At 48.2% G+C, this 144,179-nt stretch overlaps 3 protein-coding genes across 4 annotated transcripts; 1 reads left to right on the forward strand and 2 right to left on the reverse strand.

Moving 5' to 3' along the window:
• Positions 1–11,701: 11,701 nt before the first annotated feature.
• Positions 11,702–22,898, reverse strand: ZSWIM3 (zinc finger SWIM-type containing 3). The gene is made up of 2 exons (XM_075349761.1): positions 22,479–22,898; positions 11,702–15,016 (listed from the first exon to the last, which is right to left on the reverse strand). The coding sequence occupies exons 1-2, from the start codon at positions 22,667–22,669 to the stop codon at positions 12,925–12,927; spliced, it is 2,283 nt and encodes a 760-aa protein (XP_075205876.1). The 5' UTR covers positions 22,670–22,898; the 3' UTR covers positions 11,702–12,924.
• Positions 22,899–23,225: 327 nt separating this feature from the next.
• Positions 23,226–73,359, forward strand: ACOT8 (acyl-CoA thioesterase 8). The gene is made up of 6 exons (XM_075349764.1): positions 23,226–23,391; positions 26,921–27,057; positions 28,625–28,850; positions 37,286–37,443; positions 70,347–70,538; positions 73,060–73,359. The coding sequence occupies exons 1-6, from the start codon at positions 23,270–23,272 to the stop codon at positions 73,176–73,178; spliced, it is 954 nt and encodes a 317-aa protein (XP_075205879.1). The 5' UTR covers positions 23,226–23,269; the 3' UTR covers positions 73,179–73,359.
• Positions 72,392–98,004, reverse strand: SNX21 (sorting nexin family member 21). 2 transcript variants are annotated; one of them, XM_075349762.1, is made up of 4 exons: positions 97,787–98,004; positions 80,797–80,983; positions 80,530–80,684; positions 72,392–74,527 (listed from the first exon to the last, which is right to left on the reverse strand). In XM_075349762.1, the coding sequence occupies exons 2-4, from the start codon at positions 80,981–80,983 to the stop codon at positions 73,838–73,840; spliced, it is 1,032 nt and encodes a 343-aa protein (XP_075205877.1). In that variant the 5' UTR covers positions 97,787–98,004; the 3' UTR covers positions 72,392–73,837. The 2 variants fall into 2 exon arrangements, with proteins under 2 accessions (XP_075205877.1, XP_075205878.1); XM_075349763.1 differs by lacking the exon at positions 97,787–98,004 and adding an exon at positions 97,519–97,603.
• Positions 98,005–144,179: the final 46,175 nt, after the last annotated feature.

A 144,179-nucleotide genomic window follows, 5' to 3' on the forward strand; every position in this document is an offset into this window, starting at 1 on the left:
CCAACAGCTCTGCACTGCACACTATGCACATCCCAACAGCTCTGCACTGCACACTATACACATACCAACAGCTCTGCACTGCACACTATACACATCCCAACAGCTCTGCACTGCACACTATGCACATCCCAACAGCTCTGCACTGCACACTATACACATCCCAACAGCTCTGCACTGCACACTATGCACATCCCAACAGCTCTGCACTGCACTCTATGCACATCCCAACAGCTCTGCACTGCACTCTATACACATCCCAACAGCTCTGCACTGCACTCTATACACATCCCAACAGCTCTGCACTGCACACTATGCACATCCCAACAGCTCTGCACTGCACTCTATACACATCCCAACAGCTCTGCACTCTATACACATCCCAACAGCTCTGCACTGCACACTATGCACATCCCAACAGCTCTGCACTGCACACTATGCACATCCCAACAGCTCTGCACTGCACTCTATACACATCCCAACAGCTCTGCACTGCACACTATACACATCCCAACAGCTCTGCACTGCACACTATACACATCCCAACAGCTCTGCACTGCACACTATGCACATCCCAACAGCTCTGCACTGCACACTATGCACATCCCAACAGCTCTGCACTGCACTCTATACACATCCCAACAGCTCTGCACTGCACACTATACACATCCCAACAGCTCTGCACTGCATACTATACACACCCACACAGCTCTACACTGCACACTATACACACACAGCTCTGCACTGCACACTATACACATCCCAACAGCTCTGCACTGCACACTATACACATCCCAACAGCTCTGCACTGCACTCTATACACATTCCAACAGCTCTGCACTGCACACTATGCACATCCCAACAGCTCTGCACTGCACACTATGCACATCCCAACAGCTCTGCACTGCACACTATGCACATCCCAACAGCTCTGCACTGCACACTATGCACATCCCAACAGCTCTGCACTGCACGCTATACACATCCCAACAGCTCTGCACTGCACACTATACACATCCCAACAGCTCTGCACTGCACTCTATACACATCCCAACAGCTCTGCACTGCACACTATACACATCCCAACAGCTCTGCACTGCATACTATGCACACCCACACAGCTCTACACTGTATATTATACGCACAGCACTGCACACTATACACATCCCAACAGCTCTGCACTGCATACTATACACACCCACACAGCTCGGCACTGCACACTATACACACACAGCTCTGCACTGCACACTATGCACATCCCAACAGCTCTGCACTGCACACTATACACATCATACACATCCCAATAGCTCTGCACTGCACACTATACACATCATACACATCCCAACAGCTCTGCACTGCACACTATACACATCCCAACAGCTCTGCACTGCATACTATACACATCCCAACAGCTCTGCACTGCATACTATACACACCCACACAGCTCTACACTGCACACTATACACACAGCTCTGCACTGCACACTATACAAATCCCAACAGCTCTGCAATGTATACTATATACACACACAGCTCTGCACTGCACACTATACACATCCCAACAGCACTGCACACTATGCACATCCCAACAGCTCTGCACTGCACACTATACACATCCCAACAGCTCTGCACTGCATACTATACACATCATACACATCCCAACAGCTCTGCACTGCACACTATACACATCCCAACAGCTCTGCACTGCATACTATACACATCCCAACAACTCTGCACTGCACACTATGCACATCCCAACAGCTCTGCACTGCACACTATACACATCCCAACAGCTCTGCACTGCACACTATACACATCCCAACAGCTCTGCACTGCACACTATACACATCCCAACAGCTCTGCACTGCACACTATGCACATCCCAACAGCTCTGCACTGCACACTATACACATCCCAACAGCTCTGCACTGCACACTATACACATCCCAACAGCTCTGCACTGCACACTATACACATCCCAACAGCTCTGCACTGCACACTATACACATCCCAACAGCTCTGCACTGCACACTATACACATCCCAACAGCTCTGCACTGCACTCTATACACATCCCAACAGCTCTGCACTGCACACTATACACATCCCAACAGCTCTGCACTGCACACTATGCACATCCCAACAGCTCTGCACTGCACACTATGCACATCCCAACAGCTCTGCACTGCACACTATACACATCCCAACAGCTCTGCACACTATACACATCCCAACAGCTCTGCACTGCACACTATGCACATCCCAACAGCTCTGCACTGCACACTATACACATCCCAACAGCTCTGCACTGCACACTATGCACATCCCAACAGCTCTGCACTGCACACTATACACATACCAACAGCTCTGCACTGCACACTATACACATCCCAACAGCTCTGCACTGCACACTATGCACATCCCAACAGCTCTGCACTGCACACTATACACATCCCAACAGCTCTGCACTGCACACTATGCACATCCCAACAGCTCTGCACTGCACACTATACACATCCCAACAGCTCTGCACTACACACTATACACATCCCAACAGCTCTGCACTGCACACTATACACATCCCAACAGCTCTGCACTGCACACTATACACATCCCAACAGCTCTGCACTGCACTCTATACACATCCCAACAGCTCTGCACTGCACACTATGCATATCCCAACAGCTCTGCACTGCACACTATGCACATCCCAACAGCTCTGCACTGCACTCTACACATCCCAACAGCTCTGCACTGCACTCTATACACATCCCAACAGCTCTGCACTGCACACTATACATATCCCAACAGCTCTGCACTGCACACTATACACACACAGCTCTGCACTGCACACTATACAAATCCCAACAGCTCTGCATTGCATACTATACACACCCACACAGCTCTGCACTGTATACTATACGCACAGCACTGCACACTATACACATCCCAACAGCTCTGCACTGCATACTATACACATCCCAACAGCTCTGCACTGCATACTATACACACCCACACAGCTCTGCACTGTATACTATACACACACAGCTCTGCACTGCACACTATACACATCCCAACAGCTCTGCCCTGCATACTATGCACACAGCTCTGCGCTGTATACTATATACACATCTCTGCACTGCATACTATACACACCTACACAGCTCTGCACTGCAGACTATACACATCCCAACAGCTCTGCAATGTATACTATACACACAGCTCTGCACTGCGTACTATACACACCCACACAGCTCTGCACTGCACACTATACAAATCCCAACAGCTCTGCACTGCATACTATACACACAGCTCTGCGCTGTATACTATACACACATCTCTGCACTGCACACTATACTCACAGCTCTGCACTGCACACTATACACAACCCAACAGCTTTGCACTGTATACTATACACATCCCAATAGCTCTGCACTGTATACTATACACACAGCTCAGCACTGAATACTATAAACACCTACACAGCTCTGCACTGCACACTATACACATCCCAACAGCTCTGCACTGCATACTATACACACAGCTCTGCATACTATACACAGCTCTGCACTGTATACTATACACGCAGCTCTGCACTGCATACTGTACACACCTACACAGCTCTGCACTGCATACTATACACACCTGCACAGCTCTGCACTGCAGACTATACACATCCCAACAGCTCTGCACTGTATACTATACACACAGCTCAGCACTGAATACTATAAACACCTACACAGCTCTGCACTGCACACTATACACATCCCAACAGCTCTGCACTGCATACTATACACACAGCTCTGCATACTATACACAGCTCTGCACTGTATACTATACACGCAGCTCTGCACTGCATACTGTACACACCTACACAGCTCTGCACTGCATACTATACACACCTGCACAGCTCTGCACTGCAGACTATACACATCCCAACAGCTCTGCACTGTATACTATACACAGCTCTGCACTGCGTACTATACACACCCACACAGCTCTGCACTGCACACTATACAAATCCCAACAGCTCTGCACTGCATACTATACACACAGCTCTGCGCTGTATACTATACACACATCTCTGCACTGCACACTATACACAACCCAACAGCTTTGCACTGTATACTATACACATCCCAATAGCTCTGCACTGTATACTATACACACAGCTCTGCACTGAATACTATAAACACCTACACAGCTCTGCACTGCATACTATACACAGCTCTGCACTGTATACTATACACGCAGCTCTGCACTGCATACTGTACACACCTACACAGCTCTGCACTGCAGACTATACACATCCCAACAGCTCTGCACTGTATACTATACACACAGCTCTGCACTGCGTACTATACACACCCACACAGCTCTGCACTGCACACTATACAAATCCCAACAGCTCTGCACTGTATACTATACACGCAGCTCTGCACTGCATACTGTACACACCTACACAGCTCTGCACTGCATACTATACACACCTACACAGCTCTGCACTGCATACTATACACAGCTCTGCATTGCACATTATACACACCTACACTGCACTGCACTGCACACTATACACATCCCAACAGCTCTGCACTGCATACTATACACACAGCTCTGCACTGCATACTGTACACACCTACACAGCTCTGCACTGCATACTATACACACCCACACAGCTCTGCACTGCAGACTATACACATCCCAACAGCTCTGCACTGTATACTATACACACAGCTCAGCACTGAATACTATAAACACCTACACAGCTCTGCACTGCACACTATACACATCCCAACAGCTCTGCACTGCATACTATACACACAGCTCTGCATACTATACACAGCTCTGCACTGTATACTATACACGCAGCTCTGCACTGCATACTGTACACACCTACACAGCTCTGCACTGCATACTATACACACCTGCACAGCTCTGCACTGCAGACTATACACATCCCAACAGCTCTGCACTGTATACTATACACACAGCTCTGCACTGCGTACTATACACACCCACACAGCTCTGCACTGCACACTATACAAATCCCAACAGCTCTGCACTGCATACTATACAAATCCCAACAGCTCTGCACTGCATACTATACACACAGCTCTGCGCTGTATACTATACACGCAGCTCTGCACTGCATACTGTACACACCTACACAGCTCTGCACTGCAGACTATACACATCCCAACAGCTCTGCACTGTATACTATACACACAGCTCTGCACTGCGTACTATACACACCCACACAGCTCTGCACTGCACACTATACAAATCCCAACAGCTCTGCACTGTATACTATACACGCAGCTCTGCACTGCATACTGTACACACCTACACAGCTCTGCACTGCATACTATACACACCTACACAGCTCTGCACTGCATACTATACACAGCTCTGCATTGCACATTATACACACCTACACTGCACTGCACTGCACACTATACACACAGCCCTGAACTATATAGAATACACCCACAGCCCTGCTCTGTATACTATACATACACAGTTCTTCACTGTATAATATACACACAGGGATCTGCATTGTATAATATACAGACAGCTATGTACTGTATATTATGCAAGCACAGCTCTGCAATGTATACTATAAACACACAGTTTTGCACTTTATATAATATACTCAGTTCTGCACTGTATACAATATACTTACAGTTCTGCTCTGTATATTATACACACACAGAACTGCCATGTATAGTGTATACACACAGCTCTGCACTGTGTACAATATACTCAGCTCTGCACTGTATACTGACTACTGGACGAAGCACAGTAGCTGCAAAACGCATGTCAGTGACCGTGGGGGTCGCCGCACCGATACCTTGGTTGGACATATTGTAACTGGTAATATGATGGGTGGCTTATATATCACATTCTGCTGTCTATACATCATTATTTACACCCAATAGGTATTATATATAAACAGTATATAGACTGCAGATTCTACTATTAGCTATATATTTGATAATTCTATTTTATTTTCCTTGCTATATGGTGGTGTGACATTTTCAACATAGGTGTCGTGTCCCCCATGTGAATTTTTTCCATCCGTCACTTGGGTGGTCCATTCGAATGTCTTTTTTTTATATGTATAAACATTTATTGTTAATAAAGATTTTTTTGAGGAAAAACCTTTTGTAAATTATGTTGCTTTCGGTTTTGTGTTGGTGTTACTATATGATGTAGCAAGTTTGACATAATTGTTGTGGTATTGGTGTCATATTTCAGAGCTGCAATGTTACTGGAGTATCAAAAAGCACAAGGTCTTCCATACTCAGGGACATGGCCAAGGTAAGGAAGGCTGAAAAACCACCACCTTTGAACAAGAAACATAAGATAAAATGTCAAGACTGGGCCAAGAAATATCTTAAAGCCCTGTGCGCACTAGAAAATGGAATCATCTTAAGAAAATTCCACAGGGTCTGAAAGATTACCGCACCTGCGGGAAAAAAAGCGCAAAAAATTCTCACCGAAATCCGCATGCGGTATGTTGCGTATTTGGTGCAGAATTGACGCCGGTTGTTCCCTGCGGGATTTCACAGTTCTCCCCGCTCCTGCTGTCCGTGGTGCTGAAGTCTCTGGGCCGTGCTTTTGTCCCACGCGGCTGCCTCCGGCGCTCTGCTGTTTGCGGGTCTATGGTGCTCACTGTGAGTGCCAAGTGTAGCAGAGCTGGAAGCATCGTGGGACATGTTGTGGATTACGTCGGACCTGGAGGGCTGTTATTAGGGGTTAATAAAGTGGTGAAAGGGGGCTTTTTTGTCTTTTATTTCAAGTAAAGGATTTTTGGGGTGTTTGTGCTTATTTAGTTTCACTTACAGTTTCGTGATGAGGGGGTGTCATATAGATGACTGACATCACTAAACTAGGACTTAGTGGCAGCTATGGTCTGCTTTCATTAACTCCTTCATTACCCCGATTGCCACCGCATCACGGCAACGGGAAGAGCCGGGAAAAGTCCGGGACTGTCGCATCTAATGGATGTGGCAATTCCGGGCGGCTACTGGCTGATATTTTTAGGCTGGGGGGCTCCCCACAACGTGGGGCTCCCCATCCTGAGAATACCATCCCCCAGCTATGAGGCTTTCTCCTGGCTGGTTATCAAAATTGGGGGGTGGACCGCACGCCGTTTTTTTTTTTAAATTATTTATTTACGCTATAGACCCGCCCACCGGCGGCTGCGATTGGTTGCACTGAGACAGCTGTCACTCAGCATGGGGGGGTGTCTGCCTGCAACCAATCACAGCCACAGGTGAGCAGGGAAGGAATGAATACGAGATGGAATAATGAGCGGCCGGCTCTGGAAGATGAAAGAGCCGCCGCGGGAGCAGTGTGACAGCCGCCCAGTCATCGGTGAGTATGAAGCGCTTGCTCCTACCCCTTTGGGCCAGAAGGGAAGTATCACCCTTGTGACTAGTCCCTGCACTCATTAGCATATGATAAAGGATGTTTAGAAATACTTTTTCTAAAGATCTCTATCTATTCTAGTGTATACAGGGACAGTTAGGCAAGGATTAGCAATATGCACCCAGAACTGCTCGTGGTTGTGGGTACATATTGCACCTACCAGGGAAAATCGGCACATAGTTGGCACTGCCACTGTCAAAATCCGCATAGTGTGCACATTTTTTTTTCCCCATAGGATTTGCTGGTGAATCACTGCAGAGATGTTATGAACATTTTCTGCAGCGAAACATGCAGAAAATCACAGGTAATCCACAGGAAATTCTGTCTAGTGCGCACAGGGCCTTAGACTGATTTTTCAAAGGTTTTATGGATTGATGAAATGAGAGTGAATCTTAATGGGCCAGATGGATGGGCCAGAGGCTGGATCAGTAAAGGGCAGAGAGCTCCACTCCGCCTCAGACGCCAGCAAGGTGGAGGTGGGGTACTGGTATGGGCTTGTATCATCAAAGATGAACTTGTGGGACCTTTTCGGGTTGAGGATGGAGTGAAGCTCAACTCCCAGACCTACTGCCAGTTTCTGGAAGACAACTTTTTCAAGCAGTGGTAGAGGAAGAAGTCGGTATCGTTCAAGAAAAACATGATTTTCATGCAGGACAATGCTCCATCACATGCATCCAACTACTCCACAGCGTGGCTGGCCAGTAAAGATCTAAAAGATGAAAAAATAATGACATGGCCCCCTTGTTCACCTGATCTGAACCCCATAGAGAACCTGTGGTCCCTCATAAAATGTGAGATCTACAGGGAGGGAAAACAGTTCACAGTGTCTGGGAGGCTGTGGTGGCTGCTGCACACAATGTTGATCATAAACAGATCAAGCAACTGACAGAATCTATGGATGGTAGGCTGTTGAGTGTTATCATAAAGAAAGGTGGCTATATTGGTCACTCTTTTTTTTGTGTTTTGTTTTTGCATGTCAGAAATGTTTTCTAAATTTTGTGCAGTTATATTGGTTTACCTGGTGAAAATAAACAAGTGAGATGGGAATATATTTTTTTTTTTATTAACTTGCCTAATAATTCTGCACAGTAATAGTTACCTGCACAAACAGATATCCTCCTAAGATAGCCAAATCTAAAAACCCCACTCCAACTTCCAAAAATATTAAGCTTTGATATTTGAGTCTTTTGGGATGATTGAGAACATAGTTGTTGATCAATAATAAAAAAACAAATACAACTTGCCTAATAATTCTGTACATTGTGTATACTCACAGTTCTGCACTGTATATTCTACACACACAGCTCTTCACTGTATATTATACACACACATTTCTGCAATGTATACTATAAACACACAATTCTGCACTGCATACAATATACACACAGCCATTCGCTGTACAGTGCCTTGCGAAAGTATTCACCCCTTTGGCATTTATGGTGTTTTGCTATCTTACAACCTGGAATTTCACATTTTTTTCTTTATTTTTTGTTGAGGGTTTGCATCAGTTAATGCAAAGAACATGCATAAAACTGAACATTCGACTATTTTATATGGTGAAGCAACAAAAAATATCATGAAATAACTAAAAACTTCAGTGTGCATAACTATTCACCCCCCTAAAGTCACTACTTTGCAGAGCCTGCAAGTGGCTTTGGATAAGTCTCTCTGAGCTTTCCATATCTTCCCACTGGGATTTTGCCCATTCCTCAAGGTAAAAGAGAGAGAGATGAGCCGCTTGCAGTGTTTGAATGGCTCTCACTGGGGATAAAAACAGTGTTAGGCCGCTTTCACACTTGCGTTGAACGGCATCCGTCACAATGCGTTGTGTAACGCATGTGACGGATGCGTTGTAAATAGTGTGATATAAAGGCAACGGATTCCTGTGAAATAACGTGTTGCGTTAAGCCGAGAGAGAGCCCCCATCATCACTGCATACACCCCGGCACTACCGCACTCATCATCATCACCGCGCACACCCCGCCACTACCACACTCATCATCCCCATACACACCCCGGCACTACCGCCCCCATCACCACACACACCCCAACGCTACCACACTCATCATGACCGCACACACCCAGGCACTACCGCCCCCATCATCATTCACGCACACACCCCGGCACTACCGCCCTCATCATCATCACTGCACACACCCCGGCACTACCGCCCTCATCATCATCACTGCACACACCCCGACACTACCGCCCTCATCATCATCCCTGTACACACCCCGGCACTACCGCCCCCATCATCATCCCCGCACACACCCCGGCACTACCGCACCCATCATCATCACTGCACACATCCCGGCACTACCGCACCCATCATCACCGCACACACCCAGGCACTACCACCCCCATCATAACCGCACACACGCAGGCACTATTGCACTCATCACCGCATAAACACCAGCACTACAGCTCCAATCATCACCGCACACACTACCTCAGTGACGTTCCCGCTGACAGCGCGACAGTGTTCTACGGCCGCTCCTATCAGCTTCATGTAGCAGAGCTGGATGCGTCGCGGGACCTCGTGTGGATTACGCCGAACCTGGAGTGGTATTTGGGGGTTAATAAAGTGGTGAAAGAGGGTGTTTTTTTTTTATCTTTTATTCCAAATAAAGTATTTTTTCGGCTGTATGTTTTTATTTATTTTCACTTACAGGTTAATCATTGTGGGTGTCCCATAGACGCCTGCCATGATTAACCTAGGACTTAGTGGCAGCTATGGGCTGCTGCCATTAACTCCTTATTACCTCGATTGCCACCGCACCAGGGCAATTCGGAATGAGCCGGGTAGAGTCCCGGGACTGTCACATCTAATGGATGCGGCAATTATGGGCGGCTGGAACGGAGACATCTATTCAAGACACAGACTCTGTAATAAATGTAGGAAATTTTAATGGTGAGGTCCATGTGTTTATTTTATAGGAAAAACGTTTTTTAGTAGTTTAGAACATCACAACAATGCTCATATATAATGCCCTCCAATGAACAAATAGGCTTTTAGGTGCAAAACAAAACAAATACATCTTTAGAAAGACATTTTTCATACAAAACGTGCACAACTTTATATCAGGTATTTTACTTCAATAGAAATTAATTTCACATAAAAAAAAAATCAGATAATTTAAAAAAATCTACATAAAATGAATGTAACTATAATTTACTCAAAGTTCTACAGTGAGACGTAGGAGCCATCTACCTTACTGGTCAACATAACGGGGGGACCTTTCTATTCAATGCCAATTTTCTGGTCTTTGCAAGGAGTTGGTGCTCATAGTAGTCTCTGAAGGTTGTGTCTTTAGGCTTATTATTATCCTGTAAGGACCACCCCCTAGTAAATTTTACCATAAAAAATTAATAATAAATAAAAAGGCCGATGTCTGGAACTATATGGTAGATTTAACCCTCCCCCAAAAACATCTGAATTGACGATAAGTCTTTAAAAAATGAAATGCGTTCAAACAAAATCTCCTAACTTCAAACCCGACCATCTAGTAGTTGTTAAAGTTTTACTAGGGGACTATATTTGCTTGGAATCCAGCCAGAAAGGATATGTGGGAGCATCTATGTAAACTGTACCATTCGCCTGTACTAAAGGGTTTTCCTTGGACTTTGATATTGACGACTTGGCCTTAGAACAGACCACAAATTTCCGATCAATGGCCACAAAGCAAACTTATAACATCTCCACTGATCGCGCCTTCTTTAATATTTACCAGGTACAGCACCATAGATCGTATAGTCTTCTACAACGGAATATGAATGCACTGTAACATCAGGCAATCACTACAAAATGTACCAAGCTGTGCCTGCTAAACAGTGAATGGTATGTGGTACTAGCCAAAATGCCACTCGGCTAAATAGGTGTGACAAGAGATTCATTCCCCTCACTAAAGTGACATCCTAAATCCCAGAAAACTACTTTGAACATTATATCTAGGTGTTGCGCAGTGTCTGGAATTACGCCGAATTCTCTGGGCCTCTCCACAGTTTGAGCATGTCGTACTGGCCACATCATGTAATAGTGGCTGCAGAGCGAAGGAAAAAGTAGTGTATATATATTACATACATTTTTTTTTATTTATCCCCTTCATTGCAGAGATATTATCATGTAAAGTTTGTTATTTCTGTAACGTTCAACAAGGTGTTACCAAAGATTTGTCTCTGGGGGAGTGTACTTTTTCCTTGAATAAGGCTTACCAATCATATGCAGGTGGCAGCATACAGGGAACAAAAGAACCCCCCCCCCCCCCCCCCCCGTTCACTGCAGCTACAGAACAGATACAACAGAGCATTGCAAACCTTTCCAGAGCTCATCTCACAGTGCACACATGCGCACACACACTGACTGCTGTAAGATTAGATCTGGAAGTGTTTGTAATGATACATAGCTCAGCTCTGCTGTATCACTCATTGTTCAGTAGCTACAGAGATCAGTGACCAGAGAGGAGGGAGTCTTATTTTCTCCACTATTGCTCCCTCCTTATTACTGGTCAATCTCCCAAATGGAAAGAAGTACATGCCCCAGAGACAAATATCTGGTAACAGTTGAACTCTCAGCTAAAATGTCCAAGGAGAAGGCATAATAAAAAATAAATAAATAAGATCTGTTTTACTAAACTTTGCAGCTACAAGTCAATGATGTGAACACAAAGAAAAAAGGGGGAGTCTTGAATGCAACCATGTATTTTTGCAAATATCAAAAAGTATGTTTTTATTAAGAATAAAAAGAGCAATTTACAACCATCATAAAAATTTCTGTGCCATTTATTGTAATCAACATAACTGGAAGCCTGGAAATTTACAATACATGTTGAGAATTAAATAAAAAAAATTATGGGATTTGTTTGATTCAATGGGAATTTTTTATGCAGCATAATGTGTGAACCTGTCTTTTCCTGGACCATGACTCATTGTTTGAGATCTTACATGTGCTTTTTTATGATTGTTGTAAATTGCTCTTTTTATTCTTAATAAAAACATACTTTTTGATATTTGCAAAAATACATGGTTGCATTCAAGACTCCCCCTTTTTTCTTTGTGTTCAATGTTATTGTTTGACTCTGCAATATAAGTTCTAAATAATGAAAATCTGGAAGTGTTTTTTCTAAGTCAATGATGTGGCATGGGTAACAGGCGCCAACTGGTGATAGGTCATCTTTACCCCATCAGGCTTGGTAAAAACTTGTAATCTATGGTTAACAGGCGCCAACTGGTAATGGGTCATCTTTACCCCATCAAGCTTGGTAAGAACTTTTAATCTATGGTTAACAGGCGCCAACTGGAAATGGGTCATCTTTACTCCATCAGGCTTGGTAAAAACTTTTAATCTAAGTACCCACTTTACGGGAAACTTAAAGATGCTGTATTAAGCATTTTCCATATTCTAGAGTTGCTTAAAGTCAACTTAAAATAGATGAAGTGTTCAATCAAAGGAAGATTGAGTCAGACAAATATCTAAATGTATTGATCAGGAGTCATTTTTAACTCAAAGGTGATTTAGGATCAAGCCTACACAGCTCATAGCCAGAACTGTTTTCCCCTTCTATTGGCTCCATCTTCACCCAGCGGTAAGGGAGCTCAGGCGTCTTTTCTTCTTTTGGACATGGTGATATGCTGCTTGAGTCACTGTGCCACATATCAGCCATCGTCTGTAATGCAGAAATCCTTCTTTGCATTTCTTCTACATCACACTGCATGAGGAGAATATACAATTCCTTAGTCAGACTCTTAATCATGTCACTTCTTGACGAAGTTTCTGCCTTAGTGTTAGCATAGTGCAAGACCTTACTATACACGTTGGGGTCCGATATGGGTTCCAAATAGCTCTTCCGCCACCTGAGACTCACCATGTTCTCTTTCACTGGCTTTTGGTATACATAGAGCATGCTAAAAATGTGACGACATGGCAATTTGTAGCCCTTGTTAAAATAGCATGAACAAGAGTAATCACTTAAAGACACGCTGTGGGTGTCTTCTAGGATCTGGACAGTAGTGAAACCAGTTTTCTCATTGATCAGATGAGTAGATGTTTGAACTACTTCCCACTCTTTTGAACACAACTCAAAGGCAACATCATTGCAGACCTCTTTAAGGGGCAGTAGCATTTTATTTTTTAGTCCATTTGGTTTCCAGGCATCCAACTTCGGTTTTACAATGAGTTCATTGTTTTCATTAGTACATATTGTTAGATTAGTACGCATTTTTATCCGGTCAATGGCTTTCTTCCTCTTAAGTTTATAAGCGTTCCCTGGAGCAGATGGAGCAGCCTTCAGTGCAGGCAGGATAGGGCACATTTTCTTAGTTCCGGACAGTTTAAACCGATTCTTGGAAAAACCTGGAGATGCCCCCTTCTTCCTCTTCCCTTCTGTGTTGAAACAGTCTGCTGACTTAAGAAACTCTTGGATAGCTTTTTCAATTGAGCTCTGATTTGTAAGGCAATTGGAGATAGTCATATCGATCATTCCTATGCTGTCCATGTAAGTTCTACAAGAAAGCACGCCTTTCTTTACATGCACGTACCACAGAAGTTCATTTGAAAACCACTCTCTGCAGAGTTTCGTATAGAGGTCTTGGTCTATTTTGTTTTCAAGTCTTGTAGCCAAGAAGCTTATCTTCTGAGGAGTGGCTTCATAAATGGCCTCCTCGATCCACTGATGGACATAGTACCTAAATTCAGCACATCCTTTGGTCTTCTTTTCAATGAGGCGTGATGTGTGATACACTGAAAGTAAGACCTGCCCTGATGGAAATGCTTCCTTTAGAACATCCACATGTTTAAATGCTATATCTGTATGGATAACTTTTACTTTTGACCAATCAGAATTGAAAAGTTTAAATGATTCCAGCACTTTGGAAATGTTCTTAGCATTTTCTTCTTTTAAAAAAGAAAAGTAAACTATTTTAGCCATGCGTTCTTTGGTTTCCACTACAAAGGTATACAGAATGTACCCAATTTTGCTAGAAACTTTATGAAGCAAAATGCTCTCTGGAAACTTTTGGAACCAGTGACTCATAGTACTTGTTTGGAAACATAGTTGCTCCACTTTGTTTTGAACTCCCATAATCAGCACTGATTTTGAGCCAGGGTCTCCTTTTTGGAAGTCTTTAATGAAACCATCTATACGTGAGAAAGCATCTATGGATAGTTCTTCATCTCTGGAGTCATTGTTGATGGCAGGTGTAGGTTCACTATTGCTTTCATCAGCAATTTCTTGCATTTCTAAAGGCAAATCACTCTCAGGCTTGATTGAGGATTGGCTGTCTTGTTGAACTTCCTTCTGGGCATTTTTCTTCTCGGGAGACAGAGATAGACTATTGTTGCAAATCTTTTTATTAGCGACCTCCGAGTCAGGTGATAGGTCTTCTCTTGTTTCAGGTGGATGAACGAGAGATGCTTGAGGCAGAGAGGTCTTCTTGGGATGTATGTGAGTTGAATATTCTTCTTTAATCACCAAACGATCTAGGTCCATATCGTACTGAAGAATAAAATAGGCTGGACAGACGAAATTATGGGGGTTTCTTTTTTCATTGTGTCCCTGAAGTGTGGAGCAACAAAACTTCACCTCTGTATATCTGAAAGACAGAAATAAATGCCAAAGGTTACATGACAAAACAGTGGGAGAGAGGGTTCTCTCTTCACAGTAGTGATGGCTCTCTAATTGGAAAGGGGGAGTTGCTGCTATTACAATTACACCCTCCTACCCCTCAAGACATTTTCAGAGGTCAACTTCCTGGACCTTCACAGCCACAAGGGTAACCCACCTGAGCCAAATGGATGAAGTCATCACTTTACCAGGAAGATTAGAGACAAACAATTCATTGGGTGGCACCAAGTGTGATTAGCGAGGTATCACTCTACTTTTCATTATGCCACTAAGACCATTTTACTTCAAAGTCTTTCAAAATGGCACGTGTCTCCCTGCTTCCCCCCCATAGGTCTTTCTGGCCTATCTTGTGATTTTATTTTATCACAATAGTTGCAGAGGTCACAAGATGAGGTCACATATTAGGAGACCAGAGTGATAGGGCACAAGGAGGCTAGAGAAGGGGTGCTGATTGAGTTAAAGAAGGAGCTACCCTCTCACAACCATCTACATTCCGCAATCGCTATTGACTGCAGAATGTAAAGGGTTGAACAGGGGGGATTGGTGCTAGCAACATACTTTGCAACTGGTTGGCAGCCATACTACAGTGGCATGAAAAGGTTTGGGCACCCCTAGTCAAAATTACTGTTATTGTGAACAGCTAAGCAGGTTGAAGATGAATTGATCTCTGAAAGACACGAAATTAATGATGACACCTTTCCTTTGTATTTTAGGGGAATATATATATTATATATTCATGTTTTGCATTTTTTAAATTAACGAAAATGGGTCAATTCAAAAGTTTGGGCACCCTACACAGTTAGTACCTAGTAGCACCCCCTTTGGCAAGTATCATAGCTTATAAACGCTTTTTGGAGCCAACCAAGAGTATTTGAATTCTTATTTGAGAGATTTTCATCCATTCTTACTTGGAAAAGTCTTCCAGTTCTGTGAGATTCCTGAGTAGTCTTGCATGCACTGCTCTTTTGAGGTTTAGCCACAGATTTTCAATGATGTTCAGATCAGGGGCCATTGTAAAACCTTCAGCTTGCACCTTTTGAGATCGTCTATTATGGATTTTCACATGTGTTTAGGATAATATCCATTTGTAGAAGCCATCTTCTTTTCAACTTCAGCTTTTTTACATATAGCGTTATGTTTGCATCAAGAATTAGTTGAAATTTCATTGAATCCATTCTTTTTTCTACCCGTAAAATGTTCTCCATGCCATTGGCTGCAGCAGATTGATCCACCCCCATGGTTAATGGTTGATGAGTGTCACGTCCCAATCTGAGTCCGCTCCTGCGACTTCTGCTCCGATCGCCAGACGACGCCATGTTCTCACCATGGATAGTGCTGGTGATGGGAGAGGAGTCGGTGCCCGTGGCTCTGCGGAGCACAGGCTCTGCTCATCCACTAGGCTAGGTTTCGCTGGAACCTACAGTACCACTGGCTGACTGTAGGTGGCGTGTGTCTCCCGGCTGAAGTGGCCAACATTCACCTGCAGCCTATGGGAAGACACCACACCCTTCTTATTCCCTCTACTGTCACATGATCACTGCCAGTGATAGTTCTGTTCTCCTGGCTCATGTGCTGTTTGTATTGTGATTCCTGTGCGCTGACCTTGCTTGTGTTTGACTACCCTCCTGCCTGTCGTTTTTGTACCTTACTGCCAATTCCGTATTTGACCCCTGCTTTGTCTCCTTACTACGCCCTTGCCTGTCGATTCTGTTCCTGTTTTGCATCTCCTGGATTTTGACCCTGCCTGACGACCACGGACTACAGTCTACCACAGGTAGTGATCTCTGAGGCTCTGTGTAAATCCAAATCCCTGTACAGGGGTTAAAGGGTTGCAGAGTTCTTGGGGTCCTGCTTTGTGAGCGGCTTTTCACTAGATTCCCCTTACAGCAAGTCTGAGTCTGTGGCTCCTATCAGGCATTACAATGAGATACTCTTTTCTTGAAATTCTGTGTCCTTTTTTCTCCACATCAATCATTGTGGCAAAAGAGTTCTTTTTTAACCTCATCGCTTCACAGGACTTGTTTCCAAAATACATCATCTTCTTTAGATGTTCTTTTGTATACTTCTGACGCTGAATTTTATGGTAAAAATGCAGGAGAGGTTTTCTTCTGATGACTCTTCCATGAAGGCCATATTTGTGCACATGTCTCTGAACAGTAGAACAATGTACCACAACTCCAGAGTCTGCTAAATCTTCTTGAAGGTCCTTTGCAGTCAATCAGGGGTTCTGATTTGCCTCTCTAGCAATCCTACGAGCAGCTCTCACAGAAATTTTGCTTGGTTTTCCAGACCTTATCTTGACCTCTACTCTTCCTCGTAACTGACATTTCTTAATTACATTTCAAACTGAGGAAAGGGCAACTTGAAAACACTTTGCTATCTTCTTATAGCTTTCTCATGCTTTGTGGGCCTCCACCATTTTCATTTTCAGAGTGCTAGGCAGCTGCTTAGAAGAAGCCATGGCTGCTGTTTTTTTTTGGCACAAGGTTAAAGGAGGCTTGGTTTTTATAAAGCTATGAAATTTGCATCACCTGGCATTTCCTAATGATGGTAGTGAACAAGCTATAACCCTAACAGGCTAAATAAGGTCTGAAATCTTGGTCAAAGTTATTTGAGCACACAAATCTCCAAGGGTGCCCAAACTTTTGCATCAGCCCATTTTCCTTTTTGTAATTTTTAAAATGTAAAAGATGAAAATACATTTTTTTTTGCTTACAATGCAAAGGAAAGGTGTGATCTTTAACTTTATGCCATTTGGAGATCATTTCATCTTCAACTTGCTTAACTGTTCACAATAACACTAATTTTGACCAGGGGTGCACAAACTTTTACATGCCACTGTATATAGCCTACACCCAATACTGATGGCACCAACTCTGCTTCTGAACTGACTCCATCACTGTACCATACATGTCCAGCCGATGTGGGGTGGGGGGGGTTAAAGAAGTGTCAGCTCAAACAGACAGTATAACACATTTCCTGGTATGGGATAATGTTATTGTACAAAAATTAAAGTAGATTATTTAGTGTTCCAATTGTTGTACATAGCTAAGTTTCATCAGCATTCTGGCCACTGATTTTTCATGGACCCACCTCAACCATTAATGATTTACATCACTGGCTTGTCTAAAGGCCACTTCACACATAACGAGATCGCTAACGACATCGTTGCTATGTCACAGTGTCTGTGACGAAACAACGATTTCACCAGTGATCTCGTTATGTTTGACATTTACCAACGATCCGCCTCTGCTGTGAGATCGTTGGTCGTTGCTGAATGTCCTGGGCCATTTTTGGCTCGTTTGAGTCTTGCTGGGCAGGATGTATCTGTATGTTTGACACCCACCAACGATCTCGTTAACGACCTAGATGAGAACTTAAAATGTGACACGTAGGCGTGTAGTTGCATCACCTTTTCCGCGCCCCCTCTGCACCGATTGGTTGGCGCTGAGAACAGTACTGCGTTCTGATTGGTTATCGCTTCATGCTTTGTTCCTATTTGAGCCTTGCTTTGAGGATAGAACCTGCGACTACACCCGGATTCATTCGTACTTTGTTCCCGATTGCTTGCTTTTCAGATCGAAGCTGAAGTCGCAGGTTCTATCCTCAAAGCAAGGCTCAAAAAGGGACAAAGGATGAAGCGATACAAAGTTGCCTTCTAGGCCGGCTGCCTAATCAGAATGCAGTATTGGCCACCAATCGGAGCGGAGGGGTGTGGAAAAGGTGACGCATATGCACGCCTACGTGGCTTACAGCGTCAAACACTACGCCCCTATTCGAGGTCGTAATCATTACATAGCTGCTCTTTGACAGGGTCCCAACGACCAACGAGATCGTTATACAGGTCGCTGCATCGTTACTAAAGTCGTTGGGAAAATGACTGTGTGACATCTCACCAACGATTTAACAACGATCCGGAAACTGTGACGTAGTAACGATCTCGTTATGTGTTACTGGACCTTAAGTTTCTCTACAGACAATGCTTATTCTAAAGCTTTGAATCAACAGAGGTGGAGGTGGGATTCAGAAGTGTGTATACAGCGATCAGGAAGGCAGAGATGGTAAGGAATCATGTCTACCTTCTCTATAGGCCAACTTTGACAATCCGTTCCCTGCTCCAGTGCCATTTCCTTGAAGCTCCTGACTTGGCAATGACGTTTTAAAACCTAACTGCTGAGTAATATGAAGAACGGCCTGATGTTTTAAATCAGTTCTCTCAAAGCTTAGTTTCAGGGCTTCAATGTTCCTAGCTCCCTACAGATGGTGCACTACTGATAGTTTGGACCAGTTGCATGGTGGTGCCGCTGGCCCAAACTATATGCACGCCACTATTGTAACCAGAGGCAGCTTCGCCTTTGCAGCATCGGAGCGAAGCAAGGAGAATGAAAATGCAATGAGGCCAGCGTCAAAGAAGCACAAACTGTATAGCAAAGAGCTTATACACTGGAGATCAAAATTAGAGAGCAATGTATGATAATTAGCTTTTTTCAGAAATAATGTAATCTACAATGATCAACATTTGAAGGTTTTGTGTAAGGGGTGCACCGTGCCACTAGAACAGTGTTTTACAAAAGATCCAAAGTTTATCAACATAAAACCTATATTTTGCCCAAAACGTGATAATTAGAGAAGAGCAATGACTGTAGCACAGAGAAAGATTCTAAGTAAATTTCTGAAAGTAACAGTCACCAATCAGTAGGACGTGTACAGGCCTTTGCTTTGAATGACTACAGCACATCTGCGGCCACAGGATCACTAGTCTCTCACACTGCTCTGGTGGGATTTTGGTTCACTCTTCTTCCACAGTTCTTTTACGGTTGTGGGTTTCTTGGCCATAACTCTGTCACCAAGGATTTTCCATTGGGTTTAGATCAGGACTCTGGGCTGGCTATTTCACTGTTCAATGTTTTCTGTTTCAAGGAACTGCTTTACCCGTTTTGCTGTGTGACAGGGGACATTGTCCTGCATTAAAATTGCTGGCTGATTGATTGATGAATGCAAGTAAATAGCCACGTGTTGTTGAAAAAGGTTCTGATACACATTTACATTCACTCTGCCATGTAGCTGTATGAGGTCCAACTCCTGCTGCAGAAAACATTCCCCAAACCATGACACTTCCTCCATCACCTTTCACTGACTTAAAACACTATGTTCAGTCTTTCACCAGTTTGTCAAAGAACATAATGTTTCCCATCAGACCCAAATAAATTGAACTTGCTTTCATCACTAAAATGAACTGTGAACTACTTCTCCTTTGTCCACACAACATGCTAATCACCAAATGTCAGTCTAGCCTTTTGATTCTTTGGTCATTGAAGAGTGGGATTTCAGTCCAAATACTCTTAAACGTTGTGACACTGTATGACGAGACAGATCCTTACCCTGTTCAGTGCTGAACTGGCGAGTGTTGAAAAATTACCTATGGAGATTCTCCGCATTATCCTATGCTCTCTTGCATTTGTCTTTTGAGGGCGACCAGCCTTCTTGGGGAACTTCGAGTTTGTGATGCTGTAAAGATGCAATATTCTTGAAATCACAGACTTGGAATGACCAACTTCTCCTGCTATGACTGATAGGGTCACCTCTTTTACCTTCACCTGGACAACCTGTTGCCGGAGGGTTTCAGTCACTTTGGAACGGCACACCATTTTTGCTAATTCAGTGCAAACTGGAAAGTCAGGCTGCCGGTTAGACTGGAGTCACACTTGCAAGTGACTCACAAGTATTACGCGCGAGTCTCGCATTACCTCACCCGGAACAGCTGCACACTCTCCAGACAGGAACGTCTCAGTTGCATAGAAATAAATGCAGCCGACCGTCTCCTGTCAGGAGAGTGTGCAGCCTTGCTGGGTGAATAATGCGAGCCCCACATGAGTCACTCACAGGTGTGACTCTGTCAATAGGGTTTGTCAGTTAAGGAAATCAGCACTAGGTGTCAGATTAACCCAATAACTTGCAGGTATCTGAAAGTGTTCTCTAATTTTGATCAGTGTTCTTTTTCATTTATCTCATTTACATGTTTATTATGTGCTTTGGAATAAATTAAATTTATGAAAATAAGCTTAAAATACTGCTAGTTTACTCGTTAGGATATAATCCCATAGGACTACACAATGACCTTAACATTTAGGAAATTGTGTGTTCTCTAATTTTGATCTCCAGTATACATGCTGCGCTCCTTGAAGAAGAGACCAGCCATCGCTGACAGACAGCAGAGGTAACCAGTTACCTAAGCAACAAGACAATAAGGCTACTTTCACACTTGCGTTGTGCGGCATCCGTTGCAATCCGCCGCCTTGAGGAATTACGGTAACCGTTGCAGGAAACCGTTTATTCCTCATAGGCTTCTATTAAGGGCGGATTGCAACGGATGGTCTTGCGTTGCATCACCCCTGCGACGCATCAGTCGTTTAATGACTGACAGTCGGGCGAAACGCGCAATGTAACGTTTTTTTGTTGCCGTAAAATAACGCACTCCGCAGGATTCCGTCGGGCTCCGTTAAGAGGCATAACGAATGTCTATGGTGCTGGATTCATCATGCGTCTGGTGACGGATTCCAGTGCAGGATTCTGTCATGTTCTACTGAGCATGCCCAGTATGTCCAGCAGAACGTTATGAATCGTGTAAAAGCATTTCTAGTCTCTCTCTCTCATCTCCTTTCCCAGCTAAGGAAACATAAAAAACAAAAACAAACGCAAAACGTTCTTTCACAGGAATCCGTTACCTTTATTACCACACTATTTGCAACGCATCAGTCACAATCGTCACACAACGCACTGTGACGGATGCCACACAACGCACTGTGACGGATGCCACACAACGCACTGTGACGGATGCCACACAACGCACTGTGACGGATGCCACACAACGCACTGTGACGGATGCCACACAACGCAAGTGTGAAAGTAGCCTTAAATGAAAAGTGAGAATGAAGGAAGGGGAATTTTAGGAAGTTGCAAAGTTTCTTGTTCTTATAAGCACTTTGCAATTTTACCTAAAGAACTTGAGAATAACCCTTTAAGTCATCAGGAGGTTCACAAGTAATTAAAGGGATTGTTCAAAACGTTTAAAAAAAAAGACAGCAGGAAACATGAGAAAATAATTACCGATACTCCCATCACTATGGAAACACCACATTTGTCTTTGTGATTCTCTGCAGCAATGATCTCAAGTACACGGGCCACGACCGCTGCAGCCAATCACTAATGTATATTTATATTCTTGTACCTGACATAACAACTGCAGGAACTAAAGAAAGACCTACAGGGTCTAACAAAGGGTTGCAGGGTAACTTTATTTTCCCAAATATTCCATAATTGGCTCTTTTCTTCCCAGACAACCCCTTTAAGTGACAAAGAAAATCCCCACAAGCTATTAAGGACCTTTTATGAAGAATTTATAGACAAGCCCCCCCGCCCAGGCTCCTTACATTACATCTGGCCGTATGTGGATGTGGGACTTGCTATTGTGGTGGCGGACGGACATGCTGCTGTGAATGCTGTAGTTGCATTGGGTATCCTTTTTGTGTGCGGTGAAGCGCGTCTGGAATTCCGCGTAGTTGACGAACCATGCGCCCTGCTTCATGGTTTGCAGATCATCAGCGCTGCTGGGTTTCTCCATGGATGTGGCTTTCACCTTATATGTTTAAAGGAAATGTAAGAGCATAAGAAAGTGCCTTCTGTCCAGCTATCATACATTCAGTCACTATGGAAACGGTCTGTGTGGCTTCACATGCATCCTCCACTAGGCTGAAAGACGCAGCTCTCATTGCCTCCTTCCTTACTCCATGCTACTCCTCTTTCTATAGCCTGCAGAGCAGCACGGCATCCGGTTCCCCCAACCAATCTTATGTCCGTCCCCTTTAACAACGTTTTTATATCAGAACGTAGCCACCGCCTATAAAATCTCACCAATCATAGGAACGGTTACAAGGCCGCTCGGAATTAAACCAATCAAAAACCACAATACGTAGCACGTGATGAAAAAATTACCCAATCCAACGCCGCCAATAAAAAGGCGGAAAGCAGTCACCAACAGACAGTCCGGTTAACCAATAAGAACGAGCCATAATATTATGGGCGGGTCTTACCGACTAGCCATGCGCAGATTGGATTGTTTTGCCTTTCGTCATTTCCGGTTGTAGCACGAACGAATAAATGGTTTGGAGACGGCTGCCAAGCTAAGTCCATCATGTGACTCTGTCATCACGTGACTTGGAAGATGGCCGCCTCGCTGCAGCCGGATGATTTGCCGGAACCTGAAGAGAAAGGGCCACAAGATTTGAGGAGCGTGTTGGTCACCAGCGTCCTGAACCTGGAGCCGTTAGACAAAGATCTTTACAGGTGCTTCATGCTGTGGTGGCGCAGGGTAACGTGTGTGCTGCTGATGGGATGCTGCACTGCATGCTGGGACACATGGGAGGCCCCTGTCTGCACGGATCTGGCCGCGGGCTGTGTGAAGTGTCCGCAGAAATGGCTATGGGGGTGACCTGGTGCAGCCAGGTGACCAGGTCCTGCTTTATTAGAGGGAATCTGTCAGCAGGTGTTTGCTGTGTAATCTGAGGTCAGCATGCCACACTGAATTCAGGCATGTGTCACTTATCAGGCTGTGTGCTGCTGTTTCCACACAATAAAGGTTTTATCACCAGGAGATTATCACTGCCAGGACCACAGCTCATGTGCCTGCTGTCAGACCTCCTGATAAGCAGCTCACTGTCCATATACAATGTACATCTGGAGACTGGTGTGGGTACGGTTAACACTTTGAGCTCTGCTACATCTTAGAGCTTTGTCAGAACTGCTGCACCCAGTAATCTAAGTGACACATCTCTAGAATCAGGGTCTCTTCCTACATAATGCTGCTAACAGATTCCCTTGAAGTGCACACGCCATGGTTTAGAGGCACCCAACCAAACTGGCAGGTTAGCAGACAACTAAAAGGGATGTCCATTTCTAATAAACAAATGGCAGCGCTAAACATGAAATGATCCCCTACAAGACCTCCATCTCTCTACTGCTGCCAAGGTAACCCAGCAGTGTATTGAGTGACCGCTGCAGCTAATCAGTACTCATAATCCGTCTTAGCCAGAAGGAAGTGGAATGTCACAACTTGAACAAATCAACAGTACATGTGACTGACTGCTTTCTGTGGGGGTTATTTTAATAGTGTATGTGCTAGAGTTTGGGCTATGTCTGCACGCTGCATCTTTGTGGTGACCACAAAACTGCACCCTGTGGTCAGAAAAACGGATCCAAAACTAGATGCGCTTACCATGTGTTTTTGACAATGCGTTTTTTTTTTTTTTTTTATTCAGTGGGTGAAATATAGTGATAGGCAGCCTGGACTGTACAGTCAGACCCCCACGGGTTCAAAGGCACCCGAGTGGCGGACCCAGGCCTGGAATTTTTAGTGGTTTAGGATCTGAAACTTGGGAAATGAAAAAGGAAAAAGTAAAAATAAAGAAAAAAATAATAAAGCGAGTGTGCTATACTTATCGAGTTACCGGTGTGGCTGTAACTGCTTCCGCGGCCTCTCATTCACTTCCGGGGTCGCTTATTACCGTAATTTCCTATGCACTGTTTCCTCCGTCCACTGGCATCTGCGATTGGTTGCAGTCAATGCGCCCCCACGCTGAGTGACAGCGTGTCTGAGGCTTCCAATCACAGACCCGGTCTGCAGGTCTCTCGTACAGTAAAAATACAGTTTTTTAAAAAATTGATGTAGCGTGCCCATATGATACCCAGCATAAATGAAGCCTGTGACTACAGGCTGCAGCCCCCAACTGTGCGCAAAATAGGAGGAACTGCATGTGGCTTTTTATAAAATTATTTAAAAAACGGCGTGTGGTTCCCCCAATTTTGATACTCAGCCAAGATAAAACCTGACAGTTTTATTGGGCTTCCCCCAGCCTAAAAATAGCAGCCTGCAGCCACTCAGAATTGGCGCAACAATTCCAGCACTTTACCCGGCTCTTCCTGATTGCCCTGGTGTGGTCGCAATCGGGGTAATAAGGGGTTAATGTCAGCTCTTAGTTTCCGCTAAGCCCTAGATTAGTAATGGGAGATGTCTGAGATCCCCCCCCCCCCCCTATTACTAATCTGTAAGGGAAAAGAAATAAAAAAACCACTTTATTAACTTTCACCACTTTATTAATCCCCAAAAACCCCTGCAGGTCTGATGTAATCCACATGAGGTCCCACGATGATTCCTGCTTTGCTACATCTAAAGTCACTGCGTGCAATCATGGCACATGATCGCCCGCTGTGGACTTCAGGTAGAGACTGAGCAGCGATCAGGGGTGATGCGACTCAAGTTAGTCGCGGCCACAGCTGGAGGTTCCCATGGTCCTTCACCTTTGACTGCAGGTAACTTCACCTCGGGTGACTTCAGTGATATCACCTGAGTTCATTGTGGTCCCGCAAGGTCAGGTTACCTGCGATCACAGGTGGAGGGCCTTGGGAACCTCCAGCTGTGGCCGCGGCTAACCTGAGTGATGTCATCGCTAATCGCGCAGCTCACTCAGTCTATGGCTGAACCTCAGAGCAGGATGTAATGTTCTATGGCTGCTCAGTGTGAATTCAGATGTAGAAGAGCTGGAATTGTCATGAGACCTTGTGTGGATTACGCCGAAATGGGTGTTTTGGGGATTAATAAAGGGGTGAAAGAGGGTGGGTTTTTTGTATTTTATTTCAAACAAAGGATTTTTGGCTTTGGTTTTTTTTTGGTTTTTTTTCACTTACAGATTAGTAATAGGGTTTAGTGGCAGCTGTGAGCTGCCGTTAACCCCGTATTATCCGGAATGTCACTGCACAAGGGCAATAAGGAAGAACCGGGTAAAGTGCTGGGATTGTTGCATCTACTAGATGCGACAATCCTGTGTGGCTGCAGGCTTCTATTTTAGGCTTGGGGGGGCCCAATAAGCATGGGTCTTCCTGGCCTGAGAATACCAGCCCCCAGCTGTCTGGCTTTATTTTGGCTGGCTATCAAAACTGGGGTGGGGAGGAGGACTGCATATCATTTTTTTAAAATGATTTATTTAAATAATAATAAAAAGTTGCATACAGTTCCTCCTATTTTGATACACAGCCAAGATAAGCACACTGCTGGGGGCTGCAGCCTGTTGCCGTGGGTTTTTATATGTGCCGGGTATCATAATTAGGGGGACGCTACACTTTATTTTTGTATTTATTTTTACTGTACGATAGACCTGCCCACCTGTGTCTGTGATTGGAAGAGTCAGGCACGATGTCACTCAACATGAGGGTGCATCTGGCTCCAACCAATCACAGATGCCGGTGGGCGGGGGAAGCCTTGCATATGCAATGAAGGTAATGAGAAGCTGCGGGAGTGTATAGCCATGCCAGTGACTTGATAAGATGAAGCACTTGCTCCTCCCCTTTTACGCCGGATTCTTATCCCCTTAGATTATATGGGGACCGGCATATGGCTACATACCAGGGATTCATCTCCCGCTGATCCGAGTCCTCCCATCACTAGTGAGAAACGCAGGGACAAAAAGAATTGACATGCTGCATCTTTGTGGTCACCAGAGATGCAGCCAAAAAAATCTGCAACATGCGGACGGATGATGTAAACTCAGTGTGCTAGATCCATCATCCAGCATGAATCCCTGGGATGTCTGTCTGATTGTGTTAGTGCAAACCTAACTAGGCAGTTTTATCTAAAAGTTAGACTATTTTGCTAAATCGGCCTCAGTGACCCTAATCTTCAGGACTGTTATTTTTCACTTCAGCCTCGATGAACTGTGCCCTAGAGTAAGATGTGCCCAATCACAAAAGGGTACGCATGTCTTCCATCTGCTGTAGCAAACCGTCCTGTGAATGTGTGAATATTTCTTTTGTTGCTTTGCAGAGGCTCTCATCATTGGGTCCCTACCACGCAGAGACTGTTTGGTGGTCAGATTGTGGGGCAGGCACTGGTGGCCGCCGCTAGCTCCGTGACTGATGTAGAGTACGTCCACTCTCTTCACTGCTACTTTGTACGAGCGGGTAATGTCCCTCCTATTTTACTATCACTAATATGATCTTTTTTTCATCACAATGTTTATATACCAGTTGGTCATTTTTTTTTTTTTCTATCTAAATATATTTAACAGTTTCTGGACAGCCAACTGCTGTGCAAACTGAACCTTGCGCTGATGTTCTAAATCGTTAATGCAGAGTGAGCGCCTGGTGTCTGCCATTGGCTGTGGTGCTGATGACGTGACAGCCAATCCGTGACCTCTGCTAGCGTAGACACATTATTCAGCTCACCATAGTAGATAGGATATCTCAAAAGGTGCGGTACACAGAAAAATATCAGGCCGGTTCCTCAACAAATGCATCCAGATTAGGAGACCAGAATCCGCAGATAGTATATCAAAACCTTTACTTTATTCTTTCATAAGTTAAAACGTAGACCCCGTCTGATTTACGCGTTTCGAACAAAAAATATTCTTAATCATGACCAAGAACGATTCGTAATTAACGTTTTTTTGTTTGAAACACGTAGACTGGGCGATGTTTATGTTTTAACTTATGGAAGAATAAAGCAAAGGTTTTAATATACTATCTGCAGATGCTGGTTTCCTAATGTAAACGGAATGTCCCTTTCTGTGATGTATAGATACAAGATGGCGTCACAGGATCGGAGAGACACTGAAAGGATGATGCAGCTGGGGGGAAGTAAAAGATAGGGGTCAGGGGACTTGGGCTTAAAGCACAACTGCAGCTCTGAAATAAAATGAAAAAAACTCTGGAGTGGTGCTTTAAGAAGTAACAGGCAGTTAGTTGCTGCCTTCTGCCTGTTGTACCTGGTGCTGATCTCTGCTGGTGCTGACCTATTACAGACCACTCCTGCTGGCGATTCAGCCGCTCCACGTCAGCAGAGCAGCTCTGTCTCATCCGGGCTGCTCGGTCAATGGGGCGACTACCAAGAACAAGCTGGTTGACAGCCAGCTCCCTGCAGTTACGCAGCAGGGAGCCCGCTGACAATAAATATGACATCGGCAATCACATGCCTTCCACAGTGCAGAGCAAAAGACTAGCCACGGCTGTGTTGACGTAACGTCAGCGGGAGCCGCTGAATCGCCAGCAGGAGTAGTCTATGACTGCTATATGCCGGCAGAGATCGCGCTGGGCACAGCAGGCAGGTATTTAGTAATTAACTGCCTATTAGTTCTCAGGCACATAGTAAAAAAAAAAAAAATAGTATTCCCAGATAACCCATTTATCTTTCTGGTTAACGGAATATTCTGGTGATAATTCATTGCTAGATGATTGTCAGGTCCCAACAGCAGGCTGGAGTAGCAGCGACTTCCCTGCTCGCAGTACCCTGCCAGCCACATTCATACAGGAGTCACTGAGCAGCCAGTTTCACCTGTCCTGTCTCCATATTTCCCATATACCACATCTCTGCAGCTGCGGACATTTTCCTATCAGATGTGAACTCTTTCTGGGCGCTCACTGGCCTAAATTGTCCTGACACAGAGCCATCTTTTGCTATCCCATTTTTATTGCTAAGCTGCCAAATGTTTGTCTTCTCCCCTACAATAACGTTACTTATGTCCACCACTAGGAGACCCCAAGGTTCCAGTGTTGTACCAAGTGGAGCGGACCCGAGATGGGCGAAGTTTCAGTGTACGGTCTGTGAAGGCGGTCCAGCATGGAGTACCGATCCTCACCTGTCAGGCTTCCTTCCACCGCTCCCAGGAGAGCCCCCTACAGCATCAGTTCACTATGCCAACTGTTCCTTTCCCGGAAGAGCTGCTCACCCGAGAGGAGCTTATATACAAGTACTTGAAGTGAGTCATGTTTTTTTGGGGGGAGGTAGTTTAAGCCTGCCATAAACTTTTTTATATATATATATATATATAACATTTACCTTCTTTGTCGCTCCATTGGGAGACCCAGACTATTGGGTGTATAGCTTCTGCCTCCGGAGGCCACACAAAGTATTACACTTTAAAAAGTGTAACCCCTCCCCTCTGCCTATACACCCTCCCGTGCATCACTGGCTCCTCAGTTTTATGCTTTGTGTTGAAGGAGGCACACATTCACTCAAGCTCCCATTTTAGTCAGCAGCAGCTGCTGATTTTATCGGATGGAAGAAAAGAGGGCCCCAACAGGGCCCCCGGCATGCTCCCTTCTCACCCCACTAAGTCGGCGGTGCTGTTAAGGTTGAGGTACCCATTGCGGGTACAAAGGCTGGAGCCACATGCCTTTTTCCTTCCCCATCCCTTAGAGGCTCTGGGAGAAGTGGGATCCTAACCGGTCACCATTCACTGGGACCGGGCTCCCTCCGCAGCCCCTGGGGGAATCTGACGGACAGGAGACTGGGTATCATCAGGGACAGGCCCTGCATCTAAAAGGTACTCTGTGTCCCCTTGGGGACGGTGCATGGAGCGCCTGTGTTACAGACGCTGCAGCTGCTGTTGTTTTTTTGTGACGACCGGGACTACCGCGCCGACCGCGCCTGTTTGCCGGCCGCGTTATTAAATTTAGTCCCCGGCTTCTGCGGCCTAGTACCATAACTCCCGCCCCCGGGCCTGCCAGTCAGGGGTAAGGGCGGGACGGTCGACTAGACGTCGGCAGTGAGGGCTGGAGCATACTTAGGTGTTCTCCTCCCCCCTCACTGAGCACTGTGGGGCACCAGATTCCCGCACTTTATTAGTCACGCCCACGGCTCCCTCCTCCCCTGAGAGCTCTGGCAGCCATATTTACAATCACTTCTGCCGGTGGAGGATTTCAGAACGAGCTCTACAGCTCTGGGAGGCCCAGGCAGGGAATCTGGTGGACACACAACCGCTTTGGCGGTCGGTAAGCCACACCGGTTACCCGGTGCTGGCCCCCCTTGGGTGCCGAAGTGTGTGTGTGTGTGTGTATATATGTGTATATATATATATATATAATATATATATATATATATATATATATATATATATATATATATATATATATATATATATATATATATATATATATATATATATTTGTATACATTTTCTCTGTTCGGCCGCATTGTTTTGCTTTTGGCTATATACCCTCAGTGATCACTCTCAGAGGAGACTACAGCATGTCGTCCGCAAAGAGCAAGGGTGCCAAGGCACAGGCTTATTTTGCAACCTGTACCTCTTGTGCGGCTATGTTACCTGCAGGTTCCACCTACCCTCACTGTGTGCAATGCTCGGCCCCTGTGGCACTCACTCAGCCGGAGCCTCGGGCACTGGTGGGACCCTCGGCTCAGGTAGAACCGCCGGCTTCCACTGTCCAGGTGGCAGGGACAGAGTTTGCAGTATTGGCTGAGAAACTCTGAGTCGCTTTCACAGTCCATGGCTCAGTCTATGGACAAATGGTCTGCTAAGATACTAGAAGCCTTGCAGTCCAGATCGGTTACACAGGCCCCGGGCACTGTGAGTTCATCGCCCCCAGGCCCCTCTCGGTCGGCGCAGCAGAGTGCTCCTGGGGTGACACCTAGGTCCCACGGGGAGGACTCCGACACGGACCGCAGTCCCAGACCGGCTAAGCGGGCTCGCTGGGAAACTTCCCCGGCTTCATCACGCTGTTCGGGGTCTCAGCATGAGGACTCTCTGGAGGATGAGGCGGAGGTCGCAGCTCAGGGCTCTGACCCTGACGTTGCTCTCAATCTTGATACACCTGAAGGGGACGCCATAGTAAATGACCTTATAGCGTCCATCAACCAGGTGCTAGATCTTTCTCCCCCAACTCCACCTATAGAGGAGTCGGCTTCACAGCAGGAGAAACACCAGTTTAGATTTCCCAAACGTACACGGAGTGCGTTTTTCGATCACTCTAACTTCAGAGATGCTGTCCAGAAGCACAGAGCATTTCCGGACAAGCGCTTTACTAAGCGCCTTAATGACACACGTTACCCCTTCCCCCCTGACGTAGTTAAGGGTTGGGCTCAGTGTCCCAAGGTGGATCCTCCAGTCTCTAGACTGGCAGCTAGATCCGTAGTATCAGTGGCAGATGGTTCATCGCTCAAGGATGCCACTGACAGGCAAATAGAGCTACTGATGAAATCCATCTATGAAGCCATAGGCGCGTCTTTTGCTCCGGCCTTTGCAGCCGTGTGGGCACTCCAAGCTATCTCAGCTTGTCTGTCTGAGATTAATGCAGTCACACGTACCTCTGCTCCGCAAGTTGTGTCTTTGACTTCTCAGGCATCAGCTTTTTCGTCCTACGCCATGAACGCCGTCCTGGACTCAGCGAGCCGTACAGCGGTAGCGTCCGCCAATTCGGTGGCAGTCCGCAGGGCCATGTGGCTACGCGAATGGAAGGCAGACTCTGCTTCCAAGAAGTTCTTAACCGGTTTGCCATTTTCTGGCGACCGTTTGTTTGGCGAGCAATTGGATGAAATTATTAAACAATCCAAGGGAAAGGACTCGTCCTTACCCCAGTCCAAACCAAAAAGACCTCAGCAACGAAAAATTCAATCGAGGTTTCGGTCTTTTCGGCCCTCAGCCAGGTCCCAATCCTCCACGTCCAACAGGTCAGAGAAAGGCCAGAGGAACTCTTCTGCATGGCGGTCTAAGTCACGTCCTCCAAAGACCGCCGGAGGAACCGCCTCCAAGGCGGCCTCCTCATGACTTTCGGCCTCCCCAAACCGCATCCTCGGTCGGTGGCAGGCTCTCCCGCTTTTGCGACGCCTGGTGGCCACATGTCCAAGACCGATGGGTCAGAGACATTCTGTCGCACGGTTACAGGATAGAGCTCAGCTCTCGTCCTCCGACTCGTTTCTTCAGAACATCTCCGCCCCCCGAGCGAGCCGATGCAGACCATTGCTCTGGAGACTCTCCAGAGGTTCGGGTGGATCATCAATTTCCCAAATTCAAAATTGACACCGACCCAATCACTGACTTACCTCGGGATGGAGTTTTATACTCTCTCAGCGATAGTGAAGCTTCCGCTGGACAAACAGCGTTCGCTGCAGACAGGGGTGCACTCTCTCCTTCGGACCCAGTCACACCCCTTGAGGCGCCTTATGCACTTCCTAGGGAAGATGGTGGCAGCAATGGAGGCAGTTCCCTTTGCGCAGTTTCATCTGCGTCCACTTCAATGGGACATTCTCCGCAAATGGGACAGGAGGTCGACGTCCCTAGACAGGAACGTCTCTCTTTCACTGGCAGCCAAAACCTCTCTTCAGTGGTGGCTTCTTCCCACTTCTTTGTCGAAGGGAAAATCATTCCTGCCCCCATCCTGGGCTGTGGTCACGACGGACGCGAGTCTGTCAGGGTGGGGAGCGGTTTTCCTCCACCACAGGGCTCAGGGAACCTGGACTCCGACAGAGTCCTCCCTTCAGATCAATGTTCTGGAGATAAGGGCAGTGTATCTAGCCCTAAAGGCGTTCCATCGGTGGCTGGAGGGCAGACAGATCTGCATACAGGCGGACAACGCCACGGCGGTCGCGTAAATCAACCACCAGGGCGACACATGCAGTCGTCAAGCCTTCCAAGAAGTTCGGCGGATTCTGCTGTGGGCGCAAGCCACAGCTCCACCATCTCCGCAGTTCACATCCCGGGCGTAGAAAACTGGGAAGCAGACTTTCTCAGTCGCCAGGGCATGGACGCAGGGGAATGGTCTCTTCACCCGGACGTGTTTCAAGAGATCTGTTGCCGCTGGGGAACGCCGGACGTCGACCTCATGGCGTCTCGGCACAACAACAAAGTCCCGGCATTCATGGCACGGTCTCAAGATCACAGAGCTCTGGCAGCGGACGCATTAGTTCAGGATTGGTCGCAGTTTCGACTGCCTTATGTATTTCCTCCTCTGGCACTGCTGCCCAGAGTGTTACGCAAGATCAGGTCCGACTGCCGCCGCGCCATCCTCGTCGCTCCAGACTGGCCGAGGAGGTCGTGGTACCCGGATCTGTGGCACCTCACGGTGGGTCAACCGTGGGCACTCCCAGACCGACCAGACTTGCTGTCTCAAGGGCCATTTTTCCATCTGAATTCTGCGGCCCTCAACCTGACTGTGTGGCCATTGAGTCCTGGCTCCTAGCGTCCTCAGGGTTATCTCAAGATGTCATTGCCACTATGAGACAAGCCAGGAAACCAACGTCCGCCAAGATCTATCACAGGGCTTGGAGGATCTTCTTATCCTGGTGCTCTGATCGGGGTTTTACCCCCTGGCCGTTTGCCTTACCCACTTTTCTTCTTTCCTTCAATCCGGAATGGACAAGGGTTTGTCTCTCGGCTCTCTCAAGGGACAAGTATCGGCGCTTTCCGTGTTTTTTCAAAAGCGTCTAGCCAGGCTTCCGCAGGTCCGCACGTTCCTGCAGGGAGTTTGCCACATAGTCCCACCTTACAAGCGTCCGCTGGAACCCTGGGATCTTAATAGGGTGCTAACGGCTCTTCAGAAACCACCTTTCGAGCCGATGCGGGATGTCTCTCTATCACGCCTTTCGCAGAAGGTGGCCTTCCTAGTGGCAGTCACATCACTTCGGAGAGTGTCTGAGCTAGCAGCGCTGTCATGCAAAGCCCCCTTCCTGGTGTTTCACCAGGATAAGGTGGTTCTGCGTCTGGTCCCGGAATTTCTCCCTAAGATGGTATCTCCTTTTCATCTCAATCAGGATATCTCCTTACCTTATTTTTGCCCTCATCCAGTTCACCAATGTGAAAAGGATTTGCACTTGTTAGATCTCGGGAGAGCACTCCGGCTCTACATTTCTCGCACGGCGCCCCTGCGCCGTTCGGATGCGCTCTTGACCTTGTCGCTGGCCAGCGTAAGGGGTCGCAGGCTTCCAAGTCAACCTTGGCTCGGTGGATCAAGGATCCGATTCTTGAAGCCTACCGTTCTTCTGGGCTTCCGATTCCTTCAGGGCTGAAAGCCCATTCTACCAGAGCCGTAGGTGCATCCTGGGCATTGCGGCACCAGGCTACGGCTCAGCAGGTGTGTCAGGCGGCTACCTGGTTGAGTCTGCACACTTTCACGAAACACTATCAGGTGCATGCCTATGCTTCGGCAGATGCCAGCCTAGGTAGGCGAGTCCTTCAGGCGGCGGTCGCCCACCTGTAAGAGGGGGCCGTTTTTCGGCTCTTTTTATCGAGGTATTCTTTTACCCACCCAGGGACTGCTTTTGGACGTCCCAATTGTCTGGGTCTCCCAATGGAGCGACAAAGAAGAAGGGAATTTTGTTTACTTACCGTAAATTCCTTTTCTTCTAGCTCCTATTGGGAGACCCAGCACCCGCCCCTGTTCCCTTCGGGCTGTTGTTCTTTTGTGTACACATGTTGTTCATGTTGAATTGTTCTTTTGGTTCATGGTTTCAGTTCTCCGAACATCCTTCGGATTGAATTTACCTTAGACCAATTTATAAGTTTCCTCCTTCCTGCTTTTGCACCAAAACTGAGGAGCCCGTGATGCACGGGGGGTGTATAGGCAGAAGGGGAGGGGCTTTACACTTTAAGTGTAATACTTTGTGTGGCCTCCGGAGGCAGAAGCTATACACCCAATTGTCTGGGTCTCCCAATAGGAGCTAGAAGAAAAGGAATTTACGGTAAGTAAACAAAATTCCCTTCATTTTAGGTAAGTCTATAAGATGCATTTAGACAGCAGAAAATCGGAAAATATTTTTTTTTTTTTATTAATACTTCCCTGGTGGCGTAATTAGTGCTAAGTCACTGATTTACTTGTGTGGACGCGCCTTCAGCTGCTGAGCTTTTGCAGCCTCCGTCCAGGTTTCCGTGCCTTGCTCTCCTGCTCTGCACCGATCACTTAGACCAGTGCGGAGTGGGAGGTTAGAGGGTAGCTCTCTGTGATCAGGGTGGATGCAGTGTCAGCATTCTCCTCCATCACAGGCACATGCGTTTGGGCTATAAGATAGGCAAAGGAGAGCGGTAACTATGCCAGTTATCCAGGGAGTTTTAGTAATTGCATAAAAAAAGTACAAGACTTACTTGAATAGACTATGGAGACTTCCTTCAAAAGGACGACTCCAATTTTATACAGGTTTAGGTCCCCTTTATATATCGGTGTTTCCGGTACGTGTGACTTTTTTTCACGGTTGCCACGCGCACTTATTGTAACCTATGGTGCAGATCACATACACATGACTTGTGTGAAAACATGGATGTGTGACCCACACAGAGAAATGTCCGTTTTTGTCGTCACAGATGAAAGGGCCAATACAAGTCTATGGGTCATTGTGAACACGTCCAGCACACAGATTGCATAGACCTTTTTTTTTTTTTTTTTTTTTTAAACCAATAACCTGAAAGTAAGGGTATTACTATAACTTTCATCAAAGTCTTCAGTTTTACTCAAATCATTTGATGCAAAAATGAATACACCCAATATCAAACACTACTGCATCCATTGTTTTGTGTGACCGCCATGACTTTTAGGGCTCTTCTCCACTTACGATTTCTATGTGCGAGTGTGATCCAATAAAAAAAAAAATCTGATCGCACCTGCACCAGTGTTTAATCAATGAGGCCGTGTCCTCTTGCTAAATTTTTACCGGCATGATTCGTGCTGTCGGTGAAATCGCAGCATGCTGTGATTTGCACAGAGTCTCAGCTCTCTCACCCCCATGCAATCCTATGGGAGCGAGAAAAAAATCAGAATACAGATTGCATACGCATGTCATACAGATCCTTGATACTTGCATACAGCGTCAGACTGGCTTCCGGAGGAATCTCCAGTAATACCAGTCCTGGCTGCGGTTACATGCACAGAACTCCGGAGCTGTCACCTGCGCTCCGGAGTCCAGACTGGACTGAACAGCGAGCGCTGAGTGATTGATTCCCCAGCGATTGCTGTTCAGTTCAGCACAGCTGCAAAGAGACCGGGCTGAACTCTGGAGCTCAGGTGACAGCTCTGGAATTCAGTGCAGGTAACTGCAGCCAGGGCTGGTATTACTGGAGATTCCTCCGGTAGCCAGTCTGACGCGGTATGCATAAACACTCACCTAGCACCCGTATGACGCTCGCATGTCATACGGATGCTATGCGAGAAAAAAACACACCATACACAGACCACATGCAGGACACTCGACACATTTGTAGCAGAGTGTCGCTGTGAATTTGTAAACGCAAGTGGAGAAGAGCCCTTTAAGGACAGCACCAAGTCTTGTAGGTATGGAATGAACCAGTTGGCGACATATTGCAATATCTATCTTTTTCTGTTCTTCAAGAACAACCTCTTTTAGACCCTGGGTGCTGGGTGGAGAATGATACTCGTCTTGTTTGGTTGGGTTCAGATCAGGAGACATACTTGGCCACTGAATCATTTTCACCCTGTTTTTATTCAGAAATGCAACAGATATGTGTTATGGAGCATTGGTGCAAAACTGAACATGACATAACAAAAAAAAAAAAAAAAAAAGATAGTTGCACTCTGAAATGCTAAAGCATGCAAACATTGAATGCAAGAATAAAGATATGCATTACTCCATAATCTAGATAAAAAGACTGACAGCACCCCCAAAATGCAGCCTCAATTTTTCTTTCCTTAAGCAGTAATGCATATAAATATTCTTGCATTCAATGTTTGCATGCTTTAGCATTTTAGAGTACAGACGTCTAACTTGCTGTGTGGTCATGTGACACAACCTATTATACTCTATCAAGTGAGGAGCAGGGAGAGGAACAGAGCTCAGCACCATCTTCATGTGCCTCACCCTAGAGCAGGGTTCCCAAACTCCAGTCCTCGAGGGCTGCCAACAATGCATGATTTAAGGATTTCCTCAGCATTGCATGGGTGCTGGAATCATCACCTGTGCAGGTGATTAAATTATCACATGTGCAATACTAAGAAAATCCTGAAAGCATGCACTGTTGGTGGCCCTTGAGGATTGGAATTGGGGACCCATGCCCTAGAGCATCAGTCACATTCAGGCAGTTCAGTATGCTTTCCACCCTGCTGCTGGCCTCGTTATGCTGAGGAATAAAGAGCATGAATCCACCCCTGTGTGCTGCGCCCTGTATGTGAGAGATTGCAGCGGCTAGTCTCCCTTCCCAACCCCCCCCCCCCCACCTCCACCCTCCCCACCAGCTCAGAGGCCATTGCAAATTGAGAGACCATTTGTAGGGGAAATCTGGTGAAAATGCAGGCTACAAGTCATGTAATGGCCAGAAACAACATTACTCCTCATGTACACACAGGATTGATTATTCTAAAAAGTTCAAGTATGGTTACAATTTAATTATTGTTGCCAAAGATAAATGACTCTGGAGATCATTATAGTTTAAGTAATCTAATGTCTTTTTCCTTTAAGGGATCCCTCTCTGGTGGAGAAGCACAGGCTAGGACTGAATAAAATTTTGGCACAAGATGTTCCTATTGAGATTAAACCTGTTAACCCACCTGACATGTACCATCGTATGCCGCAGGAACCACGACAGTTGTTTTGGGTGCGAGCAAAAGGACTAATAGGTAATGTTGATAAGAATATATATATCTCATGTATATATATTACATATATTACACATACACACCTCACAAAACGTTAGGGATATGTGGCTGTCACGTGAAATTTCAGGATGATCCTAAAGTGCTCTCCAACCTTTTCAGGTGAACGTAATGTGACTTTTGAATGCACATATCCAATTGTTCAATGTTTCAGTACTTTTTGCATAACTTTTTCTCTAACAAATGGCTTAATGGTAAAATTCAATGTAGCATCAGCGTTTTACATGAGTCCCAGATAGCCCTAATATTTTGTGAGTAGTGTATAACACCATGTGGTTTTTTTTTTTTTTTGTTTTCTTTGTCGCTCCATTGGGAGACCCAGACAATTGGGGTGTATAGCTTCTGCCTCCGGAGGCCACACAAAGTATTACACTTAAAAGTGTAAAGCCCCTCCCCTTCTGCCTATACACCCCCCCGTGAGTCACGGGCTCCTCAGTTTTTATGCTTTGTGCGAAGGAGGCACACATGCACGCATAGCTCCACAATTTAGTCAGCAGCAGCTGCTGACTATTTCGGATGGAAGAAAAGTGGGCCCATATAGGGCCCCCAGCATGCTCCCTTCTCACCCCACTCTGGTCGGCGGTGCGGTTAAGGTTGAGGTACCCATTGCGGGTACATAGGCAGGAGCCAACATGCTGTTTTCCTTCCCCATCCCCTAGGGGCTCTGGGTGAAGTGGGATCCTAATCGGTCTCCAGACACTGGGACCGTGCTCCCTCCGCAGCCCCTGGGGAATCTGCTGGACAGGAGCTGGGTATCGTCAGGGACAAGGCCCTGCTACTGTGAGGTACTCTGTGTCCCCTTGGGGACAGCGCATGGAGCGCTTGTGTCATACACGCTGCAGCACTGCTGGGTGTGTTAGTGCGCCGGGACTACCGCGCTGACCGCGCTTGTTTGCCGGCCGCGCTTATAACTTTAGTCCCCGGCTTTTGCGGCCTAGTACCGCATATTCCCGCCCCCGGGCCTGTCAGTCAGGGGAAGGGAGGGACGCTGCACTGGACGTCAGCGCTGAGGGCTGGAGCATACTTTGTATCCTCCTCCCCCCTCACTGAGCACAGTGGGACACCAGATTCCCGCACTTTCTTGGGCACGCCCACGGCCCCCTCCTCTCCACAGAATGCCGGCAGCCATTCCTGTCAGCACTTCTGAAGCTAGAGAGGAGAGACAAACGGCTCTGGGAGATCCAGGCAGGGAATCTGGTGGTCACACAACCGCTTTGGGCGGTCGGTAAGCAGCACCTGTTTCTAGGTGCTGGCCCCCCTGGGTGCCGAAGTGTGTATATATATATAGGTTTATATGCTATACATTTACTCTGTACGGTCGCACTGGTTTTTGGCTATATACCCTCCCAGATTGTACTCAGAGGAGACAACAGCATGTCGTCTGCAAATAGCAAGGGTGCCAAAGCACAGGCTTACTTTGCAACCTGTACCTCTTGTGCGGCTATGCTACCTGCAGGTTCCACCTACCCTCATTGTGTGCAATGCTCGGCACCTATGGTACTTACTCAGCCGGAGCCTCAGCCACTAGTGGGACCCTCGGCCCAGGTAGAAACACCGGCTGCCACTGTCCAGGTGACAGGGACGGAGTTTGCAGTATTCGCTGACAAACTTTCTGAGACTATGGATAAATGGTCTGCTAAGATAATAGAAGCTTTGCAGTCCAGACCTGTAACACAGGCCCCGGGCACTGTTGAATCATTGACCCCAGGCCCCCCTCGGTTGGAGCAGCAAAGTGCTCCTGGGGTGACTCATAGGTCTCAAGGTGAGGTCTCTGACACGGACCGCAGTCCCAGACCACCTAAGCGGGGTCGCTGGGAGCTTCCCTCGACTTCATCACACTGCTCAGGGTCTCAGCGGGAGGACTCTCTAGAGGATGAAGCGGAGGGGGCAGATCAGGACTCTGATCCTGAAGCCGCTCTCAACCTAGATACACCAGAAGGGGACGCCATAGTGAACGACCTTATAGTGTCCATCAATCAGGTGTTGGATCTTTCTCCCCTAGCTCCTCCAATTGAGGAGTCAGCTTCTCAGCAGGAGAAATTCCGTTTTAGGTTTCCCAAGCGTACAATGAGTATGTTCCTGGATCATTCCGATTTCAGAGAGGCAGTCCAGAAACACCGAGCTTGTCCAGATAAGCGCTTTTCTAAGCGCCTTAAGGACACACGTTATCCCTTCCCCCCTGACGTTGTCAAGGGTTGGGCTCAGTGTCCCAAGGTGGATCCTCCAGTCTCCAGACTGGCGGCTAGATCCATAGTTGCAGTGGAAGATGGGGCTTCACTCAAAGATGCCACTGACAGACAGATGGAGCTCTGGTTGAAATCCATCTATGAGGCTATCGGCGCGTCCTTTGCTCCGGCATTCGCAGCCGTATGGGCGCTCCAAGCTATCTCAGCTTGTCACTCGCAGATTAATGCAGTCACACGTGCCTCTGCTCCGCAGGTGGTGTCATTAACCTCTCAGGCGTCGGCGTTTGCGTCCTACGCCATTAATGCTGTCCTGGACTCTACGAGCCGTACGGCGGTAGCATCCGCCAATTCGGTGGCAGTCCGCAGGGCCATGTGGCTACGTGAATGGAAGGCAGACTCTGCTTCCAAAAAGTTCTTAACCGGGTTGCCATTTTCTGGCGACCGCCTGTTTGGTGAGCGATTGGATGAAATCATTAAACAATCCAAGGGAAAGGACTCATCCTTACCCCAGTCCAAACCAAAAAGACCACAACAACGGAAGGTACAATCGAGGTTTCGGTCCTTTCGGCCCGCGTGCAGGTCTCAATTCTCCTCGTCCAACAGGCCACAGAAGGGTCAGCGCCGCATCCTCGGTCGGTGGCAGGCTCTTCCGCTTTTGCGACGCCTGGTTGCCACAGGTACAAGACCGTTGGGTGAGAGACATTCTGTCTCACGGTTACAGGATAGAGCTCAGCTCTCGTCCTCCGACTCGTTTCTTCAGAACATCTCCGCCCCCCGAGCGAGCCGATGCTCTTCTTCAGGCGGTGTGCACTCTGAAGGCAGAAGGAGTGGTGATCCCTGTTCCTCTTCAGCAACAGGGTCACGGTTTTTACTCCAACTTGTTTGTGGTGCCAAAAAAGGACGGATCTTTCCGTCCTGTTCTGGACCTAAAACTGCTCAACAAACACGTGAAAACCAGGCGGTTCCGGATGGAATCGCTCCGCTCCGTCATCGCCTCAATGTCCCAAGGAGATTTCCTAGCATCAATCGACATCAAAGATGCTTATCTCCACGTACCGATTGCACCAGAGCATCAGCGCTTCCTGCGTTTCGCCATAGGGGACGAACACCTTCAGTTCGTGGCACTGCCTTTCGGCCTGGCGATAGCACCACGGGTCTTCACCAAAGTCATGGCAGCAGTTGTAGCAGTCCTACACTCTCAGGGACACTCGGTGATCCCTTACTTAGACGATCTGCTTGTCAAGGCACCCTCCCGAGTGGCATGCCAACACAGCCTGGACATTGCTCTGGAGACTCTTCAGAGATTCGGGTGGATCATCAATTTCACGAAGTCAAATCTGACACCGGCCCAATCACTGACATATCTTGGCATGGAGTTTCATACTCTTCCAGCGATAGTGAAGCTTCCGCTGGACAAACAGCGTTCACTACAGACAGGGGTGCAGTCTCTCCTTCAAGGCCAGTCACACCCCTTGAGGCGCCTCATGCACTTCCTAGGGAAGATGGTGGCAGCAATGGAGGCAGTTCCTTTTGCGCAGTTTCATCTGCGTCCACTTCAATGGGACATTCTCCGCAAGTGGGACAGGAAGTCGACGTCCCTCGACAGGAACGTCTCCCTTTCTCAGGCAGCCAAAGCCTCTCTTCGGTGGTGGCTTCTTCCCACTTCATTGTCGAAGGGGAAATCCTTCCTACCACCATCCTGGGCGGTGGTCACGACGGACGCGAGCCTGTCAGGGTGGGGAGCGGTCTTTCTCCACCACAGGGCCCAGGGTACCTGGACTCAGCCAGAGTCCTCCCTGCAGATCAATGTTCTGGAGATAAGGGCAGTGTATCTTGCCCTACAAGCGTTCCAGCCGTGGCTGGAAGGCAAACAGATCCGAATTCAGTCGGACAACTCCACAGCGGTGGCATACATCAACCACCAAGGCGGCACACGCAGTCGGCAAGCCTTCCAGGAAGTCCGGCGGATTCTGCTGTGGGCGGAAGCCACAGCATCCGCCATATCCGCAGTTCACATCCCGGGCGTAGAAAACTGGGAAGCAGACTTTCTCAGTCGCCAGGGCATGGACGCAGGGGAATGGTCCCTTCACCCGGACGTATTTCAAGAGATCTGTTGCCGCTGGGGGATTCCGGACGTCGACCTAATGGCGTTCCGGCACAACAACAAGGTCCCGGCATTCATGGCACGGTCTCAAGATCACAGAGCTCTGGCGGCAGACGCATTAGTTCAGGATTGGTCGCAGTTTCAACTGCCTTATGTGTTTCCTCCTCTGGCACTGTTGCCCAGAGTGTTACGCAAGATCAGGTCAGACTGCCGCCGCGCCATCCTCGTCGCTCCAGACTGGCCGAGGAGGTCGTGGTACCCGGATCTGTGGCATCTCACGGTAGGTCAACCGTGGGCACTACCAGACCGACCAGACTTGCTGTCTCAAGGGCCGTTTTTCCATCTGAATTCTGCGGCCCTCAACCTGACTGTGTGGCCATTGAGTCCTGGCTCCTAGCATCTTCAGGGTTATCTCAAGAGGTCATTGCCACTATGAGACAGGCCAGGAAACCAACGTCCGCCAAGATCTACCACAGGACGTGGAGAATATTCTTATCCTGGTGCGCTGATCAGGGTTTTACTCCCTGGCCATTTGCCTTGCCCACTTTTCTTTCCTTCCTTCAATCCGGATTGGAAAAGGGTTTGTCGCTCGGTTCTCTTAAGGGACAAGTCTCAGCGCTCTGTGTTTTTCCAGAAGCGCCTAGCCAGACTTCCAAAGGTGCGCACGTTCCTGCAGGGGGTTTGTCACATAGTTCCTCCTTACAAGCGTCCGTTAGAACCCTGGGATCTGAACAGGGTGCTGATGGCTCTTCAGAAACCACCTTTTGAGCCAATGAAGGATATTTCTCTTTCACGCCTTTCGCAGAAAGTGGTCTTCCTAGTAGCAGTCACATCACTTCGGAGAGTGTCTGAGCTAGCAGCGCTGTCATGCAAGGCTCCTTTCCTGGTGTTTCACCAGGACAAGGTGGTTCTGCGTCCGGTTCTGGAATTTCTCCCTAAGGTGGTATCCCCCTTTCATCTCAATCAGGATATCTCCTTACCTTCTTTGTCCACATCCAGTTCACCAATGTGAAAAGGATTTGCACTTGTTGGATCTGGTGAGAGCACTCAGACTCTACATTTCTCGTACGGCGCCCCTGCGCCGCTCGGATGCACTCTGTCCTTGTCGCTGGCCAGCGTAAAGGGTCACAGGCTTCCAAATCAACCCTGGCTCGGTGGATCAAGGAACCAATTCTCGAAGCCTACCGTTCCTCGGGGCTTCCGGTTCCCTCAGGGCTGAAGGCCCATTCTACCAGAGCCGTGGGTGCGTCCTGGGCTTTGCGGCACCAGGCTACGGCTCAGCAGGTGTGTCAGGCGGCTACCTGGTCGAGCCTGCACACTTTCACGAAACACTATCAGGTGCATACCTATGCTTCGGCAGATGCCAGCCTAGGTAGGCGAGTCCTTCAGGCGGCGGTTGCCCACCTGTAGGAAGGGGCCGTTTTACGGCTCTATTACGAGGTATTATTTTACCCACCCAGGGACTGCTTTTGGACGTCCCAATTGTCTGGGTCTCCCAATGGAGCGACAAAGAAGAAGGGAATTTTGTTTACTTACCGTAAATTCCTTTTCTTCTAGCTCCAATTGGGAGACCCAGCACCCGCCCCTGTTCCCTTCGGGCTGTTGTTCTTTGTGTACACATGTTGTTCATGTTGAATGGTTTTCAGTTTTCCGAACTTCCTTCGGATTGAATTACTTTAGACCAAATTATAAGTTTCCTCCTTCCTGCTTTTGCACCAAAACTGAGGAGCCCGTGACTCACGGGGGGGTGTATAGTCAGAAGGGGAGGGGCTTTACACTTTTAAGTGTAATACTTTGTGTGGCCTCCGGAGGCAGAAGCTATACACCCCAATTGTCTGGGTCTCCCAATTGGAGCTAGAAGAAAAGGAATTTACGGTAAGTAAACAAAATTCCCTTCTTTTCTTATTTTAATGGCCTTTATGTACTTACAATAACACGTTAGACAAATAAGCTCTTCTGCACATGCAGGATAATGGCACTTTGTCATAAGTGGACTTTGCACATTGACTTTAGCATTACTCATAATAAGTAATAATTCTCAAGTGCCACAAACTGTCAAAGTCCAAGCACCAAAGTGCGGATGTTTTTAGCTGTTGCAGTAGGTAAATATTCATATAGTCTCAGCTTGGACCAGCTCTATAACCTGAAAGGGCTGGTATAGTTTTTACAGTATAAGGCCCTATGTACACTAGAAAATGTGGAATTTTCTTAAGAAAATTCCAGGCTCTGAAAGATTTCCACACCCGCGGAAAGAAAAACGCAAAAAAAAACCGCTTCGAAATCCGCATGCGTTTTGTTGCGTTTTTTCCGCGGGTTGGTACATGTGTTTTAATGCATTCAATGCAATAAAGCACATTGAAGAAAAAAAAAAGTAATTTCCTTCTGAGATAGATAATGGGTAGATGGATGGATAGATAATCAATAGCTAGAGTCCCTGTGAGGACACACTGCAGTTCTCACGAGCGGTAATGTGTTCACATTACCAACTGTGAGAAATGACCTGTGGTTACCTCTGCAGGCTTGTTACGAGGCTGCATTAAGTACAGTGTGTCAGACGCGGCTGGATCAGTCTACAAGCGTTGTGGGACCTGCGTGGATTACGCCGGAGCTGTGTGTTTGGGAGGGGTTAATAAAGGGGTTAAAGAGGGAACATTTTTGCTTTATTTAAAATAAAGGATTTTTCAGTTTGTGTTTATTCACTTTACTTACGGGTTAATCATGAAAGCTGTCTCAGACGCTGCCATGATTAAACTAGGACTTAGTGGCAGCGATCCGCTGCCATTTAACTCATTATTACCTGCATTGCCACCGCATCATGGCAATCTGGAAGAGCCGTGGACACTCCGGGACTGTCGCATAATGGATAGTAGCTGTGGGCTGATAGTCTCGGCTGCGGGAGGAGGGGAGCATTAACCCTGGCTCTCACCTTCCCCAACCTGAAAATACCGGGCCGCCGCTGTGTTTACCTCGGCTAGACTGTAAAAATAATGAAGAGCCTGCATATTTTTTTTTGTTTTGTTTTTATATGTACGTTTGCTTTGTATGTGTATTCTATATGTCCGTGTCTGTGTGATGTGTGTGGGTTTACTCTGCTCCGCTTCCTCTTCCTGTTATAATGACATCATTTCCCTGCAAAACGCAGGCAGTGATTAATATGTCCCGAAAACGTGAAATACCGCAGGGAATAACGGAGGAAAACACAATGAACCGCACAGAACTTGTTGCCTGCGTTATTCCCTGCGGGATTTCACAATTACATTAGTTAATGGAGTGAAATCCCGCAGCTGTCTGCAGAAAATAAGTGACATGCAATTGTTTTTGCTGCGGGAATCCCGCAGCAAAACATGCAGCTGTCAAATTCCGCATAGTGCGCACAGCATTTTTTTCCCCCATAGGATTTGCTGGTGAATCACTGCAGAGATGTTATGAACATTTTCTGCAGCGACACATGCAGCAAATCAGCGGTAAAATCTGGCAAGTGCACACAGGGCCTAACATGGCTCAGCAATAAATTATTTTCCATTGTCAAAATTCCAGAATTATGTATAGGTGATCAATAGCGAATTCCAGGCTAACACCTTTAACCACTTGCCAACAAAGAATATATTGGTCGGCCTATTTCAGGTGCCTGCATGTAGTTACACAGCCACCATCTGCCTGTAACGGCCACTGCTGTTAACCCCTTAAGGGCTCATGCGCATGTTGCATTTCTGCAGTGTTTTAAGCTGCAGCGTCACATTGTCAAAATGCATGCGTTCTGCTTCCCCAGTAAAGTCTGAGAATCATGCAAAATCCGTGCGCACAATGCCTTTTTAAACGCAGCGTTTAGATTGTCAAATTTTTGACAATCTCTGCGTTTAAAAAAAGCAGCATGTCAATTCTTTTGAGCGTTTTGGCAGCGTTCTACAGCCATTGAAATCGGTGAGTTGTAGAAAAACGCTACCAAAATTTTAAGCAGTGCGTTTGCACTGCATTTTTGTTGCAATCCGCATGTTTTGTTTTTTTTTTCTTCACATAACAAACACAGTTCTGTCCATGTCTCTCCCTCCCACCCCCTCTCTCATACTCACAGATCCCCCCCCCCCCCAATTTGGATACCAGCCAGGGTAAAGCCACACGGCTGAAGGCTGGTATTCTCAGGATAGGGAGCTCCACGCCGTTATGGGGAGTCCCCCCAGCCTAACAATATCAGCCAGCAGCCACCCGGAATTGCCGCATCCATTAGATGCGACAGTCCCGAGACTCTACCCGCCTCATCCCGAATTGCCTTGGCGCGGTGGCAAACGGGGTAATAAGGAGTCAATGGCAGCAGCCCATAGTTGCCACTAAGTCCTAGGTTAATCATGGCAGGCGTCTCCCCAAGATACCTTCCATGATTAACCTGTAAGTTAAAGAAAATAAACACACACATCCAAAACATCCTTTTATTTGTAATGAAAGACAAAAAAACACCCTCTCATCACTTTATTAACCCCTCAAAAACACCTCCAGGTCCGACGTAATCCACGTAAGGTCCCACGACACTTTCAGCTCTGCTACATCGGAAGCTGACAGGAGCGGCAGTAGAACACCGCCACTCCTATGAGCTCCATGCAGCAATTGAAGTGAGTCGTGCGATCAGCTGTGCTGTAACGGAGGCTACTCATGGCCTCTGCTCTCAGGTGGAGGACTGCAGCTGTGGCTGCGAGTAGTCTGAGTGAAAGCACAGCTGATCGCGCGGCTCACTGCAGTCACTCGGGATTTGCGATCACAGGTGAGTCCTTCACGTGTGGCCGCATATCAGGCTGACACAGAGAGCCGCGTGATGTCGGTGAAATCTGGTAAAGCTCTGACGTCACTGCTGCGGACTCCTGTGTCCTGGCACTGACCTCGGAGGTTCATCTGAGTTCACGACAGCACACAGAGACAAAGCCGTGGGATGACAATGAAGTCAGGTGCAGTTCATCAGAGTTCATTCTCATCGCCCGACTCTGTCTGTGTCTGCTGTCAGCGGGCATGTAGCAGAGCTGGGGGACCGCACTGACAAAAATGCATCCAAAACGCATGTAAAATGCATGCAAAATACATGCGTTTTGGATGCATTCTTTTTGTCAACACGCCGCGTCAAGTCTGCCAGAGGTGCACTTATTTCTGCACTGGCCAGGACGCAACGTGCGCATGAGCCCTAAATGTCAGTTAGTCTCTGACATGGACGTATAAGGCATGAGGTTCTGCAGTCCCTGTAGCTGCCATATCAGCACTGTGAGGCTAGACTTCGTGATTTGTGTTATATATTAATACCATAATACTACAGTATATATAACAAGAGATAAGATGATTGCAGGTTTAAGCCTCCCCAGGAGATGTTTTTTTTTTTTTAATTGTACAACTGACAGTGGAAGAAAACACAATCAAAAAGTAATATGTAAATAAAAATGGTATTGCTGAAAATGTCATCTCGTCGCACAAAAGAAAAAAAAAAAAACTGCCAGAGCTCAGTGAGCTGGAAAAAAAAAAAAAAAGGCTAAAGCCCTCAGAATATAGAAATGCAAAAAGAGTTTGTAACTCTAGTCACTACACAAGGAAGTCTTGAGGCAGGATAGTCAATAGTGCCGGAGTCAGGTACCAGGAGATCACGTCAAGAGTAATAGGATAGACAGATGTAGTCATGTCACGGTCTACAGTCAGAATACCTGTAGGGTAGTGGATCAGAGAAGAGGGAGAAGACAAAAAGGAGGGTCAGAGGAAGTCTGACAGCAAAAGATCAATCTACAGCGCACTGATAACTGAGGCCAATAGGTACCACCAAAGATAATGCTAAGGCCTGTTTCACACGACCGTGAAAAACACATACGTTTTTCACTGACGTGTTAAATGCATTTGTCCCTCCATGATCCGTGATTCACGGCACACATGGGTTGTCAAAGTGCAATCCATGATCAGCGATTGCACATGGAGAAAAACTCACTTGTCCCCGCTCCTGCTGTCCATTGTGCTGAAGAGTCCTGCGATGCAGCATGTGGCTGCCGCTGTCTGACCTCTGCAGCTGCAGGGTGAGTTTAAAATGCTTTTTAGTTTCAATGTACGTGTTTTTCTGGTACGTGATTCACAGATCCCACCATAGTGTGGTCTGTGGGACATCAGTGATGCCAGAAAAAAATGGACATGTCTCTGTGCGGAACACACGGACACGCGTGTACACCCCACAAAGACTTGGTCAGTGAAAGATTAATGGGTCTGCGTATGTCAGTGATTCTGATACATATAAAAAAAAAAAATACGTACCAGAATCACTGACGTCTGAAACAGGCCTAAGGCCAGTGTCCCACTTGCGATTTGCCTCGTGTGTATCTCACGCAAGTTTCACAGTGCATCACCAGTCACGGATTCACACACTGCTCACAGGAGCAGTTTGGCTGCAGGATGTGGGGAGCAGTGAATATTTAATTTCTTTGTCGCTCCATTGGGAGACCCAGACAATTGGGTGTATAGCTTCTGCCTCCGGAGGCCACACAAAGTATTACACTTTTTAAAAAGTGTAACCCCTCCCCTCTGCCTATACACCCTCCCGTGCATCACTGGCTCCTCAGTTTTATGCTTTGTGTTAAAGGAGGCACACATTCACTCAAGCTCCCATTTTAGTCAGCAGCAGCTGCTGATTTTATCGGATGGAAGAAAAGAGGGCCCCCACGGGGCCCCCGGCATGCTTCCTTCTCACCCCACTAAGTCGGCGGTGCTGTTAAGGTTGAGGTACCCATTGCGGGTACAAAGGCTGGAGCCACATGCCGTTTTTCCTTCCCCATTCCTTAGAGGCTCTGGGAGAAGTGGGATCCTAACCGGTCACCATTCACTGGGACCGGGCTCCCTCCGCAGCCCCTGGGGGAATCTGACGGACAGGAGACTGGGTATCATCAGGGACAGGCCCTGCATCTAAAAGGTACTCTGTGTCCCCTTGGGGACGGTGCATGGAGCGCCTGTGTTACAGACGCTGCAGCGGCTGCTGTTTTTTTGTGACGACCGGGACTACCGCGCCGACCGCGCCTGTTTGCCGGCCGCGTTATTAAATTTAGTCCCCGGCTTCTGCGGCCTAGTACCATAACTCCCGCCCCCGGGCCTGCCAGTCAGGGGTAAGGGTGGGACGGTCGACTGGACGTCGGCAGTGAGGGCTGGAGCATACTTAGGTGTTCTCCTCCCCCCTCACTGAGCACTGTGGGGCACCAGATTCCCGCACTTTATTAGTCACGCCCACGGCTCCCTCCTCCCCTGAGAGCTCTGGCAGCCATTTTTACAATCACTTCTGCCGGTGGAGGATTTCAGAACGAGCTCTGCAGCTCTGGGAGGCCCAGGCAGGGAATCTGGTGGACACACAACCGCTTTGGGCGGTCGGTAAGCCACACCGGTTACCCGGTGCTGGCCCCCCTTGGGTGCCGAAGTGTGTATATGTGTATATATGTGTGTATATATATATATATAATTAGTATACATTTTCTCTGTTCGGCCGCATTGTTTTGCTTTTGGCTATATACCCTCAGTGATCACTCTCAGAGGAGACTACAGCATGTCGGCCGCAAAGAGCAAGGGTACCAAGGCACAGGCTTATTTTGCAACCTGTACCTCTTGTGCGGCTATGTTACCTGCAGGTTCCAACTACCCTCACTGTGTGCAATGCTCGGCCCCTGTGGCACTCACTCAGCCGGAGCCTCGGGCACTGGTGGGACCCTCGGCTCAGGTAGAACCGCCGGCTTCCACTGTCCAGGTGGCAGGGACAGAGTTTGCAGTATTGGCTGAGAAACTCTGAGTCGCTTTCACAGTCCATGGCTCAGTCTATGGACAAATGGTCTGCTAAGATACTAGAAGCCTTGCAGTCCAGATCGGTTACACAGGCCCCGGGCACTGTGAGTTCATCGCCCCCAGGCCCCTCTCGGTCGGCGCAGCAGAGTGCTCCTGGGGTGACACCTAGGTCCCACGGGGAGGACTCCGACACGGACCGCAGTCCCAGACCGGTTAAGCGGGCTCGCTGGGAACCTTCCCCGACTTCATCACGCTGTTCGGGGTCTCAGCATGAGGACTCTGGAGGATGAAGCGGAGGTCGCAGCTCAGGGCTCTGATCCTGACGTTGCTCTCAATCTTGATACACCTGAAGGGGACGCCATAGTAAATGACCTTATAGCGTCCATCAACCAGGTGCTAGATCTTTCTCCCCCAACTCCACCTATAGAGGAGTCGGCTTCGCAGCAGGAGAAACACCAGTTTAGGTTTCCCAAACGTACACTGAGTGCGTTTTTCGATCACTCTAACTTCAGAGATGCTGTCCAGAAGCACAGAGCATTTCCGGACAAGCGCTTTACTAAGCGCCTTAATGACACACGTTACCCCTTCCCCCCTGACGTAGTTAAGGGTTGGGCTCAGTGTCCCAAGGTGGATCCTCCAGTCTCTAGACTGGCGGCTAGATCCGTAGTATCAGTGGCAGATGGTTCATCGCTCAAGGATGCCACTGACAGGCAAATAGAGCTCCTGATGAAATCCATCTATGAAGCCATAGGCGCGTCTTTTGCTCCGGCCTTTGCAGCCGTGTGGGCACTCCAAGCTATCTCAGCTTGTCTGTCTGAGATTAATGCAGTCACACGTACCTCTGCTCCGCAAGTTGTGTCTTTGACTTCTCAGGCGTCGGCCTTTTCGTCCTACGCCATGAACGCCGTCCTGGACTCAGCGAGCCGTACAGCGGTAGCGTCCGCCAATTCGGTGGCAGTCCGCAGGGCCATGTGGCTACGCGAATGGAAGGCAGACTCTGCTTCCAAGAAGTTCTTAACCGGTTTGCCGTTTTCTGGCGACCGTTTGTTTGGCGAGCAATTGGATGAAATTATTAAACAATCCAAGGGAAAGGACTCGTCCTTACCCCAGTCCAAACCAAACAGACCTCAGCAACGAAAAATTCAATCGAGGTTTCGGTCCTTTCGGCCCTCAGCCAGGTCCCAATCCTCCACGTCCAACAGGTCAGAGAAGGGCCAGAGGAACTCTTCTGCATGGCGGTCTAAGTCACGTTCTCCAAAGACCGCCGGAGGAACCGCCTCCAAGGCGGCCTCCTCATGACTTTCGGCCTCCCCAAACCGCATCCTCGGTCGGTGGCAGGCTCTCCCGCTTTTGCGACACCTGGTGGCCACATGTCCAAGACCGATGGGTGAGAGACATTCTGTCTCACGGTTACAGGATAGAGCTCAGCTCTCGTCCTCCGACTCGTTTCTTCGGAACATCTCCGCCCCCCGAGCGAGCCGATGCACTTTTTCAGGCGGTGAACACTCTGAAGGCAGAAGGAGTTGTGATCCCCGTTCCCATTCAAGAACGTGGTCGCGGTTTTTACTCCAACTTATTCGTGGTGCCAAAAAAGGACGGATCATTCCGCCCCGTTCTGGACCTCAAACTGCTCAACAGACACGTGAGAACCAGACGGTTCCGGATGGAATCTCTCCGTTCTGTCATCGCCTCGATGTCCCAAGGAGACTTCCTAGCTTCAATCGACATCAGGGATGCTTATCTCCATGTGCCGATTGCACCAGAGCATCAACGCTTCCTGCGTTTCGCCATCGGGGACGAACACCTTCAGTTTGTGGCACTGCCTTTCGGCCTGGCGACAGCCCCACGGGTCTTCACCAAGGTCATGGCATCCGTGGTGGCGGTCCTACACTCTCAGGGCCACTCGGTGATCCCTTACTTAGACGATCTCCTAGTCAAGGCACCCTCCCGGGTTGCATGTCAACACAGCCTGACCATTGCTCTGGAGACTCTCCAGAGGTTCGGGTGGATCATCAATTTCCCAAAGTCAAAATTGACACCGACCCAATCACTGACTTACCTCGGGATGGAGTTTTATACTCTCTCAGCGATAGTGAAGCTTCCGCTGGACAAACAGCGTTCGCTGCAGACAGGGGTGCACACTCTCCTTCGGACCCAGTCACACCCCTTGAGGCGCCTCATGCACTTCCTAGGGAAGATGGTGGCAGCAATGGAGGCAGTTCCCTTTGCGCAGTTTCATCTGCGTCCACTTCAATGGGACATTCTCCGCAAATGGGACAGGAGGTCGACGTCCCTAGACAGGAACGTCTCTCTTTCACTGGCAGCCAAAACCTCTCTTCAGTGGTGGCTTCTTCCCACTTCTTTGTCGAAGGGAAAATCCTTCCTGCCCCCATCCTGGGCTGTGGTCACGACGGACGCGAGTCTGTCAGGGTGGGGAGCGGTCTTCCTCCACCACAGGGCTCAGGGAACCTGGACTCCGACGGAGTCCTCCCTTCAGATCAATGTTCTGGAGATAAGGGCAGTGTATCTAGCCCTAAAGGCGTTCCATCGGTGGCTGGAGGGCAGGCAGATCCGCATACACTCGGACAACGCCACGGCGGTCGCGTACATCAACCACCAGGGCGGCACGCGCAGCCGTCAAGCCTTCCAGGAAGTCCGGCGGATTCTGCTGTGGGCGGAGGCCACAGCCTCCACCATCTCCGCAGTTCACATCCCGGGCGTAGAAAACTGGGAAGCAGACTTTCTCAGTCGCCAGGGCATGGACGCAGGGGAATGGTCTCTTCACCCGGACGTGTTTCAAGAGATCTGTTGCCGCTGGGGAACACCGGACGTCGACCTCATGGCGTCTCGGCACAACAACAAAGTCCCGGCATTCATGGCACGGTCTCAAGATCACAGAGTTGTGGCGGCGGACGCATTAGTTCAGGATTGGTCGCAGTTTCGACTGCCTTATGTATTTCCTCCTCTGGCACTGCTGCCCAGTGTTACGCAAGATCAGGTCCGACTGCCACCGCGCCATCCTCGTCGCTCCAGACTGGCCGAGGAGGTCGTGGTACCCGGATCTGTGGCACCTCACGGTGGGTCAACCGTGGGCACTCCCAGACCGACCAGACTTGCTGTCTCAAGGGCCATTTTTCCATCTGAATTCTGCGGCCCTCAACCTGACTGTGTGGCCATTGAGTCCTGGCTCCTAGCGTCCTCAGGGTTATCTCAAGATGTCATTGCCACTATGAGACAAGCCAGGAAACCAACGTCCGCCAAGATCTATCACAGGGCTTGGAGGATCTTCTTATCCTGGTGCTCTGATCGGGGTTTTACCCCCTGGCCGTTTGCCTTACCCACTTTTCTTTCTTTCCTTCAATCCGGAATGGACAAGGGTTTGTCTCTCGGCTCTCTCAAGGGACAAGTATCTGCGCTTTCCGTGTTTTTTCAAAAGCGTCTAGCCAGGCTTCCGCAGGTCCGCACGTTCCTGCAGGGAGTTTGCCACATAGTCCCACCTTACAAGCGTCCGCTGGAACCCTGGGATCTTAATAGGGTGCTAACGGCTCTTCAGAAACCACCTTTCGAGCCGATGCGGGATGTCTCTCTATCACGCCTTTCGCAGAAGGTGGCCTTCCTAGTGGCAGTCACATCACTTCGGAGAGTGTCTGAGCTAGCAGCGCTGTCATGCAAAGCCCCCTTCCTGGTGTTTCACCAGGATAAGGTGGTTCTGCGTCCGGTCCCGGAATTTCTCCCTAAGGTGGTATCCCCTTTTCATCTCAATCAGGATATCTCCTTACCTTCCTTTTGCCCTCATCCAGTTCACCAATGTGAAAAGGATTTGCACTTGTTAGATCTCGTGAGAGCACTCCGGCTCTACATTTCTCGCACGGCGCCTCTGCGCCGTTCTGATGCGCTCTTTGTCCTTGTCGCTGGCCATCGTAAGGGGTCGCAGGCTTCCAAGTCAACCTTGGCTCGGTGGATCAAGGAACCGATTCTTGAAGCCTACCGTTCTTCTGGGCTTCCGATTCCTTCAGGGCTGAAAGCCCATTCTACCAGAGCCGTGGGTGCATCCTGGGCATTGCGGCACCAGGCTACGGCTCAGCAGGTGTGTCAGGCGGCTACCTGGTCGAGTCTGCACACTTTCACGAAACACTATCAGGTGCATGCCTATGCTTCGGCAGATGCCAGCCTAGGTAGGCGAGTCCTTCAGGCGGCGGTCGCCCACCTGTAAGAGGGGGCCGTTTTTCGGCTCTTTTTATCGAGGTATTCTTTTACCCACCCAGGGACTGCTTTTGGACGTCCCAATTGTCTGGGTCTCCCAATTGAGCGACAAAGAAGGGAATTTTGTTTACTTACCGTAAATTCCTTTTCTTCTAGCTCCTATTGGGAGACCCAGCACCCGCCCCTGTTCCCTTCGGGCTGTTATTCTTTTGTGTACACATGTTGTTCATGTTGAATTGTTCTTTTGGTTCATGGTTTCAGTTCTCCGAACATCCTTCGGATTGAATTTACCTTAGACCAATTTATAAGTTTCCTCCTTCCTGCTTTTGCACCAAAACTGAGGATGCACGGGAGGGTGTATAGGCAGAGGGGAGGGGTTACACTTTTTAAAGTGTAATACTTTGTGTGGCCTCCGGAGGCAGAAGCTATACACCCCAATTGTCTGGGTCTCCCAATAGGAGCTAGAAGAAAAGGAATTTACGGTAAGTAAACAAAATTCCCTTCTTTGCAGTAGCCAGAAGCTGACGTCAGCATGTAACTGGGGGCGCATGGCAGTGGCATCATGCACTGTTTCACTTGAACTCCGAAGTTACCGGTGCTAGAAGAGGACACCGCACACCGGGAAAGCAGATGGAAGGTGAGTAAAAGGTGTGGTTTTTTTTTTTTTTTTTTTGGTTTTTTTTTCTTTTAAATATGTGCACAGCTTAACGGGAGGCATCTATACCAGGATGAGGGACAACCTGATGGATAGAGCTATCATACATACCAAGATCGGGCCCTGGATGGGGGACTTAAGTCCCATAAGAGTGTCAGCAGAAGATTCACAATCCTCCCCTCATAAGTGTGTTTTGACAGTTTTGCATCAATTTTTTTTTTTTTTTTTTTCTATATTTTCCGCCTCTAAAATTTAGGTCATAAAAACTGTTTCGTGATAGGGGTTAAGCCACTAATCTACTACATCTTGCTGCCCGCACATTACCAATTGGCTTGTATGGCCAAAACTGATGCACGACTGTGCACACATTGTCAGTTTGCATTAGTATAGTCAATGACCCTGGGCACACAGCCGTAACTAAAACGTGATTTGCACATGGCCATACACCGTAACAGTCATTTAAATTTTTACTTCATAAATGACCATGAAAATAAAAAACTCTGTAATATAACTCGTAATGGGCAGAGTCTTAGGCTAGGGCCCCACTTTGCGTTTTAGGTGCTTTTTTGGTCCGTTTTGAGAAGCACCTTTTTTCATGCCAAAAGGCATGCGTTTTGATTTACCAGCAAAGTCTATGGAAAAAGTGGATTTCCTGACCCCACTTTGCGTTTCTAAACGCTGCGTTTAATTTGCATTTTTTTTTTTTTGGCAAAAACCATGCGTTCAAAGAAGCAGCATGTCAATTGTTTTTGCCATTTTGGGTGCGTTTTGCTAACATTGAAGTCAATGAGAAAAGGCAAAAACCAAGATTCCTACAAATTCCTGCATTTTACCTGCTTTCTATGTGCAGAAAACATGCGTTTTGGACTACCAAAACGCATGCATTTAGGACATTAAAATAATGATTTGATATGTCCCTTTACACACACACATAGTCCGACAATTAAAAATAAATGTATTAAATTAGTGTTTTTTTTTTCCATTAAATATCATATTACCGCTATAATTTCATTAAAATTTATTTCCATTATTTTTCACAAATATAGATTTCTTTTTTCCAATTTTTTCATTGAGTTTTGACTATTTAAACTTTATCAGTGCCATGATGTTCAAAACGCATCTATCAAAATGCAGGTGGAAAAGCATGTAAAAAGCACTGAAAACGCATCTAAAAACGCGGTAAATACGCATGCGTTTTCAGCGCTAAATTTCTGAAAAAGGCAACTTTGGTCAAAACAATTAAGCCCAAAACGTACGTTCTGAACTGCAAGTAGGAGAACGCAAAGTAGGGCCCTAGCCTTAGATAAGATAATTGATACGGGCAGACCTAACTGGATAATATAATAATAATAATAATAATAATAAAAAAATTCCGGTTATCTGGCAGGGATGCCAGTCTCTATAGAAGTCTATGGGGACCAGGATTTCGTGATTTAAAATGGTGGTATAAAGGGATAGGACCAAGCGGGCTATTCTCACCAAGGCTCCAGCACAGCTGTAGCTGCTCACGCCTTCACCTTCATGCATATGCACTGCTTTCTCCACCCATCTGCGTCTGTGATTGGTTGTGGTAACTGCTTCCAATCAGAGACTAGATGTATCTATTGAAGTATCAAAATAAAATATTTAGTATAGGGTCCCCCCCCCATATTATGATACCCAGCACATAAAGCATATGGCTACAGGCTGCAGCCTCCAGCCTTGCGCATATCTTGGCCTTGAATTAAAAGAGGAACCGCATTCAGCTTTTTTTTTTTTTTTTTTCTTCCCTTAATTATTTTAAAAATAATTAAAAAAAACCTGTGTGCAGTCTCCATCCCATCCACCCCCCCCCCCCCCCAGTTTTGATACCCAGCCATGATAAAGCAGACAGCTGGGGTCTGGTATTATCAGGCTGGATACGACAATCCCAGCACTTTACCTGGCTCTTCCTGATTGCCCTGGTGCGATGGTAGTTGGGGGTAATAAGGGATTAATGGCAGCTCACAGCTGTCACTAAGCCCTAGATTAGTGATGGGGAGGGACTGAGAACCCCCCCATTACTTACTAATGTAAAAGTAAATAAACACTGAAAAAATCCTTTTTGTAATAAAAACCACTTTCACCACTTAACCCCCTAAACACCCCTGTAGGTCCTACGTAAACCACATGAGGTCCCAAGACAATTCCCGCTCTGCTACATATCTGATGTTACAGCGTATGATCATGGAACATGTCCATCTGCTGCGGACTTCAAGCAGAGACTGAGTAGTGATCAGCGAGGATGTCAATCAGGTAAGTTGCGGTCACAGCTAGAAGCTCTCATGGCCCTCCACCTGTGATCGCAAGTATCCTGACCTCAAGGTACTTAAACTCAGTAACTACCTCAGATGAGGTACCTTACTTTACTGAGGTCAGGTTACCAGTGGATACAAGTGGCAGGCATTTTTGTTCTATGGCGCTCGCTGTGAGCTTTTGATGTAGTAGAGATGGAATAGTCGTTTGACCTAGTGTGGATTACGTCAGACCTGCAAGAGTAGTTTCAGAGTTAATAAAGGGGTGAAAGGATTTTTTTTATTTCAGATAAAGGATTTTTTTCTGAGATTTATTTTCACTTACAGATTAATAATGGGAGAGGTCTCAAAGACTCCTCCCATTGCTAATCTAGGGCTTGGTGGCAGCTATAAGCTGACATTAACCCCCGAATTAACCAGATTGCCACCACACCAGGGCAATCGGGAAGAGCAGGGTAAAGTGCTGAGATTGACAGAAAATAGAAAAAGTAGTTCAGCTCACCCTTCCTAAAGTCCAGGTCAGGATCGGTGTTGGTGCACGGAGCTGCCCTGGCCTCAGGCAGAACACAGACAAGGAAACTAGAGTATGATCTCCAGCACTTCAAAGAAGGTTAAAAAATATTTATTGAGGTTCTATTAAAAAAGATCCATCGATCATGAAAACAGTGAGGGGGGACACATTAAGAGATTTCTCTTAATGTGTCCCCCCTCACTGTTTTCATGATCGATGGATCTTTTTTAATAGAACCTCAATAAATATTTTTTAACCTTCTTTGAAGTGCTGGAGATCATACTCTAGTTTCCTAAAGTGCTGAGATTGACTCATCTAATGGTGCGGCAATTCCGGACAGTTGCAGGCTGCTAATTTTAGGTTGGTGGGGCCCAATAAGTATGGGTCTCCCCAGTCTGAGATTAGCCCCCCGCTATCTGACTTTATCATGGCTGGATATCAAAATTGGAGAGGGGTGGGGGGACTGCAAGCAGTTTAAAATTTAAATAAAACAAAAGAGAATTTTGTTTACTTACCGTAAATTTTTCTTATAGTTCCGTATTGGGAGACCCAGACATTGGGTGTATAGATTCTGCCTCCGGAGGACACACAAAGTACTACACTCAAAAGTGTAGCTCCTCCCTCTGAGCTTATACACCCCCTGGAGAACCAGATCTAGCCAGTTTAGTGCAAAAGCTGAAGGAGAATAGCCACCCACAAGTAAAAACAGAGCAAGAACCGGAACAACCAGAGACTCTGTCCACGACAACAGCCGGTGATAACACGCGGAACAAGAAACTGCCAACAGGGAGGGTGCTGGGTCTCCCAATACGGAACTATAAGAAAAAGGATTTACGGTAAGTAAACAAAATTCTCTTTTTCTTTATCATTCCTATGGGAGACCCAGACATTGGGACGTCTCAAAGCAGTCCATGGGTGGGAATAAACAGAAACTGAGAAGTAGGCGGAGCCTAACTTCACAAATGGGCGACAGCCGCCTGAAGGATGCGTCTGCCCAAGCTCGCATCTGCCGAAGCATGAGCATGCACTTGGTAGTGCTTTGAAAAGGTATGCAGGCTAGTCCAAGTGGCAGCCTGACAGACTTGCTGAGCCATAGCCTGGTGCCTGAAAGCCCAAGAGGCACCGACAGCTCTGGTCGAGTGTGCCTTGATCCCCGGCGGGGGAGGCACCTCAACACTGGTAGGCATCCGAAATGGTCGACCTAATCCAACGGGCTAAGGTCGGCTTAGAAGCAGAGAGGCCCTTACACCGACCTGTGGTTAGCACAAAAAGAGAGGTGCACCGCCTAAGAGCAGCGGTGCGAGACACACAGATCCGGAGAGCACGCACCAGATCCAGAGTATGCAACGCTTTTTCAAAGCGATGAACAGAAGCCGGACAAAAGGAAGGTAGGGTAATGTCCTGGTTAAGGTGGAAAGGAGAGATCACCTTAGGAAGAAAGTCCGGAGTCGGACGGAGAACCACCTTGTCTTGATGAAAAACCAAAAAAGGTAACTCCGAAGAGAGCGCAGCCAAATCAGAGACTCTCCTGAGGGAAGTTATGGCCACTAGAAAGACCACTTTCTGTGAAAGACGAAACAAAGAAACCTCCCTAAGAGGCTCAAAGGGGGGTTTCTGCAAAACCGTGAGAACCAAATTGAGGTCCCAGGGATCCAAGGGCCGCCGGTAAGGCAGAATGATGTGAGACGCACCTTGCAAGAAGGTGCGGACCTGAGCCAGCCGGGCGATACGCCGCTGGAACAGCACTGACAGAGCCGAGACTTGTCCCTTGAGAGAATTGAGGAACAGTCCCAGCTGCAGACCGGTCTGTAGAAAAGACAGAAGGGTCGGCAAGGAAAAAGGCCAAGGAGGATGGCCGGAAGAGCGACACCAGGACAGGAAAATTTTCCAAGTCCTGTGATAGATCTTGGCAGAGGAAGACTTACGGGCCCGAGTCATAGTGGAGATGACTTCAGGGGGAATACCAGAAGCCGTCAAGATCCAGGACTCAAGAGCCACGCCGTCAATCTGAGAGCCGCAGAATTCTGGCGGAAAAACGGACCTTGTGAGAGCAGGTCTGGACGGTCCGGAAGATGCCACGGCACCTCTACGGACAGATGGAGCAGGTCTGGGTACCAAGCTCGGCTGGGCCAGTCCGGAGCAATGAGCATGACTCGACAGCCCTCCATTCTGATCTTGCGCAGAACTCTGGGCAAGAGAGCTAGAGGGGGAAACACGTAGGACAACCGAAACTGGGACCAGTCTTGAACCAGAGCGTCCGCGGCGAATGCCTGAGGATCGTGGGAGCGAGCCACGTAAACCGGAACCTTGTTGTTGTGACGGGATGCCATTAGGTCCACTTCCAGAGTGCCCCACTTGCGGCAGATTGACTGAAACACTGCCGGATGCAGGGACCACTTCCACGGTTTGACGGCTGAGATAATCTGCCTCCCAGTTTTCCACGCCTGGGATATGGACTGCGGATATGGTGGACTTGGAGTCCTCCGTCCATTGAAGGATGCGTTGTACCTCCAACATTGCCAGGCGGCTGCGTGTCCCGCCTTGGTGATTGATGTAGGCAACCGCTGTCGCGTTGTCTGACTGGACTCGGATGTGCTTGCCCGCCAATAGGTGGTGAAAAGCTAGGAGAGCCAGAAACACGGCTCTGGTTTCCAGCACATTGATCGAGAGGGCTGACTCGGACGGAGTCCAAGTGCCCTGTGCTCGGCGGTGGAGACATACCGCTCCCCAGCCGGATAGACTGGCATCCGTGGTGAGGATCACCCAGGACGGGGCCAGGAAGGAGCGTCCCTGAGACAGAGAGAGGGGCCGAAGCCACCACTGAAGAGAGCTCCTGGTCTGTGGCTACAGAGCCACTAACCTGTGCAAGGAGGAAGGCCGCTTGTCCCAACAGCGGAGAATGTCCAGCTGCAGTGGACGCAGATGGAACTGGGCAAAGGGAACAGCCTCCATTGACGCCACTATCTGACCCAGCACCTGCATCAGGTGCCTGATGGAATAACGGCGGGGCCTCAGCAGAGAGCGCACCGCCAGTTGGAGGCACTGCTGTTTGATTAAGGGCAACTTCACAAGTGCCGGCAGAGTCTCGAACTGCATCCCTAGGTACGTGAGCCTCTGGGTCGGAGTCAGAGTGGATTTGGGCAGATTGACAAGCCACCCGAATTGGACTAGAGTGGCGAGAGTGAGCGAGACACTCCGCTGACAGTCTGCGCTGGATGAAGCCTTGACTAGAAGGTCGTCCAGGTAAGGAATCACTGCCAACCCCTGGAGGTGCAGAACCGCAACCACTGCTGCCATGACCTTGGTGAATACCCGAGGGGCCGTGGCTAACCCGAAGGGAAGAGCCACGAATTGGAAATGTTCCCCTCCGATTGCAAAACGTAGCCAACGCTGGTGTGAAACTGCAATTGGCACATGGAGATAGGCATCTCTGATGTCGATGGAAGCCAGGAAATCCCCTTGGGTCATTGAGGCAATGACTGATCGCAGAGACTCCATGCGAAAATGCCGCACCTGAACATGCTTGTTGAGAAGCTTGAGATCCAGGATGGGCCGGAAGGAACCGTCCTTTTTGGGGACTAGGAAGAGATTTGAGTAGAAACCTCTGAACCGTTCCAGGGCGTGAACCGGTACAATTACTCAGTTGGCCTGCAAGAATGCCACGGCCTGAGAGAAGGCGGCGGCCTTGGAGCAGGGGGGAGTTGACAGAAAAAATCTGTCTGGCGGGTTGGAAGAGAATTCTATCCTGTAGCCGTGGGAGATGATATCCCGCACCCACTGATCGGAGACGTGTTGAAACCACGCGTCGCCAAAGTGGAAGAGCCTGCCACCGACTAAGGACGTTGCTGGCGTGGACAGATAGTCAAGATGAGGCTGCCTTAGTGGCAGCAGCTCCTGCGGACTTCTGTGGACGCGCTTTTGTGCGCCAGTTGGATTTTTGATCCTTGGCCGAGTTAGTGGACGAGGCAGAGTGCTTAGAGGACAACCAGTTAGAGAAACGAAAGGAACGAAACCTCGACTGGTTCCTACCCTGGACAGGTTTCCTGGTTGTGGTTTGTGGCATGGAAGTACTCTTCCCGCCAGTAGCTTCCTTAATAATTTCATCCAGCTGTTCACCGAACAGCCTGGACCCAGCAAAAGGGAGTCCAGCAAGGTACTTCTTTGAAGAAGCATCTGCCTTCCACTCTCGAAGCCACAAGATCCTGCGGATAGCGAGGGAATTAGCCGAAGCCACCGCAGTGCGGTGAGAAGCCTCCAGCATGACCGACATCGCATAGGATGAAAAAGCTGAAGCTTGGGAAGTTAAGGTAACCATTTCGGGCATAGATTCCCTGGCGAGGGAATGCATCTCCTCTAGAGAAGGAGAGATGGCTTTGAGAGCCCACACTGCTGCAAAAGTTGGGGAGAACAAGGCCCCTGCCGCCTCATATACAGATTTGGCCAGAAGGTCAACCTGGCGGTCAGTGGAATCCTTAAGAGAGGTGCCATCAGCCACTGATACAACGGTCCGGGCTGAGAGTCTAGACACACCGGGGGGTCTACCTTTGGTGAATGAGCCCACTCCTTGACCACCTCAGGTGGAAAGGGAAAACTGTCATCAGAACCACGCTTTGGGAAGCGTTTGTCAGGACAGGCCCTAGGCTTGGTCACAGCGGCCTGAAAACTGGAGTGGTTAAAGAACACACTCTTTGTCCTCTTAGGCGAGGTAAACTGGTGTTTTTCTGCCAGAGAGGGTTGCTCCTCTGATACTGGCGGATTGAGATCCAGTACAGAATTAATGGACGCAATCAAATCACTAACATCTGAGTCACTTTCGGACAGATCAATGGGGCACATTGAGTTAGCCTCCGAGCCCCCTGTAAAGGCATCCTCCTCGTCCTGCGAGTCAGCTTCTGAAAAAGAGCCGCGGGACGAGGAAGGAGAGGGAGCCTTGCGTCTCCTTTTAGGAGGACGGGGTCTGGGACCAGATGATGAATCCTCTGTGAGCTCCGGTCCTGAGAGAGCCCTAGCAGCAGAGGCACCCTGTGAAGGGGGCTGATGCATGTTCAGCAAAGTCCTGGACAGCTGTCCCATGGAGTCGGCAAAAGACTGGGAGATAGACCTAGATAAGGATTCTACCCAAGCCGGGGGTTCAGCCACAGGAGCCGGAGCAGCTGGAGAGACTACTGGGGGTGCGATTCCAGGCTGAGGCATCATCAGGTTAGAGCAGGCATCACAATGTGGATAGGTGCTCGGTTCAGGCAGTAGGAGCTTACATGCAGTGCATACTAAATACAGCTTTGGAGCCTTGCTCCTCGTGTGAGACATGCTGCTGGAGTGGGGGCTCTAGAATGACCCCCCAGAGAGTATATACAGAGGTCCACAACCAGAGGTTGTGGCTTACCAGACCGCTGGAGCGGTGTTGTGTGCCCTCCAGATCCCGAAGCCCGGACCCCTAAGCACCTCAGCAGGGATGCTGCAGACCAGTGCTGATCGCAGGGAAAAACGCTGAGAAAATGGCCGCTGGAGCGAAGAGAGGGGGCGGGACTCACTCTAGGAGCGGGATCTGGAGGGCCATAGAGACTTACAGGGGAGGAGACATGTACCCAGTGAGGAGTGTCCCTCCCCTGTGCAGAACGGCTGCTGGGCGGAGCCGCGCTGTCCCTCTGCATGAATGACATGCGAGGGCAGTGAAACCGAAAGTAGGCCTCCGGCGAAGCCGGGGCCTAAATTTGAGCGGTGCGGCCGGCGCGCAGGCACCATCGGCGCGGTTCTCAGGCGATAGCCAGAGAACCTGCCGGAAATGTCATAAAACTCACTCAGCACACTCTCCCACAACAATAAAGTACAGGGACCCCCAATATATAAACGTCTCAGGTACTTAGCTTGCTGAGACGCATGGTTCCAAGTCCCTGGGGATGAGTGTTCCGGTCCAGCAGGATCCTGAAGGGCTGCAGATGGAGACCGGTCTCCTGCCAAGCATGGAGAACCGTGCTGGCTCCCACTTCAAGCCAGAGCCCAGGAGGGATGGTGAAGGAGCATGGCATGTAAGGCTCCAGCCTTGGAATCAACCTTAACAGCACCGCCGACACAGTGGGGTGAGAAGGGACATGCCGGGGGTCCAGGCTTGGACCCGCTTTTCTTCAAACTCTTTCCAAAAATGAAAAATCAGATGAGAATGCATGTGTGGATGTATGCCTCCTGAACACAAAGCGATAAACTGGCTAGATCTGGTTCTCCAGGGGGTGTATAAGCTCAGAGGGAGAAGCTACACTTTTGAGTGTAGTATTTTGTGTGTCCTCCGGAGGCAGAAGCTATACACCCAATGTCTGGGTCTCCCATAGGAACGATAAAGAAAAATCTGAATGCGGTTACTTATTTTGATATACAGCTAAGATAAGCACACGGCTGGGGGCTGCAGCCTGTAGCCATATGCTTTCTGTACTGGGTATCATAATATGAAGAGACCCACGCCAATTTATTTTTACTGTACGATAGACCTGCAGACAGGGTCTGTGATTGGAAGAGTCAGACATGCTGTCACAGGCTGGGGGCATGCCTGACTGCAACTAATCTGGTGGGCGGGGGAAGCAGTGCATATGCAATGAAGGTAATAAGCGGCCCCGGAAGTGAATGGGCAACCTCGGGAGCAGTTACAGCTGCGACGGAGCCTTAGTAACAATAGCGCACTCTCTTCATTCTTTTTCCTTTATTATTTTTTTTATTTCCAGAGTGCCGGATCATTAGCCGTAATTCCCTGAGAATTCTGGGCCTGGCCATCAGGTGCGTTTGAAACAGTCCGGGTATATCTTATCAGACAACTTTGCTTTGTTCTTTTGCCAGAATTGATCAGTGATTATGAAGATTCTCAATTCTGAGGGAACATCTGTAGTGAGTGAAGACTTTCCCATTACTGAGAGAGAATCTCTTCAGTAACAGCTGCAATCTCCTATCTCGGTAATGGGAAAGTCTTCCCTGAATACAGATTTCTCAGAACTGAGAATCTTCATAATCACTGATCAATTCTGGCAGAAAGAAGCAGATTTGTCTGGGGAGATATTACAGAAGTTGCTCATTTTCATGTGCACCATTGATTTTAGGAAAAAAAAAAAATTTAAACAACTGTTACTCTTAATCTTACCGCATCCTGCGTAGTTTAGCACACGCGCCAGCTCCTGTGCCGAGACAACTGCCTTATCAAAAGTCTAAAAGGCGCAACCAATCACAATGAATCTCTCGAGAACCTGAGCTTTTTTTTTTTTTTTGGGGCACAACTACAGTTTTAATACTTTAGGTAGGACATCCTTGCATTTTTCATACAGCAGCACCACCGTGGAGGTTTCTTTGTTGCAATGTATTTTGTCTTGGTGTCAGCAACATTACGACCAGAAATGGGAGAGGAAACCAGCTGCCATATATGACAGCCTCCATCATTTATGGGCTGTCAGGTTTTGCTATAGTGCTAATGAAACTTGCCTTCCTTCAATAGCCTGTCTGAGGTTTTGAGAAAGGAGTGGATTTAACCCCTTCACGACCGGCCGATTTTTCGCTTTCTGTTTTTTTCGCCATTCTTTTCCTGAGAGACTTAACTTTTTTATTTTTCAGTCAATATGGTCATGTGAGGGCTCATTTTTTGCGGAACGAGCTGTACTTTTAAATGAAACCATCAGTTTTACCATATAGTGTACTAGAAAACGGCAAAAAAATAGCACTATGGTTTTTGAGATTTTATTCACTGTGTTCACGATATGGTAAAACTGATGTGTGGGTGTGATGCCTGAGGTCAGTGCGAGTTCGTAGACACCAAACATGTATAGGTTTACCTTTATATAAGGGGTTAAAAATCGGAAGTTTGGCCGAAAAAAGTGGCGCATGTTTTACGCCATATTCCGTGACCCGTAGTGTTCTCGTTTTTCGGAATCTATGGCTCAATGACTGCTTATTTTTTGCGTCTCGAGCTGACGTTTAACTGTACCATTTTTGTGCAGATGCTAAGTTTTGATCGCCTCTTATTGCATTTTGCGCAAAAGTTGTGGCGACAAAACCATCGTTTTGGCGTTTGGAATTTTTTTGCCGCTACGCCGTATACTGATCAGATTAATTGATTTTATATTTTGATAAATCGTGCGTTTCTGAACGCGGCGATACCAAATGTGTATTTCTTCGGCGCTCCATTGGGAGACCCAGACGATTGGTGTATAGCTACTGCCTCCGGAGGCCACACAAAGCATTACACTAAAAAGTGTAAGGCCCCTCCCCTTCTGGCTATACACCCCCCGTGGGATCATGGGCTGCTCAGTTTTCAAGCTTTGTGCGAAGGAGGTCAGACATCCACGCATAGCTCCACTGTTTAGTCAGCAGTAGCTGCTGACTATATCGGATGGAAGAAAAGAGGGCCCATGCTAAAGGGCCCCCAGCATGCTCCCTTCTCACCCCACTCTTGTTGGCGGTGTTTGTTAAGGTTGAGGTACCCATTGCGGGTACGGAGGCTGGAGCCCACATGCTGTTTTCCTTCCCCATCCCCCTGAGGGCTCTGGTGAAGTGGGATCTTACAGGCCTCCAGGCTCTGAGGCCGGGCTCCATCCACAGATACGGAGCTGGGTACCGTCAGGGACAAGGCCCTGCAACATTCAGGTACTCTGTGTCCCCGTACAGACACGCAGTCTGAGCTGGAGAACGGACATAGCCCTGGGAGACCCAGACAGGGGATTCTGGCGACCACAGTTCGTAGCCCTGCCATTTGGTCTGGCGACAGCCCCACGGGTTTTCACCAAGGTCATGGCAGCAGTGGTAGCAGTCTTGCACTCTCAGGGACACTCGGTGATCCCTTACTTGGACGATCTACTTGTCAAGGCACCCTCTCAAGAGGCATGCCAACACAGCCTGAACGTTGCGCTGGAGACTCTCCAGACTTTCGGGTGGATCATCAACTTTTCAAAGTCAAATCTGTCACCGACCCAATCACTAACATATCTTGGCATGGAGTTTCATACTCTCTCAGCGATAGTGAAGCTTCCGATGGACAAGCAGCGTTCACTACAGACAGGGGTGCACTCTCTCCTTCAAGGCCAGTCGCACCCCTTAAGACGCCTCATGCACTTCCTGGGGAAGATGGTAGCAGCAATGGAGGCAGTCCCGTTTGCGCAGTTTCATCTGCGCCCACTTCAATGGGACATTCTCCGCCAATGGGACGGGAAGTCGACGTCCTTAGACAGGAAAGTCTCCCTTTCCCAGACGGCCAAGGACTCTCTTCAATGGTGGCTTCTTCCCACCTCATTATCACAAGGAAGGTCCTTCCTACCCCCATCCTGGGCGGTGGTCACGACAGACGCGAGTCTGTCAGGGTGGGGAGCAGTTTTTCTCCACCACAGGGCTCAGGGTACGTGGACTCAGCAGGAGTCCACCCTTCAGATCAATGTTCTGGAAATCAGGGCAGTGTATCTTGCCCTACAAGCCTTCCAGCAGTGGCTGGAAGGAAAGCAGATCCGAATTCAGTCGGACAACTCCACAGCGGTATATAATAAAGTATGGCTAAGCACTCCGCGTTGTTGGTGCTCTGGAGAAAAAATGTCGAACTATAATACAAGAAACTCCGGCACTCAAAGAAAATTTTATATTAATTCTTTTATTCAGAAAAAAGTTTTTATCTTCCAATAAATTGTTTAAACAAAACGTTTCGGCTATTCGCCTTCTTCAATTGTTATGGTTCTAAATAATAAGAAAACAAGGTATCACTACAAAATATATGTGTACATAAATCAAATAAACAAGAAGGTCATATCCTAAACATGATAAAACAAAGTATCCATTATACATGAAAACATGCTGAGGCAGACTGGCCGAGGAGGTCGTGGTATCCGGATCTGTGGCATCTCACGGTCGGCCAACCGTGGGCGCTACCAGACCGGCCAGACTTACTGTCACAAGGGCCGTTTTTCCATCTGAATTCTACGGCCCTGAACCTGACTGTGTGGCCATTGAGTCCTGGATACTAGCATCTTCAGGATTATCTCAAGGGGTCGTGGCCACCATGAGACAGGCTAGGAAGCCCACATCTGCTAAGATCTACCACAGAACGTGGAAGATTTTCTTATCCTGGTGCTCGGCACAGGGAGTGTCCCCCTGGCCATTTGCATTGCCTACTTTTCTTTCCTTCCTGCAATCTGGTTTGGAAAAAGGCTTATCGCTCGGCTCCCTTAAAGGGCAAGTCTCAGCGCTATCGGTATTTTTTCAAAAGCGTCTAGCACGACTTCCTCAGGTACGCACGTTCCTGCAGGGGGTTTGTCACATCGTCCCTCCGTACAAACGGCCGTTAGATCCATGGGATCTGAACAGGGTACTAGTTGCTCTCCAGAAGCCGCCCTTCGAGCCTCTGAAGGATGTTTCACTTTCTCGACTCTCACAGAAAGTGGCCTTTCTGGTAGCGGTCACGTCTCTTCGGAGGGTATCCGAGCTGGCAGCGCTGTCATCCAAAGCTCCCTTCCTGGTTTTTCACCAGGACAAGGTAGTGCTGCGCCCGATTCAGGAGTTTCTCCCTAAGGTGGTATCCTCTTTTCATCTCAATCAGGATATCTCCTTACCTTCCTTTTGTCCTCATCCAGTTCATCGGTATGAAAAGGATTTGCATTTGTTGGATCTCGTGAGAGCACTCAGAATCTACATTTCCCGCACGGCGCCCCTGCGCCGCTCGGATGCACTCTTTGTCCTTGTCGTAAGCGCAAAGGATCGCAGGCTTCCAAATCCACCCTGGCTCGATGGATCAAGGAACCAATTCTTGAAGCCTACCGTTCTGCTGGGCTTCCGGTTCCATCAGGGCTGAAGGCCCATTCTACCAGAGCCGTGGGTGCGTCCTGGGCATTACGACACCAGGCTACGGCTCAACAGGTGTGCCAGGCAGCTACCTGGTCGAGTCTGCACACTTTCACCAAACATTATCAGGTGCATACCTACGCTTCGGCGGACGCCAGCCTAGGTAGAAGAGTCCTGCAGGCGGCGGTTGCCTCCTCGTAGGGGAGGGCTGTTTTGCAGCTCTAACTTGAGGTATTAATTTACCCACCCAGGGACTGCTTTTGGACGTCCCAATCGTCTGGGTCTCCCAATGGAGCGCCGAAGAAGAAGGGAATTTTGTTACTTACCGTAAATTCCTTTTCTTCTAGCTCCAATTGGGAGACCCAGCACCCACCCTGTTTCCTTCGGGATTTTTGGTTTTTTCGGGTACACATGTTGTTCATGTTGAACGGTTTCAGTTCTCCGATGTTACTTCGGATTGAATTTGTTTAAACCAGTTATTGGCTTTCCTCCTTCTTGCTTTAGCACTAAAACTGAGAAGCCCGTGATCCCACGGGGGGTGTATAGCCAGAAGGGGAGGGGCCTTACACTTTTTAGTGTAATGCTTTGTGTGGCCTCCGGAGGCAGTAGCTATACACCAATCGTCTGGGTCTCCCAATTGGAGCTAGAAGAAAAGGAATTTACGGTAAGTAACAAAATTCCCTTCTTTTTGTTTTTTTTAACCCTTTAATTTTCAATGGGGCGAATGGGGGATGATTTGAACGTTTAGTTTTGTTGTTTTTTTTTTACAATTTTTTAAAACTAACTTTTTTTTATTTTACTAGTCCCCCTAGGGGGCTATTGCGATCAGCAATCTGATCGCTCTGCAGTATCTGCTGATCACAGCTACAAGGCTGTAAACAGCAGATATGCTCTCTTTTGTTGTGCCGCTGGCACAGCGAAAGTGAAAGCAAGTCAGGTGTAGTACAGGAGTCATCACATGACCCTGTGCTACCATGACAACTATCGGGAGTCACGTGATCGCGTCACGTGACTTCCGGTATCGGGCGGTAAGTAAATGTTTACCGCGATCGCGCTTATAATGGCGCTGTCACATATAGACTGTGCCATATAAGGGGTTAAACGGCACGAGCAGATAACGATTCTGCTCGTGCCTAGCAGGCACACATCTCAGCTGTGAAAATCAGCTGAGATGTGTGCCGATCGCGGCATGCTGCCACCGGCAGACCGCGGGCAGTAACATGATTACAAGGACGTAATTTTACGGCCTGCGGTCGTTAAGGGGTTAAAGGTGTTTAAAAAAAAATTCAATAACTGAAAAAAATATAAATTAGTTATGTTTAAGTAAGTTTAATTGATAATCTAAAAAAAAAAGTGATTTTCACTCCTAAACACTAGGGGAAGCAGCTGCTGAAATCCTGCTGTAGAGCTTCTGTAGAACTAGCTCACATAACTGCAGTAAAGTGGGCAGAATCTGCTCTCCTGTGTGTGATGTCACCTCGCCCTGCCAATCTGAGTATTTCCAACAGGATAAGAGAATGAAGTTTAGTATCACAGGGCGGAGCCATTCTGTTGGTGGCCACAGAGTGATCTTAATATGTCTAGTGTCACGAAGGCCAGCTGCATACTGCTCCACTGTATTCAAATGCCACAAGCACTTCACCTCAGACCTGCGCCCCCGGCAGCCTGTCCTATCAGCGATCACAGTACATAGCAGTGAGGAGCAGAGGCCCGAGATGAGCAGCACGCCAGGATCAGTTACGGTGCAATCACCGCTGCCAGGCATCGGTACTCACCCTAGCTATCCCGGTTGGTGACAGGGGGAAAGTAGGGCACACGGCATGCGGTGTGTGCTCCACAAAGATGGCGCTGATCTCCCTCTGCTATATGGATAGCCCAGGGGGCGCATCCAGATGACTACAGCAGACGCTGTTTCTGTGTTATGTATAGGGTCAGAGTCCCACAATGGTCTTCTATGCACTGAGGGCTGCCATAAAGGAGGTGAGTAACTGTAGTTACTCACAGCAAATCCAAGATTGCAGTCCCCAGTGTTTCAGTAACACTAGACTTAAATAAAAACTAAACCGTGAATTCAGTTTTGTATTAAAAATACTTAATTTCATAATTACTTAATACAAAAATCGCAAGACCCTACCTTTAATTCAGCCGGTCAAACAGAACAGTCAGTCTATGCATATTTTATTTAGAAAATGTAATTTTTAGAATCTGGTTATAAAAATGCATTATCTATTGTCTAAATCCTGTTATACAAATGCAGTAAAAAGCAATGGACTTGATTGCTGGACATATAAAACTACATGATTACATTTTAAATACACTTCTATACATTAGAAATGAACATTCTTGGCTTTTATTCTCTCCTGCCATAATGTCTTAGGTCCGGGTGACATGAGATTACACTGCTGCGTAGCTGCCTATATTTCCGACTACTCTTTCTTGGGAACTGCAATTCTTCCACATCTTCACCTTCACATGAAATTTATGGCCTCGCTTGACCACTCCATGTGGTTCCACGCTCCATTCAGGGCGGATGAATGGATGCTTTACGAGTGTGAAAGCCACTGGGCAGGTGAGTGTGATATATATAATTTTTCTCTATATATAATATATTTCTTTAATAGGACATTGTTCATTAAGTCTGTACAAGAATTCTAGTGTGACTGTTTTCAATGCAACTGTAAGTTGCATAAAACTTGTGACTTGATGTTTATTCCAGCCCCTGCCTGGACTTTTCAGAATTTTGCAGAATTCAGAATTGACATTACAAGGTTGTGTGAAATACAACATTTCTAGCCATAGTGTATGGCGGTTGAAATATGTGCCACATTTATTATGAGGCATGGCCTGTAAATGAATTTAGCACTTCTTTCAATAAGCCTACTATAAAATACACCAGTATTTAGTTATCTGGGGTCAGTGTATAAATTATGCAACGATTATTGCCCCTATAACTTCCCCTAGAAATCTGTTTTAGGGCCAACAGAATAGTAATCATCCACTTTACATTTGAGACCCTCAGTTACACTACTTAAAAGGGAACCTGTCAGGTGCAATAAGCACCCAGAACCATGAGCAGTTCTGGGTGCATATTAGTAATCCCTGCCTAAGGCTATGTGCGCACGTTGCGTACTAGCCCTGCAGAAATTTCTGCAGCGATCTGAAGAGCACACGTGCGCTCCAAATCGCTGCAGAAAATGTCCGTAGTGAAAAAAAAAAAAGCAGATTCCATGCGCTCTGCCTGCAGCTCCTGCCATAGACAGAGCAGGGGCTGCTGGCAAAATGCACGGAATAAGTGACATGTCACTTCTTAGAACGCAGCGCTTCGGGCAGCAGCCGAAGCGCTGCGCTCTAAGACGCCACATGCGCACGGCTCCCGCACAATCTCCATAGATTGCTAGGGACGCAGGATGCATGCAGTTACGCTGCGGTGCAGATCACAGCGTAACTGCATGTAATTATGCAACGTGCGCACAAAGCCCAACAGTCCCAGGCTATAGTAGTACAGATAGAGATCTTTAGGAAAAAAAAATTTTTTTCTAAAGATCCTTTATATGCTACCAAGGGCATTACTTTATCTTGGCTAGTTGGCCCCCTTAGCATGTAAGCATACCCCTGTAGACATGCTAATGAATGTGCAGCGTCAGAGGCATATTCGCTCTCACAGCGAGTTTTCGGCTCAGTGCACATGAATCGGAAGTCCCCACACTTCCGATCATGCGCACTACACTGAAGCCGGGACACGTACACCCGGTTTCATAGTGCACATGACCAGAAGTCCAGGCACTTCTGTATAAGCACACTGAGCAGAAAACCAGAGGTAGCAGCAGAGGTGAGCGCAAACATGCCTCTGACACTGTGTATTGATTAACATGTTAGCATGCCACAGGGATGTGCTTACATGACAAGGGAAATAACACCCTTGTGACTAGTCCCTGGCCTCATTAGCATATCATAAAAGATCTTTAGAAATACTTTTTCTAAAGATCTCTATCTATACTACTATAGTTTGGGACTGTTAGGCCGGGATTACTCATATGCACCCAGAACTGCTCATGGTTCTGGGTGCATATTGCACCTGACAGGTTCCCTTTACGTTTTAATTAGTCCAATTTGGTGCAGTGTGCACAATGCATTTCTGGTCACAGAATGTATATGTATGTGCACCCAACAATGGCTACAAACATAAAAGTTAAAACAAAATGGCCAAAAACAGTCTGGATGGATGCCTCAGTATCTGTCCTGCATGGAGTCAATGCCAAAGGGTGCTTTACACGCTGCAACATCACTAGCGATCTAGTTAGCGATGTGACACCCCAGATCGCAAATGCGATCTGCCGAGATCGCACTTGTGACCAGCGCTATAAAAACAGGTCGTTTTTATAGCGCTGGTCACATGTGCGATCTCGGCAGATCGCATCTGCGATCTGGCGTGTCACATCGCTAGTGATGTTGCAGCGTGTAAAGCACCCTTAACCCTCCTCCTTCGCATATATGGCATGGCAGCATTCAATATTTTGCAGAAAGTGAAGGCTGCTGTGCTTCCCTAAAAAGTCAGCTGGTAGTCAGATGAAGTGCTGAAGAACACATACCCTGGCCATCAGTCTGGTGAATTGGGGCTTATTGAAATGTTAACCTTTACGCTGAATTAAAAATGCCACATGTATACTCTAGGCTAAATGCACAAGCCCAATATGCACTTAGTCTAAGATTAGTTGCTTTAAGTAAAAATACTGCAAAATTAATATTGTAAAGCAGTATTAAACACAAGTAAGACCCGAAGGGGGAAAGTAGTAGCAAGTAAGAGGTTAGGTGCGGAGTTTCAGGGATGCCTGGCTAATACTTTGGGGAAGCTTTATTAAAAATATATATTAAAAAAAAATTAATGCTACTTTTCAAAAGGTACACTAAAATAAAAAAAAAAAATGGGCAGATTCTTAATTTTTCCTTTACATGGGATTTGTTAAAGCTTCTTATGGGGAGAAGAAAAGCATTAGCAGACCTTGCTCACAGAAATACACATGGATTAACTAATGCCGTAAGAAGCACTATGGTATAAAAGATACAGTACTGTTACATGTCTCTTGTAACAGGCAATTCCCGGGGCCTGGTCCATGGCCGCCTTTGGAGGAGAGATGGGGTGCTGGCCGTCACATGTGCCCAGGAGGGTCTCTTTCGTGTAAGGCAGAATCCACGTGACAGTAAACTCTGAATACACAGCCGTCCTGCCGAGTACAGAAGTCTAATTCATGTAATAATGTAAAAAATGCACTACTGATAAATTGTCTAGATCTTCATATGCAATGCTGCCATCATCATGAAACTAGTCCTATAATTGTAAATAGTAAAAAAAAAAAAATATATATTTTAATAAATTTGTTCTAATTATTAAAGATCTATTGGAGCGATTCCTTTCCCTTATGTCATAATGCCATTGATCTATAAGGCTGAAGTTAAAGGCCATGTAAAACAAAGCCAGTTGTGTCCTTAAGAAGCTATGCGGACAGGAGCTGCTAATTTCTTTTTCCCTTTTCCACACTGACAGATTGGTCTGCCCTGGTCCATAGATTCAGTCTTTGTGCATTTTGACTGAATATGTGGCCATTTGAACACTTAAGGCACCATAAAATATGGACGTCATGCCCAACTCCTATCATTAGCGTTTCCACAAATGTGACAGGATTGGTACAAATTCCCTTTGAGTATACAAAATCGAGTTTGGTGAAGCCAGCAAAGTGGCCCCATCACCGGTTAAAAGGTATTTAGTGCAATTTTGTTTTTGGCTAAAGCTCTCCATTCTCAGACAAGAGGTTCAGTGGATCCTCTTTTGTGCTTCCGGACTAGGAGCAGACTGAACGAATATGGCCACCTCTACGTAGTCGTGTGATTGGTCTCTCTGATGAGCAGCTCTTTCAGGGTTGGGGAGTTGTGGGTCATATGGCCAGCCTCCTGCAGCCTCAGTAGGGCAGCCTCAGAACCTCTCTTGTCCACTCCCACCCTCCATGATAATTGTATGTGAGCTTGTAGAAAAGAAATGAGAAAAGGCACATTCTGCTCTTGTGCATCCCGAAAAAGCACAACAGCCCGTTCACTGAATGCTTGTGCGTCTGCCAGTGAATCAGTCTCTTGGTGACAAACCACCAGTCCGGCAAGTACAAGCAGTCGATGAGTAGAAGGACCCATTGGACAAAGCTTTTCCTGTAGCCGCCAACAGTTCATCCATAGGGGTAATGCCAGTTGATACAAGCTTGTGCAGGTAAGATGCTGAGCCTTTTCCATGTCACGTAAATAGAAGAAGCCCAGGAATTCTGGAGACTGTCTGAGAGTGGGCACAGAGGACACGTAACACAGGAACTGTTCAAAAGCACGGCTACGTTTTGCTATGGTCTCAGCTGTGAAGTTCTTGTGCAAGCGCTTGTGAGGAAAGGAGACAGAAGTCATCTCATCAGGATAGTGGGAGCGCAGGCTTTTTCTCAGACGTTCAAGATCGGAGTATCGGCAAGTGATAAAGGCTGGAGAAGGGTCATATTGCCCTGAATGCAGGAGGTAAATGGTGTACAACTAGGAGAAAAGAATAAAGAAATTAAAAACCAGAAGTAACTTGTAAATCTGCTTCTATTTATGGTAAATTCGGTATTAGTGTAGCATATGTCCCCTTTTCCAAATGAAACAAAAATGTGTCCACCTCTACAAAATGAAACAAAGTAAATAAACAGTACAAAAGCATAGGACCTCAGCCAGTCGGAAAACTACCAGAAATTGTGATTATATCAGCGGAATATTGCGCAGCTATTTAATCTACGATGGCATTGAAGGGTGCTTCGTTGTGTATCTTTTTCCACCAATATTCAGCTAAGTGACCGGGCAATAAATTCGGCGATGTACCTTTTCATTTTTCGCAATATTTTGGTTTTAATGTGACCCCAGTGGCACTCGATCCTTTGCGTCTTTGCGCCCGTGATAGGGTCAATGAAATTTTGTTGATTCACCGTTTCATGCATGTAATTGAAACCTTGCATTGTGGAAATGTTCCGATAAGCGGCCCATTTGTCTGATCTGATCAATGTGCTGGGTGCTATATGGCATTGAATTATCGGTTGCAACGTTTGTTTGTTTGTTCCGACGAAGCACGTGGAACATGCGCAAGTCTTGTTTCCCAACAGTTGTTTTCCACACCATTCCAAAAATCCACAAACTAACGACCCCGTTGCCATAATTCTGCGATTTCCCTGCAGAAGACATCGGCTGACTGAGGTCCTATGCATTTTTACTGTTTATTTACTTTGTTTCATTTTGTAGAGGGTGATACATGCTACACTAATACCACTAAATTCTGCCTTTGGTACTAGAATGCGGCTATACGGCATGTATTACACAGGTATTCTGAAGCTGCTTGCTTTTGCGATTCATGTACTTGGGGCTGATGGAAGAGTCTTTACCAGAGTCCTGTATGAGTGAGGCCTCATTCAGACGTCAAGATGTTTCTTGTATACAAAAACAATAAAATTATGATCAGTGACTCATACAAAAAAATATAAAATTGGTAATACCAATAGCATTAAAAATTGACAGCACACGGATAGCATCTGTGATTTTTCACAAACCCATAGACTTGTATGGGTAATTTTGATCCATGACTTGGTTCAAAAACAGACATGTTTCTTTTTGCAGACTCCTTAGATAACAGCTCCATAGATTATAACTGATATATGGACAGAATTCATATGTGAAAAGTAGATGACTGAATGAGGCAAAAAGTCGACTGATTCTATTTTAAAATAGTTTTCCCACTAGTTAAAATTTGTCACCTATGCATGGAAAATGTGATAATTGTGTGATCACTAGGGTCCTACCCCTTGAGCCCGCCACAAAGCATGACCGCAATAAGGAGGGCTTGGATTGGAGCTGCACCTTCATCATTCTATTCAAAGTTTACGGGGATGATTGAGACAGTCGAACAGACTGTACTTTGTCAACTGTTGGTCTCATGAGCTTGAATGGGGTGGTACTTGATTCAAAGGTCTCAGTCCCCCAATTTTAATGATTAGTGAAAGACCCAGCGATCAAACACTTAATCACCAATCCTGTGGTTCCACTAACCGGAAATAGACCACCTAGGCATTTTAGGTACAACTAGCCTTTAATCATAGCACAAACAGATATACAAGCAGTGGTTTAAAAACCTTCCAAAGTGTAGTTAGAAGGTAAACTACATTGATTAATTCATTAATTGACTTAAGGGTAGGTGACCACGATCTGCACACGTTGCGTTGTGGACACAGCGTGTCTTCTGCAGAGACCCAAGTTTTCTCCACAGGAAAATGCAGTGATTCGTGCCCACGATCAAGATTCTGGACGCAGCAGATTTTCGTTGTTTTCTCCCACTGAGAACACTTTGGTCACCGCAAGCATAAACTGACATGCTGCGGCTCTGCAAACAGCATCACCTATCACTTCACACTGTGAAAAAAAGAAGCACAGAGGGCATGGGATTTCTATAAATCCATCCACTGTACAACAAAGCATTTTGGAAGCAGCGAAAAACTTACTGTGTGCAAAATACAGCTATATCAGATTGTGGGCGCATACCCTTATACAGTATGTGCTCAATTATCCACCTATTAGGTGCAATTAATGAATAAATGTTGTACACTGCATTTTGGAACTTTTTAAAACCACTGCTTGTAGACCTCGCAATTCCACCCGAAACGTGTAAGAAACGTCTTTCTCGTTTGTAGAACCTGTTGGGATGGATGTACAATGGGTACGGAAAGTTCAGACCCCTTTAAATTTTTCACTCTGATTCATTGCAGCCATTTGGTAAACTCAAAAAGTTAATTTTTTTTTTCTCAATGTACATTCTGCACCCCATCTTGACAGAAAACCCCAGAAATGTATAAATTGTTGCAAATTTAATAAACAAACTGATATTCCATGGTCATAGCTATGCAGACTCTTTGCTCAGACACTCATTTAAGTCACATGCTGTCTATTTCCCTGTGCTCCTCCTTGAGATGGTTTTACGCCTTAATTGGAGTCCAGCTGTGTTTAATTAAACTGATAGGACTTGATTTGGAAGGCACACACCTGTCTATATAAGGCCTCTGCCACACTCACGTGGAAATCACGCACGTGCCGCGAGACACATTTTCCCTGCGTGTGGTAAGTACGTGTTTCCGGTACGTGCGGTCCACATTTGTTCTCCATGTGCTATCTGCGATAACACTGAGATCCGGTAATTTGCATACTCACGTGGTCCTCGCTGCTGTCCAGGGTACTGATCTTCGGCTCCAGCCCCACCCACTCCCTGCTGAAGCTGCTTCCGGCCGAGCGGAGATTAGAGCCCGTGCGTGACATCACTCCCACCTCCATAACACACTCATAACGAGCAGCGGCCGGCAGCAACTGTTTGGAGCGGAAGAATCGGCGTGGGGTGAGTATGTGTTTTTTTTTTAATTTTAAAATAATGACACGTGTTTCTCCGGCGCGTGTCACACGGGAACGCATCCACACTACATCCGTGTGGTACGGGTGTGGGCCGTGTGACACCCGTGCTGCCGGAGAACACGTGAACATGTCGGCGTGAGGAACACACGGACACACAAGTATGGAACGGACACACGTTCCGTTCCAAAATACTTACATGTGTCCAAAACATTATGAAATCATATGTCCACGAGTGTACGTGCCTCCGGTACGTGAAAAAACTGCCAAACCCGTACCGGAGGCACAAACGTGTGACAGAGGCCTAAAACTTTGCAGGTCATAGTGCATGTCAGACCGAATGAGAATCATGAGGTCAAAAGGACCTGCCCAACAAGCTCAGAGACAGAATTGTGCGAAGGCACAGATCTGGTCAAGGTTACAAAAGAATTTTTTCAGTACTCAAGGTTCCTAAAAGCACAGTGGCCTACATAATCCTTAAAATGGAAGAAGTTTGGGATCACCAGAACTCATCCTAGACCTAGCCGTCCAGCCAAACTGAGCAATTGTGGGAGAAGAGCCTTGGTGAGAGAGGTAAAGAAGAACCCTAAGATCACTGTGGCTGAGCTCCACAGATTGAGTTGGGAGAATGTTCCACAAAGTCAACTGCAGCCCTCCACCAGTCGAGCCTTTATGGCAGAGTGACCCAACTGAAGCCTCTCCTCAGTGCAAGATATAAGAAAGCCCGCAAAGAGTTTGCAAAAGAAAAAAAAAAAAAAAAAAAAACACACACACACGAAGGACTTCCAGACTATGAAAAATAAGTTTCTATGGTCTGATGAGACAAAGAGAATTATCACCAAAAAGTTCAAAGTGGTATGTTTGGAAAAAAACCAGGCACTGCTCATCACCTGCCCAATACAATCCCAACAGTTAAACATGGTGGAGGCAGCATCATGCTATGAGGGTGTTTTTCAGCTGCAGGGACAGAACGACTGGTTGCAATTGAAGGAAAGATTAATGTGGCCAGGTACAGAAATATCCTGGAAGAAAACCTCGTCCAGAGTGCTGTGGACCTCAGACTTGGCCGCAGGTTCACCTTCCAACAAGACAGCACACAGCTAAAATAACAAAGGAGTGTCTGCAGAACAACTCTGACCATTCTTGACTGGGCCAGCCAGAGCCCTGACCTAAACCCAATTGAACATCTCTGGAGAGACCTGAAAATGGCTGTCCACCAACGTTCACCATCCAACCTGACGGAACTGGAGAGGATCTACAAGGAAGAAGGCAGAAGATCCCCAAATCCAGGTGTGGGAAAACTTGTTGCATCATTCTCAAGAAGACTCATGGCCGAACTAGCTCAGAAGGTGCTTCTACTCAATACTAAGCAAAGGGTCTGAATACTTATGACCATGTGATATCAGTTTTTCTTATTTAATAAATTTGCAAAAATTTCTACATTTCTGGGTTTTTTCTGTCAAGATGGGGTGCAGAGTGTACATTAATGAGAAAAAAAAAAAATGAACTTTTTTGAATTTACCAAATAACTGCAATGAAACAAAGCGAAACATTTAAATGGGTCTAAATACTTTCCGTGCCCACTAATATATATATATCTATTTCCTGCATACTACAAAATGGTATTTTGGCTCAACAATCTTTAGAGGTGAAACATGTCAAAAATGCCAAGGTAACAAACATTGTGGTATTAGGCTATGTGCGCACGTTGTGTAAATACATGCAGTTACGCTGCGCTTTGTAGCGCAGCGTAACTGCATGCGTCCTGCGTCCCCTGCACAGTCTATGGAGATAGAGCACAGCGCTTCGGCTGCTGCCGAAGCACTGCGTTCTAAGAAGTGACATGTCACTTCTTCCGTGCGCTTTGTTGGAAGCCCCTGCTCTGTCTATGGCAGGAGCTGCAGGCAGAGCGCATGGAATCGGCTTTTTTTTTTTTCTCTACGGACATTTTCTGCAGCGATTTGAAGCGCACGTGTGCTCTTCAGATCGCTGCAGAAATTTCTGCAGGGCTAGTACGCAACGTGCGCACATAGCCTTAAAGTGAACCTGACAGGTCCAATATGCCCCCAGAACCACGAGCAGTTCTGTGCATATTACTAATCTCTGACTAACCGTCCTTGTATACACTAGCACAGATAAAGAGATCTATAGAAAAAGTATTTCTAAAGATCATTTTATATGTAAATAAAGCCAGAAACTAGTTGCAAGGTCATTACATCCCTTGGCTAGTCGGCCCACATAGCATTCTAGCATGCCCCTGTGGGTGTACTATCATGCTAATGAATTCACAGCGACGCCACACATACCTCACTGTTCATGGCGGCCGGCGGACGATGGATACACACTGGGCGTGATCTGGAGGCCCCAGCACGTCCGGTCATGCGCACTGTACCTCACTGAAGCTGGGAAGCTTACACCCGGCATCAAGTTAGTGCGCATGATCGGACGTCTGGGTGACTCTGGATCATGCGCAGTGCGCATCCATCCTCTGCCGCCATGAACAGTGAGGTATGTGTGGCGTCGCTGCGTATTCATTAGCATGTTAGTATGCCTACAGGGGCATGCTAGAATGCTATGTGGGCCAACTAGCCAAGGGAAGTAATGCCCTTGCAACAAGTCGTGGGCCTCATTAGCATATGATAAAAGATCTTTAGAAATACTTTTTCCAAAGATCTCTTTATCTGTGCTAGTGTATACAGGGATGGTTAGGCAGAGATTAGTAATATGCACAGAACTGCTCGTTGTGCTTTCACTTTAATGGTAGTTTGGATGCATTCTTGACTGTGTGATCAAAAAAAAAAAAAAAAAAAAAAAAAAGACCCTGCATGTCCATGCATCCAGTAGGCAGCGTCTTTATTTATGATGTACCCAGTGGTGATGTTACAGGGAAACGTAGCACTTTATGTAGGAGTCTTCCACACATTACGAGTCCCAGGAGACATCCTGTGTGTCTATCCTATTTTCAACAGACCCTTCCAATTAAAGATTGCCCAGCGGAGCCTCCTCCTTGTAGCATCTCATTGACAAGCTTTGACAATTTCACCTATTATATTTACAGAAACCGTAAGTGAGCCAAATAAATCTCATAATATATATTACACGCAAAGAGGAAGACTTACAACATACTTGGCATGGTTGTCCCTCACCACATTAGCCTCGGTCACCTCAAACGTGAGCTGGATGGGCACACTGTGATCTTGGGCATGGGCCCACATCTCTCTAAGCTGCTGTGTCAGGAGGGAGTGGGTATTCAGCTCTTCTATACACCGACCCTCTGCAGGAGAAGTACAGGGTAGCAGATGGCATATGTGAACATGAGCCTGGAAAGCAGTGTACACACACATACAAAAAACAGCCACACTCGCCAGAATGATCTTATTTAGTACCGGTTCCGTCACTCTCCTCGGAGCCTAGGCTGTCCTCACTCAGACTGAGGGTCCCGCTCAGACGCACAGATAGGCCTTCAGCGTCATCAACCAACTCTGCAATCTCTGGTGGCTCTTCTGGGGGTCCAGGACCTCGCTGCTGTTTCCGTGTAGAGGGTCGGAAGCGGCGAAGCAGCTTTGATGCCATCTATAAGGATATTGCAAACATTGTTAATCTGATAATCCCACTGCTCCGGAAGCTACATGTGATAAAATGGAGGGCGTCCGCTCGTCTACAACACAAAGAAACTATATCTACTGTACGCTTGGATTTATCTAGGTTCATGTCAGGCTCTGCTGCGGTCAGAGAATGGAAACTTTCCATAACCTTCAGCGGCTGAATGTGTCCGGCTTGTTACAATGTAACTATAGTGAGAGCCTTCAGCCTGGAGTCCTGAAGAAAGAAAGGACAACTGCTTTGTCAGCAACTTGTGGGGGTTTTTTTTGTCTCAAATTGTAAAAATGTTTCCTTTTAAAAAAGGAAGTCTGTCAGCAGGTTTTTGCTCTGGAATCTGATAGCATAATGGAGAGACAGAGCCAGATTCCAGTGATGGGTCACCAAGGCCTAAGACACACGGCATGAAAATCGGAGCGAGTGGAATGCGATGTTTTATCGCATTCCACTCGGACCAATATTAGCCTGTGTCAGCACACAGGAGCGATTATTTTCTCAGCCCTAATCCGACTGAGAAAATAATTGCAGCATGCGGTGACTGTAAGCCACACGGCGAGAAAAACAGTGCGAGTGGAGTGCGATAAAACATCGCATTCCCCTCGGACCAATTCTAGCCTGTGTGTCAGCACACATGGGCGATTATTTTCTCAGCCCTAATCGGACCGAGAAAACAATCGCAGCATGCTGCGATTGTAAGCCGTGTCTCTTTCTCTCGCACCCATTCAAGTGAATGGGGCGAGAGAAAAAAAAAAAAAAAAAAAAAAAAAAAAAAAAATCGCACTGCACTCGCGGTACACCGGTGTACCGCTAGTGCAGTGCGAGAATGGCAATAGCCGGCTACGCAGGAGAGAGGGAGAGAAATCCCTCCCTCCCCTCCTGACTGCCGACCCGCCCCCCGCAGCTGAGGTCTGCTCGCACGAACGGACCTCAGTTGCAAGGACACACGCATGACACTCGGCTCTGCTGTACTGCCAGCACGAGCCAAGTGTCATGCAAGTGGATCGCAGTAGTTCCCGTGTGGCCCCAGCCTAATGCAAATCTTTTTCTCTTGCACCCATTCAAGTCTATGGGGTGAGAAAATAAATCGCACTGCACTCGTAGTACACCGGTTTACCGCGAGTGCAGTGCGAGAATGGCAATAGCCGGCTACAGAGGGGAGAGGGAGAGAAATCCCTTCCTCCCCTCCGCAGCACCGGCCCGGCCCCCGCAGCTGTGGTCCGAGCGCATGATCGGACCTCAGTTGCAGTGACACTTTTATGACACTCGGCTCCTGCTGTGTTGCCAGCATGAGCGGAGTGTCATGCGAGGATCCCAGTAGATCCCCGTGTGGCCCCGGCCTTCCTCAGCTGCTTGGTGCAGTTTTGCTAGAATCCCTGTTTTGTCTAATGTAGCAGTACTAAGATTTCTGGCCTCTGTGTAGGCCCGCCCACACCCCTGACAGGCAGCTTCCTGTGTACTGTCTAGAAACTGCCAATCAGTGGTGGGGGAGGGGTTACACATGACTGCATGGGAGATGTAGGCCTCTAGTGAATCTCCTGCTGATAAAACACTGATTGTATCGAAACTACAGCACAGAGCCTAATAAGTGACATATCACTGGAATCAATATCTCAGCTCCTACATTATGCTTCAGATTGAACAGCAAAAATCTGTGGACAGATTTCCTTTAACTGACAGCGAGCAGAGGCCCTAGGTCTTTTTCAGGCTTGTGTGTTTCAAGTACATGTTCTGTGATTTTCAAGAAAAAAAACATTTGTTTCGGACTGTGTGTTAGTGCAAAAATCATAGGCACACGTCTTTTTTTACTAGCATCACACATGAAGTGTACCAATACAAGTCTGACTATATGCACACACTGCGTTTTTTGGTGCAGTGTTGTCACAATTGCATGCCGGCCTGTCCTTATGCAGGCAAAGTCTGAGAATTCTGAAGTGCTGTGCATGTTGCTTAATTTACCCTGGCAGATCTGGTGCAGAAAATAAACTGCACCATGTTGATTCTTTCAGTGTTTTTGCCAGTGTTTTTCCACCCCAAATTCATGAAAAACACATGCAAAAACCATATGGAACATCCATGGAAAATGTGGCAAAAACACTACAAAAAGTACAAGTAAGTGGATACCAAAAAAATCCCCAAAAAAATATAAATCAGAAATTCATAAGAAAAAAAAAAAAGCTGCGATGTTTTGATCGCTTTTTATAGCATTTTACTGGAATGCTGCAGTGACCAAAATAACGCAACTGTGGTGTGATTTTTTTCTTGTTACACTGTCAGATTAATTTATTTTATATTTTCATAAATCAAACATTTCTAAAAGTTGTGATACCAAATAGACAAAGAGGAATTATTTGATTTTAACTTTTTTTTTTCTATTTTTCTTTAAACTTTTTTACATTATTCAATAGTTCCCTTAGGAAAAATTGCAGCTTTAAGTCCCCTATCGCCTGTTTTTCATTGTTCATATTGCTGCAACAGATTTCTTAGAGATTTTATATAATATTATATATACATACATATATATATGAAATATTATATATATTCTCTCTCTCTAATTATATATATATATATATATATATATATATATATATATATATATATATATATATATATATATATATATATATATATATATATATATATATAGTGGGCACGGAAAGTATATATATATATATATATATATATATATATATATATAAAAATAATAAAGTATCTATTGTCTCAGTCAGAAAGGGCAGAGAAAACTGGCTGTAAACAAGGAGGAAAGCACATGAAGTGGAGAGACGTCCAGGATAGAAGCTGTTCTGATACATAAGCCAATGAAAACAGCACCCTAACAATGGAGCTCAAATCCAACCTACATTACTGAGAGATTCATTCCCACAATAAAAAAAAAAATGACATTCTGATCAAGCTGTAAACTGCATACTGAAGTTGGAAAGGGCGCCTGAATGAAGGCTGCAGACGGCAAATTGGTAGTTTGTCACCGTTAGTAATTTGCACTAACTTTCCTCTTCAAAGGTGCTCATGCCAGTTTTCATGAGTCTTGAACAGAAACAATCCAGTATTTTTGAGAAACGTTTCACAGTTTGAAAATAGTACCAACAACAAAATAAAGATTCATAGCAATGATAAAGTTTGACAAGTCTCTTGTTACATTTCCAGAAAATAAGTCATATGTTTTAATAGTATGGTAACAAACAGGAAAAAAAGGAGGCACAACACTGTGCCTTTACTGGCTTCATGGCCGGTCCCATGCCCCTCCAGCAGCTGACATATTCTAGACCTGGAGTCCACAACCTGTAGCTCAGGGCCACATGTGGCTCCCGGGCCTGTGATGTGTGGCTTGCAGCCATCTTCCAGCTTGGTGTATTAGCACCAGGTCTAGCAAACAACTATGAACAGCATGTCTCCAGATCATGACTTTTGGGCCTAAGCCAAACTGCATGAAAATCGTAGCGAGTGGAGTATGATAAAACATGGCATTCCACTCGGACCAATATTACTCTGTGTGCCAGCACCCAAGAGCAATTATTTTCTCAGCCCTAATCAGACCGAAAAAACAATCGCGGGTGCAATGTGATCCTGGTTTCTCTCGTGCCCATTCAAGTGTATGGGGCAAGAGAAAAATTGCACTGCACTCGTAGTACACCGGTGTACCGCAAGTGCAGGGCAAGAATGGCAATAGCCGGCAACGGAGGAGAGAAGATAAACCCCCCCCCCCCTCCACAGAGCCGGCCCTCCCCCCGCAGCTGAGGACCGATCGCATGATCGGACTTCAGTTGCAGTGACACTCGCATGACACTCGGCTCGGCTATGCTACCAGCATGAGCCGAGTGTCATGCAAGGATCGCAGTAGTCCCCCGTGTGGCCCCAGCCTTACAAGCAGCCCCACACAGAAGAGCAGATCTGAATGGGGTTAGGATGGGAACCTGTGGATCTTTGTATATTATTTTGGTGTGATTTCTGTGGAAAAGCTTTGGCTGTCATCATGCTGGTAATGCCGGCTCTGGGCGTCTTGCCCTCAGAGCCACATTCAGCTCTGTGTCACAAAGGTTGGGGGACCACTGTTACAGACTGAAAACTATTGTGAGGTGGCCCCACTCTTGAAATGAGGGCCTCAGACCCTTACAGTCTGAATGAATGGACATCCTGGACCATCCTTGCCCACATTCATATATCATGTTACCCCGTGTTACTCCAATGGAAGGCTGTCCTCTTGTCCTAATCACCAACGATTAAAATACGAAACCCTTTACAATCTAACCAGTTGTGATTAGAGCTGAAAAGCAAAAAAAACAGCTATGATATTGAGCAGCCATGGAGACTTGTCAGGCTACTTTCACACTTGTGTTGGACGGCTTCCGTAGCATTGAGTTGTGTGACGGATGCAACGGATGCGTTGCATATAGTGGCACAACGGATCGTACAAAACAAAGCTTTTTTTTTTTTTATTTTTTTTCTTCTTTACAGTTTTACCGGCAGCAGACTATTGTGAACGTTCAGCTGAGCGCTCTCACATGCCAGCGGCCAGGCGCTCTCACATGCCGGCGGGCAGCCGCGCTCAGCTGAGCGCTCTCACGTGCCGGCGGGCAGCCGGGTGCTCAGCTGAGAGCTCTCGCGTGCCGGCGGGCAGCCGGCCGCTCAGCTGAGAGCTCTCGCGTGCCGGCGGGCAGCCGGCCGCTCAGCTGAGAGCTCTCGCGTGCCGGCAGCTGAGCGTTCGGCCATCGAGAAACAATATAAAATTTCTGATTAAAAAAAAAAAAAAAAAAAAAAAAGAAGAAGAGCATGCACAGTGAAAAATAAAGGTTTCCATCGCTCAAAAAACGTTACCTGCAGCGTTCCTTCCGCCTGACGCAGCGTCAAAATAACGCTGCGTCGTCCAGCGGATGCAACGCTGATACTTGCGCTACAGTGCGCTGTCCATACAAGTCTATGGAGAATAGAGCAGTGCGTTAACAGACTGCGCTATTCTCCATAGTGACGGACTGCGCTGAACGCAAGTGTGAAAGTAGCCTCACATGAAAGATACCCAGGAGATGGCAAGTGCGCCCGTCATCTAATCTGGGGCTACTTCAGCTACAAAATGCTTGTGGCTTCATGTAGCATTCACATCATGAGGAAAACACAGATGGAGTAGTCACAGAAATAGCATGCAGCATGTGACAGGCTATCCTGGCACGCCAAGTATAGAAGGAGGCCAAACATTAGAGACCGAAAACAAAAAAGCTGAAAACTGGTCAAAGGACCAAGCACAACCATGTATGCTGATAAAATATCTAGTCAGGCCGTAATGTATGGTAAAGGCAGGATGTGACCACGCCATACAGTGTTATCCTAGTGAGCCCACATACAGCTGGGATAACTCGCCTGTCACAGTACGAGCGCTGGATCCATGTTATACAAGTGTGACTGTATAGCCATATGCACGCATCACAGCAGTAATATACATGTCAGTCTAATAGCACCTGCTCTAGTACATACATACATACATACATACATACATACATACATACATACTGTAGCTCTGATATGATGGCTGAGATAATGACTACAGATTCAGTGTCGGTACTCACAGGAAGCACATTACAGAAGGGCGGTGTGTCCTATACACTGTAAATATGACCATGGATAGTAAACTTGTCTGCTCTCCTGATATACTCATTTTAGTAAACTACTGCATCTCCCTAAAAAAAGAAAAAATTATGGAGTATCTTTTATCCAGATCCTCTGATAGTCCTCCTGGAAATGCAAGAATACAATTTACAATTGGGCTTTATCTATTTAGGGACACACCATGCTGAGAAGAGAAAGAGTAAAGGTCCAGTCACACTAAGCAACGTACCAGCGATCCCAACAACGATAGGGATCGCTGGTAAGTTGCTAGGAGGTTGCTGGTGAGATGTCACACTGCGACGCTCCAGCGATCCCACCAGCAACCTGACCTGGCAGGGATCGCTGGAGCGTCGCTACACGAGTTGCTGGTGAGCTCACCAGCAAGCAGTGACCAGCCCCCAGCGCCGCGTGGAAGATGCTGCGCTTGGTAACTAAGGTAAATATCGGGAAACCAACCCGATATTTACCTTGGTTACCAGCTCACGCAGCTACACGTGCAGAGAGCAGGGAGCAGCGCACACTGAGCACTGGCTCCCTGCTCTCCTAGTACAGCACACATGGGGTTAATTACCCGATGTGTGCTGCAGCTAAATGTGCACAGAGCAGGGAGCAGCGCACACTGAGCGCTGGCTCCTTGCTCTCCTAGTTACAGCACACATCGGGTTAATTAACCCGATGTGTCCTGCAGCTACATGTGCACAGAGCAGGAGCCGGCACTGACAGTGAGAGCGGCGGAGGCTGGTAACAAAGGTAAATATCGGGTAACCAAGGACAGGGCTTCTTGGTTACCCGATGTTTACATTGGTTACCAGCCTCCGCAGAAGCCGGCTCCTGCTGCCTGCACATTTAGTTGTTGCTCTGTCGCTGTCACACACAGCGATCTGTGCTTCACAGCAGGACAGCAACAACTAAAAAATGGCCCAGGACATTCAGCAACAACCAACGACCTCACAGCAGGGGCCAGGTTGTTGCTGGATGTCACACACAGCAACATCGCTAGCAACGTCACAAAAGTTGTTCGTTAGCAGCGATGTTGCTAGCGATGTTGCTTAGTGTGACGGGGCTTTAAAGTCCCAGTCACACACACAACGACTTACCAGCGATCCCGAAAACGATGCGACCTGATAGGGATCGCAGGTGAGATGTCACACAGTCAGATTTTACCAGCGATGCTGGAACAATACAGGTCGCAGTAGCCACCTGTATAATGATCTCAGCAGTCACTGTGACCCTGTCACACAGTGTCAAACATAGCGATGTGTCCTGCTCAGCACGACATCGCCTTTGAAGAAAATGACCTGGACCATTCTGCAATGACTAGAGATCTCACAGCAGGGGCCTGATCGCTGGTGTCACATAACGAGATCGCTAACGGGATCGCTACTGCGTCATGGAAACCGTGACTCAGCTGCGATCTCGCTAGCGATCTCGTTATGTGTGACGGTACCTTAACACAAATTGTAGGGTTATGCATATATTGCCAAGAGGAATATCAGAGGAACAACAGTTCTTCGAAAGGAGGCTCCAGAATTGCCAATTCTTAGGGTACTTTCCCACTTGCGTTCATTGGAGTCCGTCACTATGGAGCGCAGTCCGTTAACGTTATTCTCCATAGACTTGTATGGACAACGCACTGTAACGCAAGTGTCAGCGTTGCATCCGCTGGACGACGCAGTGTCGGGCGGAAGAAACGCAGCATGTAACTATTTTTGAGCAGCGCAATTCGTAGGATTTCACTGCGCATGCTCTTTTTTTTTGTAAATCACAAACTTTATTTTGTTTCTTGGTGGCCAAACGTTCAGCTGAGCGACCGGCCGCCGGCATGTGAGAGCGCTCAGCTGATCACAATAGTCTGATGCCAGTAAACTGTAAAGAAAAAAAAAAAAAAACCTTTCCGTTTTGTATGATCCGTAGCATCCATTGCATCCGTCACACAACGCAATGCTACGGAGGCCGTCCAACGCAAGTGTGAAAGTGGCCTTAGGGAAATAGAATAATTTACTAAAGCAGACTTGTCGAGACGGCGATAATGTCTTCTGCAATATTTTTTCATTGATTGAAAACTACAACTGCAGTGCGGTGACATCAGCCCCGGGCTGTGCATACAATCTATTTATGTGACCTCATCACCACGCTGATCTGGTACTTTTTGTTCTACACAGTTTTCACCTGGACTCTAAGCTCGACCACTTGTTGTGGCCTTTAAGCCTTTTCCCAACTACAGTTCCAACATGAAACTATGCCAGTAACGGCGATCTGTGAATTCCCTACAGCAGAGAACAGATCATGCAGATAGGTTAAAGTGGATCTAGACCCAGATTTCATGATATACAATGAATAAATTACTAAATGGATTGTGTAAACTTAGAGAGCCTGGTGTACTTACTTTGAAAATAAATTCCAGAATTGTTGTCGAATTCTTTTGAATTTCCCTGCCTAATATTAACATGAATATATTAGCAGTAGCTGGATTAATAAAATGCGTGTTATAATTTGAGGTTTATATTGCATTCTGACATGGATTTTAGAAGTAAATACATCAGCCTCATCAGGGCTAAGCTATTCATTTAATAATGGATGAAGTTGGTACTGTAACCTTGGTTAGCCAGTGCCAATCAGACTACAGCTTTGCTGGAGTCTGCATTAGGCCTTGTGGCCACAGGGCTTTTTTTCATGCTTTTTTTCCATCAATAAAAAGCAAGGAAAATGCATCCCAGCAAAGTCTATGAGAATCCTGCTTGCTGTGCCCACGTTACTTTTTTCAGTTGCTGAAAAAAGCAGCAACATGTCAATTGTTTCTGATTTTTTCTCTATCTCAATAAATAAGAAGCAGCATGAAAAAAAGAAAAAAAAAAACCCATAAAAAAAAGATTTTTTCCCTGCCAAGACATGCTTTTTTTGTGCTGACCCCCCACAACCCACTGTGGGCACATAGCCTTAACCAATGAGTGCTCCCCCTGGTGGTAACAGTAATCCCAGTCACAGCCCTGCTCTATGTGATAAGAGCTTCTGCAGGGAAGGATGGAGCTAATGGTTGAGTTCCCACCTACTGCAGGCGCTCTGTTGCTGGTGTGCGGAGGGGTGATCATTCTCTACTTGTACAACGTCCTGTTCATCTTCATGTTGGGCAATAGGCGGAGCTTATCAGGCATCAGGGCGGGACTAGGAGATCCAGACCTCCTTACACCGTGACCATTTGGCCATTTCCACCGGCAACCAAGGATGTTAAACAACCACCAATCAGCTACATGCAAACCTATCCCATTAATTTAATAACCTTTTTAAAAAGGCAGACCACCCTTCCACGCACACAGAACATCACATTATCGGCAGCACATCACCGCAGTTATTTTTTTAAGTAACTTTAAAGGGGTGGTCCGAAGTTGAAATAAGTTTTATTCTAAGGCGGGCTTTGCACACTACGACATCGCAGGTGCGATGTCGGTGGGGTCAAATCGAAAGTGACGCACATCCGGCGTCACTTGCGATGTCGTAGTGTGTAAATCCTAGATGATACGATGAACGAGCGCAAAATCGTCGTCATCGTATCATCGCTGCAGCCTCCGACATTTCCATAATGCCGGGGGAGCGACAGGTACGATGTAGTTCCTCGCTCCTGCGGCCGCACACATCGCTGTGTGTGAAGCCGCAGGAGCGAGGAACTTCACCTTACCTGCCTCCCGGCTGCAATGAGAAGGACGGAGGTGGGCGGGATGTTTACATCCTGCTCATCTCCGCCCCTCCACTTCAATTGGCCGCCTGCCATGTGACGTCACTGTGACGCCGCACGACCCGCCCCCTAAGGAAGGAGGCGGGTCGCCGGCCAGAGGGACGTCGCACGGCAGGTATGTGCGTGTAAAGCTGCCGTAGCGATAATAATCGCTACGGCAGCTTTCACTATATATCGAACGTGCGACGGGGGCGGGACTATCGCTGCAGCATCGGTAACACATTGTTACCGATGTTGCAACGTGCAAAGCCCGCCTAAATCCCTATCTATTTGGTGCTGAAATCCAAGTTACTTTCTAATACACTTATGTTAAAAATGTCCTAACTACTCCAACTGTTATTCTATTTTTTTTCTCTTATTTGCCATTTGATGAAGTTTCCTTTGAGAACCCCAGTGCATGCTGGAATAGTCAAACAAAGCGTCATCAGAGCAGGAGGCAGAGGCTATGGTCACTGTTCCAGCCTCTGCCCCTTCCTGAAACAAAGCATCATCAGTGACGCTTGTTTCAGGGGCTGCTCTGTCCCTCCCTATGACCTGTGTACTGTGCGATCTGCACAGCGACATTGTCGGCATACATCAATAATAATCTGCCGGTAAGAGAACAGTGTCAGAATACTCTGTGTGCAGGAGAATAGCACCGCCCCCGCAAGTAGAGTCACTGGTCTGCACACGGAGTATTCTGACTCAGAGATAACAGGCCATTTATATTTTACATGGGGGCATACAGCAAATGAGAAAGGGTTGTCTTAGAAGTGGACAACACCTTTAAGTGATGGTTCTAATTCTGAAAGTCAATCATTTTCCCATCCTTTGCCCAATGTATTAGTGATTCTAATATAAGACTTGGGTGCTGCATGGCTGTTATGTGAAGTTTGTGCGCGCGGTGTGTGTTGGATACAGGCTGTGAGGAGTGTAACCAGCCCTTTCTGGACTGCTTCGAAAACCTCCATCTTTAACCACAAGATAGAAAAACACCTACAACATGGATGTGGGTTATATGGGTTGGCCACAGCTTTATTTAACCAACTTGTAGATTATGTAACCAATCTCTGTCCATGCCCATTTCTTATTTATTCATAGTCCGAAACCGAAAGGCCAACCACTGCTGTACAGCGCGCATTGCAAATAAGGCTAGTTTCACACTTGCGTTCAGTGGAGTCCGTCACTATGGAGAATAGCGCAGTCCGTTAACGCACTGCGCTATTCTCCATAGACTTGTATGGATGACGCACTGTAACGCAAGTGTCAGCGTTGCATCCGCTGGACGACGCAGCTTCGTTATTTTGACGCTGCGTCGGGCGGAAGGAAAGCAGCATGTAACTTTTTTTGAGCAGCGGAATCCTTTGGATTTCACTACGCATGCTCTCTCTGGCTCCCTCCACCCGTAGCCAGGGTACACATCGGGTAACCAGGGAACCCTGGTTACGTGTGCCGGGAGCCCCACACTTCCCTGCTCGGCTCCGCCCCCTCCCCGCACTCCGTATGTATACTCTCACTCACCTGTCCCCCAGCGATGCAGTCCCCGCGACACTGATGTCCTCAGCCATGGCCCTGCTCGGCTCCACCCACCGCACTCCGCCCCCCGCTCCTCGCACACATTGTCGGCGACCAAACGATCAGCTGATCACCCGGCGGCCGGCTACTGTGAGTGATCAGCTGATCACCCGGCGGCTACTGTGAGTGATCGGCTGATCACCCACCGGCGGACTACTGTTAGCGATCAGCTGATCGTTCACAATACTCTGCCGATGGTAAAACTGTAAAAAAAAAAAAAACAAACAAACAAAAGGAATTGCATTGTTTTGCAGCATCCGTTGTGCCACTATATGCAACACATTCGTTGCATCAGTCACACAACGCAATGCAACGGATGCCGTTCAACGCAAGTGTGAAACTAGCCTAACATATTTGAGCATGGACAAAATCCGCCATGCAGTGACAACATTTTAAAACGCAAATAATAGAACTTGTTGCTATATGTAGGCAGGTGAGCCGCGTGCGCGCTACGCGCACCTGGCATGTGAGCGGTGTGTGCTATGCGCATCTGGCATGTGAGCCGTGTGTGTGCTATGCGCAACTGGCAGGTGAGCCGCGTGCGCGCTACGCGCACCTGGCATGTGAGCGGTGTGTGCTATGTACATCTGACATGGGAGCGGTGGCATGCGTTTTCTTGCAGCTTCTTAAAGTAGAAAAATATGACAATGCAGCCCTCAGACTAAAAAAGGTTGCGCACCCCTGGCTTAGAGGGTGCAATACTAATGCAGTAGTAGCATCCACCCTTTATCCAGTCTTTCTGCCACAGATTTTCAGTTCCTCGATATATTATACATCATCGGCATCTTTTCTTAGAAGACCACCCACAGACTACTTGTCAGTGCAGTTTTGGGTGGCTGTCACAGAGGGCTCACTGTACATGTTTTGGTGGCTGGCAGGCGGAGCAGGAATGTGACAGACTCCTCCTCACTATGAACACTAACTTTGCTTTTCACTAGGTCATCAATTTCTATGTATTACTGAGTGTTAAGGAGCATTAACACAGGGAGCGCTCCTTCTGGGCTCTGGGAGATTGATCAACTCGGTCTACCAGGCGGCAGACCCTTGTAGGACTGTTAATAAGGAGCCTGTCAACTGGGGGTCATAGAGGGCCCCTCCATAGTGTATTTCATGGACACTGTATAATAGGTCCTCCCTGCTGTAATGTGGTACCTTCCCATGCCTCCCTGCAATGTCATGATGTCATGGAGCCAAGTAATCCCCAAGTCCATGATGCTGGACTCAGAAGTGAAGACCTTGGAGGACCGGTTGAGTTGCTGGATCAGAACGAGAAATTAAATTGCTCATCTCTATGTATAACTCATTCGGAAGCTATGGCTGCTTTCACACATCTGTTTTTTGCCTTGCGGCTAAATCCGGCTCTAAAACCTATGCAACGGATGCGCCGAAAAAAACGCATCCTTTGCATACGTTTTTACATGTGTCCCGTCCTTTTTTTGGCGGTTGCGGCACGCTACTGAGCATGTGCAGTGCAAAAAAACGCATGCGGCAGCTGGATGTGGGTTTTGCCGCATCCGGCATCCATAGGCATGCATTGGAAAAAGTGCCGCATCGGCTGGATGCGGGTTTTTTTGCCGGACAAAAAAACGTGCCAGGCAACGTTCCATCCAGCCGCCGCATGGGCTAAATATGCTGCATCCGACAAAAACCAGACCGAACGCAAGCCCATGCGGCACAATCCGGCACTAATGAAAGTCTATGCGGAAAAAACGCAACCGGCGGCAAAAAAAAAACGGTTGCGTTTTTTCTGCAAAGAGCGGGATTGTGCTGCATACCAAAAACCGGATGTGTGAAAGCAGCCTATGCCGTAATGTCAGAAATGGGAATACCTATAAGGGCTCATGCGCATGTAACTGCTGAACATTCTGCAGCGATTTGACAGCACATGTGCGCTTCAAATCGCTGCAGAAACACTGCATAATGGATACAGTTTTTTTTGTTTAAAAAAGCCGATTTCATGCGCTATGGCTGCTGCCCCCACCATAGACAGAGTGGAACTGCATCCATAGCACACAGAATAATTGACACGCTGCTTTTATGAACGCACGGATTTGGGTCAAAGTTTTAGCACCCAAATCGCTGCATTCATAAAGGCAACGTGCGCACGTATCATGCACAATCTACATTGTGCAGGGGACACAGGACGCATGCTGTTACGCTGCAGTGCAATATGCAGCGTAAATGCATGTGAGTACGCAACGGTGGCTCAGTGGTAAGAATAGCAGTCTTGCAGCGCTGGGGTCCTGAGTTCAAATCCCACCAAGGACAATATCTGCAAAAAGTTTGTATATTCTCCCCGTGTTTATGTGGGTTTCCTCTGGGTTCTCCAATTTCCTCCCACATTCCGAAGACAAACATACTCATAGGGAACCTAGATTGTGAGCCCCAATGGGGACAGTGTTGCCATGGTATGTAAAGCGCTGTGGAATTAACAGTGCTACATAAATTAATAATTATATTATTAATATTTGCAATGGCTTTATTTTAGAGAACTAGAACATGGCAAAAATTACTGCATAGTATGACAGAGTCAACAATTAGCAAGGGGTCCAGTTGTGTGATACACCAGATATACGTGCCATAAGTGCACCTTACAAATGTGCTAGCCAAGGGCTTGTGTAGCCAACAGGCATCAATCTAATCCCAAAATTCTCAGGGTACCTTCACACTTTAGCGATGCAGCAGCGATCCGACCAGTGATCTGACCTGGTCAGGATCGCTGCTGCATCGCTACATGGTCGCTGGTGAGCTGTCAAACAGGCAGATCTCACCAGCGACCAGTGACCAGCCCCCAGCCAGCAGCGACGCTGCGCTTGCACGGACCCGGCGTCTGGAAGCTGCGGACACTGGTAACTAAGGTAAACATCGGGTATGGTTACCCGATGTTTACCTTAGTTACCAGCTCACACCGCTTAACTTAGCGTGTGCAGGGAGCAGGAGCCGACACTGCCCATCGGCACACAGGGGCTGCCTGTATGCACCACTACAGATAGATGCTGGGCACAGCCAAGTGTGCATTTCTTCTCAATAGGGAGGAATAAGATTTCACGTAGAAATCGGAGACACCAGCACAGATGTGCAATGATCAGCACCACTAAAAGCGACAGGTTGATGTTTATCTAATGTGTATGTGCTTTATAACAGGGGAATGTGCATGGTGTGATAGGTGATAGATAGATCTATATTTTTAAAAAAACAAATCATTCACATGATAAGACTGTATGAGCTTGGCATAGAACAGTGCAGTGTAGTGTAGGTGGCATGATGTTTTCTGATAAGTGCAGAGTCTGCTAAGACAGACCCTTCCCCCGATGTACAAAATCCCTACTCTTCTCAGGAGTGCAGATAAGGTGTCCAGCGCTGCTCTACAGACCACTATTACTGCACCTACAATACGGACACAGCTGATGATACAATCACAGCAGAAATGCAGTGTAAGCCAATTCCAAATAATTCAAAGCAGAGATTATATGATTTCTAGATTAAAAAAAAAAAAAAAAAAAAAGAAGAAGGTCATCCGAAACCTCCAAGTTCCCCTCTTGAGTCACTTTTTTACTGTTTAACACATATCCCTTTTCTGGTAAAGCTAAGTGGCCAATAAGTAGCCACCATCGCAGCTGCCAGTGGAGCCATCATCCAGCTCTGCCAAGCTTCAGAACGGCAACAATAGCTAGTCACTTAGCTACGACTCCCACCAGAGGCAATGCCTGATAGCATGCCGATAAGTCGAGGGCTTTAAGATGGAAAACAGGAAAAATAAATAAAGCCAGAAGAAAAATTCTCCATAAAATTGTATCACCACATCATGCTGTAACCTGCTGGGTGCACCTCGGTCACCTCAACTCCAAAACCATCAAAAACTCGGCAAGTTACCGATGAAAAATACAGCGCAGCCCACAACAATCAGGACGTCACATCTCCAGCGACTAATGATAAGTGAGCACTACCATGCCCGGGTGCTCAGTACTAGCGATGAGCGAGCACAACCATGCTTGGTACCGGTAATGAATGAGCACTACATGTTCCGGTGCTCTGTACTAGTGATAAGTGAGCACTACTATGCTCGAGTGTTTGTTACTCAGTTAGTGCTCAGGTGGGCGAGACTCAAGCTTCCGAGTATAATAGAAATCAATGTTGAACTTGAGCATTTTACCAGAAAATCTTCAGGAAAAATGCTCGAGTTCCCCACTGACTTCCTTTATACTCATGTACTTGAGTCGTGCCCATCCAAACATTAACTCCTCGACTACTGAGCCCCCGGGCATGGTAGTGCTCGCTCATCACTAGTACCGAGCCCCCGGGCATGGTAGTGCTCGCTCATCACTAGTACCGAGCACCGGAGCATGGTAGTGCTCGCTCATCACTAGTACCGAGCACCGGAGCATGGTAGTGCTCGCTCATCACTAGTACCGAGCACCGGAGCATGGTAGTGCTCGCTCATCACTAGTACCGAGCACCGGAGCATGGTAGTGCTCGCTCATCACTAGTACCGAGCACCGGAGCATGGTAGTGCTCGCTCATCACTAGTACCGAGCACCGGAGCATGGTAGTGCTCGCTCATCACTAGTACCGAGCACCGGAGCATGGTAGTGCTCGCTCATCACTAGTACCAAGCACCTGAGCATGGTAGTGCTCGCTCATCACTAGTACCAAGCACCTGAGCATGGTAGTGCTCGCTCATCACTAGTACCGAGCACCTGAGCATGGTAGTGCTCGCTCATCACTAGTACCGAGCACCGGAGCATGGTAGTGCTCGCTCATCACTAGTACCGAGCACCGGAGCATGGTAGTGCTCGCTCATCACTAGTACCGAGCACCGGAGCATGGTAGTGCTCGCTCATCACTAGTACTGAGCACCCGGGCATGGTAGTGCTCGCTCATTACTAGTACTGAGCACCCGGGCATGGTAGTGCTCGCTCATCACTAGTACTGATCACCCGGGCATGGTAGTGCTCGCTCATCACTAGTACTGATCACCCGGGCAGGGTAGTGCTCGCTCATCACTAGTACTGATCACCCGGGCAGGGTAGTGCTCGCTCATCACTAGTACTGATCACCCGGGCAGGGTAGTGCTTGGTCATCACTAGTACCGATCATCGTAGTGCTTGCTCGTTAGTACCAATGACACTAAACTGAAAATGTATTGTAAGGCTGTGTGCCCAAGGTGCGTTTTTGATGTGGTTTGGTGCAGTTTCTGGCCTAAAGTCAGTGAGAATTCTGAAGTGCTGTGCACACGTAGCATATTTTTTACTTAGTGCAGAAAATAGTCTGCAGCAGGTCAATTGTTTTTAGCCCTTCCATCCTTTTGACTTCATTACAAAAATGCACTAAAAACGCACCAAACTGCATGTGTTTTTGGTGCATTTTTCTACCAGAAGGCGCAGATTTCATGTTGAAAATTTCTGCATTAATCTGCAGCGTGTGCACATAGCCTTATGGGGAGAGATTAGTGAACAGAAGCCATGTAATGAGCGTATCCCCGTGTGATAACCCCCATCCATAGGAAAGCGAACACGTAACCGGGGGAATCATACACGAAGAGCGAGCTAAGGCTAAATAAAACAATGGTGGAGTTTATTTTTCTCTCTTCCCCTCAGGAAAAGTTACTCACATCATAGGTACCCAATACAGTGACACTGAGTGGAAATCGAGGGCACGGGTGGAACAAACACAAATCACGGTCTCCGAAGTGCCGGTGACACGTCCCCACGGCAGCCTATACCTCACAGTGGCCCGTACAGGAGGACGTCACCGCCCCAGTCCCGGGGACTCCATCACTCACACTGACCACTTTCCACTCAGCCGAACACTTTGGAAGCATAAACCAGAACGTGTCCCTTTAAGAGGATGCTGCCCCCAATAATCACAGCGCCACCTACCTGCCGCTGTCCTTTACTGCCTGGGAGCCCTGTACACAGTCCCTTACACTTCCGCTCCCCTGGGAATAATGGGGGGCTCTCCGGAACTTCCGCTTCCGGTGACCACTCGTTGTGCTGTTTTCTACATGGAACCTCGGACTGTGAAAAGCTGAGGACCGCGAGACTATCGGGAGGCGGGGGTGCAAGTGCCTGAGCAGCGTGCGCCCCTCCTCTCAGTGTGATGGAACGCTCCTGTGTGGCGTTGTGCAATGCGCTGTGCTGTCAGGAACATCCATAATTACCGTAATTACTATAGTGTCAGTTATGCAATCAGTGTGAGGAATTAGTGCTCTAGCCCTGAGCTCAATCTGACAAGAAATACCTGTTCTGCTTCTCTGTGGTCAGCGGCTCATTGTAATCATATGATGCTGCACACAACAAGGCTAGTATTAAGTAAGCACTAGTGATGAGTGAGCACTACTATGCCCGAGTGTTCAGTACTAGTGATGAGTGAGCACTACTATGCCTGAGTGTTCGGTACTAGTGATGAGCGAGCACTACCATGCCCAAGTGTTCAGTAATAGTGATGAGTGAGCACTACCATGCCCGAGTGTTCAGTACTAGTGATGAGCGAGCACTACCATGCCCGAGTGTTCAGTACTAGTGATGAGCGAGCACTACCATGCTCGAGTGTTCAGTACTAGTGATGAGCGAGCACTACCATGCCCGAGTGTTCAGTACTAGTGATGAGCGAGCACTACCATGCTCAGGTGCTCAGTACTAGTGATGAGCGAGCACTACCATGCCTGAGTGTTCAGTACTAGTGATGAGCGAGCACTACCATGCCCGAGTGTTCAGTACTAGTGATGAGCGAGCACTACCATGCTCGAGTGTTCAGTACTAGTGATGAGCGAGCACTACCATGCCCGAGTGTTCAGTACTAGTGATGAGCGAGCACTACCATGCTCAGGTGCTCAGTACTAGTGATGAGCGAGCACTACCATGCCTGAGTGTTCAGTACTAGTGATGAGCGAGCACTACCATGCCCGAGTGTTCAGTAATAGTGATGAGTGAGCACTACCATGCTCGAGTGTTCAGTAATAGTGATGAGCGAGCACTACCATGCCTGAGTGTTCTGTACTAGTGATGAGTGAGAACTACCATGCCCGTGTGCTCAGTACTAGTGATGAGCGAGCACTACCATGCCTGAGTGTTCGGTACTAGTGATGAGCGAGCACTACCATGCCTGAGTGTTCGGTACTAGTGATGAGCGAGCACTACCATGCCCGAGTGTTCAGTACTAGTGATGAGTGAGCACTACCTTGCACGAGTGTTCAGTAATAGTGATGAGTGAGCACTACCTTGCACGAGTGTTCAGTAATAGTGATGAGTGAGCACTACCATGCCCGAGTGTTTTGTAATAGTTATGAGTAGTGTCGGACTGGCTACCGGAGAAACCGCCAGTAATACCAGGCCTGCAAGCGGTTATGCTCTCACCTGAGCTACGGAGTTCAGCCCGGCATGTCCACAGCTGTCATGAACTGAACCACAATCGCCGGGGAATCATTCGGCGCTTGTGGTTCAGTCCAGGCTGCACTCTGGGGCTCAGGTGAGAGCTGTGGAGTTCAATGCAGGTACCTGCAGCCAGGCCTGGTATTACTGGAGGTTTCTTCAATAGCCAGTCCGACACTGGTCATAAGTGAGCACTACCATGCCCGAGTGTTCAGTACTAGTGATGAGCGAGCACTACCATTCCCCAGTGCTCAGTACTAGTGATGAGCGAGCACTATCATGCTCAGGTGCTCAGTACTAGTGATGAGAGAGCACTACCATGCTCGGGTGTTCAGTACTAGTGATGAGCGAGCACTACCATGGTCAGGTGTTCAGTACTAGTGATGAGCGAGCACTACCATGCTCAGGTGTTCAGTACTAGTGATGAGCGAGCACTACCATGCTCAGGTGTTCAGTACTAGTGATGAGCAAGCACTATCATGCTCAGGTGCTCAGTACTACTGATGAGAGAGCACTACCATGGTCAGGTACTCAGTACTAGTGATGAGCGAGCACTACCAGGCTCAGGTACTCAGTACTAGTGATGAGCGAGCACTACCATGCCCAGGTGCTCAGTACTAGTGATGAGCGAGCACTACCATGCCCAGGTGCTCAGTACTAGTGATGAGCGAGCACTACCATGCCCAGGTGCTCAGTACTAGTGATGAGAGAGCACTACCATGCTCGGGTGCTCAGTACTAGTGATGAGAGAGCACTACCATGCCCAGGTGCTCAGTACTAGTGATGAGCGAGCACTACCATGCCCAGGTGCTCAGTACTAGTGATGAGAGAGCACTACCATGCTCGGGTGCTCAGTACTAGTGATGAGCGAGCACTACCATGCCCAGGTGCTCAGTACTAGTGATGAGCAAGCACTACCATGCCCAGGTGCTCAGTACTAGTGATGAGAGAGCACTATCATGCCCAGGTGCTCAGTACTAGTGATGAGCAAGCACTACCATGCCCAGGTGCTCAGTACTAGTGATGAGAGAGCACTATCATGCCCAGGTGCTCAGTACTAGTGATGAGCAAGCACTACCATGCCCAGGTGCTCAGTACTAGTGATGAGAGAGCACTATCATGCCCAGGTGCTCAGTACTAGTGATGAGCAAGCACTACCATGCCCAGGTGCTCAGTACTAGTGATGAGAGAGCACTATCATGCCCAGGTGCTCAGTACTAGTGATGAGCAAGCACTACCATGCCCAGGTGCTCAGTACTAGTGATGAGCGAGCACTACCATGCTCGGGTGCTCAGTACTAGTGATGAGAGAGCACTATCATGCTCGGGTGATCAGTACTAGTGATGAGCGAGCACTACCATGCCCGGGTGCTCAGTACCAGTGATGAGCGAGCTTTACCATGCCCGGGTGCTCAGTACTAGTGATGAGCGAGCACTACCATGCCCAGGTGCTCAGTACTAGTGATGAGCAAGCACTACCATGTCCGGGTGCTCAGTACCAGTGATGAGCGAGCTTTACCATGCTCAGGTGCTCAGTACTAGTGATGAGCGAGCACTACCATGCCCAGGTGCTCAGTACTAGTGATGAGCAAGCACTACCATGCCCAGGTGCTCAGTACTAGTGATGAGCGAGCACTACCATGCTCGGGTGCTCAGTACTAGTGATGAGAGAGCACTATCATGCTCGGGTGATCAGTACTAGTGATGAGCGAGCACTACCATGCTCAGGTGCTCTGTACTAGTGATGAGCGAGCACTACCATGCTCGGGTGCTCAGTACTAGTGATGAGCGAGCACTACCATGCTCAAGTGCTCTGTACTAGTGATGAGCGAGCACTACCATGCCCGAGTGCTCAGTAACAGTGATGAGCGAGCACTACCATGCCTGAGTGTTCTGTAATAGTGATAAGTTAGTCTCTGCCTGAAGCCACACAGTGCAGACCTGTTCTATGGCGCACGCGGTGACTTCAGTGTGTATGTAGCAGAGCCAGGATTGTTGTGGCACCTCGTGTGAATTATGTCTGAACTGGGTGTTTGGTATTAATAAAGAGGTGATAGAGGGTGGTGTTTTTTGTATTTTATTTCATGTAAAGGATGTGCTGTTTGTGTTTCTTTTAATTTTCAGATTAGCAATGGGGGGGTCTCATAGATGCGTCCCGTTACTAATCTAGGGTTTAGAAGAAAGCAGTGGAAAGATCCAGCTGGACTCCAAAGGGATAAATAAAAATGCTTCTTTATTTATATCAACTCGATTAAAAATATATATCCATTTCTCAAGTAAAGACACCGGCTTGTTCACACTGATGCATGGCAGATGTATACTACTACGCATTTCGGCGGAACGCCTTCCTCAGGTCATAGTCAGTACAAGATTAAGAGGATATTTATAAATGTTTTTCCTGAGCAGCGAAGTAACTCACATGTTCTCAATAAATTAATTATATAGGGGAGTATACACTGCTCAGGTAAAATCACAAATTCACAAGAGGAAAGTACAAAAAGACCATGAAGTATTTATCTAACCTTAAATTACATAGGTATCCATCCAGATAAAATACAGAAAAAAATATATTTTTTTATATGTCTTGCTTCCTATAATGTGTTTTGACAAACGAATGTGATTATCTACATCTATAAAGTGGGGTTTTATTGTGTCTATTGATTTTCATGTCCATTTATGGGGAAAAAAAAGAAAGAAAAAAAGATATGTATATTTATCTATATATAAGATTTTCATACCTAGATGTTAATTGATATATATATATATTTTTTTCTGTATTTTATCTGGATGGATACCTATGTAATTTAAGGTTAGATAAATACTTCATGGTCTTTTTGTACTTTCCTCTTGTGAATTTGTGATTTTACCTGAGCAGTGTATACTCCCCTATATAATTAATTTATTGAGAACATGTGAGTTACTTCGCTGCTCAGGAAAAACATTTATAAATATCCTCTTAATCTTGTACTGACTATGACCTGAGGAAGGCGTTCCGCCGAAACGCGTAGTAGTATACATCTGCCATGCATCAGTGTGAACAAGCCGGTGTCTTTACTTGAGAAATGGATATATATTTTTAATCGAGTTGATATAAATAAAGAAGCATTTTTATTTATCCCTTTGGAGTCCAGCTGGATCTTTCCACTGCTTTCTTCTATTATCTTCTCGGCTTGCTGCCGTAATCCGTGCCGGACCAAAGGGGACTAACAGGAGGATATATTCAGGCTTGTCTCTGCAGTGGTGAGCGGTTTTGTTTGTTTTTTGTACTAATCTAGGGTTTAGTGGCAACTGTGAGCTGTCATTAACCCCTGATAGTACCCCACTTGCCACTGCATCAGATCAATTGGGATGAGCTGAGTAAAGTGCTTGGATTGTTGCATCTAATGGATGCAACAATTCGGGGTGGCTGCAGGTTGCTACTTTTAGGCTGGGGGGCTATAACCATGGACCTCCCCAGCTTGAGAATTCTAGACCCCAGCTGTCAGCTTTATCATGGCTGGGTATCAAAATTGGGGGGGTCCGCACTCTGTTTTTAAAAATTGTTTATTTATATAATTAAAAAAAAAGCCATATGCAATTCCTCTTATTTTGATACATAGCCAAAGTAAGTGCACGGTTGGCTGCAGCCGGTAGCCGTATGCTTTATCTGCAGTAGGTATCACAATATGGGGGGACCCTATGCCAATTTTATTTATTTTTACACTACAATAGAGACGCACACAGCACCTGTGATTCCAAGCAGTCAGACACTGTCACACAGTGTGGGGGTGTGGTCTGACTGCAACCAATCACAGATGCTGGGCCTGCCGGTGGGCGGGGGAAGCAGTGAATATGCATGAGAGTAATGAGCGTCCCTGGCAGTAGTGTTACGTCCGCGTGGAGACTAAGTATAACACTCTTGTTTATTCCTATTTCCTTTCTTTTTTTTTTATTTTAATTACCCAGGTGGCCGGATCCGGATAGTTACCCAAAGTTCCCTGAGAACTCCGGCCCCGGGATTGGTGCACGGGTATTAGAGATCCTGCATGGATCCGGACCCTTAGGCTGGAAACACATCTATGCGAGTAAAATCGGTCCGACTGGGCTGAAAAAAACTCGGCTGATTTTAGTTCACGTTAGGTGCGAGTGCAACGCAAGTGCGATGCTATTTCTGAATAAATTAATGATTTCTTCGGCGCTCTATTGGGAGACCCAGACGATTGGGTGTATAGCACTGCCTCCGGAGGCCACACAAAGCATTACACTAAAAAGTGTAAGGCCCCTCCCCTTCTGGCTATACACCCCCCGTGGGATCACGGGCTGCTTCAGTTTTCAAGCTTTGTGCGAAGGAGGTCAGACATCCACGCATAGCTCCACTGTTTAGTCAGCAGTAGCTGCTGACTATATCGGATGGAAGAAAAGAGGGCCCATATAGGGCCCCCAGCATGCTCCCTTCTCACCCCACTTGTGGTTTGTAAGGTTGAGGTACCTATTGCTGGTACGGAGGCTGGAGCCCACATGCTGCTTTCCTTCCCCATCCCCCTGAGGGGCTCTGAGGAAGTGGGATCTTACCGGCCCCAAAGCCCTGAGGCCGGGCTCCATCCACAGACCCATTGAACCTGCTGGATACGGAGCTGGGGTACCGTTCAGGGACATGGCCCTGCACCATTCAGGTACTCTGTGTCCCCGTACACACAGGCACAGCACACTCCAGACTTGCTGGGTGTGCTAGTGCGCCGGGGACAGTAAGGGGTTAGAGTCACTGCAGCTTAGCTGAGTGACTTTATGTATTGGGAACTACCGCGCCGGACGCTCCGGGAGCGGCGGCGCGGCTGGGACTTGTACTGCGCCGGGGACTCAGCGCCGACCGCGCTTTTACGGCGGCGGCGCTTATAAATCCAGTCCCCGGCTTTTGCGGCCTAGCTCCACTTCGTTCCCGCCCCCACCCTGTCAATCAGGGAAGGGGACAGACGCTGGGCAATCGTCAGCGCCGAGGGCTGGAGCCTTATTTACATGCTCCAGCCCTCTCACTGGGCACAGTGGGACGCTGGTTTCCCGCACTTTCTCTGAACACTCCCAGGGCCCGCCCCCCCCCCTCCACAGACGCCGGCAGCCATTCCTGCATGCAGTCTGGCTGGAGGACGGACACAGGCTCTGGGAGACCCAGACTAGGGATTTCTGGCGACCACACACCCGCGTTAAGCGGGCGGTAAGCAGCACATTAGTGCTGGCCCCACTAGTGCCACAGTGTTTATTTGGTGTCCTGTACCAGATATATGTTTATTGCACTGTAAGGTCGCTTCTTGGCTTTATACCCTATATTGCTCTGAGGAGACAACAACATGTCATCCACAAAACGCAGGGGTGCCAAGGCACGGGCTGTATACACTGCTTGTACAGCATGTGGGGCTAATCTACCGGCAAGCTCCAACGACCCCCATTGTGTGCAATGTTCGATCCCGGTGGCACTTCGTCAGCCAGAGTCTATGGTGATAGTGGCCCAGGCAGAGACGCCTGTGAACCCTGCCCCGGTGACGGGGACAGAATTTGCAGTTTTTGCTGACAAAATGTCTGTGACTATGACAAAGATCCTGGAGACCTTGCAGTCCAGGCCAATGGCTCAGACCATGGACACTGCCGTGTCTATGCCCCCCGGTCCCCCTCAGTTGGAACTAATCCGTACTTCAAGGGGGTCCCAGGCATCACAGGCTGAGGACTCTGACTCGGATGACAGTCCCAGGCGGCCTAAGCGGCCTCGCTGGGAGAGACCCTCCACGTCATCACGCTGCTCAGGGTCTCAGCGAGAAGGGTCTCTATATGATGAGACAGAGGTGGGTGATCAGGAGTCTAGTCCTGAGACCGCACTCAATCTGGATACGCCTGATGGTGACGCCATGGTAGATGACCTCATAGCGGCCATCAATAGGCTGTTGGATATTTCTCCCCCAGCCCCTTCAGCAGAGGAGGCAGCTGCACAGCAGGAGAAGTTCCATTTCCGGTATCCCAAGCGTAAACTGAGTACTTTTCTGGACCACGCTGACTTCAGAGAATCAGTCCAGAAACACCACGCTTATCCAGACAAGCGTTTCTCCAAACGTCTTAAGGATACACGTTATCCCTTTCCCCCTGACGTGGTCAAACGCTGGACCCAGTGTCCAAAGGTGGATCCCCCAATATCCAGGCTGGCGGCTAGATCCTTAGTCGCAGTAGAGGATGGGGCTTCACTTAAAGATGCCAATGACAGACAGATGGACCTTTGGTTGAAATCTGTCTATGAAGCTATCGGCGCGTCGTTTGCTCCAGCATTCGCGGCCGTGTGGGCTCTCCAAGCTATTTCAGCTGGTCTGGCACAGGTGGACTCTATCATACGTCCAGCGGTGCCACGAGTAGCGTCCTTAACTACGCAAATGTCTGCATTTGCGACCTACGCTATCAATGCGGTACTGGACTCCACGAGCCGTACCTCAATGGCGTCCGCCAACTCTGTGGTTTTGCGCAGAGCCTTGTGGTTAAAAGAATGGAAAGCAGATTCTGCTTCTAAAAATGTTTAACCAGCTTGCCATTATCTGGAGACAGACTGTTTGGCGAGCAATTGGCGGAAATCATTAAACAGTCCAAGGGTAAGGACTCTTCCTTACCCCAGCCCAGGTCAAGCAAACCTCAACAGAGGAAGTGGCAGTCGAAGTTTCGGTCCTTTCGAGGCTCGGGCAAGACCCAATTTTCCTCGTCCAAGGGGACTCAGAAAGAGCAAAGGAGCTCTGATTCCTGGCGGGCTCAATCACGCCCCAAGAAAGCAACCGGAGGTACCGCTTCCAAGGCGGCTGCCTCATGACTTTCGGCCTCCTCCCTCCGCATCCTCGGTCGGTGGCAGGCTCTCCCGCTTTTGCGACATTTGGCTGCCACAGGTCAAGGACCGGTGGGTAACAGACATTTTGTCTCACGGGTACAGGATAGAGTTCAGTTCTCGTCCTCCGCCTCGGTTCTTCAGAACTTCCCCACATCCCGACCGAGCAGATGCCCTTCTGCAGGCGGTGGATTCTCTAAGAGCAGAAGGAGTGGTGGTCCCTGTCCCTCTTCGGGAACAAGGGCAAGGTTTTTACTCCAATCTCTTTGTGGTGCCAAAAAAGGACGGCTCATTCCGTCCTGTTCTGGACCTAAAACTGCTCAACAAGCATGTGAACGCCAGGCGGTTCCGGATGGAATCCCTCCGCTCAGTCATTGCCTCAATGTCTCAAGGAGATTTCCTTGCATCAATAGACATCAAAGATGCTTATCTCCACGTGCCGATTGCTACAGAGCACCAGCGCTTTCTACGCTTCGTGATAGGAGACGACCATCTTCAGTTCGTAGCTCTGCCATTTGGCCTGGCGACAGCCCCACGGGTTTTCACCAAGGTCATGGCGGCAGTGGTAGCAGTCTTGCACTCTCAGGGACACTCAGTGATCCCTTACTTGGACGATCTACTTGTCAAGGCACCCTCTCAAGAGGCATGCCAACTCAGCCTGAATGTTGCGCTGGAGACTCTCCAGACGTTTGGGTGGATCATCAACTTCTCAAAGTCGCATCTGTCACCGACCCAATCACTAACGTACCTTGGCATGGAGTTTCATACTCTCTCAGCGATAGTGAAGCTTCCGCTGGACAAGCAGCGGTCACTACAGACGGGGGTGCAGGCTCTTCTTCAAAGTCAGTCGCACTCCTTAAGGCGCCTCATGCACTTCCTAGGGAAGATGGTGGCAGCAATGGAGGCAGTCCCGTTTGCGCAGTTTCATCTGCGCCCACTTCAGTGGGACATTCTCCGCCAATGGGACGGGAAGTCTACATCCCTGGACAGGGAAGTCTCCCTTTCCCAGACGGCCAAGGACTCTCTTCAGTGGTGGCTTCGTCCCACCTCATTGTCACAGGGAAGATCCTTCCTACCCCCATCCTGGGCGGTGGTCACGACAGACGCGAGTCTGTCAGGGTGGGGAGCAGTGTTTCTCCACCACAGGGCTCAAGGGACGTGGACTCGGCAGGAGTCCACCCTTCAGATCAATGTTCTGGAAATCAGGGCAGTGTATCTTGCCCTACTAGCCTTCCAGCAGTGGCTGGAGGGAAAGCAGATCCGAATTCAGTCGGACAACTCCACAGCGGTGGCATACATCAACCACCAGGGAGGGACACGCAGTCGCCAAGCCTTCCAGGAAGTCCGGCGGATTCTGATGTGGGTGGAGGACAGAGCATCCACCATATCCGCAGTTCACATCCCGGGCGTAGAAAACTGGGAAGCAGACTTCCTCAGTCGCCAGGGCATGGACGCAGGGGAATGGTCCCTTCACCCGGACGTGTTTCAGGAAATCTGTCGCCGCTGGGGGGTGCCGGACGTCGACTTAATGGCGTCTCGGCACAACAACAAGGTCCCGGCATTCATGGCGCGGTCTCGCGATCAAAGAGCTCTGGCGGCAGACGCCTTAGTGCAAGATTGGTCGCAGTTCCGGCTCCCTTATGTGTTTCCACCTCTGGCACTCTTGCCCAGAGTGCTACGCAAGATCAGAGCCGATTGCAGCCGCGTCATACTCGTCGCCCCAGACTGGCCGAGGAGGTCGTGGTATCCGGATCTGTGGCATCTCACGGTCGGACAGCCGTGGGCACTACCAGACCGACCAGACTTACTGTCCCAAGGGCCGTTTTTCCATCGGAATTCTGCGGCCCTGAACCTGACTGTGTGGCCATTGAATCCTGGATCCTAGCGTCTTCAGGATTATCCCAAGGGGTTGTTGCCACTATGAGACAGGCTAGGAAGGCCACGTCTGCTAAGATCTACCATAGAACGTGGAGGATTTTCTTATCCTGGTGCTCTGCACAAGGAGTACCCCCCTGGCCATTCGAGTTACCTACTCTCCTTTCTTTCCTGCAAGCTGGGTTGGAAAAGGGCTTGTCGCTCGGCTCCCTTAAAGGGCAAGTCTCGGCACTGTCCGTGTTTTTTCAGAAGCGTCTAGCACGACTTTCTAAAGTGCGCACGTTCCTGCAGGGCGTTTGTCATATCGTCCCTCCGTACAGGCGACCATTAGATCCATGGGATCTAAACAGGGTACTAGTTGCTCTCCAGAAGCCGCCCTTCGAGCCTCTGAAGGATGTTTCACTTTCTCGTCTCTCACAGAAAGTGGCCTTTCTGGTAGCGATCACGTCTCTTCGGAGAGTGTCTGAGCTAGCAGCGCTGTCATCCAAGGCTCCCTTCCTGGTGTTCCACCAGGACAAGGTAGTGCTGCGCCCCATTCAGGAGTTTCTCCCTAAGGTAGTATCCTCTTTTCATCTTAATCAGGATATATCCTTGCCTTCCTTTTGTCCTCATCCGGTGCATCGGTATGAAAAGGATTTGCATTTGTTAGATCTGGTGAGAGCACTCAGAATCTACATTTCCCGCACGGCGCCCTTGCGCCGCTCGGATGCACTCTTTGTCCTTGTCGCTGGTAAGCGCAAAGGGTCGCAGGCTTCCAAAGCCACCCTGGCTCGATGGATCAAAGAACCAATTCTTGAAGCCTACCGTTCTGCGGGGCTTCCGGTGCCATCAGGGCTGAAGGCCCACTCAACCAGAGCCGTGGGTGCGTCCTGGGCTTTACGACACCAGGCTACGGCTCAACAGGTGTGCCAGGCAGCTACCTGGTCGAGTCTGCACACTTTCACCAAACATTATCAGGTGCATACCTATGCTTCGGCGGACGCCAGCCTAGGTAGAAGAGTCCTGCAGGCGGCAGTTGCCTCCCCATAGGGGAGGGCTGTCTTTGCAGCTCTAACATGAGGTATTTCTTTACCCACCCAGGGACTGCTTTTGGACGTCCCAATCGTCTGGGTCTCCCAATAGAGCGCCGAAGAAGAAGGGAATTTTGTTACTTACCGTAAATTCCTTTTCTTCTAGCTCTTATTGGGAGACCCAGCACCCGCCCTGTTGTCCTTCGGGATTTTTGGTTTTTTGCGGGTACACATGTTGTTCATGTTGAACGGTTTTCAGTTCTCCGACGTTACTTCGGAGTGAATTTGTTTAAACCAGTTATTGGCTTTCCTCCTTCTTGCTTTAGCACTAAAACTGAAGCAGCCCGTGATCCCACGGGGGGTGTATAGCCAGAAGGGGAGGGGCCTTACACTTTTTAGTGTAATGCTTTGTGTGGCCTCCGGAGGCAGTGCTATACACCCAATCGTCTGGGTCTCCCAATAAGAGCTAGAAGAAAAGGAATTTACGGTAAGTAACAAAATTCCCTTCTTTACTACTAGCGTGTGTAATGCGTGTGTAATGCATGTGTAATGCGTATTTTTTACTATGTCATCTGCCATTCAGCTCTGCTACATGGCCGCTGACAGCAGACACAGACAGCCATGTAGCAGAGCTGAATGGCAGATGACAGTAGACACAGACAGAGCTGCACAATCAGAATGAACTCGGGTGAACTTCACCCGACTTCATTGTCATGCCGCAGCTCTGTCTGTGTGCCGCGTCCTGATTAGCGGTCACCAGTGAAGGGTTCACCGGTGACCACTAATCCCCCGAGTGACTGAAGTTAGCAGCCCTCTCTCATATACTCACCGATCCCCGGCGCCGCGCTGCACGGCGTTCACACTGCTCCGGCGGCTTTTACTATTTTGAAAAAGCCGGCCGCTCATTAAACAATCTCGTATTCCCTGCTTTCCCCGCCCACAGGCGCCTATGATTGGTTGCAGTGAGACATGCCCCCACGCTGAGTGACAGGTGTCACACTGCACCCAATCACAGCAGCTGGTGGGCGGGTCTATACTGTGCAGTGAAATAAATAATTAAATAATTTAAAAAAATGGCGTGCGGTCCCCCCCCAATTTTAATACCAGCCAGATAAAGCCATACGGCTGAAGGCTGGTATTCTCAGGATGGGGAGCTCCACATTATGGGGAGCCCCCCACCATAACAATATCAGTCAGCAGCCGCCCAGAATTGCCGCATACATTATATGCGACAGTTCTGGGGCTGTACCCGGCTCTTCCCGATTTGCCCTGGTGCTTTGGCAAATCGGGGTAATAAGGAGTTATTGGCAGCCCATAGCTGCCACTAAATCCTAGATTAATCATGTCAGGCGTCTATGAGACACCCTCCATGATTAATCTGTAAGTTACAGTAAATAAACACACACACCCGAAAAAATCCTTTATTAGAAATAAAAAACACAAACACATTCCCTCATTACCAATTTAATAAGCCCCAAAAAGCCCTCCATATCCGGCGTACTCCACGGACCTCCAGCGTCGCTTTCAGCATGAAGGTGACAGGATCTGCAGAAGACACCGCCGCTCCGGTCACCTCCAAGCAGCAACTGAGGTGAGTAGCGCGATCGGCTGAGCTGTCACTGTTGGAGGATCCAGCGGTGGCCGCGATTAACCTCAGTGACAGCTCAGCTGATCGCGCTACTCACCTCAGTTGCTGCTTGGAGGTGACCGGAGCGGCGGTGTCTTCTGCAGCTCCTGTCACCTTCATGCTGGAAGCGACGCTGGAGGTCCGTGGAGTACGCCGGATATGGAGGGCTTTTTGGGGCTTATTAAATTGGTAATGAGGGAATGTGTTTGTGTTTTTTATTTCTAATAAAGGATTTTTTCGTGTGTGTGTTTATTTACTGTAACTTACAGATTAATCATGGAGGGTGTCTCATAGACGCCTGACATGATTAATCTAGGATTTAGTGGCAGCTATGGGCTGCCAATAACTCCTTATTACCCCGATTTGCCAACGCACCAGGGCAAATCGGGAAGAGCCGGGTACAGTCCCAGAACTGTCGCATCTAATGTATGCGGCAATTCTGGGCGGCTGCTGACTGATATTGTTAGGCTGGGGGGCTCCCCATAACGTGGAGCTCCCCATCCTGAGAATACCAGCCTTCAGCCGTATGGCTTTATCTGGCTGGTATTAAAATTGGGGGGGACCACACGCCATTTTTTTTATTTATTTATTTCACTGCACAGTATAGACACGCCCACCGGCTGCTGTGATTGGGTGCAGTAAGACACCTGTCACTCAGCGTGGGGGCGTGTCTCACTGCAACCAATCATAGGCGCCTGTGGGTGGGGAAAGCAGGGAATAGGAGATTGTTTAATGAGCGGCCGGCTTTTTCAAAATAGTAAAAGCCGCCGCAGCAGTGAGAAAGCCGTGCAGCGCCGCGCTAGGGATCGGGGAACGGTGAGCATGAGAGAGGAGGGGAAAATGACCGACAGACTGTGAGAGAGGCACAGAGATAGTGACGGACCGACAGAGAGAGAATAGAGACTGAGAGGGAGAGACCGACTGACAGAGAATAGTGATTGACAGACATTGGGAGACATCGCTCGTTTCCAGTGTTTTAGGAAACATGCGAGAAATGTATTTAGAAAATCGGATGTCACTAGGATGGTGTGAGTGCCGTCCCGTGACATCCGATTATTTACACGCTCCCATAGACTTGCATTGGAGAAACTCGCAGTAGAAACTCGCAAAAAAGCAGCATGCTGCGATTTTTTTCTCAGTCCGATTTGGACTGAGAAAAAAATCGCAGATGAGAGCTGAAATATTCACTAACATGTGTCCGATTCCAATGCGAGATTTTCTCGCATTGCTCTACTGCGAGAAACTCGTAAGTGAGAAGCAGCCCTTACAGTTCGGGTTCGCCCATCACTACTTATTTCACACTTTGTTTTCTGTGCAGATTTTCCCCATACACTTCCATTATATGCGGAAAATCCACAGATAAAAACACGTGAGTTTAGTGCATTTCGCAGCAGAAATTCTCTAAATACTCATGTAATTAGCACCTAAGAATGGGAATAACGTTTAACAAAGCCAAATACCAGGAGGTTTATAAAAAAAAGACAAAGCATGACACACCAAACAAAAACTAAAAAAAATGCAGCGTAAAAAATGTGATAAAGACGCATGTTAAAAACACATAAAAACGCAAGTAACCAAAATTCCATAATAAAAGCAGAAATGATGCAGAAATTGTAGAACATCAAAAAGCTCATCGTGTAAAATGTAGCTTCAAGGGTTATTCCCATCTCTAAGATCCTATCCCAATATATAGTAGGTGTAATAATAATAATATTAGCAAATACCTCAAATTAGAAATGTAGTACAGTTCTCCTGATATAGCCATGTCTCTTACCTCATGTGCAGGGCATCGCAGCTTAGCTATCCATGGTTACATGCACTCATATAGTGATAGTTGCGCGTTGTTCTAACAATGGTTACCTAAGCTGCAATTCCCTGCACATGAGGTAAGAGACATGGCTATATCAGGAGAACTATACTACATTTCTAATTGGAGGCATTTGCTAATATTATTATTATTATTATTATTATGCCTACTACATATTGGGATAGGAACTTGGAGATGGGAATACCCCTTTAAGGGTACGCTCACACGAGCGACAAATACGGACGAGAGCAATGCGAGAAATTCTCGCATTGCACTCTGACCAATACTAGTCAATGAGGGAGAGCTGTTGGTCAGCTTTTCTCGCATCCAGATTCTGGATGCGAGAAAAGCGGCAGCATGCTGCGATTTGATCCAGAATACGTCCGAGGCTCGCCAATACAAGTCAATGGGTGCGAGGAAAAATCGGATGTCACACGGACTGCACACGGACCATCCTAGTGACATCCGTTTTTCTAAATACAATCCTATCATGTAGCACAGAACACTGTAAATTCTCCTGTACATGACTGTAAATGAGTAACAGCTGCTGTGCAAAAAAACGGATTGCATACTGACAGCACACTGAGTGCACACTGAGTGCACACTGATGACAAGTGAGAAAAATTCGTCCGACTTTCGCAAACGAGAATGGGACCGTTTTTTAATACGTTCGTGTGAGTCCAGCCTAAGGCCAAGTTCAGACTTCTGCATGGAAAAAAATGGGCCAGTCACCTTTGCAAATTGTGGTCTTAACTTCTCCATCTGCAGCTCCATTCCCTGATCAATCACTATAAAGCAGACCAGATGAAAGCATGCTGTGATTTTTTTTTTTACACATAGAATGTGTTATATAGTATGTGTTATTGATCTGTGTGACAATTTGGTTTGCGGAGGTAAACCGGTTATTATTAGATCAGTGTGCTGTCCATTGAGCACATGGACGTCACAATATCTACTAATACGACTGTCTGAATGGGGTCTAATTGTGATAACTGTCTAGTGTTAAAGGAGTCCTGGGAGCAGAGCCCTGAAAACTGGGATGTGTGATCTGCCGCTATACACATCAGCCAGCTCATAGGAGACGTCCACACAATTTTTAGATCCATTGTATTCCTCACATCTGGAGCTAGCCAATAATTTAGTGATCCTGATAGATAGTGAGCTTTTGGAACCAGAATCAATGCATTCATAGCTATTTAAATTGACCAGCCTTGCTTAAAGGGGTTGTCCGGTGAAAGATATCACCTATCCACAACTTTTAGACTAGTGGGGGTCCAACCACCTATTTCCAAAAAGGGGCTATTTGTTTGCCTGTTAAGCCCCCATCACACATAGCGAGATCACTGAAACGTCACAGGTTTTGTGACGTATCAGCGACCTCGCCAGCAATATCGCTGTTTGGGACAAGCAGCAGCGAGCGGGCCCCTGCTGCGAGGTCGCTGATCGTGACACCACGGGACCATTTTTTGCTCGTTGGTCTCCCGCTGTGCAGCACGCATCGGCGTGTTTGATGGCGGGAGACCAACAAGCGCCCACTCTGAGTGTGCAGGGAGCCGTCCTTACATGGGTCACTGATGGCTGGTCGCTGTGGAGATCTGCCTGATTGACAGCTCAATAGCGACCATGTACCGACATTCCAGCGTTCCCTGCCAGGTCAGATAGCTGGTGGGATCGCTGGTACGTCGCTATGTGTAACGGGACTCTAAAGCGGGCTTTACACACTACGACATCGCACAAGTGAACTCGTTGGGGTCACGGAATTTGTGACGCACATCTGGTTGCTTTAGCGATGCCGTTGCGTATGACACCTATAAGCGATTTTGCATCGTTGCAAAAACGTGCAAAATCGCTCATCGGTGACATGGGGGTCCATTCTCAAATATTGTTACTGCAGCAGTAACGAAGTTGTTCCTTGTTCCTGCAGCAGCACACATCGCTCCGTGTGACACCGCAGGAACGAGGAAGCTCTCCTTACCTGCCTCCCGCCCGCAATGCGGAAGGAAGGAGGTGGGTGGGATGTTACGTCCCGCTCAGCTCCGCCCCTCCGCTTCTATTGTGCGGCGGTTCAGTGACGCTGCTGTGACGTCGCTGTGACGCTGAACGAACCGCCCCCTTAGAAAGGAGGCAGTTCGCCGGTCACAGCGACGTCGCAGGGCAGGTAAGTAGTGTGACGGGTCTGGGCGATGTTGTGCAACACGGGCAGCGATTTGCCCGTGTTGCACAACCGATGGGGGCGGGTATCCACGCTAGCGATATCAGGACCGATATCGCAGTGTGTAAAGTAGCCTTTAGAGTGGGGCTGCATTGTGCATGTTTTATTACGCTCCAATCATTCCCTGGGGACCCTGGCAGAAAGAGTCGAGTACATACAGTAGAGAATGAATGGAGGGTAGGACGAGCATGTGCATGCTCTTTTCTGGAGATGGGTCGGCCCTCCACTGATCTATAAGTTATCGCCTATTCTGTTATGTAGTTCAGTTGAAAAAAGACATTTCTATCAAAGTCAACCAAGACGTGGGAGATAATAAAGGAAATAGGTACACCCCATCACAGTACATGATCCAATCTGTCCTAAAAAGCCTTTTTTTTTTCATTGAACAGCCCCTTTAACTTGGAGCGATCACTTTAAATCACTGTGAATGCATTGATTCTGGTTCCAGGAGCTTACTATCGATAAGGATGACTATATTATTGGCCAGCTCTAGATATCTGAGTGGTATAATGGATCTAAATTTAGGGTTGGACGTCACTGATGAGGCGGCTGATGTGTATATTAGGGGCGCAGAGGATCACTCATTCTAGTTTTCAGGACTCTGTTTTCGTTCTCTTCCTAACTTCAGCTTGTGCTTCCATATTTAGGAATCGAGCTGAGTCTGCTTGGCCGGCACTTCCTTGGAATGTCTATTAATACATCAAGGAACCATTTGCTGCCATTTGTCAGCTTCTCCCATGACAGCAGCTGTACCCTTTTAGCTATACATTTCTCTGTGCCACCTTTGCACATGGCAGCCAAGCACTGAGGAGTTAACATTTTTATTCCCCTATTTTGTACCCTCTAGAATTAATGACGGAGGAGGAAGAATGAGGTATAATGTAGTAAGACTATGAGAAGACGTGATGACGATGTAATGTAGTAACGCCGAAATAGGGCTTAGGTTTATGCAGACAATATTACACTAGAGGTAATAATGTGTATATGGAACCTGTGGGTACTGGCATCTAAAGAACAGGCTCACTCTCATCATTGGGGTATGTTCACACAACATTTTTAACACACAAGTGACCCCGCCAAGTATTCCAAGAGGAAGAATCTTCAGGACACATGGCATTTTTTCTCCTGAATTGTCTTCTTTTTTACATCTTTCTGGTCGCTTCTTCAATCTTTGTTGAGTGTCTTTCCAGTATTTTGGGTCGTCTTTTGTACTTACATTTTCCACTGACTTTTTTTTTTCCACTGAACAATGAATAAACTGCTAATGGTTTCTGAAGTAAAAATGCATTGAAAACTCTCAAATAGACACTTACAATGGGGAAAATAAGTATTCGATACACTCCCTGTTTCAACTTTTCTCACCTACAAAGAATAGAGAGGTCTGTAATTTTTATCGTAGGTACACTTCAACTGTGACAGAGAATAACAAAAATCCAGAAAATCACATTTTATGATTTTTAAATAATTAATTTGCATTTTATTGCATGCTATAAGTATTTGATAGAATAGAAAAACAGAACTTAATATTTGGTACAGAAACCTTTGTTTGCACTTACAAAGGTCATAAGTTTCCTGTAGTTCATGACCAAGTCTGCACACACTGCATCAGGGATTTTGAACCACTCCTCCATACAGATCTCCAGATTTTTCGGCCGTCGTTGACCAACATTGAGTTTCATCTCCTTCCAAAGATTCTCTCTTGCACTCAGGTCTGGAGACTGGCTAGGCCACTTCAAGACCTTGAAATGCTTCATACGGAGCCACTCCTTAGTTGCCCTTGCTGTGTGTTTTTGGTCATTGTCATGCTGGAAGATCCAGCCACAACCCATCTTCAATGCTCTTACTGAGGGAATGAGGCTGGTGCCCAAAATCCACAACCCATCTTCAATGCTCTTACTGAGGGAATGAGGCTGGTGCCCAAAATCTCGCAATACATGACCTCATCCATCCTCCCTTCAATATGGTTCAGTTATCCTGTCCCCTTTGCAGAAAAGCAGCCCCAAAGTATGATGTTTCCATCCCCATTCTTCATGGTTGGCAGGTGTTCTTGGGGTTGTGCTCATCTTTCTTTTTCCTTCAAACATGGCGACTGGAGTTCTTTTTTGGTCTCATCTGACCACATAACATTCTCCCATGCCTTCTCGGGTTCATCCAGATGGTCATTAGTGAACTTCAAATGGCTCTGGACATGTGCTGGCATGAGAAGGGGGACCTTAAGTGCCCTGCAGGATTTTAATCCATGATAGCGTAGTATGTTACTATTGGTAATCTTTAAACTTTGGGCCCAGTTGTCTTCTGGTCATTGACCAGGTCATCCCGTGTGGTACTGGGCTGATTCCTGACCTTTCTCAGAATAATCCTTATTCCATGGGGTGATATCTTGCATGAAGCCCCAGACAGAGTTAGATTGACAGTCATTTTGTGTTTCTTCCATTCTCTAATAATTGTGCCAACAGTTGTTGCCTTCTCACCAAGCTGCTTGCCTATTGTCTTGTAGCCCATTCCAGCCTTTTGCAGATCTACAGTTTTGTCCCTAGTGTCCTTAGACCGCTCTTTGGTCTTGGCCATGGTGGACAGGTTAGAGTGTGATTAATGGAGTGTGTGGACAGGTGTCTTTTTTACAAGTAATGAGTTCAGGTGCAATTAATACAGGTAATGAGTGCAGAGTAGGAGGGCTTCTTAAAGCCAAAAATAACAGGTCTGTGAAAGTCAGAATTCTTGCTGGTTAGTAGGTGATCAAATACTTGTGCGCCAAGCACCGCCGCAGCAACAGTGCACCTGCAGGGCAGCTGACCCGGTGCCTCACAGCATCCATGCTGCAAGGCTGAGTCCCTGGTGCACTGTCACTGCAGTAGTAGTTGGCACGCAGCGCTGCACAGTTTAGTCTTAAACAATGTAGAGACCCACTCAAAGGTTTGCCGTGACGTGGCAGTGGGCTTCATACAGTCTGATCAGAATGTTAAACTAAGAACCTCATGTTCAGTTATATAATTTTTTTGTCTAGCGGCACTAGATCAACTAATAATTTTTGGATGTGCGGTTCATGTGTTTTTCTTCAGCTACTGCAGAAATAAAATTATATAACTCTGACTTCTGAATCCCTCTGCAATATCAATTGTGACCACCCATACTACAGTCCCCCAGCAGTGACCACTGTAGGTGTAATTTAGTATTGCATACCAGCCATTCACGTAACTAACCAACCATGTCATAAATGACTGAGCTGGGACTGTGTGAAAAACCTCCATCACATCCATATGCTCTAATAGTACATATAGACAGGAGATTTCCTACAGCAACCCCTTTAAGAAGGGGTTAATTAAATCAAAAGCTCCAGTAAAGCTACACGAAGTGACCATGGTCTTACACCAAAGCCAGAATAGCAGCATAATGCAGAGGTTACTAGTCATCACATGATGTCAGGACGTAATAATGGTACATGGACATTACCCATTACTTACAGCAGACAAATACTTCTATATGAAGTCACTTTTCTTATTGACTTGTGGGGGTTCACTGATGGTTTTTGCTCCAAATTCTTCAAAATGGTGCATTCAATTCATGAATTTTTCACAAAGCCCAAATTATCTTCTATCTTGCCTTTGAACATTTTTGTGCAAAAAGGCACCCATTTTGTAAAATGTAGAGAAAATTGTGGCAAAAAAATGTCTTGCATAAAAACACTCTGGGGGATGGGGCTAGCATAGAGTTGTGCCAATTTTTTTTATTTTTAAACAGTTGCATGTGATGAATCAGTCTAAATCATCTGAAAAGCCACATCAACATGAAAGTGAAAAAACAAACTAAACCACAAAAGAGAACTTGAAAAAATACTCAAATCTTTTGAATTTGTCATAAATCACAAAGTCACTGAGAGGTCATGCCAAAAACTGGTGGAAACGCAATGATGAATCAGGCTCCCTGTACCTTAAACTTATGCCAACTCCCAGCTAGCAAAGGTTTTTATATTCTGCGCACAGACAACCAAAATATGCCCCAAATTTCTTAAGATGTACGTTCTTAGTAAATTTGGCACTCCTTACACCAATATTTATTAACTGTGTAATTCAGAATTAGAGACTTCAACAGCAGTCTTTGCCAAATTAAATGCTTCACAAGCATAACACCAGTTGAAACCAGAAGTTTACATTCACTATCTAAAAAGACACATCTGTTTTTCTCACTATCTGACATAAAATCAAACTAAGGCCCTGTGCGCACTGGAAAATTCCGCAGGTTCTGAAAGATTACCACACCCGTGGTAAAAAACGCGGTAAACCGCACCCGAAAACCGCATGCAGTTTGCTGCGGTTTTACCTTGGTATTGTTCGAAGCAGTTTTGCCGCAGTTTTGCCGCGTGCGGGTTGGCACATGTGTTTTAATGCATTCAATGCAATAAAGCACATTGAAAAAAAAAAAGTAATTTCCTTCTGAGATAGATAGTAGATAGATAAATAGACAGAGCGATAGATAGATAGAGTCCCTGTGAGCACACGCTGCATTTCTCCCGGCGGTAGTGTGTTCAGATTACCGGCCGTGGGAAATGACCTGTGGTTACCTCTGCTGTCTCGTTGGCTGCATTCAGCGCTGTGTGTCAGTCGTGGCTGGATGCAAGCATCGCAGGACGTGGATTACGCCAGAGCTGTGTGTTTCGGGAGGGGTTAATAAAGGGGTGAAACAGGGGCTTTTTTGTGTTTTTTTTAAAATAAAGGATTTTTCGGTGTGTGAGTTTTTTTCACTTTACTTACGGGTTGATCATGTAAGCTGTCACATAGACGCTGCCATGATCAAGCCTGGACTTAGTGGCGGCAATCCGCCGCCATTAACTCCTTATATTACCCTGATTGCCACCGCATCACTGCAACAGAAAGAGCTGGGGACACTCCGGTACTGCTGCATAATGGATGCGACTCCCGGGGCAGGTGTGGGCTGATATTCTGGGCTGCGGGAGGAAGGGGACATTAACCCTGGCCCTCATCCTCCCCAGCCTGAGAATACCGGGCCGCCGCTGTGTGTTTACCGCGGCTGGAAGGTAAAAATACGGTGCAGCACACGTGTTTTTTTTTTCTTTCTATATGTCCATTTGATTTGTATGTGTATTCTATATGTCTGTGTCTGTGTGTGAGCGTGATGTGTGTGTGTGTGTGTCCTTTGTTTGTGTCTGTGTGTGATGTGTGTGTTCTATGTCTGTGTGATGTGTGTGTGTATTATATGTGTGTCGCCCTGGGCAAGCCAGGGGACACAGGTCACACACCACCACACCTTACATCCCAGGTAGGAACACCACAGCTAACCAAAAATCCTTGTTGCCTTCCTCCAGAGGCTGATGATGCACACCAGGGGGTGGGCCAGGTGGTTGGCTCCGCCCACCGAGGAGGACACAGCTCTGGAGGCGGGAGAAACCAGGCAGTTGAGTCCAGGCAGGACAAGAGTCTAGTCAGGGAGGAGGAAGTGGAAGGAGTGGAGGAGTAGCCCAGACAGGGCTAAAGTAAACAGCTAAGTGAAAGTGAAGGAAGAAAAGTAGAAAAGGAGGAAAGCAAGTGAGGTGACAAGAAAGAAGGAAAGCCTGAAGGGTCCAGCTTTGTGTAGGACCAGGTCAGCAACGGCGGTGACTGTCTGGAGGGGGACCGTTTGGAAGTTCCTGGAAGGACCCCGTTGGCTGTGTGCCCGGCGGTCTGGAGCAGTGTTCCGAAGGACAGTCAGCACCAGGGCAGGGGCCTCTCGGACCCCGGCACGGCTAGGAGTCGCCAAATTTGCCAAATCCGTCAGTGAAGGGGACGTAGATCCGCCAACAACCAAGTCCCGATTGAAGGCAACAGCCCAGCCAGTATAGAAGAGACACCGCCACCGCCAAGGCACCAGTTTCTTAGGGCCAGCGCCTGCGGGCAAAGAGTAGAGCTCCCCCGGTCCAGCTTGAAGCCGGGGAGCGGGTTACCGGTGGGGACCCATCGCAACCAACAAGTACATCAAGGTGCAAGGAAAAGGGACATCACCGTCACCTACTGGGAGAGCAAGTGCAGCCGTCCGTGGGACCGTCTATCCAGCCGTTTGGTTTACCGTAAAAACTGTGTCACGTCTCAGGCTGAGTGAGTACCACAGTGCCACAAGGCACAGCGCTGCCCCCGCGTCCCTGTGCCCACCAGGCCCTGCACCTCCCTCACCATCACCAGGGCCCCGGGATCACCAACCCCTACCCACGGAGGGGCAACACAACACCTGGCTGCTCCGCATCACCATCTCCGGGAGCCCCGTATAGAGCAGCGGTGGTGAAATCACCACAACCGTGGGTGGCGTCACGGACAATAATCATCCCCACACCCAACAAACCCCTTTCACTCACGGGCGAGGAGTGCCGCTCGAGAAACCCCCGGGATCCGGCCCACCGCTCGAGCCACCACTGAGCAGCAGCTGCCGGACCCGAGCAGAAGGGGGTGAGCGTGGTGTGCATGCACCCTCCTCCCCGCCCGCGACAACTTGGCGTCACGAACAGGATCTTACCGCTCTGCCGTCTGGTAGAGGTGCGCCTTGTTACCGCCGGAGGTATCCGGCAGAAAAATTTCAGAAGCCGCCATCTTTGGCGCGAAAAGTTCCCGCTCGAGCGTCTTCTCGAGCAGTAGAGGCGCGAAGGCCAAAACCCCGCCCCGAGAGAGGAGGGGCCGGAAAGAGCTAAGGGGGACGAAAACAAGATGTCTGCGCCCGACGGAGCCGCTGGAGGAGCGGTGGTCGCAGCCGCAGCGGCACCCGCGGATGGGAATGGGCCTGCCCAAGTCCCGGCTGTACCGGCGGGAGGTGCCGCGGCCCCCACGCTTGCTCAGGTCATGCCATTCTCCTTGCCCTATGCGCCCGGAGCTGCCTGGCTACCGCAGTATGACGGGAAACCGGATGCCCTACAGGCCTTCCGGAAAAAGCTTAACCCGTTGCTAGAGCTGTACCCCCTGACTGATAAGCAACGTGCAGCGATAGTGCTAGGCCAGCTAACCGGTGCGGCGGAGCAGGAAGCGGAGACCTGGGCCGGGGGGGACCGGCTCTCTGTAGCCACCATCTTTGAGAAGCTACAGACTGCCTTCGAGACCCGGACTGAAGCGGAGCTGAGGATGCAGTTTTACCAGTGCCGGCAACGAGCTGGGGATAGCATTCGGGACTATGCTCTACGTTTGCAGACCGCCCTCCGCACGCTGAAGCGGGTGAATTCTATTAATGAGGCGGATAGCAACAAGATGTTAGTGGAGCAATTTGCGCAGGGGATGAGGTCCCCTGAGGATCGTAAACAACTCCGGCTGTGGGCCCTGGAACACCCTGATGTGGACTTTGCTGTGTTAAAGGAGCGGGCTATCAAAGCACTACAGCCCCCAGCTGCCGAAGTTCTGGAGCCCGTCCCATGGCCCGTCGAGACAGCTCCCGTTGTGGCGGCCTCAGCCAAACCAACCTCCCTAATACCTGCAGCCCCGAGCAGCACAGTAGAAGAGCTGGCAGCCCAGGTCCGTCGCATGGACGGGGACCTTACCAAAATCCTTGCTGCACTGCAACCTCTGACCAGATCTCAGCCTCAAAAAGGAGCCAAGACAAATGATATGTGCACACACAGAATGTGGTGAGCCTTCCTCATAAAGATGGCTGCAGCCGAGGTGCAAGATGCTGATGTCACAGCCACTCAACCTCCACACTAGGGGGGAGGGGTGGCTGCTTAGCATAAGACATGCACACTAATAAGGCTTGCACTGGGAGCCCATCATATAATGAGTGAAATGCACAGTGTCTGAACTGTGACCTATAAATGACGCCAGAAACCCAGGTCAGGAGGGCAAAACAGCACTATATAGGTACATCTCGCACGGATACACGAGACGCACAGTGTCTGAATAATGGCCTATAAATGACGCACAACACCAGGTCCAGGCGGGTCAGTTAGCACTATGAGTACATAACACATGACAGGCTCACCATTTAACCACCTGAATTCAAAAGGTCCACACACATCCTGCAAAAATGGATAAAATGTGCCATACCTCAAATAGTGAGATATTAGTTTATATTTTGGCCCAAAATATGTAAGCTCGCAATCCGTTCGTCAAGGATTCTCACACTTGCGAGTCCCTACACTGAATTAGTTAGAAAAACCACAAAGAACTATATAAAAAAAACACCAAAAAGGAGCCAAGACAAATGATATGTGGACACACAGAATGTGGTGAGCCTTCCTCATAAAGATGGCTGCAGCCGAGGTGCAAGATGCTGATGTCACAGCCACTCAACCTCCACACTAGGGGGGAGGGGTGGCTGCTTAGCATAAGACATGCACACTAATAAGGCTTGCACTGGGAGCCCATCATATAATGAGTGAAATGCACAGTGTCTGAACTGTGACCTATAAATGACGCCAGAAACCCAGGTCTTAGTGTGCATGTCTTATGCTAAGCAGCCACCCCTCCCCCCTAGTGTGGAGGTTGAGTGGCTGTGACATCAGCATCTTGCACCTCGGCTGCAGCCATCTTTATGAGGAAGGCTCACCACATTCTGTGTGTGCACATATCATTTGTCTTGGCTCCTTTTTGGTGTTTTTCAGATCTCAGCCTCCAGCACAGATACAGCTTGCTGACAGTCCCGAGGATGTTCCCTGGATGCAGCCGAGAAGTGCTAACAACCCGCGGAGCAGACCTCCAATCTGCTACAAGTGCCGTAAGCCGGGCCATTACTTCCGCCAGTGCCCGTTAAACGAGCAACCCCTGGGGCCCCGGGCCAATCCTCAGGAGTAGAACATCGTGGTCCCCCGGACTGGCGAGACCGATATATCGGGGCCCGCCCCATCATCCCCGTGGCTGTGGACGGTATACCAGTGATGGCTCTCTTGGACACTGGATCACAGGTAACTACCATACCGTACACGTTGTACCAGCGGTATTGGGCCGTAGACGAGCTGGCGCCCCCAGACAATAGTATAACGTTGATTGCCGCTAATGGACTCCCATTGACCCAGGTGGGGTATAAACAAGTGGCTATGACAGTGGGGCAAGCTGAACTGCAACACCAGGGCATGATTGTGATCATGAATGAACCCAGTGATCATAACCCGAAAATAGTGCTGGGAACCAATGTGATGGAGCACTGCATGGCTGATGTGTTGACCCTATTGCAACAGCTATCCGCCACAGCGGCAGGGAGCCGACAGAGGGCTGTGCAGCGTGAGATCCGAGCCCTGATGTACCGCCAGCATGTAAGCTCAACAGGAGGGGAGATTGGTGGAGTGAGAGTGATGGATGTTGCTCCATTGACTGTGCCCCCTAGGAGTGAGATGATGATCTGGTGTAGGGCAGCAGTAGGGCCTCAGGGGCGCGACTACCCTGCAATGATGGAGCCCATGCCTTCCGAGCACTGGCCCACTGTAATGGCCGCCCGAGGGGTGGTGGATGTGAAGAAGGGGAGAGTGCCTGTGAGAGTGTTGAACTGTGGGGAGGAAGAAGTCAGGCTCCCCCGGTATGCCACCATTGCCAAGCTACTCACCCTAGATCCTCACACTATCCATGAAGCCGGTCCATCCACACTCACACCTACCACCAACACTTCCTCACCCCAGGGGGAAACAAAGGAGTGGCACCAACAGCTACATGTAGGCACTGATGATACCCCTACACATCACAGGGCAGGGGTGCACAGGGTGGTGCAGGAGTACGAACAGGTTTTCAGTAAGCACCCCCTAGATTTTGGACAGATCAAGGGGGTCCAACACCACATTCCCACAGGTGAACATCCCCCTATCAAAGAGAGGTATAGACCTATTCCCCCTGCACATTACCAGTGTGCCAAAGATATGTTGAGGAATATGAAGGAGGCAGGGGTTATTCGGGATAGCTGTAGTCCCTGGGCCGCTCCGTTGGTACTGGTCAAGAAGAAGGATGGTACCATGCGGATGTGTGTGGACTACCGGAAGATCGATCAGATAACCCATAAAGATGCCTATCCATTACCTCGTATAGAAGAGTCTCTGGCTGCACTGAGAACTGCAAACTACTTCTCGACCCTTGATCTCACCAGCGGATACTGGCAAGTGGCCGTGGCCCCAGAGGACCGGGAGAAAACCGGCTTCACCACCCCGATGGGACTCTGCGAATTCAATAGCATGCCGTTTGGGCTGTGCAACGCCCCCGGAACCTTCCAACGGCTGATGGAGTGCTGTCTGGGACATTTAAACTTCGAGACCGTCCTGTTATACTTGGATGATGTGATTGTTTATTCCCAGACGTATGAGGCCCATCTGGAGCACCTGGCCGAGGTGTTCGCGTCCCTTGCCAAGTACGGGATGAAATTGAAGCCCTCTAAATGCCACCTGCTGAAACCCCGGGTGCAGTATCTAGGGCATGTGGTGAGTGCGGATGGTGTTGCCCCCGACCCTGAGAAGATTACTGCCATCCAGAGCTGGCCGAGACCAACTACAGTGAGGGAAGTAAGGCAGTTTCTGGGTCTGGTGGGGTACTATCGGCGCTTTATAAAGGGGTACACGAAGATGGCTGCCCCCATGCAAGACCTCCTCGTGGGACAGACCAAAGGTGGTAGACCCATTGGAGCCCCACTGTCGTGGGAGGACAAGCATGAGGAGTCCTTTTGCCAGTTGAAGGCGGCCTTGACCGGAGAAGAGGTCCTGGCGTACCCTGATTATGGGCGCCCGTTCATCCTCCACACGGACGCCAGTAACGTGGGGCTAGGAGCGGTCCTATCCCAGGTCCAGGATGGGAAGGAGAAGGTGATTGCCTACGCTAGCCGAAAACTCCGGCCGACCGAAAGGAACCCTGAGAACTATAGCTCCTTCAAGCTCGAGCTATTGGCGTTGGTGTGGGCTATCACGGAGCGGTTCCGCCACTACTTGGCGGCAGCAACATTCACCGCGTTTACGGACAACAATCCGCTAACTCACCTGAACACGGCCAGGTTGGGCGCGCTGGAGCAGCGGTGGGTAGCCCGGCTAGCCAACTATGATTTCACCATAAAGTACCGAGCTGGCCGAGTCAACATAAATGCTGATGCACTCTCCCGAATGCCCCATTTGTCAGAAGAGGAGTGCGAGGATGACGACCTCGAGGAGATCGAGTTGCCTGCGTTTCGCCAGCCGCCTACTGAGAGGGTACAAGTACATCAGCAACGGGTGGATTTGGACCCACGGCCCAGTCAAGAGTGGCAGGAAGCTCAGGACCAAGCGCCGGCTGTTCGCCTTGTCAAGACTCTGGTGGAACAAGGCGCTACGGGAATAGACCCTGCCGCTCCGGCCGAAGCCCAACGCTTGTGGAAAGAACGGAAACGGCTTTATCTACACCAAGGGAGGCTGTACCGTGAGCTGATAAACCCGAAGACCCATGAGAAAATATGCCAGTTGGTCATTCCTCAAGCTGACGTCGCTACTGTCCTGCGGGCATACCATGATGGTGCTGGCCACTTCGGGTGGAAGAAGCTGGAGATGCTGTTAAGGGAGCGGTTCTATTGGAGTGGGATGCGTGAATCGGTGGAAGCCTGGTGCCGAGAATGCGGTCCTTGTATGCTGAGGAGAAAGGACGAGACTAGCCAGAGGGCACCCTTACATCCAATAGTCACCCATCAGCCGCTGGAGCTGGTCGCCCTAGACCATGTCAAGCTCACCCCTAGCCGAAGTGGGTACACCTACGCATTGACCATTGTGGACCACTACTCAAGATTTATGGTGGTAGTCCCCGTTAAGGACCTGACTGGTCGAACTGCTGCTCGGGCGTTCCAGGCTTATTTTTGCCGACCCCATGGGTACCCCGAAAAGGTGCTGACTGACCAAGGCCCGGCCTTTGAAGCAGAGGTGTTCCACGAATTCTGCCAGTTGTACGGCTGCAAGAAAATCCGGACCACTCCGTACCACGCCCAAACCAACGGCATGTGCGAGAAAATGAACCACTTGGTCCTGGGGCTTCTCAAGACGCTACCCCTGGAAGAACGGAACCTGTGGCCGGAAAAGTTACCCGACTTGGTCGACATGTACAATAATATCCCCTCTAGCTCGACGAAGTGCACCCCAGCGTATCTGATGAGGGCTCGGCCTGGCCGCCTGCCGGTGGATCTGGAGATGGGGTTGGAGCCCCCAGAAGCACTCCCTTCGACGGCGGAGTGGGAAAGTCGGAGGAGAGCACAATACCGGCAAATCCAGGAGTATGTGGAGAAAAACCTCAGTCGAAGTCGAGAGCAGCAGGAGCACCGGTTCAATCAGAAGGCGTCTGCAAGTCCTTTCCAGCCAGGAGATGTGGTGCTGAAACGGAAGAGGAAGGCCCACAAGCTGGATGATCAGTGGGAGCAAGTCCCTTACGTCATACAACCCACAGAATGGGAAGATGGGAAGGCCTACCAGATCAGTCGTGACCAAGGGGGCACCCTGGCCACAGTTTCCCGGGACCATCTAAAAAGGTGCCCCCCAGCGTTGAAGGCAGAGGCCGAAGTACCGGTTCCTCCACCAGCGGAGAAGGCAGCAGAGGTAATCCACACTGTAATGGGTGACTTCCCAGCAAACTGGCCTACACAGAACGGCGCGGTGATTCTTCCAGTGATACTGTTCCCACAACCCGTGGATGAAGAAGTAGTGGAAGCGGCTAACCGTGAGCCAGAACCAGTGCCAGTGCCCAGGGATGAACCTGTACCCAGCTCCCCTACACCTCCGCCTGCTCCACACTATAGCAGGGAGGAGGAACCGATTGTTTCCTCTACCCCACTGTCTAGCACCACTGACACCGGGCCCCGAAGGTCCACCCGTTCCAACCTAGGTAGACCCCCACTTAGGTACAGGGAGACCGTTCTGTGAATAAAAGGGGTCAGGGAATGTACAGAATGGTTGTTTGTTGTTTGAAAAGTTTGAAAAGGTTGAAAGAATGATAAGAAAATGATGATACCGTGAAAGTTACCTGATTTGCTTTGTGATTGCAACCGGCTGGAGCCGGCACCGTTGTCCCCGTGGGGACCGTTGAAAAGTTCTGCATGGAGGACTATCCATGGACAAGCCCGTGAACTTGCAGGGCAACCACAAACGTTAAGTGGCTTGTAATTATGTTGTTTACCGTTACCGTTTTCCGCAATGCCGCCTCCGGAGAGGCAGGTTGGAGGGAGGGCCCTGAGCAGAGCAGGCTGGGGCCCAGCCACCAAAGGAACCGGTGGCTACCCTCTGGAGGGAAGGACAGATCCCGCTCGGGTACCGTGTGCCGGACTGTGGGTCAAGGGGTGCTGCCTGGGTTTTAGGGGCAGCATCAGGGCCAGGTTGCTTGGGTGGGGGAGAGCGGAAACCGTAACCGTGAACCGTTATGCAACGTTAAAAGAAATGTGCCTCCCGTCTTGGGAAGAGTTATTATTAAAAATGTAAATATGTTATATCACTATGTTATCTTTTTCAGAAAAATAAAACCGGTGTTGGACGGCAGCCCGCGGACGGTCTGCATTTTGCTAAGGGGGAATGTGTCGCCCTGGGCAAGCCAGGGGACACAGGTCACACACCACCACACATTACATCCCAGGTAGGAACACCACAGCTAACCAAAAATCCTTGTTGCCTTCCTCCAGAGGCTGATGATGCACACCAGGGGGTGGGCCAGGCGGTTGGCTCCGCCCACCGAGGAGGACACAGCTCTGGAGGCGGGAGAAACCAGGCAGTTGAGTCCAGGCAGGACAAGAGTCTAGTCAGGGAGGAGGAAGTGGAAGGAGTGGAGGAGTAGCCCAGACAGGGCTAAAGTAAACAGCTAAGTGAAAGTGAAGGAAGAAAAGGAGGAAAGCAAGTGAGGTGACAAGAAAGAAGGAAAGCCTGAAGGGTCCAGCTTTGTGTAGGACCAGGTCAGCAAGGTCAGCAACGGCGGTGACTGTCTGGAGGGGGACCGTTTGGAAGTTCCTGGAAGGACCCCGTTGGCTGTGTGCCCGGCGGTCTGGAGCAGTGTTCCGAAGGACAGTCAGCACCAGGGCAGGGGCCTCTTGGACCCCGGCAAGGCTAGGAGTCGCCAAATTTGCCAAATCCGTCAGTGAAGGGGACGTAGATCCCCCAACAACCAAGTCCCGATTGAAGGCAACAGCCCAGCCAGTATAGAAGAGACACCGCCACCGCCAAGGCACCAGTTTCTTAGGGCCAGCGCCTGCGGGCAAAGAGTAGAGCTCCCCCGGTCCAGCTTGAAGCCGGGGAGCGGGTTACCGGTGGGGACCCATCGCAACCAACAAGTACATCAAGGTGCAAGGAAAAGGGACATCACCGTCACCTACTGGGAGAGCAAGTGCAGCCGTCCGTGGGACCGTCTATCCAGCCGTTTGGTTTACCGTAAAAACTGTGTCACGTCTCAGGCTGAGTGAGTACCACAGTGCCGCAAGGCACAGCGCTGCCCCCGCGTCCCTGCGCCCACCAGGCCCTGCACCTCCCTCACCATCACCAGGGCCCCGGGATCACCAACCCCTACCCACGGAGGGGCAACACAACACCTGGCTGCTCCGCATCACCATCCCCGGGAGCCCCGTATAGAGCAGCGGTGGTGAAATCACCACAACCGTGGGTGGCGTCACGGACAATAATCATCCCCACACCCAACAAACCCCTTTCACTCACGGGCGAGGAGTGCCGCTCGAGAAACCCCCGGGATCCGGCCCACCGCTCGAGCCACCACTGAGCAGCAGCCGCCGGACCCGAGCAGAAGGGGGTGAGCGTGGTGTGCTGACACCCTCCTCCCCGCCCGCGACATATGTCTGTGTGTGAGTGTGATGTGTGTTTACTCTCAGCTCCGCTTCCTCTTCCTGTTATAATGACATCACTTCCCTGCAAACTGCAGGCAGCGATGAACATTATGTCCCGAAACCGAATAACACAGGAAAACGCAATGAACCGCACAGAATTTGCTGCCTGCGTTATTCCCTGCGGGATTTCACGATTACATTGGAGTCAATGGAGTGAAATCCCGCAGCGACGTGCGGAAAAGAAGTGACATGCAATTGTTTTTGCTGCAGGAATCCCGCAGCAAAACATGCAGCTGTCAAAATCCGCATAGTGCACACAGCATTTTTTTTCCCCATAGGTTTTGCTGGTGAATCACTGCAGAGATGTTATGAACATAACATGCAGCGAAACATGCAGCAAAACCGCAGGAAATCCGCGGCAAAAAACGGCAAGTGCGCACAGGGCCTAAACCTTTCCCGCTTTAGGTCAATTAGGAAACAAAATTATTTATATTTGCCAAATGCCAGAATGAGGGAGAGAGAATATTTTAAGGCATTTTGATTACTATCTGCAAAGTAAAACATTTACATACATTTTATTAGTATTTGGTTCCATTGCCCTGTATGACTTGGGTGAAACGTTTTCGATATCCATCCACAAGGTTTTCACAATAGTTGGTAGGAATTTGGGCCCATTCCTCTTGACAAAACTGGTGTAACTTAGCCATATTTGTAGGACGCCTTGCTCACACCTGCTTTTTCAGCCTTGCCCATAAATTTTCAATAGAATTGAGATCAGGGTTTTGTGATGGCCACTCCAAAACATTGACTTTGTTATCCTTAAGCCACTTTGTAACCAGTTTGGCATTCTGCTTTGGGTCATTTTCCATTTGGAAGACCCATTCCCGCCCATGCTTTAAGTTCCTGGCTGATATCTTGAGATGTTGCTTCAGTATTGCCACATAATCGGTTTCCTCATGATGCCATCTATTTTGTAAAGTGCACCAGTCCTTCCTGCAGCAAAACAACGCCACAATATGATGCTGCCAGCCTCGTGTTTTACAGTAGGGATGGTATTCTTGGGCTTCAAAGCGTCTCCCTTTTTTCTCCAAACGTAATTGTCGCGAGCGGGGAGGACTCCGCCGCCGCTGCTGTGGTCGCTCGCTAACGCTCGGGTCCGGCGCTGCTGCGGCTGCTGCTGCTCAGTGGGTCGAGCGGTGGGCCGGATCCGGGGACTCGAGCGGCGCTCCTCGCCCGTGAGTGAAAGGGGTGGTTGGTTTGGGGGATTTAGTCCGTGACGCCACCCACGGGTTGTGGTGAAGATGGGCACCACCGCTGCTGGTGACGGGGATCCCGGGAGCGATGGCAGGGAGTAGCTGGGATGTTTTCCCCCTCTATGGGTAGGGGTCGGTGGGCCCGGGGGTGTGACGGGGAGGGACAGCGCGACGCAGTGCCGGATGGCACGGGTGTACTCACTGAGCAAGAGATGCACAAAGTCCTCGGTAAACCAAACGGCTGGATGGACGGGTCCCGCAGCCGGCTGCAGTGTCTCTCCCCAGACAGGTGATGGCGGCTGTCTTTCCCTGCACCTTGATGTACTTGTTTGACTACGATGGATCCCCAACGGTAGTCCGCTCCCCAGTGTATGGATGCCAGAGGAGCCTGTTTGCCCACAGGCGCTGGCCCTTGGGTCTCTAGCCTTAGGCGGTAGCTGTATACCCTCACGGTGTGGGCGGTTGCCTTCTATTGGGTCTTTGGCTGTTAGGGAACCCCTGGGGTTCCGGTCACACTCAGATTTGACTATTGTCGGCGGCTCCAAGTCTGGTCGGGGTCCGATGGCCCTGCCTGTGTGTGCTGGCTTCACTTCGCTCCCCGGTCGGTACCGGCGGGCCAACACCCGACCCCGGTCCTACGGTTCCACGTTGCTTCACCACTCCTGCAGACGGCCACCACCGTCTGCCAACCTTGCTGTCAGTGCCTGGGCCACAAACCCAGACACCCAAGTGCTTGCTCCTCTCACTTCCACCTCCAAACTCTGACACTTTTCCCGCCTCCAGGCCTGTGAACTCCTCGGTGGGTGGGGCCAACCGCTTGGCTCCGCCCCACCTGGTGTGGACATCAGACCCTGGAGGGAGGCAACAAGGATTTTGTGTTTGGCTAATGTTACTGTCTAATGGGGGTGGGGGTGTATGTATGTTACCTGTGATGACCTGACTAGTCCAGGGCGCCACATAATGATGGTTATTATGGCCAAACAGTTCAATTTCAGTTTCGTCAGACCACAAGACATGTCCTCAAAAATTAAGGTCTTTGTTCCTGTGTGCATTTGCAAACATTCATCTGGCTTATTTTCATGTTTGTTGTGGAGTAATGGCTTCTTCCTGGTATAGGAATACAACAAAACAATAATGGGGGCCGCTACCTTGCATAGCAATGTTTGATGGATGATAACTAAAGGAAAGCAGCAGCACTCGCTGATAATAGAAAAGGTGCATACCTCTATGGGACTTGTGTGGCGCCCTGGACTAGCCAGGTCGTCACAGGTCCTGCAACAACACACCCCACACCCCGAGATAGGCACACCAGTCACACACACAAATCCTTGTTGCCTCCCTCCAGGGGCTGATGTCCACACCAGGTGGGGTGGAGCCAGGTGGTTGGCTCCACCCACTGAGGAGTTCACAGTCCTGGAGGCGGAAAGGGAAGTCAGAGAGTGGAGAACAGTTAGGGAGAGTGAAAGAGAAGGATTAAGAAGGAGTAGTAGAGGAGCAGACTGACCATGTCCGGGTACATGGCCCGGGCACCGAGAGCAAGGTTGGCAGACGGTGGTGGATGTCTGCAGGAGAGGCCAATCGACGCGGAACCGTAGGACTGGGGACGGGCGGTGGCCCGCCGGTACCGAACCGGGGAGCGAAGAGAAGCCAGCACAAACCGGCAGGGCCAACGGACCCCAACCAGGCTTGGAGTCGCCGTTAAACCTGTCAAATCCGTTAGCGACCGGAACCTCCGGGGTTTCCTAGCAACAAAGACCCGACTGAAGGCAACTGTCCAAACCGAGAAAGGGAAATACAACTACTGCCACAGTTAGAATTCCCAGGGCCAGAGCCTGCGGGCAAAAGGGGCTCCTCCTGCCCATATCCAAGCTGGGGAGCGGGTTACCGGTGGGAAGCCATCGGGACCGAAGATACACAACAGGTGCAGGGAAAGGCAGCCACCACCAACCTTCCGGGAGTGACCACAGCAGCTGGCTGCGGGACCCGTCCATCCAGCCGTTTCTTTTACCGGAGACTCCGTATCCATTCTTGGCTGAGTGAGTACCACCGTGCCATCTGGCACCGCGCTGCCCCCGCGACCCTGCACCTCGCCAACCCTGCCTCCCCGACACCTCACCGGGCCCCGGGACCACCGAATCCCCCTACCCACGGAGGGGAAAGAAACATCTCGGCTGCTCCCTGTCGTCGCTCTCGGGATCCCCGTCCAGAGCAGCGGTGGTGCCCCAACCTCACCACAAACCGTGGGTGGCGTCACGGACCAACTCACCAAACCCCAAAATCACCCCTTTCACTGCACGGGCGAGGAGCGCCGCTCGAGTCCCCAGATCCGGCCCACCGCTCGAGCCACCGAGCAGCAGCAGCAGTGCCGGACCCAAGCGCCAGCGAGAGTGCAGCGGCGGCGGCCTCCTCCCCGCCCGCGACACTTGCACCAGTAGTCATCATCAAATATGCAGAGAGGAAGCACAGCCCGTGAAAAAATCTTTTATTTACCCGTGCAACATTTCAGTTTCAATAAGTTACTCTGCAGCACCCACGAATGGCCATCTGGCAGTGACTTGTGCTGTGCTGTTTAGCTCTATAGAAATCAAAACAGTTGATCCGTGCTTGCAGTCAGAAGTACAATCTAACATTGATGACCTATCTACAGAGAGAAATCATCATTATTATAAGCCTGGAAATCCCCTTTAACCACTTCCTGATATATAGTATAATGTACTATTATGTCATAAGTTGGATTTCTGACTTTAAAGTAGACTCAAACTAAGCCTGCTTTGTTCCTGGTAGATGATAGCTGTGCTTCTCAGCCCTTATCTGCCTTTAAAGGGAACCTGTGAGGTGCAATATGCACCCAGATCCACGAGCAGTTCTGGATGCATATCACTAACCCCTGCCTAACAGTCCCTGGCTATAGTGACATACATAAAGAGATCTTTAGAAAAAGTATTTCTAAAGTTCCTTTAATGCTAATGCTAATGAGGCCAGCGACTAGTTGTAAGGACGTTAGTTCCTGTGTTCTTTCTCTTAGCGTGTTAGCACGCCAACAGGGGTGTACTAACATGCTATTCAATGTCTATTGCCTCACATCATCAATAGTTCTATGTCCGGTTCAGGGGCCCACCGGGGTATTGACTGGTGACTCAGTGTGCCAGACCGACGCTGGATAGATGATAATTAGACAAATGGATATCAGACAGACAGACAGACAGATAGATAACAGATAAATAGATAGATAATAGAAATAGATAGATAGAGGGATAGATAGATAGATAGATAACTAGTTAACGGTCAATCTTTGACAGCAGGATTTAACGCATCACCATCGGCAGCCCCATGATGCGATCATGGGGGTCAGCTGATGTCCCCTGTCACTGTCATGATGTAGTTCCTGTAAACACCGGCAGAAATCAGCATTTTTGCTGTGCAGAGCAGGGCTGAAAACCAATCGGGCTATATCAACTCAACTCCCCTAATGCCAGAATTACGGGGGGGGGGGGGGTTTGTCGCCACAACATCACCGTAAAATGCAAAAGGAGACGATGGAAACATCACATCTACACAAAAATTTTATAATTAAAAGTGCTATCTCAAGATGCAAAAAATACTGTAAGCCATCACTGATGCCCAGATCCCGAAAAAAGCTACGGATCTCAGAAAATGGCGACAATAGCACAAATCTCTGTTTTTTTAACAAATTTCAGAATTTTTTTCACCACTTAAATAAAAATAAAACTATACATGTTTGGTATCTGAGAACTCGCACTGACCTGGGGACTCAATGCCAGGTCAATTTTACCAAGTAGTGAACATGGTAAATAAAATAAACAAAAAACGACAGTGGATTTCACCGCACTTGGGAATTTTCTTTCCCTTTTTCCAGTACAATATGAGACAGAATAAATGGTGTCATTCAAAAGTACAACTTGTCCTGTAAACAATGTTTTCATATGGCAATATTGACAGAATGCTAAAATAAAAAGTTATGGTTCTTGGAAGAAGGGGAGGAAAAAACGAAAACGGAAAATCGCCGGGTGGTGAAGGGGTTAATCCATGCTGGGGATTCTCTACACAGGAACCAGGATTCATAACTTTTTTTGTAATAATGTAACAATTTTACTCTTATAGTCCATTACCTCGATATAGTTATGATTTATTTTATTGTAAAGTATGATTTCCTTCTTGTCTTCTATTGATCAGGCCATAGACATAGTAATATCCATTAATGAATTGGCCATGAAAGAGGAGTCATAAATATTGAATCTATTTTCTTATATTACTAACTGATAGAAAATTAGTTCACGGGTTACAAAAAAAATTAATTCACTGTTTGCAATCCTTCTCATTCATTACTAATTAATGAGATGTTCTCATCTTGCATATTATATCCACAGGTTATACCTCATGTATGTGCCACCTTTTCCACTCTCACCTGTCAGAAGAATAGGTCCCATAAACCCTATCTGCAGCCCCCTCAGCATTCACTGAAAGGGACCCCATGTTTGTGCTGTGGGAGGGAATATTTGCTTATCAAGAAAGCAGAGACATTGCAGTTACTACAGGATCCAGCAGAGGGAGTGCTCACCCAGAAGGAGATGGGAGGGGCCATGGCACCCCACCATGCTGGCCTCAGCCTTGCCATGATCTCAGGCAGGTAAATAGTACTCTGTTGGGATTTTATGGCCCGAACCTAAAACTACTGAGAGGGCGGAATGAGCACAGGAACTCAGGCTCTTGTGACTAGTCCCTGCGCTCATTAGCATATCATAAACGATCTTTAGAAATACTTTTTCTAAAGATCTCTTTATCTGTGTTACTATAACCTCACACAAGCAGGGATTAACAATATGTACCCAGAATTGCTTGTACCTCTAGGTGCATATTGCACCTGTCAGCTTCACTTTAACTGCACTGAGGGGAGCTCATCTCCTCCCACTTCTGGTTACTCCTTATATGCCTCTGTCAAGTTCTGACAACAGCATGAGGCTTAGGAGCATGCTATTCCAAGCACCCATCGCCCCAGAAATGTGGTCATCTTGAGTGTCAATGGGTTAATATGACACCAGGGGTTTGCTGACGACTTCCACATCTGCCATGATCCTATGAAAATTAGTCTGTGGTATTGCAGTGAATGATATAAGTGATCGAGATGATCACTGGTTTAAGGAGATACAGATTTGGTGCAGAAAAGTCAACCAAATACTCAACATACGCACATAGCCTAGTCCGGTAATCTGGCATTGAGTTGAATGAGTTCGCCTGAGGTGAGTTCATTCAGTTCAATGAGTTCACCTGAGGCTACAGCTGGGGTACTGTGGGTACCGACAGCTGTTACCTCAGCTGAACTCACTGACATCGCCGCTGCTGCTCCGTCAGTGTGTCCTGCAGGCCACAGTGATCGGTCACATTTTCCAATGTGACAGCGCATTGCAACCGCAGGATGTAGCAGAGCCGAGATCGTAATGGGACGTCATGGTGTGGATTATGTCAGACCTGCAGAGGTGTTTTGGGGGTCAATACATTGGAGAAAGAAGGTGTTTTTTTTTTTTTAAATAAAGCTATGTGGTGGCACCAAAGACAGTGGGGCAGATCTGGGCAAGTCATCCTATGGCCAAGCTTGCAGTAGCGTGATGAGGTCATCAAGCTGTGACCTCATCACACTTCTCTGGGCAACGCAGAGCCACGAACAAGGCAAGGACATGGCAGCCAGCGGAGAATGGCAAGCGTTCCATGGAGGAGCTGAAGACAGGGGCAGAGCGATCTTAGGGGTCAAGTGTAGAGTTGTGCGCGGTTCGCGGTTCGAGGTTCTCCAGTTCTAGGCTCGAGTGATTTTGGGGCCTGTTCTAGATCGAACTAGAACTCGAGCTTTTTGCAAAAGCTCGATAGTTCTAGAAACGTTCGAGAACGGTTCTAGCAGCAAAAAAACAGCTAATTCCTAGCTGGCTTTCCGCTGTAATAGTGTAAGTCACTCTGTGACTCACACTATTATGACATTTCAGTGTATAGTGTGCGGGAACAGCGCCTTCAGATCACTGCTGTTTGTATAATGGCGATCGCCATTTTTTTTTTTTCCTTGTCTTCCTTCCCTAAGCGCGCGCGTCTTGTGGGGCGGGCCAGCATGTCAGCCAATCCCAGACACACACACAGCTAAGTGGACTTTTAGCCAGAGAAGCAACGGCATGTGTGATAGGATGTCCATGTCACATGTCCCTGCATTATAAAAACGACTATCTGCCCATCCGGACGCCATTATCTCTTCTGCGTCCTTGGTGTCAGACATCACTGGCGCAGCTCCGTCCTTTGTCCTATCGCCGATACTGCTGTATGCGCTCCATACACAGCGCTAGACAGCTTAGGGAGAGCACTTTCTATCAGTCCTTTTAAGGGCTCGTACCGGCAGGGTCAGAGCCATAGGTGACAGGTCCTGAAAACAGAGACAGCGTCTGTGTAGCCAAGGTCAGGGATTTCGTCGCTGCATTTCCCCATTAGGAGGGAATAGAAAGGCAGGCTTCCATTCCTCTACCCAGAGCCCCACAATCCTGACACTTTACCCTCCTGTCCTCTGCACACTCCAACTCATTATAACTAAGCCATTATACTAGCAAACAGTCAGTGTACCTAGTGGCATCCTAAACGTGGCTATTGGACTTTTGTGTAGTCACACTAGTGGAAAGATATTTGCAGCACGTCTGCCTGCATTGCACACTCAAACTCTTTTTAACTAAGCCATTATACTAGCAAACAGTCAGTGTACCTAGTGGCATCCTAAACGTGGCTATTGTACTTTTGTGTAGTCACACTAGTGGAAAGATATTTGCAGCACGTCTGCCTGCATTGCACACTCAAACTCTTTTTAACTAAGCCATTATACTAGCAAACAGTCAGTGTACCTAGTGGCATCCTAAACGTGGCTATTGGACTTTTGTGTAGTCACACTAGTGGAAAGATATTTGCAGCACGTCTGCCTGCATTGCACACTCCAACTCTTTTTAACTAAGTTATTATACTAGCAAACAGTCAGTGTACCTAGTGGCATCCTAAACGTGGCTATTGGACTTCTGTATAGTCCCACTAGTGCAATGATATTTGCAGCACCTCTGCCTGCATTGCACACTCAAACTCATTGTTACTAAGCCATTATACTAGCAAACAGTCAGTGAACCTAGTGGCATCCTAAACGTGGCTATTGGACTTCTGTATAGTCCCACTAGTGCAAAGATATTTGCAGCACCTCTGCCTGCATTGCACACTCAAACTCATTGTTACTAAGCCATTATACTAGCAAACAGTCAGTGAACCTAGTGGCATCCTTAACGTGGCTATTGGACTTTTGTCTAGTCACACTAGTGCAAATCTATGTGCAGCACCTGTGCATGACACCCTCCTGCTCTGTTTTTAATAAACTATAATGATAGCAAAAAATACTGCCATTTAGTGGCATCATAGAACTGGCTGTTGTATTCCATTAGTGGCCCACTGGTGCCAAGCTATTTCTAGCACCTGTGCATGACACCCTCCTGCTCTGTTTTTAATAAGCTATAATGATAGCAAAAAATACTGCCATTTAGTGGCATCATAGAACTGGCTGTTGTATTCCATTAGTGCCCCACTGGTGCCAAGCTATTTCTAGCACCTCTACATGACACCCTCATGCACATTTTGCTACGTTAATGTTATAGCAAACTCAGGGAATTCATTGCTGCATTTGATAATTCGGAGGGATAGAAAGTGAGGCTTCCTTTAGCTTTTCCTTCTGTTCATAGACAGCATCTCCAAGTTCACACCCGAAGAGCAATTTCTCCTCCACGTCTAAGTGTGGAGAGGCAGCTAGTGCGCATGCGTGTGCCGATTTACCCCAGCTGCAGCCTAACTACAGTGTTTCGCCTAGTGAGTATGCTCAGCCTGACTGTGCCATTCCTGACGCTAAGTCTTCATTTCGGGATACAGCGCATGCTCCCACACTAAGTGTCAAAAGCCTCTTTGCACAGGTACTTGCATTCCGTGCCGGGTCTAAGTCCTGTTTTGTGCCTAGACACCATGCTAAAGCTGATAGTCTTTTTTCAGAGACTGTATTTCATGCTACTGAGCATGCTCAGGCACTTACTGCATCAGAGACTAGGTCCGGTAATGAACTCTTTGGCCCTGCCCCTGATGTGGGGGTCCCATATAGACCACAGGGCATCAGGTGTCCTCCCAAATGGCTTGCAGAGGCCCACCCCTATGACTTGTCACCGCATTATTGATGGTCAGACGATGACTGGTGAGGTGTTTGGGTCATGGCAGCCATGAGGTCATCATTGAAGTTGCGGTTCCAAATAGGACGCTAGTTATGCCACTCATGACGTGTCACTCTACTTTTGTCTCCAGGAGGTTCATTGTGGTTCACCCTGGTTTGGGGCGGACCCAGGTTATAAAAGGGGCTGGAGCCAACAAGGAGGTGCGCATTCTTCTATTATGCTCCGAAAGAGCACACCTCCATGTGTTGAACCCATTGCGACTTTAGGCCAGAGGTAGGCAGGGATAGGGTGTCGATGCAGGCCACCACCACAGTTGGTAACGCAGAACGGTTAAGACCAGCTCCTGTCCTACCAGTCCTGCTTGTGCAGCCCAGTGGCATTAACAGGCCTGCTGCTGCTGATGCGCCTGCTGTCCACAGGTGTGGCCCCTACGCACACGGTCAGCGTACTCAATGGCTCCTGTGTTGTTAACAGGGAGTTCCTGGGCTGGGTGGGCATGTGGACCCTGTGACGCTAACAGGGCTCCCAGTCTCCAGATCCGAATGGCGTCTAACTCGGTTCAGGCTACTATTAGTTTCATAGCCACACAGCTCTGTATCCTCCACCAAACCTTCCAGTTGCCAACCTCTCCTTTTCCAACTGGGAGCACGGTGGACACTGACTGCTGATGGGGATATATACCTTTCTCTTTCTTTTCTTATTAATTTTCGTTATATAGCGGTAACATAGTATATACCACCTTATCCAAATCTGCCAGTCCCACTGTAACAGATGGTGTTTCTTCAGCAAATGTTACTGTTGCTTAACCACCAAATCCACGGACCAAAACTTTTTTCCCCTTTCCAACACACCTGTTCCCCTTTCCACCAGCATCTGTCCTTTTTCAACTCATTTTGGTATATGACCAAAAGTGCAACTCTGCAGGGACACCGTACTCAACGCCATCTCAGCACAGCAGCCATCCCTCGGTCCCTCCGATGTGGACAAGGAAAAGACCATTTCCTCCTATCCATGACAAAGCGTTGAAATTCACTCTGTGCAGCACTGGTGTTTAGTGGAAAAGCAGATCTAAGATTGCGTACCACATTCTGCAGATACTCCTGTATACGTGCGTCCATTTCTATGGCAGGAATTATTTCGCCAAATTTTGTCTTGTACCGGGGATCTAACAGTGTGTCAACCCAGTATTCTGGATTACTTTGAATTCGTACAATCCGAGGGTCATGTTGTAGGTAGTGCAGCAAGAAGGCGCTCATGTGTCTTGTGCATCCAGGAGGACCAAGTCCTTGGTGTGTTGGTGGCAGAGAGGTGAGAATCGTGCCTCCTTCCTCTGCCCTCTCCCCACAACCTCGCACAACCGAAATGTGAGCAAGCTTTCACTCATCTGCTGAGTCTTCCATGCCCATCGCCAGTTCGTCCTCCATTTCTTCATGGGCTCCTGCACCTTCCTCAACACTTTTTGCTGATACTATGCGCCCTTGTTAATCCCTCTCCCTCACCATGACTGCCGCATAGGTGCCGCTGACCATCTGGACCTCGTAGATCTTGTTATCCCTTCCGCATATGACTCCTCCTGTACTTCCTCCCCTTCCTCTTGTCCCAACACCTGACTCCGAATAATAATTACAGTGTGCTCCATCATGTAGATGATCAGAATTGTCACGCTGAGAATGACATTGCCAGTGCTAAACATCTTCGTTGACATTTGTAAACTGTGTAGCAGGGTGCATAGGTCCTTGATCTGACACCACTCCAGCAGCGTGATCTGCACCACCTCTGGATCAAGTTATCCCAGGCTATATGTCATACCGTATTTCAGCAGGGCTCTGCGGTGCTGCCACACACGCTGCAACATGTGCAGATTCCAATTCCTGCGTGTCGGAACATCGCATTTCCGGCGTTTAACTGGCAGACCCTAAGACTTCCGGAGTGATGAAAGTTGTTGAGCTGCTGTGTGCGCACGATGGAAGTGAGCACATAGCGAGCGTGCCCGCTGCACAAGGCCATGTAGGCCGGGATGGTGTTTTAAAAATTGCTGGAGAATTAGGTTCAACACGTGAGCCATACAAGGCACGTGTGTCACATTGCCCTGACGATGGCCCGCAGCCAGGTTTGCATCATTACCGCACACGGCTGTTAAGTCACCAACGGAGTACGCTCCGTCAATTTGTACTCCGGTCGCCAGGTGACAACGTGTTCCTTTCATGCATAGTGCTGATGATGGGAGAGGAGTCGATGCCAGCGGCGCAGGTGGACGCAGGTTATGCTCACCCACTGGGCTGCATTACCTTGACAGATGCAGAATCTCTGGCTGAATGTAGCTGGTGGATATCTCACAGATGAAATACCATCATTCAGATACAACCAATGGGAAGACACCACACCTTTTTTTATGCCCATCCTGTCTGCAGACCACTGCCAGACATAGCTATGAACCTCTGGTTAATTTTACCCCCAGTTCAGTTTTATGATTTTGTGTGCTTGTTACCTGACTACGTTTCCTGCTTGCTGTTTATGTACCTTGTTGGCCGATCCGCATTTCACCTCCGCTTGTTTTCTGATTAAGTCCTGGCCGTCCCATTCTGTTCCTGTTCCTCAATTAATGTTTTGACCCTGCCTGACTACTATTCTCTGGAACTGCAGCCTTCCACAGGTATTAATCACCTTGGGCCCTGTGTAATTCCTAATCCCTGTATAGGGGTTAAAGGGTTTCAGGGTTCTAGGGGTCCTGCTTGGTGAGTGGCTTCCCTCTAGCCTATCATTTACAGCCCATCTGAGTGTGTGGATCAAGGAAGGCGTTACACCGTGCTCTCTGCAGAAGGCCATGTGGGCCAGGATAGTGCTTTAAAAATTGCTGGACAACCAGGTTCAACACGTGAACCACACAAGGCACGTGTGTCACATTGTCACAGCGAAGGGCCGCACCCATGTTTGCATCATTGTTGCACCCGGCCTTCCCTGGCTGCTGGTTGAGTGGAGACAACCATTGATGAAACTCGGTCTCCAGAGCTAACCGTCCACAACTTCTCAGCGGTGTGACTCACATTTCCCATACATTTCAAAGTAAACCTTTGACCGCCTGATGCATTGAGCTCTGCTGCCAGCATAGTAAGGAGGTGTGTGGTAGTCCTTGTGCGCAGTTACAAGGAAGGGTGGCCTGACCACACAGGGTTTGCGCCAAGGTGGAGGACCCACACGAGGTTGAAGAGGCAGAAGCAGTGTATTAACTTCTACATACAGAAGAAGGATTGACACAACTCGTGGGGACGGCAAGACTTGTACAGCAGACCCTTCTCCATCTCTCCCCACAGTAACCCATTGCCCAGTCAGCGACATGTAACGCCCCTGTCCATGCTTACTGGGCCAATTATCTGTGGTGAAATCCACCCTGTCACACAGAGTTTCTCAAGGAATCAGTGATGTTTAGTGCGACATGCTGGTGTAGCGCGTGCACGCCTTTGTTGGAGAAAGAGTGGCGCCTGGGCATCGGCTCTTGGGGCACTGCGATGGGCATAAGGTCTCAAAAATCCTCGGTTAAAAAGGTTGGAAAGGCAGCATTTTGATAGCCAACAGTTTCCAGATGCTGAAAGTCAACCTCTAAGCCATGTCATGCCCTTCTAAAAGCATGTAAAACACAGTAAGGGGACTCCAACCACAGTCTCCCTCGTTGCCACTAATTGGGCCACACACACCCCACTTGACTGGCATCAGTTGACCTTCCCTTTTGAAAAAGAAAAAGATGCTTGGCATGAAGCACTCTCAAAAATACGCGTGCCTTTCCCGTCCCCTGGCTGACCCAGGGGAAGAAAAGTCCTCTGAGAGCCATGACTTGTTCATCTTGGTTCTTTTAGAAACACAGCGAGGGGACTCCAACCACAGTCTCCCTCGTTGCCACTAATTGGGCCACACACACCCCACTTGACTGGCATCAGTTGACCCCCCCTTTTGAAAAAGAAAAAGATGCTTGGCATGAAGCACTCTCAAAAATACGCGTGCCTTTCCCGTCCCCTGGATGACCCAGGGGAAGAAAAGTCCTCTGAGAGCCATGACTTGTTCATCTTGGTTCTTTTAGAAACACAGCGAGGGGACTCCAACCACAGTCTCCCTCGTTTCCACTAACTGGGCCACACACACCCCACTTGACTGGCATCAGTTGACCTTCCCTTTTGAAAAAGAAAAAGATGCTTTGCATGAAGCACTCTCAAAAATACGCGTGCCTTTCCCGTCCCCTGGCTGACCCAGGGGAAGAAAAGTCCTCTGAGAGCCATGACTTGTTCATCTTGGTTCTTTTAGAAACACAGCGAGGGGACTCCAACCACAGTCTCCCTCGTTTCCACTAATTGGGCCACACACACCCCACTTGACTGGCATCAGTTGACCCCCCCTTTTGAAAAAGAAAAAGATGCTTGGCATGAAGCACTCTCAAAAATACGCGTGCCTTTCCCGTCCCCTGGATGACCCAGGGGAAGAAAAGTCCTCTGAGAGCCATGACTTGTTCATCTTGGTTCTTTTAGAAACACAGCGAGGGGACTCCAACCACAGTCTCCCTCGTTTCCACTAACTGGGCCACACACACCCCACTTGACTGGCATCAGTTGACCTTCCCTTTTGAAAAAGAAAAAGATGCTTTGCATGAAGCACTCTCAAAAATACGCGTGCCTTTCCCGTCCCCTGGCTGACCCAGGGGAAGAAAAGTCCTCTGAGAGCCATGACTTGTTCATCTTGGTTCTTTTAGAAACACAGCGAGGGGACTCCAACCACAGTCTCCCTCGTTTCCACTAATTGGGCCACACACACCCCACTTGACTGGCATCAGTTGACCCCCCCTTTTGAAAAAGAAAAAGATGCTTGGCATGAAGCACTCTCAAAAATACGCGTGCCTTTCCCGTCCCCTGGATGACCCAGGGGAAGAAAAGTCCTCTGAGAGCCATGACTTGTTCATCTTGGTTCTTTTAGAAACACAGCGAGGGGACTCCAACCACAGTCTCCCTCGTTGCCACTAATTGGGCCACACACACCCCACTTGACTGGCATCAGTTGACCCCCCCTTTTGAAAAAGAAAAAGATGCTTGGCATGAAGCACTCTCAAAAATACGCGTGCCTTTCCCGTCCCCTGGATGACCCAGGGGAAGAAAAGTCCTCTGAGAGCCATGACTTGTTCATCTTGGTTCTTTTAGAAACACAGCGAGGGGACTCCAACCACAGTCTCCCTCGTTGCCACTAATTGGGCCACACACACCCCACTTGACTGGCATCAGTTGACCCCCCCTTTTGAAAAAGAAAAAGATGCTTGGCATGAAGCACTCTCAAAAATACGCGTGCCTTTCCCGTCCCCTGGATGACCCAGGGGAAGAAAAGTCCTCTGAGAGCC

Source organism: Anomaloglossus baeobatrachus, chromosome 5 (assembly GCF_048569485.1).
Source record: "Anomaloglossus baeobatrachus isolate aAnoBae1 chromosome 5, aAnoBae1.hap1, whole genome shotgun sequence".
NCBI lineage: Eukaryota > Metazoa > Chordata > Amphibia > Anura > Aromobatidae > Anomaloglossus > Anomaloglossus baeobatrachus.

What these genes read in the sequence shown, in the direction of transcription:
- ACOT8 (XM_075349764.1), top strand. Translation starts at nt 23,270, where the DNA reads ATGGCCGCCTCGCTGCAGCCGGATGATTTGCCGGAACCTGAAGAGAAA. An exon ending in CTTATATACAAGTACTTGAA is followed by an intron (nt 28,851 to 37,285) that starts GTGAGTCATGTT and finishes TTTTCCTTTAAG; the next exon opens with GGATCCCTCTCTGGTGGAGA. An exon ending in GTGTGAAAGCCACTGGGCAG is followed by an intron (nt 70,539 to 73,059) that starts GTGAGTGTGATA and finishes CTCTTGTAACAG; the next exon opens with GCAATTCCCGGGGCCTGGTC.
- SNX21 (XM_075349762.1), bottom strand. Translation starts at nt 80,983, where the DNA reads ATGGCATCAAAGCTGCTTCGCCGCTTCCGACCCTCTACACGGAAACAG. An exon ending in CGAGGAGAGTGACGGAACCG is followed by an intron (nt 80,685 to 80,796) that starts GTACTAAATAAG and finishes CTTCTCCTGCAG; the next exon opens with AGGGTCGGTGTATAGAAGAG. An exon ending in ACAACCATGCCAAGTATGTT is followed by an intron (nt 74,528 to 80,529) that starts GTAAGTCTTCCT and finishes CTTTTCTCCTAG; the next exon opens with TTGTACACCATTTACCTCCT.
- ZSWIM3 (XM_075349761.1), bottom strand. Translation starts at nt 22,669, where the DNA reads ATGGAGAAACCCAGCAGCGCTGATGATCTGCAAACCATGAAGCAGGGC. An exon ending in CACATACGGCCAGATGTAAT is followed by an intron (nt 15,017 to 22,478) that starts GTAAGGAGCCTG and finishes TCTGTCTTTCAG; the next exon opens with ATATACAGAGGTGAAGTTTT.